Raw genomic sequence first — 114,674 nt, forward strand, 5'->3', positions numbered from 1 at the left:
CTACATGGAAGGGCGATTTGTGGCCTCTTGATATGAAAGGCTCATTCTAAGGTAACAAAAACATAATGATTCTTCTATTCAGTTAATTATACACTAACGAAAACATTGTTATGAATATTATATTCAATTTCTGCTAGTAGATCCTCCTAAATGCTCCACTATGTTCACCAGTTGCTAACTTTGTTTGCTGTTACTTTTTTTTTTTCTGAAAACAGCTAGAAACAATGCTGATAAACGGTGAGAGTAAACCAAAACGTAACAGCAGGCCATAAAACCGAAAGACGATAAAACACATTGCAGAGCTGAATGCCCGCTACAAAGTTGGGTTATAATTCTCTGCGGATTCATCACTATTGATGATAGTCAACAACTTGTCATATAAAAATACTGATGAATGCAGTCTTTAGTGCAATAACTTAGTTACTTCCCCCGATTTACACAAACACAATTAAATACAAAGAGACACAAACACCTACAATATAACTGATAATGTGAAAGACCTCTGGTACATCACACTGGGTCTCTGTGTCTCTGCGAATATCGCTAATTTCACTGGGATTTGTTTGCCAGCTTTCCTTCAAACCAATAATCATCCTAGCAGAGGGACATTTAAACTACCTTACTTGGTGTTTTGCCCCTATAAATTAATTGATGGGATCACCTCCAAAGTATCTCAAAGTGAAGTGCCTGTCCTGATTGAATTATAGAATATATCTTGAGATCATCTCTGATTTAAACTCAGACAACAACACAACTGATGACGATGTTTGTGGTACACCTACAAACCCGAGACAGTGAATGTACAGTATGCATGATATAAGCAACACAGCCAGCATTTTCACAGGGCATGAACTGGAGATCACCCTTGCCTAGTGGCTGCAAGCACTGCTCTATAAATCACATGGGTAAATGGTCTGTGTTTAAGGTTTAACCACTGCCCATTAGGGAGTCATGTATGGCTGTCAGCATGGTCTTTATTGGGAACATTAAGCTATTTATAAAAACACATTGGTGTTACAGTGTGAGAATGTTTTCCCTCCTCTTCACGGGACAGCATCTAGACTCCTCTTCACCCCCCAGGATGATGAACCAGACTTTGACATCTTTATTTTTACTGTACTTTCAATTAACTGAGCAAAGGAAGAGACATTGGGAGCTCTCTTGGGAGAGAGGAGGACACGGAGGAGGTGGGAGAAAAGGGAAAATGGAGGGGAGAAATGAGAAGTAAAGGGAGATGTGAGATGGTCAGGAGATGGAGGAAAGATGGAGAAGAGGAAGAAAACAGGAAGAGGAAGCTGAATGATGGATGGATGTGTGTTTGTGTGTCTGTGCGAGCGAGGAGAGAGGTATACAGAGAGAGAGAGAGAGAGAGAGAGAGAGAGAGAGAGAGAGAGAGAGAGAGGTGTGTGTGAGGGCACCATTAAAGCCTTGTACTATAAATCTCTGACAGTGCGTGTGTGTGTGGAGATAACAGAGGGATGTCTCTCTCCATTCTGGTTCTGTCAGAGTGATATATGCATTCCTTTCTTCCTCCGTGTGAAATATTAGAGGGGGGCCCTGTGTGTGATCTCAGCCAGCATGTGGCCAACATGTCTGGTAATTCCTCACCTCTTATCAGCGCTCACATGAGGTATTGTAGGTGGGAGACTTGTGGCCGGCCGAGAAAAGAGGCAAAATGTCCCAGAAACACACTCACACACATACAGATGACCATAAAACACACAAAAATGAAAGAAAGCTGGAGACAAGGGAGAAGCAGGCAACAGCTGACAGTGACAGCTTTCTTGATCGAGGGCTGCGAGCTTGACAGGTGTGATTGATCACATAATGGCGAGCACATTTCAGCGCTCTGCTCTTCATTTAGCTGACAGCATTTTCTTTATGGCACCTTGTGTTATGGTATCATAATCATGCCAGTGCCGCTGGAGCACTCGAGGAATAAATCTTTATAACCCCCAGCCCCCCCCCACCACCACCACCACCACATGATGCACCAGGAGATGCTGCTCAGGCCTCTCTGTCTCCTTTACACTGTTTCAAATGGCTGCTTGGGCTGTCACTCAAATTACCTCATCGTTCAACTGCGTAATGGACGGAGGAGAGAATGTGTTTCTCTGCAGGTGCCACCTTGCCATCTCACTTGTCAGCCTGCGGGGACTGGTAAGTGATGGCACTCTGAAGACAAGCTTTAAACAAATTTAAGCATCTGTATTTCTCTTTAAAGCTGCACTAATCAATAATGTTATAAAAAAAACAATGATGAAATAACTATGTGTGATGTGAAAGGGGTGGGAGTGATGCACCCATAATGAAATACCACCCGACTCTGCAGCTCTACAGCCTTTTAGCCTCTTTTGGCTCATTGTTTTGGTTTTCTGGCTCTAACCAGCAGCAACAGGCAGCTAGTGGAAAGTGAAGCATTTAGCAGTCAACTTCCCTCAGAGTGAACTTACATTCACCAGGTGGCCAGAACAGATTAAAATGAATGCTATTGTTGCTCTATATCTGCTGAATATGTAAATATATCACTCATGTGAAATAACCAGTATTCTTTAGGCAGATAATAATCACCCATCACTTTTAGTAAGAAATTGAACTTAATGGGAAGGCTTGTCCACTATGGTTAGTGTGTGTGTGTGTGTGTGTGTGTGTGTGTGTGTGTGTGTGTGTGTGTGTGTGTGTGTGTGTGTGTGTGTGTGTGTGTGTGTGACAGAGACACACAGATGTACACTGAGAGAGAGTGTGAGAAAGAATCTAATTTCATGTTCTCAAAAGTTTCTCTATAAGAAATCCTCTTAAAGGAATAAACCAGCCTCAGCTCTCTGTTAGATCTGGTTAATGAAGCATCTGGATGTACTATCTCTACCTTTTCACTGTAATTTTATACCCATAAAGCAAGTTTTGCCACATTTAAAGGGCTTTCTCACACCTTCTGATGATGTAAATGGGTGTGTGTGTCTTTTTCATGGTTCATATATTTTTTACTATGATCATTTTTAAAGCTGCAATACTGTTTAACTTCCCAGTACAGAGCACCTTGACCTGGACGTAGGAGCATCTCCTGTTGCACGAGTTCATCATTACAGATTAATTGATCAGCTTCATTTCCTGATCACAAAACTTTTCTTTTATTCAGGCAAAACAGTCCCCTCATAAAGTGAGCCCATGTACGCTCTTTCAAGAAAATATCTTCCTCTATGGATGGACGGCCAGCAGAAATGACAGAGGAAGAAAATGAAGCAAGGAAAAGGCCGGATGGTTAAAAGTGGGAGGCAGATGGATGGAACGGAAGGAAGAGGTGGAACGAAAAAACCCCTGAAATGGGTGATGAGTGAGGGAGAGACAGAGATGGAGTGAGGAGAGAAAATGAAGAAATACAGAGTTGATGAGTGAGGAAATGATGAATGGGCTGAAAGAGAGACAGATGGGCCAGCTCCATCAGTGAGTGGTGTGGCAGAGAAATGGAAAGAGTAAGTGAAAGAGTGCTTACAAAGTCAAAGATGATGATGATCATGATGATGATGATTACACACACACGCACACGCACACGCACACACACACACACACACACACACACACACACACACACACACACACACTAAAGTGCCCAGAGGCTGCAGTCATCCTCTTAAATAGATTTCACATTAAAAGCAAAGCATGTGTAATGATACAAATATTCGCAGTAAAACCTCTTGGCTCATGTTACGAGGACACAAACAAGTGAGTGATTTAATAGAATAATACAATAAACTGATGTGTCACCGTGTGTTCACCAATGTAATAAATTAATGAAGAAAAAAAAAGGACATCTATTAACATTGGTACCTGGAAATCTCACTAATTAACACACTTGTCACTGTTACACTTCAGTTCATTGTATTAAACAAATTAAGTCTACAGTGTCGATGTTGTTACTTTTGTATGGAGCTAGGCTTCGCCCTACATCCAGTCTTTATGCTATGCTAAGACAAGTCAAGCGCTGATGTAAGATTTCCATTACATGATTATCGGGGACAAAATAATTCACAGTAATGATACTATTGCAATATCTATAGAAAATGAATGATACAAGTCAGTTTCATCTTTTACTTTTATTGTGTGTTTTGTCTTTTTTGGCAAATGAATTACACTAAAAATATGAGTGTAGGGAGGCGGAGAGAGAGGCTGTAACCTTAATTGTAGCAGTTACACTGAGTGTGAACCACAAAGCCAGAACAGCAAGAAACAGAACTGATCTAAGAGGCCCCCTTATTATTTCGAAAGTATTATCATATGTGTATTTTTAACATATCAATAATATATATTTAAAATATCTCAGGTATTATTAACACCGGTATATAGTGACTGGAGAGTGGTATCCATCTTCTCCTCTAACTCTCAGGAAGAAAGCAATTATGCAGATTTCACAAAATGTTGAACTGTTTTACCAGAAGTTTGGTTGCATCATATATATGCAGGTGTGCCCTGGTAGCTCACCGGGCTGAGCCCGCATGTACTGAGGCTGTGTGTGATTTAAAAAAAAAAACAGTTTCAAATGTATCCATAATTATAACATTATTGATGCCCGTTAGTCACAAAAGAGGTAGTTAGCAATGTTTAATTATTTAATGTACGGTATTTTATTTCTGAGAACTATTTGTTTAGTAGTTTTTCTTTCTTTCTTTCAATTCTTCTGGTTTTGTACATTGTGAGAAGGTGTCATGTGTTGGATGGGATTTTATAATATCAGGTTATGCGATGTGTGTGTGTGTGTGTGTGTGTGTGTGTGTGGGTGTGTGTATGTGTGTGTGTATGTGTTAATACCACAGGATGAGTATAATAGCCTCTGTTTTGATTAAGCTACTGAAGATCCTAATAAATGAAATGAAATGGAAAATGATGAAATGTCACTGAGAAAGACCCATGCCTTCCCTGTAAATGACTTTGAATTCACACTATATTCACACTGGCAGTGGCATTTAGGAGCAGCTTGTAATTTAGATATTTCTTTCTCTCTCACAGTTACATCACTTTAATTAGCCTTACTTGCCCCTCATATTGGAAAAGCAGAATTCTGTCCAACAAATAAATCAATACTTGTAACACTTCATTTGTCCCGTTATGTAGTTTGTTTGTGACGTCAACACCTGGCATTTGCTAACTCTCTCTGTTATACAAGACCCACACATTCATACACACACACACACACACACACACACACACACACACACACACACACACACACACACACACACACACACACACACACACGCACACACACAGCCATAATGGAGCAATTATCCTCTCCAGCTCCGATCTGCTGCTCTGATTGTAATTTGCATTTATTATTAGCCTTCAGCCTGCCAGAGGCTGTGAGGCGTGGGGATGGATGGTCATACACCACATCACACTGACAGACCTGCACAGATGCTTCATAAACACGTGTGCCTGAGGACACAGTAACATGTACACCAATGTGCCACATATACATACAAAGACCCCACAAGCCACGTACAGGCACTGAAAATGAAGTCATTATGACAGCAGGATGTTGCTTCATTTTGTTATTGCTGATCCCTCGTAATGATGCAACAGTGGGAGCAGTATGTTCACTGGTGTTCCATCACAGAAATACATTCTTGACACTCCACATTGTGATGTCCTGAAGGACTGTGTCTTCTTGTCCCCTTTTCTCAGTCTGTGCTCTCTTTTGCTGTCAAGATGGCCTCAGGGCTCATCATATGGAAATTTGTGAAGAGCAGAGTCTCTGAAGGCACATACAGTACATGCAACCCGCCAGCACACTAATAGATGTGCATGCTGGTGCTCTCTCTCTCTCTCACACACACACACACACACACACATACACACACACACACACACACACACACACACACACTCAAGCTCATACATGCCCACAAAGAGGACGTGCAGAGGATCACCGAAGTGTGAAATGATTCTGTTATCATGTCGTCTGTGTGGAATATATTTCACCATCAACCTTCTATGGCAGGTGTGTCTGATGGACTGCTGCCGTGTGTCCATGTGTGTTTGTGTGTGTGTGTGTGTATTGAGGGTCTGTCTATGTATTGTTGGGCAGGGGGAGTTGGGGGGTGAGCAAACATAAAAACAGGGTGACAATGTCAGAGCATTTGCAGCTTATGTTTCATATTGGTGCTTGACATTTGACACCGGGAGACTTATTTTCTAAATTACTGTAAATCAGATCTTACATGACTGTTGTGTCCAGAAACATGATTCACATAAAGGAAAGTCAATATGTCCATTTCTAAATATTAATGAACAGGCTCTTAAAGGCCTTGAAAACCAATTTTCTAAAGCAGTTTTGGTTAGGAATGAAGATTTTGCAAGAGATTTATGTATTTTTTGTTTTTTGTTTGTGCTCTTTTTACCGGTCTGGAGTGGGCGGGGCTTAATTGGAAAAATGTGATGTCACTTATTAATATTTCCGTGAACCAATCAGAGTAGTAACATTTGAATTCAAATATGATGATGGCTGATTGAACCACAACTTTTAAAAAATACTAGTAACTTCCCCCCAAAACTTTAACTGTAATGGTTTAGTGATGAATATTTAATGTTATAGAGACATGCTAACGACTGAAAACCAGGGGCTTTAATAACATATAATACAACTGTCCCCCTTTTGCCTCTTCAGTAGCTTTCAGATTGGAAAAGTAATTTCTTTCCATATCATTTGAGCTTGTTCCATCTCTTCACTGAAGCTCTATGACGTTTACACTTATTGAAATATTCAAATCCAAGAGTCCATATAGATAGAGCATATTTTTTTACTCATTTCCTCCAAATTCAGCCTGACATAATTGGTGTCTTTAGAAACGGGGCTCTCCACTAGAATTTAAATTAAAGTTCTATGGGATTAAACAATGCCCGGCTGCACAGCATGAGTGTGTTATGACTGAGCCACCAGTATAGGTTCACAGTGTTAACATTAACAATACCTCAGTCTATGTGTTGAATGGAAAACATGTCTGTGACCAATAAAACCCAGACTGGGCTTGCTTATCGCTGCTTTCTGTTGTCCTGTTTATTTGTTTAACCTCTTTGAATTGGGCACCTGTGATGCTGCAGGAAATTAATGGGCATTTATTTTGGCAGGAAAAAGCATTACATGAGCAACAATTAACAAATGCAACATGTTCACAACTAATTGCCAGACTTCAGGGGTCAATAACCTCTGGGACCATGTGCTCTCTGGAGAGTCCCCCCCCCCCATTTCCGTTTTAAAATATACATACAGGAATTTGTCTTGATGATACCGCATTTAACATTTAACATTGCATGCTGTTAAGTGAACATCAAACATAGATTTAGTTGAAATAGTGCAGTGTACAATATATGACAGTCATTAGTCATATATAGAATTTAACAAACTGCACAAGAAACACAATATATTGTGAGGAATTGTTTTGGTAGTCATAGAGGTGGACTATCCAAAAGACAGTAGATTTGTAGAATGCCTTTATTATCATAAGCTGTACAGACAAGAGGTACAACTGTTTTGATGTGCAATTCCCATCTATTAGTTTGGTTTCATAACAAACATCCACACTTCATGTAAATGTAATCTAAAAGATTAAGAATTCGATCTATGAGAAACTGACTTGTGAATGTTGTCCATGTCTATCTCTTTGATGGGTTTCTTCTGCTTGTGCAGCGACAAGGCAAACTTTTCTCAGACTGATTGCCTCCTCTTCACTTTTTACACTCATGAAAACACACACAGTCTATGCAGAAGCAGGCACATGTGCACACTCACTAAAAACACACATGCACATGGTTCAGTGGCATGTCTGTGTGCATGAGAAGGATCCCAAGGGAGCTGCACTGCTTAATTAATGTGTTCCTGTGTGTGTGTGTGTGTGAGAGAGAGAGAGAGAGAGAGAGAGAGAGAGAGAGAGAGAGAGAGAGAGAGAGAGAGACCGTAGGAGGTGAAGTGAAGGCTTGCACATTTAACAGTCCAAACTAAACAATGCTTCAAGCTCAAGCAGCAAGTGAACAAGCCTGTCACTCATGTGCTAATTTAGGCTCTTAGGAAGTCTGAGTCTTCAGCCTGTCAGTCTGAACGTTCATGTCTTCCTGAGATTATAAGACAACCGTGAAACAATACAGCCAAGTGCTGAGGAAACCTGAACTCATTAACCACACACACAACATCTCAATCCTCACACACACACACACACACACACACACACACACACACACACACACACACACAGATTCAAGACTGAGGGCAGCTCTTTCGATGTATGCGCAGCTAATGTAGCAGTTACAGCTACTTATTGGATGAAATATGGCTGACATGGAGGGTGGACAGAAACAGCTAGGCTTTGTGGGAGAGGGCCCAGGGGAAGAAGCATTCAAAATCTCTTATTTCTGAGCTTCAGTACTGCAAACATGACTCTTTGTGGATTCAAATGCATTTATAGGGGCTTTTTTATTTCACAAATGAAGCAGCCAAACAGCTTTGCATTTCTGTTGCAAACTGAGGGGAGCAGAATTAAGGTTAGTAGCATTTGGTGATGTTTCAACAGATAATAAGACATTATATGTATGACAAAACATTTCATAACACCTGTATATAATGGGCTAATTAAACGTTTAACAACCCACACAATGGACAGAAACACATAATTACCTATTCTAAATTACCACTTTTATCAGCTACCATGGTCTCCATACTCTAAAAGTCAGGGGACAAAATGTATCTCTCTGGTCAGCATATTTTTTATAATTGCAAAATTTCCAGCAGCACTTGAAGGTAGCACTGGTTGAGTTGCTCCGTTGCTATGGTTACGATTGTTTGCCTCCCATGTTGAGTCGCAACCATCGTCTGTCGCACTAAAAGTAACTTTCCTTTTTAGCTTCCTATAAAAAGAGACAACATTATTCAGGAAAGTTAGAGAATTTCCAAAATCTTTACCCGACGTTGCAGTCTCTTTATCTTCCTCCATGAGCAGGTGAGCGACGTGTAGCTGTCCAACATTAACATTAGCTAGGTTACGTTAACGTAAGTTCACAAGACAGGTCATTATGCAGTGTTAGCATCCTGCTCATTTAAGCTTGTAACGTTAATAGTCAGTAACAACAAAACACTTTGTGGCGTAGTTATTTACGTTACCAATGTTGTTTCAGCAGGTTACTAACCTTATATAAATTGTGGACCTACGCTCTTATGCACAACTACTGAGAGCCTACTGTTTTGGAAAGTTAGCATTTCATAATCCATATGTATTAATGCGCAGGCAATAACAGAGCCTTAAATAAAGTTACATGATTTCACTGCTGTCTTTGGATGTCCAGGTTAGAGTGTTTGGGGAAATCCTTCACTGGTTCACAGAAACAGGTAAACACTAACAAAGTCAACTGTGGTTTGTTTTAGTTGTTTTAATGTAGCTAAATGTTTATTCATGGGTTACATTGTTATTTAATATTTAGTCTTACCTTTTTTGCAGTTATAATGCTGGTTGCTTCGAGTAGGCCACACATTGTCCATGCTTGTGCATTGCTACTTTACATCTCCTGATAATAGGCAGCTGCAAATATGGCTTGACCCCAAAAGAATTCTAACAAAAGGTTTCTCAGTGGTATACAGTAGTATCAGATGTACTAAAAGTTTACCAAAGTTTGACTCCAAGAAAGGCCCCATTTTGAAAATGGCGGCCGTTTGGTCCTTAAAATGACCATTACTCCTTTGTATTCCTCCTAGACCAGGAATACTGGTGCCTGATACATGTTTTGGCCATGTAATATTCTAATCAGCACATTTGCATGATAGATAAGTGATTACAAGTACAATTATATATTAAAGCAATTGGTTACAAGCATATTTATGCGAAAAATAAGTAAAATTTCCCTTAAGTAGTTGCATATTTCTCCTTTCTCATATCGTTTTGCCTAGTGCTGGTGGTTTCTGTGGTTCATAACCAGTCTTGATTCCAACAAAGAATAAATTCATAAGAACTGTGTGGTACTGTAAAATAAGTCAAAACAGGGCTGCCACGTGAAGGCTCAGTACCACTTACTTTACCATTATTTTTTATACTTTTTTGCACTGTGACCTTCACTAGATTTACCATTAGTTGTCACACTCTTCCTCCCATAGAGGTTGATTATAGTGATTCTCACAATTCCCAACTTGACATGGTCCACAAGCAGGCATACATGGTAGTTCATATGCCCTGCAACTGCACCGTTGTGTTCGGCAGGCAGTTGTGCAATTACAGTGGATCATCTGCAGGAGGCTTTCTGGTCATAACTGGTAGGAACCGGTTGTCCACCAGTTTCCATCCCCAATCCACTGTGTCATGTCACCTTCCTTTCCAGTCCACACCATGATCTGGAAGTAAACTCTTTGGCAGTGGTATTTGGTTGAGGACTCAGTTGGGGGCAGACGTTCTGGGGTAACAAGTGATTCGGCTGTAATGATTTTCTTGCTAAAAAGGTTGTAGCGCAAAGTGAATCGGTACTCTTTCGGCCAACAACACTGCCATTGCCTTGGTCCCATGGTCTTCTATGACATTCCTTGCTTGATGTGGGAGCAGAAACACATTTGCACAGGACTGGATGGTTGATTCACCATTCACAAGTTTCTGGAATGCTGTCTGTTTGCCAACACTAAAAATGCAACTAGCAACTAGGAACACAAGTCACTAGCCAGGACTTGTTTCATCCCACTGATGTACACTTTAGTAGCTTTGGACTGATTGATAAGTCCTTGTTTGTTGCAAGATATGGAAAGGAAATCATCTTTTCTTCCCACAAACTCAGTCTCTGCATTGAAGTTAACGATGGGGTCACTGTTTTCACCATGTCTCTGATGCGTATTGTCTTTGATGGAAGGACATTCGCTATAACCATCAAAAACGACTGTTGCTTTACCATAATGGCATATGGTAAAGTCTGCATATGACTGTGCAATGGCACTGTAACTGTCATCCTTTTTCCATGCCAAGCAGTGAACCAGGGAGCCACTGTCAAGGACATAATGCTCAGTTGGTGGGATGGAATCCAGGACAGTTTTGTTAGATTTCTTGCTTGAGAACTCAGTGACTGCCTGCGCTAGTTGGGACTTGTTGGCTTTATGGATGATTTCCTTGCCTTCGAACAGGGCTACAGGAAATGAGCAGAGCTCATGACTCATTACATCTTTCAGTAAAAACTGTCCAGTTTTCCATAAGCAATAACTTTTACATTGAATGTCAAGTCTGTGTTTTAGCAAAAAAAAGGGTATGTGTCCAAAAACAGGAGTAGGAGTTACATGACATAGGCTAAATCGTTTACATCTCTGGTTCACCCCAAACAAAGATAAAACCTTACAGTAATCTCACAAAATCATGTATTCCATCAATATGTAATCTTGTCAGTGCAATTTAGAGTTCTTCATCTTGAAAATTACACCTTTCTAGTGGTCAAACTTTGGTAAACTTTTAGTATGTTATTAAGGACACCTAATACTACAAAAAACAGCTGAGAAACCTTTTGTTAGAATTTTTTTAGGGTTATGTGTTTTTTTTTTTTTTTATATATGCAGCCGCCTATAAACACTGTATGAATATTACAATCATATTGATCTCTCTACCTGGGCATAGTTGGCAGAAGGAGCCATGCCTGCACATGCTGAGACACTCAAACCCAATGGTAAGAAGCAATTCAGACTTCACATCAGTGTACAAAACATATTTTTTTACTTCTGAGACATAAGATTTCACTTGAGTTCCACTTTGTGCTTATGCTGCTCTCCAGACAAAGTGAAGAAAAAGACAGTCACTGATAAATCTCGGTAAGAAAAGTCATGTCTTAGCAAATATAAATTTTCATCACGACATGCCATGCTCTACCAGCATTTTTATTCTTTTATTTACTTTTTGTATCCAGCCGAAGTCTTCCTGCCCGTGCACCGCCTCATTCTGTACAGGTAAGTATCCTGAGATAGACTATACCAAGCCTGCATTGACAGAAACATGTTGTACCTCACTACTGTACTTTAATTCTTTATCATTCATGTGGTTTCTTGACAGGAGACTCTAAAGTCTGGGTGTCCAAGAGGGGATATGCTGAATACAGATGGTAGGGTGAAAACTAATCTCATCAGTTCTGTTTCACAACAACAAAACTCCACAGTTCAGTACCACATAGTTCCCAGTCTTTTATAATGTTTTCAGCAGATATTTAATGACACATATAATTATAAATATAAATATAAGTGTTTATAGAGAACTCACAGAATTTGCTTTACACAGACTTTAACAATTATACAGGGGTAAATCCACTTTTGATCAGAGATAACAATTTCTCCACTGAAATCAGCCTCAAAAGACCAGAATGCATTGCAACCCTCAAACATATTATTTTCTTTTTTGTATTGCAGTTGCTGTTAATCACTCTCCACAAGTACATATAAATGTGTGTATGCTTGTTAAATGTGTCCAGTGTCAAGTCATTGTGGGAAATGTAGTAAGTGTAGGGGAAAATTCTTCCATAACCTGGAGAGGTGCTAGTTCTCTGAAGAATTACAAACCCAGTGTGATGAATCAAATTCCTTTACTCATGCAGCATGGAGGAAAGACCACAGCATAGACGTTCCCTCTAGACTTCTATAATGCTTTGCTTTTTATACCCAACACATCATTCAACAGGACACAGCTGTTGTCCTATCTAAATTACACATGGGCAGTTTAGGTCTTTAACAATGGTCCTCTGAGTTGACCCGACTCTGACCAACTGTTGACCAGTCATTTGCTACCATAAAACACAACCCCCTAACCGACCGTATACATTAACTCCCCCACCTAAAACATTCATCTACCACATAAGTCACAAACAAAGTCACTAACTGTGACAGAATACTCTTTATGTAAGTTCCTCTTTAATCGTGTGAGCATTTGGTTTTATTTACACTTATTCTCCAGCTGCATTAGTGTTATTTTATAATCTTGAGTTGCTCTTGAGTCATTAATTCTCATAATTGTCATCATTTACAGTTAGTTTGTTTTGTTTACAACCTCATATCAACGGACAGTTCCAGCTTGCTCTGTTCACATATGATTAACATTAAATACTTTAGCCTATTTTTCTGTCTGAATGAAATTTCTTGTATGTCTGATTCTCCTGCAGAGTGCTCACCAAAGGAATCAATCAACATAACACCAAGGTCTGTACTTGGAATTCACATAGTAGGCGATGAGACAAATTAAATATCACCAACACACAGTTTTAAATCTTCAATGTGATTTCAGGGTTGAAGAAGAAGCACAGTCGACTGCGGTGCCTGATGACAAGCTGAAAATGACAGACCTGAGGAAAGCACAGACCCCAGGCTCAGCAGTAACAGGTAGGTTGATGTAGAACAATGCAAAAATCATGCAAAGAAAGAAACACAGAGGGAAGAATCTTGGAGAGTTTTGTAGAAAATGATGATGATCACGACAATGTTAATGGTTGCCAGGAGGAACGACACATGCTCCCCCAGCAGTTGTACCTCTTCCCACGCATGAGGCGATTGGTGACGAAGTACAGACTGAGGTAGAAGATGCTGAGGAGGAAGACCTTAAGGCACCAGTGGAGCTGATAATGGAGGTACATATCATCATCAATAATTCCACACTTCAAGCTCTGTTGAGAAAATGTTACACTTTAAACTCAGATTCACAAAATACTTTTCATACTTTTAGTCAAAGTTCTACTTTGGGTCAGTTTGGACAAACTGTACTTGAGAAACTAGTGTTGAAATGAGGATGTATGGTTTCAGTTCCTCAGAGCTGTGATGGACAGAGACTCTCAGCTGGCCAGCAGACTGTGTCAGATGAGTACGTATCCTGCATCCATCAACTGTGTGTCTGTCAGTCAATAAATCAGCCACCGGTGTGGTCAGCCAATGGTTCTCTTCTCTCCTCGTTCCAGTTCTCATCTATGAACCAGACAATCCTGAGGCCTCTGAGTTTCTCCCGTTGATCCAGAAGAAGCTGTTGGAGGGTGAGATTCCCCCGGCTTTTTATACAAACACAAACACTTATTTCAAAACACACCATGAGTTTGTGTTGTGCTTTTTTTCCATTAGAACAAGAGGAAGAGCAGAGCACTGAGGAAGATGAAGAACAAGAAGAGGATGAGGACGAGGAGCATGATGGCGATGATGATGGCAATGACTCCAGTGACTCTGAAAGTGATGAGGAGAAATCTCAGAGCTCAAGCTGCTCCTCTTCGTCTTGTTCCTCTTCTTCACTATCAGATGATGATGAGGAGGAGGAAGACAAGCGAGTGAACAGACACAAGCCGTGTCCTCCTTCTCACATTTGACCCTAAATCTAATGCACCAATCCAGCAGTCACTTTAGATTCTAATACAGGATTGTATTTATTTTAATCCACAAAGCTACTTTGTACAGTCAGTCTTTTTCATATTTCACCTGCAAATAAAACATTTATTGTTGACAAAGCCGAGGCCTTTATTTCCTGGAAACATAAACTCATAAACTTGGGAATACAAAGTCATTAAAAATGTAACTGTAATTGTAAACTTCAGCTGATATAAATCCAATGAGAAGAAAATGTAAAGATTCAGATGCAGGAATTCACTTTACCAGTCAATAATTAGTACTGCAAATTAATTTATTATTAAATGTATCATTAACAAACCTACACTTTAGATGGAACAGTACCAGTGAAGAGCTTTTTACTAATGAGGGTGCATTGTTTAGCTGACAATTAAGCATGTTTTTCTGTGATACTCTGCTCTATGTGCACACTGTATCATCACTTTCAAGGTTACACACACATAGGCAGTTAATTCATATAGTGGAATGCTATCAGCCACTATATTCTGAGTTATTATAACATGGCAGAGCTTATGTTTATGAGTCGTCTCTACGCGTGACTTGTGAGAGGAAAACGCACGAGCGCCATCTGATAAAGGCTGTATAATTTGCAGTGAGTGAATGAACATAATGGCCGCTCTCTGTCCATTCAGTGAACCAGGACACAGGCATGAGGATGACAGTGAGGACACTAAGTCAACGCCCGCCAGCCTGGATTCACTTTGATGTCCCAGTGTTATTGTCCATGTCAAGGTTGTAAAAAGGGTGCAGGTCAAAAATTATGAAGCATGCAGTGTTGTCATCTCATGAAGGTGAATATTACTGTCAGTATTTGTATGGATGGATGGATAATGGACGGTGCATGGCCGCTCTCTCCATCACTTGGTGCTTTTATTAGAATTGTCTTTATTCTGGGCTAAACAACCCAATTGACACAGTCCACAGGTCCACTGAAACCGATCAATGATTTCTAGATGTATATCAGTTGTTACTAAACCCATAAACCAACTGTGTTTGTCTTCCCAAGGTCAATTTCTATGTAACCCACTCTAAACACAAATCACATTCAAGTCTCCATCCTCCATCCTGTGACACCCACCTGGAGACACACACACACACACACACACACACACACACAGAGAAAGAGGGGTGGGTATACGTCACTGGTGTTTTTCCCTTTGCTTTTTAGGCTTCTTAAAGTGGATTGTGGCTGTCAGTAGCACTCAGGGAAGCTTCATTAGTCGTCAGAGGGAGGCAAGGCTGTGACTCATGCCTGCGTGAAGAGACCAATGGGCAGCCGGAGCCTCAGATATAAATAACGAATAAAAAAATAATCTTAAGAGAGAAAGGGTCACTTGCGCGCCGCTGGATGGGATTTTATTAGTGCGCTCTGTTGGTATTCCGCCATAGCCTCCACTGGACTGTTGCTTGTCGAGCCTTTGGGTGGTAATTGTAACATCTAGTAATAGTTTCTCTGGACTCGACAACCTGTGCGCCTGTGAACCGGTAAGATGTCTCCGCCTTTCATTTCAGCGGCGCCCTTGATATACTGATAGGCTTCATATTCCTTCATAGACAGACAGGTCTCATTCAGAGATCATAACGTCGGAGTTATTTTGGATTTTATAAATGATTGTAACAAACTAAAATCTGTTATAATTCGCTTATTCGCAACCGAGTGCCAGATGAGTGACAGAAGGAATTCATTAGTTGTTGAGTCTGTCTCTCATACCACGATGACATTGAGTGATATTCCCGTTCAAAGCACAACTTAATTGAAATGTCGATTGCTGACTCAATAAGTGAATGACGTAGCTTATTTATGTGGACATTATAGTTACAATTCATCAACATTTGTTTAATAAATCAGTCTTCAGTGTTTAAAAGCAGCTTTTATCGAGTTATGTCATGTATTCAATTAATTCTCCTTATGTGTCTTCTTAACTGTGGCAGGCTGAATGTGTCTCTCTTCATTCTCTTTCATATTGTTTGTATTCTTTAGAAATATCCGTGCTGTGGATGAGCACAGACATAAAGCTCTAAACGGTCTGGTGCCGCTCTGCCCAACACTGAAAATGATCATTTTGTTCCAACGAGCTATTATCTATTTCTTGTACGTCCCTGATAACAACTTCATTTCATCTTTAACGTTGTCTCTGTGTTGTGGACATTAACGTCAGACACAGTGTCCCTGAGAGTATTTAATGGCTAATTGAATGCAAGAAATATTGAAGGCTATCTCCAAAACGAATGGACCCATTATGTTATCACCAAAACCATTTATCCTGGTGTGCGTATTTTCTTGTGCGTCGTGCGCAATTCTCTCCAAATTGCGCGACTTGATTCATAGCCCACCCTGCTATCCTCCGGGAATAAATTGTTCCTGGCGACGCGCAGTGGATAAATCAATTCCTGATCAAATCCTGGCCTAGCCATTAAACTGAAGAAATATACATTATAGGTGTGAACTGGATAAGATGGTCTGGCCTCTTCTAACCGTGGACCGTTTTGTTTGCAGCTGAATTATTTCCCAGCTGGAGATCAGATTTCAGAGGACTGATGGCCACGTCTGAACCGAGAGCCACCGGCGGGGACCCGGACCCCAACTCGGACAATTTAAGACCTCCGTCCACAAGTACGTTCTCACACTCTTCTCCCTGTTAATAACACCATGATCCACTATCGATCCCCGAGGATAAAGCGTTCAGGCTGTGCCTACAGAAACAGCCCACTGGAGCTGACAGAGACTCGGTGCCTTGCTCAAAGACACTTATGCAGTGCGATCTATTGCCAACACGAAGGCTTAGACCCATTCACCCCCCACACACCTCTGTCTCTGCCTCTGTCTGGCTCTCTCTCCCCTCCTTCTCTGTCTGATAAAAGCGAGTCTCGCCCGGGCCATTTGCTGTGTGGGCTCCGTCGTTAATCATTCCGGTTAAAAACAGAGCCATCACAGCTGCCTGTCGCTGCCCGGCGGAGCAGCGGTGCGCACCGAGGACGGGACCTGGCGTACAAATAGGCTAATGCGACATTAAGGCTTTGGTATTTATAATGAGCCCTGAGTATTTAGCGATAACATATTTGAATAAATATGCATTTCCGATATAGAATCCTGATGGAAATATTTCCCCATATTTTCTTGCAATAACGCTTTCGCTGTCTGGGTTTTTAATCGCAATTTCTACACATCATTTCAAAAAGCAGACCATTTTTATTTATGATTATTTATTTTTGTCACAATTAATCTTATCTTGTTTCCCAGGAAGCTTCAGGCCCTCCGGGCTGATGAGTTGCTCTTGGAGAAATATGCAGAAACATTGCTGCTATTTTATTTTTTTAAGAGTCGGAACCTATTAAGTATACATTAACCTATGGGTTAATTAATCATTTGAAGCTTTTGTCGCATACACATAGTCCACCCTATTATAGTGCACTTGAGCAGCCATCTGCAGTGCAACGCGGGGAAATAATTATAGGTTTTTGTCTTCAGCTAAATGTAAAAGGAAATAAGCTACAGTTCCTGAGGACCAGTGTTCAATTCACGTTCATATTTTCTCTCTTTATCGAATAAAATATTTTGGAATCTTTTATCTGTGGCCCTTGGGTGTCAATAAACATTTCTGCAAAAAAGTCTTAGACTTATTTCAAATGTGAATTTGTACCGAGGAAAGCCCATTAAAAAGACGATGTTTGTTTTGTCTGACTTGCTGGTATACTGCTGCTGGATGTTGCCATTATCTCTCTGACACGCTCCATCTCACGCGCCTGACGGCCTGTAGTGTCTTGTGTGTGTGTGTGTGTGTGTGTGTGTGTGTGTGTGTGTGTGCCTTGGCCTCAGCACCTCGGGCTGTTCTCTCCGAATGAAATTGCCTCAGTAAATTTAAATACTTGTTTTTGTTTTGAAACTTTTCCATCAGGTATATCCGCCGCCTCGCTGTTGCTCTGCTGCCGCGCGCTCTGCATTTTATTCCCTCTGGCTTCTGCTCCATCTCTGCTCACGCATGTCCACGCTCGGGTTTGTGTGTAGTTCTGTGAGTGTGTATGCATGATGTGTATGTATGTGTGAGACGCACTATACTATAAGTTTCTGCATCAAGCCGGCCATAGACTTCCCGGCCACAGACATTACCAGCTCGCTCCAGTCACATACTGTGTTTCACTCAATTAATTTCTGCCCTCCTCCGTGAGCTCATTTCACGGGCGTTAACTCCAGCCCGCCCCTTGGCTGGGTGTGTGAGCCGGCGTGGATGTGCCGGGCCACTGTCGGTGCCTATTGATTGAACTTAAATCGGAAATGTTATAAGACTCATCCCCCTTACGGTCAATGGATGCTGTGGTAAATAAAGAAAGGTGGATAAATCCACGGCCAGCAAAGGCAAACAGAGACAACACTGAGCCAAACTGCTCAGATACAAATTGTTTAAGGCTTTTAAAAAAATTAAAAAAAACCCTGAAAATACCAAAGAGAATTCAGAATCACACACCCGGCCAAGAGTCGTCCGCATCCCGCTTCCACATGCTCACTGTGCTCCACCAGCTTTATATCCATCATCCGCCCATCCACGCTGTCTCCGAGGCCTGAAACTCAAACGTTCATTCTGTTTTAGCCTACGAATACGCGTGGATGCACGGATGCACACGGAAACTGGGGATGAAGATTTGTGGTAAGTTTTGGGCACATAAAATGTTCCACATTCTTTGAACATGCCATATTTATAGCCACGTTTTTGACATCTTAAAAAAAATGCTGTTTGGGAAGGAGATATGAATGTATGGTGACATGTCTCCATAATATTCCACTGGGGATGTGCGTTTTTGCTTTTATTCCCTAAAATTTCCATCATAGGGTGTCTGTTTTTTAAAATACAACTTAACCTGTTTGGAGGCCTGAAATAGGCCATGATAAAGGCTGTTAGAGCAGGGACATCCACGACTGTCACAGTGTGTTTCCATCTTCTAAAGGTCAATGGACATTAGCCTGTAGGTCTGATGATGAGAACCCCGGATCACCCCCCCCCGACAGCCCCTGAACCCACCATGTCTTTTCCATTTCACCACTGAAAGAAAAAAATCCTCGAGACAGGCCTGGAAACAGAACAACCTGTAAATCATTTTCCATTTAGATAGTTCTTTGAAATAGCGAATGTGAGGTTTCAGGGAAGGCGTGTTTATTTCTCCATCATTGCGTTTCTTGAAGTGACTCAAAAAATAAAATGTGTTTTTCTTGCAGCAACGGGAAATGAATGCCATGTAGATATGACCCATTTAAACGGGATATTATTGATTTTTTTTTGTAGCATTAATCAATTAAGACCAAAGGATCGAATAAGTTTGATATTTGTATTACCAAAAATGAGAAACCGATCAACAGATTTGTTTAAATGGCATTTTGACTGGAATGGAAAATGACTGGAAATATTTCTATATGGGAGCAGTCAGATGATCTCTCATATTGATTTTGAATATGTAATTTAGGATTTAATGAGCAAGTTTCCATCTAAAAATATAAGCGACAGTATTTTATATGATTACAGATAACAAGGGTGCGTGACTTCCACGTGTTTTGCGCACAATTAGGCCCACACATTATCCTGTAGTTATAGAGGGCCTATATGCAGAGGACTGATCACCCATGAAAACATATAGCTAGGTTCTGCAGGACCAGAATGCTTCAGGGCTCTGGCACTCCTTCATTAGCCCTCTTTACAGGGTGTGTCTTTATTGGTTGTCTGTCACCGCGGGCTGCTCATGCCCACTGAACCGGTCAGTCTGTGGACTGGGTGCTTCTGGGTGTTTCCTGACTGGGGTGTGATTGTGATGTCAGAGGGTGGGGCGTGTACCCCCCTCACACACATACTGGTGGTTCCTCTCGCGTGTGTTTGTGTGTGTGTGTGTGTGTACACATATTAGGTCTATATAGGGTTGGCCTACACCAAAAAGGAAGGAATTCAGATTATCAGGAGCTGACTTTAGCAACACAGATATTTTTCAAACGCGGCTCTAATATTTATAAACTAAATAACTCTCAGTGTTTGGGCATTCATTTTGTATTTTCTTGAATTTTTAATTTTTTTTTTCGTTTTAGTCCCATAATTTGGTCTATTTCCGTGTGTGTGTGTGTGTGTGTGTGTGATGGAGATGTTTGGTGATAACTCCTGCCCTCCGCCGTGTAACACCCTAGGGTTCCTGCAGAAGAACAACAGCCTGGACGAGAAAGGGAGGCTCGCGGGCCAGAAGAACCTGCTCTCGTGCGACAACAGTGACAGGGACGCGCGCTTCCGCCTCACCGAGACCGACTTCTCCAACCTGTTCGCCAGAGGTGAGAACTGCACGTGCGCTCATTCAGCCACACACATCCACGTAAAAATAAGACACTGTTAATTTCTCGTAGCATTGAGGTGCTTTACTGCACGCTACGGTCACATTAATCTCGGGCTCATTACTTCATTAAATCGACTGTTGGGCCTTAAAGCTGTCAAAAAGCCTGACAGACAGCCAGAAAAGCATGTCTTCAGTTTAAGTTTTCACTCGATAAAGTAGACTACAATATTAGCCTTGTTACACCCAATGAAAGGCAGCTTACAGAGGACGACGGCTAAAGGTAGAGGCGTAGCGTTAATTATATCGAGAATGAGAACCAGAGGCTGGGGGTTGGTTAAAGAGTCAAAAACGTATGTTGGGTTGGACTATTAATTGGACTATTACAAAAACAATTAAAACAGTAACTCGTGAAATTAACGTTATTCTAATGTTGTTATTTTTGTAAGATGTGCAGTGTTACCAATAAAGACGTCGGGAAAATGGATACGTTTCTCAGACAAAATGTATGACGCGGTTAGTAAAAATATATTAAGCTAGGCTAGAAGGCCTATTTTAAAAGTAAATGTTGAGTTATTCGACCAGAATAATAAATATTACACACACACAGGTCACCAACAGAAAAACGGTAAGAAATACTAAGTCTAATTTGGGCTTAAAATAATGACTAAAGCTTTCTAAAGGCTACTCATTAACATGCTCAGACGGGCTCACGGGGCTTGTAGCTCTAGGCCTAATATTTATCTCCTACGGTAAATTTCCACTACCTTTCTCCTTAACTTTTAGACTTGCTGCCAGCCAAAAATGGAGAGGAGCCTACCATACAGTTTTTGTTGGAGATGGTCGACATCCTCACCAACTACGTCAAGAAGACTTTCGACCGCTCCACCAAGGTGCTGGACTTCCACCACCCCCACCAGCTCCTGGAGGGCATGGAGGGCTTCAACCTGGAGCTGTCCGACCAGCCCGAGTCCCTGGAGCAGATCCTGGTAGACTGCAGGGACACGCTCAAATATGGCGTCCGGACAGGTAGGCCGGGGCACCTTCAAGGTTGAACTGTACTATAGAGCTGTATGTCCGGGTGCACTTAGTTTGAGTCTGAATATGACTGAAAAATCTGAGGCCTTTTGAATAATTCAGATGGTGGGGTAGGTTATTTCCAGTAGAAAAAGGACACTGAAAGACAATTAACCCACAAAGCATACTATAATATTAGAGGTTGAAATGTACCTTACAGTCATTCTGGTAATGGTATCTCCAATATTATTCTATTAATATGAAGATATTCAGTATATATTCCGAAAAACACGTCAGTTTTATCACTTCCATGTAAATCAATACTGACAATTTCACTATGCAGAGGAGAATTCAACACAAACCATTAGAGAAGAAGCTGTTTGCTTGATAGTGTACAGCCTATTACGATGACTGCCGTATTTACTGTCCCCCTGATAATATAGTTGACATCCACCTTTTCTTTTCCCTCGACTTATTAAAGCAAGTGTTGCCTGAGGGGATCCTAACACGGGCTGTTTCAAGCTGTTAAAAACGACAACGCTCAAACTGTCCCGTGGGTTTCATATATCATGCAGGGTCTACTGTGTCTACAACTCCACACCACTTTTCACCCGGTGACATGGACGTTTTTTGTGCTTTTCAAAACATTTCTAGGGCTCAATGTCCCACTGGAGGAGCTGTCCACAGTGCTGAAATATAAAGCAGATTTTTCTCTCCTCTCGCTGTTAAGCAGCACTGTCAGTTTGTTTAATGTACCCACAATATTAGATTAATTTTTCATATTTGATATTTTTATTCCGAAGTAACTTAACATGGCTCACATATTAATTATGTGAGCCATATAGCGGCGCCTTTATAAGGTGCTTATATCCATGATTGCATTTAGTCTCCAGGCCTGTTGATGGTAACTGTGTGTGCAAGCACCTTAGAGTCTAAATGGCTGTCTTGTTACCAATGTAATTATGGTACACTGAACAGTGCTATGTCAGATCCCTGAGGGTTCATGGCTGACCAGGGGAGTACAAAATGAAATCTGAATGACTGTGAACAGTGAAATAAAATACTGTTTCTTTATGTTTCTTTTCTTTACATTTTTTCACAATCAGTTGTAGGAAGTCAGCTTCAGCCTGCAGGACATTGTAGTCATTATATGCCTTCATTATGTACACAGGATAAAGCAGGCATGTTAGAGGCTGCCTTCCTTACTGCTTTCTCTTTATATAAAGCATGATCCCTTCATAGAGGCAGTGAAGCCCTTTTAGTAGGAATGCCATTAAGATAGTTTGTGTGTGTTGTTTTATGTTTAGGTCACCCACGATTCTTCAACCAGTTGTCTTCTGGTCTGGACATCATCGGTCTAGCCGGAGAGTGGCTCACCTCCACAGCTAACACCAACATGTAAGTGATACGGTATGCTGCTCGGTTTGCTTGTTCATGACACACATATTATCTATAGGGAAACCCCCCTGTGTGTCATGGCAGGACAACTGAGATTTCCTGTTTGTAGGCCACTGGAATTAGCCCCCAGTCATTATCATATATAGTCATGGTGGAAGTGCTTATGTTGTTCCTCTCTCACTCCATATTTGGTCACACCAGCCTCCGAGGGCAGTTATATAAAGTGTTTGGTTTGTCCTGTTGAGGCTGTGTATTGACAGACGGCAGGTTGCCACTGTCCTGTACTGTATATCGAAGGCAGCCCAGCCCCAGGGATGGTTAGATTGCATATTGATCTCAGGTCACAGTTACATGGTGGCCCAGTCTGATAGAGGGCATGAACCTTTTCAGCATCACACACTCTCATCACAGTTAAACACACACACACAAACTCACATGCTGTAAATAAGCTGTAAATCTGTGTTATGTTCACTGAAATAGAAGGAGGAACATCAAACTAATACTACTGTACAATATCAGAACATTGAATACAGACATGCGCACACACAGAGTTGAACACAGACAAGCAAATTTTTGCTGAAAGTGAACCAGCCTAATATTTACAGCTCTGTCAATTCATTCTAAATCTACCATTTTAAGTTTATTTATTCACTGCAAAAAATACAGATTCCTTAAAAATTTGAATTGATTGCCATGAGCACAATGGAAATATACAAACAGAATGTCACAGCCATATTTAGAGTGATAGGACTGCTTTTAAGAGCTCACCAGAGAAGAAAATGTACAGCACTTTTATGTATGACAATTATTCACTTTATCATTTAATCTGCCAATTACTTTCTCAAGTAACTTTAATCAATCATTTGGTCTATAAAATGTCAAAAAACAATGAAAACTGGCCATCACACTCTCATCCAATGTCTCGTTTTGTCTGACAGTCCAAAACCTAAAAATACTGAATTTAGTATCATATAAGACAAAGAGAAGCAGCAAATCCTCATGATTTAGAAGCTTGTAATAGAGAAGGTTTGTAATTTTTGCCTGAAGAAATGAACAATTAATCAATTAATTGAAGTATTGTTTCAGGTCTACTCTTAAGTGTGAGAGAGAAAAAAGACACAACAATCACAGAGCTTCAGACAGAAGGCAAAGACGATTCTAACTGCTTTTTTAAAGCAGATTCAGTCACTTAAATGACTGAACAAATCAAGAGTGTGCCTCGGTGACACTGATGTAGAGAAATTTTGGCATCTTAGTTTCATGGTACAAACTGACATATAGCTGCAGAGACAGCAGGACCTGTACAGTGCAAAAAGACAAGTAGTGGGCAGAGGACAATATACTCCACTCTTAGATACAAATTGATCATTCAGTATTCTCTAACTATTGTGGCCTTTATCCTTTCTCCTACACTGGCTGCTGAAGAAAAGATCGATGTACGGATAATAAACCAAAAGGAAAATTGAGACACTTAATTTATCCAGTTTCTCAAAACATTAGCTTAGGAAACCACCCCTCTTAGGAAAAACTTTCCCATCTCATCTCCCGGTTGGAAGAATGCCCCAAGAGACAGGGCCATTGAATTCACACACTCGTGCACACTTTCATAATGACACACAGACGCACGCGCACACACACACACCAGCTCTGGCTGTCCCAGATACAGCAGCTAGGGTTTCCAGTCCATTGACTGCAGGCTCATTGAGAGCTGGTCTTAGCAGATAGGCCAGCTGGGCCCCACACTGACACACAATGTCCTGCGGCTGCACAGAAAACCCTGTCACACAGTGGAAACTGGCTGCTGCTGCTCCCTGCGGAGTGCTCATTCCGGCTCTATTGTCCCTGTGGATACAGACTGACTCACTGCTCCTTTGAGGGGCTGAGAGGAGAGTGTGGTTGGGGGTCAGAGGGTTAGTCATATAGAGACACACGCACACACACACACATTCAAAGGCAGACTCACACACACTGAGTGCCCTTGATGACGATAATAAGGGCATTTAGGGGCTGTCCCTGGAGACAGGCAGGTGACTGAAGGGTAATTTTCACCCTGAAAAGACCAATGATTGGCTCTGATTGTGATAATGATCACCATTATTGTCATTACAGCGTGAAATGACTCACAGAGAGGAGAATTTTAAAAAGGTGCACTTGTTTTGTCCCTTTCTGCTGTGGTTGGGATACATTTTTGGAAGAAATGAAAATGATACATCCAGGAAATTAGTTTTTTCTATTACTATTATTTAGTATAATTATTATTATTATTATCCATATGCACAATAAACCAAAGAAGACCATATTTCTTAGATTAGGCCAGTTAGAGGCTGCAAAAAGAGATTTTGTCTTGTCTGTGATTTTATCCTTTGTTGTCACTGTTCATAGTCGAAGCCCAGCAGTCACAATCTGGTCTGGTGTATTGACTAGAAGCTAATGTTGTAATCAAATCCATCCTCTGGGTTACATGAGAAAATGTCTTCTCTATTTCTTCGTCCCATTTTTCTGTTTTTAATTTAATTGCTATCTATCCTTGACCATGGCTTTAACTCTTTTCTCTTTTCTCTCCTGTTTTCTGACACTTCTTTTTGCCTTGTCCTGTTTCTTCTCTGCACACTTTCCTTGCTCTGCTTCCATATTATCCCCTCCTCTTCCTTTGTTGTCCTCTGTCACAGTTTCCTTCAGTGCATTGTTTCCCTACAGCCCCCTCTCCTCTCAGCCTTTATCTCTCCTCCACTACCCAAGCTACAAAAAGCTTCAGTCCTCGTTTAGATAGCTACTTGTGCAGAAAACTAGGCGGAATTAAACAAGAGAGGAGATAATGTTACTGTTGTTTTAGATGGTGGTGGCTGATGGGAGTAGATGACTGTTGTGTAACTGGCCTCATTCAAAGGAGGGTAAACAGGGATCAGTCCTCTGGGAGTGTGTGGGAAGCAGTGGAGAGCAAAAAGAGCAAAAGCTCAGGCCTCACTGTAAGAGTTTGCTTTCTGTGACACATTTAATATACTTAAGCTTCTCCAGGAGTTTTGCTCTTTTGTTTTCCATAAAGCTAACAGTCATTTTATGTTAGCTGACAGAGAGGTCAGAGACACATGTATCATTTTCTAAAAGCTGTCTTCTGTCTCTCTAACAATTCGTCTTGGGTTGGGAATATTATTTTTTGTTTTTTAATCTTTTCCCTTTTCTTTCTTTTAATGAAAGAATAAAATGTACAATTACGGTATCTTCCTCAATTTCTGAATTTTGGGATCAACAGAGGCTGTTATCTCTTTAAAACACACTCTCTGCTGGTCTTTCTTTCTCACACACACACATACACACACATTCACATCCTCTCAGCCATCAAATTCATTCAGACTTGCTGCTGAGATTGGCAGGATTGACAGATAGCCATCAGAGCTTTGTGTGCTTTAATTAAACTACTGAGTGATTTTAGAGAGCATTTGAATATGAATGTTTGCTGCCTGACTCCTATCAGACACTTTTTAATTAGCGCAGTCAGCACAAGCTCCAGTTTGTGCTCTGTGGATGGAATTATAGTAAAGCTAATGAAAAACCAATGAGTGTGTGTGTGTGTGTGTGTGTGTGTGTGTGTGTGTGTGTGTGTGTGTGTGTATGTGTATTTGGACTTCTAATCTGAAAGTGTGTGTGCATAAGAATTTCCTTTTATTCATCTTGCTCTGAAAACAGTTGTTAGTCACTGCACTGTTACAGTGATGTTGAATGACGTGCTATATTAATGAATTTTGTGATATGATTGACAGGTTCACCTATGAGATTGCTCCAGTGTTTGTGTTGATGGAGCAACTGACTCTGAAGAAAATGAGAGAGATGATTGGTTGGCCTGATGGGGAGGGAGATGGAATCTTTTCACCAGGTCAGTCTATAAATAACAGTATCCATATGACAAAGTGAGACATAAACAGAAAGTTAAATGTTGTTATTTTATTATAATATTATGGTAACAACTGTATACACCAAAGTGTGTGTCCAAGGTGCTGATGTGTGTGTCTTTCCTTAACAGGGGGCGCTATCTCCAACATGTACAGTGTGATGATTGCACGTTACAAATATTTCCCCGAGGTCAAAACCAAGGGCATGTCTGCTGCTCCTCGCCTGGTCCTCTTCACATCTGAACACGTATGTGACTGTGAACACACGCGCACACACACACACACACACACACACACACACACACACACACACACACACACACACACACACACACACACACACACACACACACACACACATTCTAGATATTCTAATAAAGCAGGAGTTACGCTTCATTGACTGTAGATTGAGGCCATCGAAGAAGTCCAGTAATAGTCAGAAGGCAATGGCTGGTTTAATGGATTCTTTCTGCTTTCATCTTCTTTTGTCTATAAATAATTGCACAGTTGACAACATGGCAGAAAGCAAGCCAAAGCTCAAATAGCAATTAGCTCACAAAGTCTCCACTGTCCTGAGAATTTAGCTGTTATTTTAATGAAAGATTAAATATATACCTTATGTGTGTCCCTACAGAGCCACTACTCCATAAAGAAGGCTGGAGCTGCTCTTGGCTTTGGTACGGAGAATGTGATCCTGCTGAGCACAGATGAGAGGTGGGGAACTGATCTTATTAAATTTAAAGCAACAGTTAAAGTAAATGTGTAAAACACTGTGTATAAGACATGTTGTATGTGACATAATATGATGCTCTGCGGCCTTTCAGAGGGAGAGTCATTCCTGCGGATCTGGAGGCCAAGATCATTGATGCTAAACAGAAGGTCAGTGTCACTGTTTCTTTTCCTTTCTTTTTGTTTATTGTTTCTTTATTTGCTCTCGCTTCTTAACCCAAAACCCACCCTCTTATTCCCATGTATGTTGATTCTACAGGGTTATGTGCCATTGTTTGTGAATGCCACAGCTGGTTCGACAGTGTACGGTGCATTTGACCCCATCAATGAGATCGCTGACATCTGTGAGAAGTACAACTTGTGGCTCCATGTTGATGTGAGTACTTGACCCTGGAGCAGGCTCTGTAGTAACTTTATAGTAGCAATAGTCATACTATGTCCTTGCCTGCATACCCTTGTCTAAAAGTGCTGTCTCCTCAGGGAGCTTGGGGTGGTGGACTACTGATGTCCAGGAAGCATCGCCATAAGCTTAATGGAGTGGAGAGGTAAGTACATGGAAGCAGATGTGTTGCTCTGTATTGTTATTTAAAGAAAACCATCATATAAACTACCTCAGTACATTTGTGTAAGACCTATATTAAACTTTGCAGGGCCAACTCTGTTACCTGGAACCCTCACAAGATGATGGGTGTGCCTCTACAGTGCTCTGCAATCCTGGTCAGAGAGAAGGTACAGTAAATACACAAACACACACAGTTCCTGCAAGTGGAATATTTCAGGAAGATGTTTAACTTAAACACCTTATTTTGAAGATTTTATTTGTATATTGTGCATTGTACCTGGATTATTGTTATTAATGCAACCTTTCGTAGTACCAACAGCCAGTGAAAGTGCCATGGAAAGAAGAGTGGTGTAAATAAGGTTAACAGTGTTTGTACTTTATGTGTGTCTGTAGGGAATCCTGGCAGGCTGTAACTCCATGTGTGCAGGCTACCTGTTCCAACCAGACAAACAGTACGACGTTACCTACGACACAGGCGACAAAGCAATCCAGTGTGGCCGACACGTTGACATCTTTAAGTTCTGGCTCATGTGGAAGGCCAAGGTGAGATAGAAGGAGACAGATACACACACATATTTATACTGAATAAATTGTTCTTCATCCAACATATACAAGTGTATAAAAGGCAATCAGAACTGTTATGGTGTTATCATAGCAGATGCTTTAGCTTAATACTCAATGTTCTTTGCTGTAATTATTGCCTGACCACCTTTTCCCCCCTGCAGGGCACCATAGGGTTTGAGCAGCACATTGACAAGTGTTTGGACCTGTCTCAGTACCTGTACAACAAGATCAAGAACAGGGAGGGATATGAGATGGTGTTTGATGGAGTGGTGAGCTTCTCTAATATTCTATTACATCTGTTATATCTGATCACTAAGGAAAATTCAAATATTATATTATCATATATATTTAGTATTAACTTTACAAACTGCAAATTAATTATGTTAATTAAAATGTTGAATTCTTCTTAGTCATAGTATTTCTCTTGCTGTCTTTCCTCTAACTCCACCTTTTTTCATTTTATTTTCACTTGGATTAAATGTAAAAAGATACTGAGGTTTGTGTGCGTATTAACTGTGCAGAGCTGAAATGATCAATAGTCAGTTAATCGATTAGTTGTCAACTATTAAACAAATTGCCAACTTTTTTAAATTATGGATTAGTCGTTTTGATTCTGATTTCAGCTTCTCAAATGTGAATGTTTTTCCTGGTTTCTTTAGTCCTCTGTTACAGTAAACAGAATATCTTTGGGTTGGGGGCAAAACAAGACAGTTGAGGATGTCACCTTTGGGCTTTGAGAGTTGCAGCCTTATAACCATTTATGTATTTCTGTCTGCAGCCTCAGCACACCAATGTTTGCTTCTGGTACATCCCACCCAGCCTGAGAGGCATGCCTGCTGGTGAAGAGCGGCGAGAAAAACTCCATAGGGTAATGACATCTGTCATTGACTGTTTACTTCGTCAAACTACACATCACTATAGATGGAAATGAGCAATAAATGTATTGTGCACTGTGTGTTAAATAACAATACAATGAAAAGTAAATTAATTGGTTTCAGATATTTCCACCTATCAGCTTTCATGTTCAGCCTTTCCTTTTTATTCATACAATGAATGATGATTTTATACATGTTACTTATAGCATACTCCCCTCAGGGATAAAAGGCTTTAATTTGTCATTTTATTGACTCCACTAGGTGGCGCCAAAGATCAAGGCCATGATGATGGAGTCAGGGACCACCATGGTGGGCTACCAGCCTCAGGGCAATAAAGTCAACTTCTTCCGTATGGTCGTCTCCAATCCTGCGGCCACCCAGTCGGACATCGACTTCCTCATTGATGAGATTGAGAGGATGGCTCGCGACCTGTAGACCTCTCAGCCATCAAGCAACCTACAGTCTTTATCTGTTGTATTTCCAGGCCAATTGCCATTGAGGTGAAACATTCACAGTGCTGCAGACAGAATAATGATAGACATGTTTTAGGTTCTTTGTATCCAGTCTGTGTTTGCCTGAAGCATTCTGACTGTTTCTCCAACCGAACAGAAACCTGAGTTTCTTACTTGCTCATCCCACATAGTTCCTCCTCTAGATAAAATATATAAGTACTAAGTATCTGAAGGCTCCAGGTACAACAAACATGCTCTAATGTGTGTGTGTGTGTGCTGTGGAATCTTGTAATGTGTGTGTGTGTGTGTGTGTAATCTAGTTTCTTGTCCAATGTAGTTTGTCTATTAATGTCTAAGTATGTGTGCCTGAGTGTGTGTGTGTGTATGTTTGTATGTGGTGAAACACTGAAAGGGAGAAAAGCACAGATCAAAATATAACAAACTATCATGAAATTATTCTGCTGTATCATACATTTGCTACACAAAATTGAATCATTGGTGCTTTCAGCTGTACATTATATTTACTCTCAGTGCACCGACCTATTTGTCCTAAACCAGTGTCCAGACCCCTGAAGCAGTGTGTGTGTGCGTGTGTGCAGGTGTGCATGTGGCACAGAGTGTATCCTGTCCTATATTTTAGGCTAGCAGTATGATAAAAAATAAGCTTATTATAACCTAATGTGCACACCATAGGTACAGAGTGTGTATAGCTGAGAGGTTTCTGATAACCTCTAGCAGCTGGTGTACAGTGTGCAATATTTGCCCTCCTAGAAGTTTAAGATCAATATTGAAATGTCTACAGCTATCCCAGGTCTGTGACAACCTTTAACCTGTAAAACGCTGGCTCGTTGTCTGTTTCATGCAATCATGTGATTACCCTTATGTGTTTATAACATATTTTAACATGTTAAAATATTAATATTTGATTATATAAGAACAAATATTTATTGCATTTCCACTGTTTGCAGATTCAGGTATTTTATTGTAAATGTATCTTTATGTGTATTACATAGTAATACATTTGTAAATGTAATCACAGGAATTTGAGTAAAGATTATTTATAGTGATTTTGTCAGCCAAAGAAAGAGAATCGGGAACAGAGCAATCCATTGTCCTTCATACAGAACCTATAGATTATAGATGTTTGTAAAATGTTACCTATTGACCCTTGACTGCGATGCAATTTCTATAGTGTGTTTCTTTCTGTGATTGTGAGTCTTTTTGACTGAATGTTTTGAGACGACTGACTGGCCTTCTGATGAGATTAAGAATGAAATCTATATGATCCTCTGGTAGTCCTGCCGGTCTTTTATTTTAGAGAAGCACAAGGATGTGAGAATGTACTCTCCTCTAGAGACTGGTAAGAAAGGATTGTTGTATCTGTCTGAATCCTAATGCATTTACTGTAATATAATATATTAATTGTAATACATATTACCTGTATTCTCAGTGTTATGGGAGCTCAATGGAATATCTTATATAAAGAGTTCCTGTTTGTGTCTTTACACAATGTTCACCATTCTTTCTTCCATTGTAAATGGACGTGTACTATGTATTATAAGACTTAAGTTAACAAAGTATTTATAGTATCTAGGGACCATATGTGAATGGCACAATTGCATAAATCATATTTAAGGTAATCTGTGTACTGTATGTGGCCAATGACTCCTGTATTCGACCAATCTGTTTTTTTGATTAAGCCAGCTGTAAGGGGACGTTTCCCAGGAGGTTTTCAGTAGGCACTTTAACAGAATCATACCATCTCAAAAAAGATCTTTAATAAAGTCTATTAAAGGAAAAAGTGAGTCTCACTTATTGAAGCAAACACACACAGTCTATTTCACACTCAACCATTTTCTCTGTGGCTCCACAAACTGCACTCTTCAAAAATGACATTTTATTTTTGTCTGTAATCCCACTCTGCCTCTGAACTGTCAGTAGCGGCACCAACACACACACACACACACACACACACACACACACACACACATACATTATTGCCTCTGCCTAATCATCCTGGAGGAGGCTTTGTTTGCCCCCCAGCTGTGTGTCGGATTGGCTCTCCCATCAGCGCCTTCTCTCCTTTATTTTTCTCCTATATTCCTTTCTGCATTTCTTCTGTCTCATCTCTTTCCTCTCCTCTCTTCTACTCATTTATTCCTTTCTTCCTGGGCATGTGCTCCTCCCTTACTTGTCTCTTTTTCTTAATTTTTTCCCAATCTCTCCTCTCTTCTTGCCTTTCATCAGCTGTGAGTATGATGTGATTCAGCCTCACTAGGCCACCATTCACAGTGAAACAAAGGCATTGGTTACAGCGTTTCATAACCTTTACATGGAGGGCATAAAAATGTGGAGGAGAAGCGTGGCTGTGGAGTGAGGCTCAAGGTACATAGTGAGTTCAGCAATGAGGCTGTACTGTGCTGCCATCGCCCTCTGGTGGTGACTTTCTGTCTGCACAATCATGTGGAAAAAACATAATAACAAGGGTTTTTTCAGACAATATATTCATTATTTTTTTCTTTTACAACAAGTAGAAGATTACATTCTGAAACAAGATAATAAAAACAAAAGCAAACAAACCAAAGGCACAGAACTGCAGCTCAGATTCATATACACACCACCAGAGGAGCAATCAATAAAATCCTTGCAGCACAATGGCAGAGACACCAGGCTCCACATAGTTCAGATAAGGTTCCCAAATTGAATGAGTCTGTTTTTGAATGTAATGTACATATAAGATACTCTAATGTCACTAAATCAAACAGCACTCTCTGTCAACCTTTTCCATTAATCCGCTGCAATAAAATGTTCTGGGAGGCCCATGAGGGGCACTGGGTCCAATATAAGGGGTTTTAAAATCTACAAGGAAAAATCACATTAGTAATCATGATACATATAGAAGGAAGTCCCTATTGGATCGTATATGCATATATGTCAGAACATCATTCTGGTTGAAATAGAGGTAAAGCGTGGAGCGGTAGATAGAAAAGAGACTTCACTGTAAAAAATAACTTTCAACATGTTTATTCTGTAAGGAGTAGGGAGCAACACTATCTGTGGGACAGGAAGTAAAAGGGCTTTGTTGAATATGTGGTGTTAGTTTTGAGTAAAATTTGTGTTAATAACATCATAGTTTCTGTCATGGTCTCATTTTTTACACCAAGATATTACAGTTACATTAATGTCTAAAAGTGATGTAAAAGGTCTGGAATCTAGAATAGAGTTGTGGAGAGGTCATTAGGCTTTGTATGGACTCAATGCTCAATAGCCAACAAGGATGATTTGTTGAGCTGCTAGAGAGAGAGAGAGCATCACTACAGCTCTCACAAGTCAACTGCTGTAAGCTGTACGGACTGATACACACTAAAGATAAATATATAAGAAATGTCAGATATGACTTGAGGTAAACTAGTAGGGCAACAGTATATAATAAGTGTATGTTGAAATTGTGTCACACAAGCTTGCTTCATGGCAAAGAGCAGCTTTGCCCTCTGCCCCATATAGGCTGGGAAATGAAAAGCCTGCCTCATACACTACACTTTCAATGCAACAATAGAAAAGTAGCTTCAGGGGTTTCAGAGTGGTTGCAACCTATTGAATATTCTACATTAATAAACCTACAAGATATTGTGCAAAGCAAGCCTGTTAAAACGTGACCCTTCATGAGCCCAGGGTTGGTTTTACATTGCACACATGTACATGTACATTAATATATATATGCACTGTACATATATAGGCTATGCACGTGAAGAGTAGATTTACACATATCTAATACAACAAAGTACCACAGCCATTTACAGAATATGCTTTATATCATATCATATCTTGTGTGTATATATATGTGTACATATTATATATATATATATATATTATGTATGTATGTATGCACACCTTGCACAGGCTGAATATATGACAAATGTTTACATTATATCAATATTAATGTATAATATCTATGTGTATACATGTATATCTGCTCAGTCATCATATTATATATACATATTATTATTATATTATTATAAATATTATTAATATTATCATTATATACTGTTATTATCATATACTGTTATTAACAATACCACTACCATCATGTCATCAGTACTATTACCACCATCTTGCAACTACAACTCTTTGCACCTTACCTACCTATTTATCTTTTTTTATCTTTTCTATCTAAGTATTTTATTCTATTGTTGTATATTATTGTATTTTAATGTACCTGGCTGCTATGACGACCCAATTTCCCTCTGGGGATTAATAAAGTCTATCTATCTATCTATCTATCTATCTATCTATCTATCTATCTATCTATCTATCTATCTATCTATCTATCTATCTATCTATCTATCTATCTATCTATCTAAATACAGAAGGATATGGCCTGATAGTTCTAACAATATTTAACTTCACATACTGAAAATTAAAAGTTTATGTAAATGTGAATATTTGAGATAATTTGCAATCTGTAGAGTTTAGTTTAGTTGTCACCATACCCAAAATGTTGCTGGTGAATTTTGTTATAAATAGCAGAATTTTCTAAGAGACAGTGGTGCTACAGTACTGAACCAACAGAGCATGAACATTGTCACAATGGACTTGATTAAAGTGTTTGTAAGAGAACTAAATTAGAGTTAGTGTTAAACAAGTTCAGATTTATTAAAAGACTATAGGCAAACTTCAACAAAGCTCTGGCACACAATGGCATTGGAATAATAAAACTGTAACTAAATAAAGTGAATACAAGTTTGTAGGTTTGTCTGTGGTTCTAATGTGTTAGAATATTAGTTTATAATTTCAATGGAGATATTCATTTCTAAATCATTTATAATTGTGATTATTTTATTTATAATAGATGAAGTGATGGGTGGGAAAGGGGAACTGGAGAGTGCCCACAATAATTACGAATAGCCAACTACATTGAAAACCTTTCTGGACCAAACAGTAAATACATCCCCTGTGTTTTAGAAGATGCTGCTTTTAACGCTTCGTGTCAGCTCTACTCTTTGATATTGATGAGCTCTTTGAATTACACAGAAACCGGTTGGAAACTGAACTGCACATTTCGGAAAGGCGTTATTTCCTGCCACGTAACGGCGCATGCGCATCACTCAGCTAGTCATTTGGCGACGTGTACCCGGTGTGTGGAAGTGTTCAGGTGTCTCTGCTCTGCTGGGTAACAAGCTGCCATAAAACCGTAACAGCCTTAAAAGAGAGGGGCCATGGGAGGTTCGCAGAGCGTGGAGATACCGGGAGGAGGCTCCGAGGGCTACCACGTCCTCCGGGTGAGTTTTTAGCCTCTACGGGCTGCTGTTAGCTGTTAGCTTAGCATCTGCTCAGAGGCGGAGTCCCCGTCCTGTGTGTTGACGAGAGGCCGGGGATGACTGCTGGGGCCTTCGTCGGGAAAACACCAACACCATGTCAGAATGCTGTTGTGTGCTTTTGAGATGTGTTAGGGTCTCGTATCCGTCCACGCTATGTTGTCTGTTTATGCCTGCCTGTTGACCAGCTCAGTGTTTTTATCAGAAGCTAACCATCAGTGTTGGAGCTAGCCAAAGCTACGTAGCTGCAGTGAATGACAGCTGCCAAGCTGGTTTTGTTATCGCCACGAAATACTCCTCCTTCTCCTTTGTTTTGGGACATTTGGCCAGAGGCTCTAGTAACCAGCTAGCAGTGGACAGTTAAAGCCAGTCGGCCCATCCTAACTGGAATGATCAGTAACCTTTTAGTGGTAGTAGATAGATGCTCAACTTGACAACAGTGCAGTGTAGCCCATAGAGGGCTTGGTCCCATCCTGCAAGCTACAACCGTTTAGGCTGCATGTACGGTAATAGACATAGACCACAGGGATACTTCACATTCAGACAGGAGATTTGAAAGCCACTGAAGGCCCAGCTCTCCTGTATACTGGTCAGCTCAGGCTCAACCTGTTCAAGCTGTACATGCAGTGACAGTGTGCAGCACACACAGCAGCTCAGCATGCTTCTAATCTTTATGCAGGTTCAGGAGAATTCGCCTGGACACCGTGCAGGACTGGAACCTTTCTTTGACTTTATTGTCTCCATCAACAACACCAGACTGGTAAGGAAAGCCAGAAACTCTGTATAGTCGGACCACATACAAGTCATAGCGGACTGTATGTTTCATGGTTGCTCCTCTTCTCTTCTTCCTTCCCTTTCTACAGAACAAGGACAACGACACCTTGAAAGACTTACTGAAAGCCAGTGTGGAGAAACCAGTTAAGATGCTGGTTTACTCCTCAAAGACCCTGGAGTTGCGGGAGTCGACAGTCACCCCCAGCAACCTGTGGGGGGGCCAGGGCCTGCTCGGTGTCTCCATTCGTTTCTGCAGCTTTGAGGGAGCCAATGAGAATGTTTGGCATGTGCTGGTAAGTAACCCCAAAGTCTAGTTTGTATCGTATTGGTTTGTGTGGTCCAATGGGAGTTTGTTTACATATTCTCTCTCTCTCTCTCTCGCTTTTCTTTACAGGAGGTGGAGCCTAATTCACCAGCAGCCCTCGCTGGCTTGCGGCCGCACACTGATTACATCATTGGAGCCGACACTGTTATGAATGAGGTATTTTATCAGCACTTTTGGTCCTGGAAACTTCTCCACATCATAATGATAATGACAGTGATTGTGTGTGTCTCTCCTGGTTGCCCACCATCTCCACCTTTCTGTGACTTTATCTGCAGTCAGAGGACCTGTTCTCTCTGATAGAGAGCCATGAGGGGAAAGGCCTGAAGCTGTATGTGTACAACACAGACACAGATAACTGCAGAGAGGTGATCATCACACCAAACGGTTCCTGGGGAGGAGAGGGCAGGTAACTCTGACTTTAACACACTTGTACCCCTTAAAACAGTTTGTGTCCGTGTTTCTTGGTTGAGCTAATGTTAGCTTGAAGAGAGTGGAGAAAGGCGACAGACATAAACTCACAGCCACACTGGTACTGGGGTTTCCACAATGCTCGTTGTTTATTTCTAACACATCAACCTGATCAAGCCCTGTTGTACAGCTATTTTATCAGACATGAACAAAACTGAGGCCACACGTAGTCCAAACAGGAGCTCAGCACCAGGCATCCATTCACAGTAGGTGTACCGCTCAACAAACTCAAGACAGGTTAGGTGCTGTCTGATGACGCTTCTCTCGTATCTAGGCAACACAGTCTCTTAAAAGCACATTTCACAATTTCGGCTGTTACACCCTGCTTGTTAGACCTACAGGCATAAAGTGAAGTTTGTAAATTTTTAATGAGTTGGTTTGACTTCCAAAAGAAATATACAGAATGATCTTGTAGTTCAGCACTCTGACTCAATAAAAATTGTAGTAGTGAGTGTCTAGCGGATTCTGGCACGGAAGCTGTGACAGCGGTTGCTAGTAGCAGTTACTTTTAATGGTCTTCATGATGGTAGACTAAACATGCTCACTTAAAGCGGCTATAACGGATATTTTTAGAATACAATCAAAAGAGATTGTGAAAACCTCAATACCATGTGAAAGGGGGTCACTTGTAGTGATGAACCTACAGCGAATTCTGCAGCTCCACTCACCTTGACAGAGCTTTATAGTGAGTTCCAGCTCATTGTTACCGTACTGTTTACGTTCACTCTCACCGCTCTTATAACACCGCTCAGTACCAAACAACAGACACACTGAGAGAGCAGCTGGTGACATAGTGGAGATATTTCCCTCAGGAGTTGGTAGAGACCAGAAACAGAGCTATAAGAGAGTGCATATTGGGCTTACATTTGCAGATGGGTACACTACAGATTAATGATGTTCACCTGTAACTGCTGGATATGTAATAAAGTTTTTTTTTTTTTGCTAACAAATTTGCCATATCAGCTTAAAGTCTCCCTGTGGGGATTTGACCTATGGAGCCGTTTTGTTTGTTGGCCCCTGTTTTGTTTATCTTATACATGCATGCACATTCCTGCCAATGGTTTTATGAGCATTCTTTCAATACATCCATTAGAGCCCAAGGATACGACAATGTGTTTTTTGTGTGTAAAACTGAATGTAAAGATAACTTTTGTTTACAAGAAAAGATCACAGGGCTCCTTTTTTAAAGGGTGATATGTCAACGCTGTGTTTACAACTTGTTTCTGCTAGCCCAAAGTAGTCAACAAATCAGTTACTGCAGGTTTAACAGTTATTATTTCTGTAAGTTAACTTACAACACTGCTCACTACACATTTTGGCCATGTCAAGATGGCATCATCCTTTATAATCTCCCCCACAAAACTGATTTCCCAACTCAGCTGGGGGAAATGGTCATCACTGTACAACACCAGGCTTATTTGAACTGCTGTTATTCAGTGGTGTGCAACCAGGCTAATCTCATATCTGTTTTGATTTGTTTATGAATTCTGAACTTTTTTTCCTCCATTTTCCAGCCTTGGATGTGGGATTGGCTATGGATACCTCCACAGGATTCCCACCAAGCCTTTTGAAGAGGGGAAGAAGATCAGCTTCCCTGGAAATTCTCCCAGCGAGCCCCTCAGTCCGCTAAAGGATGGATTCACTGAGGTCAGGACGCCATTGGATTCAGCATTTGAATCAGTAGTGGTGTAATTACATTACATATTGCCCTGAAACGTTACCCACTATTACTCCCCCACTGCTCACGGTATTCACCCAAGAGTTATGGTCTTTTAAGCCAGCTAAACCTTTACTGATCAGTATGCAGTGTGTGTGTGTGTGTGTGGGCATGACATTGAAAAGACTGAAGTCTTGTGTCTTATGGCCTCAGATGCTTTTAAGTGTTCACTCTATAAATGTAAGTTACCTCATTGTGTATGCAGGAAAGCAGACAGAGGCAGAGAAAGCAATGCTGCTCATTACACTTAAATGTACATTTGGATGAATTTGACCTTATCTGTTTGACAGCAGCATCTTTTTCTCTACCTTCATGTTTTCTCTTTTAACTCCTTCAGGTCCAGCTTTCAGCAGTGACCCCTCCTTCTGCTGCACCTGTTGTCCCTTCTGGCCTTGAGGATTCACTGTCAGGCCTGTCAATCAGCACAGCCCCGCCCACCATGCCCAGTGAGCTGCAGACAGGTACTTTTTTTTGGTTTTGCTTCCACTTTCTTTCACACACATCCATATGATGGGGACATTTGTGATTTTGATAAACATTGTGCATTTACTCCATATAGTTTTATCTAACATGTGATTTGTGTCTCCCTGCTCTCCAGGTTTGCCCACAGTCCCTCTGCTTCCCTCCTCCACCAGCCCCTCCCTCAGCCCCCTCACTCCACTTAATCCTGCTGCCACCAGCTTCAACCCCACCACCACGCTACCAGGTAGGTGATTGCTCAAACATATTCATTCCAAAACACACATGATGGGCCTGCTGAGTCCATGAGCTTGTAACACCAAACATTTGGAAAGGCCCATGGGTGGCAGACGCATTACAGCTCTTGCTCCACAGATTTAAGTGGGTGTGTTTGCACACCCTTCCAGAAAAACCGAGATCTCAAGAGAAAAGGTCTGCCTCAACTGCATTAGCCAATATCAAATCTTAGTGTGTGTGTATATAGTAAACCCTCGGTTGCAGCTTGTCCTTTAGTGAACAGTATGTATGTTAAACTTAGTTCAAATTACTATCTTGTGATACTTTGTTTTTTTATTCTGGTTATTGTTTGTTGCCATAAATGGTCAGTTGTCTCTATGACATGAATTCCCACCTCCTTCTTTATTGTTATCTTGTCATGTGTGTCACTTTTGCAGTAAAGTAGCATGAGTTTAGTATAAATAAGTCACTGGCAATGAATTAATAATAATAGTGCACCCTCATATGACTGTGTGTGTGTGTGTGTGTGTGTCTGTGTCTGTGTGTGTGGTTGTAGGTCTGATGCCCCTCCCAGGTGGCTTACCTCCACTCCCTAACTTGCCCAACCTCAACCTGCCACTCCCAGATCTCAGTGCTGTGTCACTAGCAGGACAACCGCCACTAGGAACCACAGGTAAATAAACATTCTTGCTTTCTGTACCTGCTGCACACGATGTACTGTATGTACGGACTCTGTTCAAGTGTCTCCCAAAGTGCTGGTCAGGACCCACAAGGGGGTCACAAGTAAAATCTCATTAGCGATTATTAACAGGATAATGAAGCAGAACCCAATATTAAATTTGTTCAGCCTTTTCCTGTAATGTTTGCTTTTTATCTTGTGAAATGCATATACAGTATATTTTAGGTCTTTTATAAATTACAGAATTGTTCCCTCACTATTTGTTTTTGAAATTTGAATATGACTGTATTGTTCTGCAATGGGACATGTCTTGCATCATTTTCCTGTTGTTACAAGACCCTAGAGTAACTATATCAGTCGCTTATATACAGACTGGGTAATGTGGTACATTACATCAATATATACCTATTTATATTAAGTATGTGTATATGGTCTCATACTTGGTTCAGACTGAAATATACTCTACTCATATTCTGAATTCAGATAATATACTGCACTTAGCATATATTGTAATTGAGACTATATTACTTGTACTATTAAAGGAATAGTTAATATGCCTATTTGTTTTTGTTGAGAGTAAGGTGAGAAGATTGATACCATTCATGCATCTGTCGTTGAATATAAGGCTAAAGCCAGCAGTCGGTTAGCTTAGCACAAAGACTTGAAACTGTAAAACGGTTGGCCTAGCTCTCACCAAAGGTAACAAAATCCACTATCCGGCACCTCTACAGCTCATTGATGTACATCAAATTGTCTCCAGTCTTTATGCTAAGCTAATCAGCTGCTGGCTGTAGCCGTATATTCACCAGATGTGTTTTTGATCTTTTCATCAAACTCTCATCTGAAAAGCAAATCTTTTCCAAAATGTTTCTTGAAGTATGAGTGCGTAGCGTGGTTGTGGGGTACATTTCAAATCTAATTCCTTGCAAAAATGAACATCAATACACCTCTTTGTTATCTTTCTGTCTCCACCAGTCCCATCTCTGGCATCCCTCCCACCCCTCAACATCCCAGGCCTGGCTCCCTTTCATCCTCTACCCACCATGCTACCCTCCCAGCTTCCTCCTCTCCTCCCTCAGGGAGTGGCCCCCCTCCTGCCCATTTCCACTGCCGCTCCTGCAGCTTCGGTCACGGTCACAGCAGCGCCTGCAACCGAGCCTGCCCCCGACCCCACAGTCCCCAAGGAAGTAGCCTCCACGAACGCCACGGAATCACCGCCCCCCACGGAAACAACACTAACGTCGTAACCTGGGAGAGAAGTTCCCGCTTGCCATCATACCAAAACACACACCCGGTTTCTCTCTTTCTACCATCTGTCTTTCTCTGTGTTTTTCTATTTATTTGGCCAAGAGGGGGCAGGCAGACAGCTGCATTAGTTCAGACACAGAGGTCGGCATGCTCCAGTTATGGGTGAGGAGGCATGTGTGGCGCGATGAAGGATGAATGGATATGAAGAATGGAGGATGGATGTAGACTGGTCCTACCAACATGTCTTTATTACCAGACTGTCACAGAGCTGGTAGCTTGTCTAAGCTACTGAGGAGGACGGGGTCTAATCTTTGGTTTGTAGTTTGCTTTGCACTTCTGCAGTTACAACACGGCAAAGACCTATCTTAGGATTTTCTCCCTTTCTGATCTGGCAATCCTCTCTGTTTCACATACTTATTTCTTTTTTATATAAACAGTGTATGTTAATGGGGCTGGACAATAAATCAAATCTATAAAAAACAAAACAAAAACTAAGCTACAATAACAAGTGAGTGGAAGTTCAGCCAACCAATCACCTCACAGTCCAGTGGTTGTCTAACTGGTCATACTGGAATAAATAGGGACAATGGTAACAGATTGGGCCTGCAGGAGACAAGAAATATCATGCACTGTTGTATTAAAATACAAGTAAACAATAAAGGCAAATATGAACGCTCATGTTTTTGGTCTTATCGTCCAGCCCTAACGTGTAACCTTTTTATTATTAGTTAATAGACCCCCTCCGACCAATAGATTGATTTGATTGACATGTATTAATTTTTGTTGAAATTACTGTATGAGTCTTCACCCAATGAATGAATCTGCATTATTTTGCACCACCTTTTGTGTTTTGAAATTATTAAGTCTGTCCCTTTGTATGTCTCCACGTCTATCCAGAACTCTATAGTACCGGTCTCTACCACACAGGGATGGTAACAGTCTGCAGGCCATGCCAGAGGGGACAGAGGTTTACAGTTACATGAACTACTGAGTAGAGTGTCTGTGCTTGCTGCTGGGTGATCAGTAGGTAGGGTGAAACACGGGTGCAAGATTATTAAATACACCGTACGGCTCTTCCTGGCATGGCCTAAGTGAATTGGTAGTTCCAGTGATGCAGTGCAGCCACAAGGTGTCACTGTAACAGAACTTTCTGTAAACATCTACAGTAAGCACAGTGCGAGCAATAAAGCCAAATTAATTTTACATGATGCCTCTGTGTGTCTTTATACAGTGTTTGTTGCTCCTTCTTTAATGACTCAGCCCCCCTTACACAATAAAAACAAAGACTGATGAAAAACAAGAACATAAAGTCATAATAGCAGAGGAATGAGAATGCTGGGAAGCTCATGACCTGAAAATTACAGGGGATGAATGAAAAGAGCAGGATGACAAACAGAAGGACAAATGGATAAAGCAGGTACATGGACTAAAGTTCACTTCCTGTGGCTCCTCTGGTGGTGAGATCAATGGTTCAAATCAAAAACCACCCACCTGAACCTGATTGGATTTTTTGCATTTTTCATCTTGAATTTTGGTTGTCTGAACTGAAGAAACATTTTACTGTTTTTAAACAGGACACTTTAGTTTTCAGTGTAAATTAGAAATTGCCCCTCTTGAAAATACCAACGGGAAGGTTTTAAATAAAAACCACATCAATGTAGACATTCGGCATTCAAAGTCAAATATTTCAATGCTTCAAAGTCAGTGGCACTTAGAGTAAACATTAAGCATTCAGCAGTGGTTAAATTAATATTTGGTACCATACAATCAAAGGTGACAGATTTTAGTCTTACATTGTCATAAATCCATCCTGAATGAACTATGGCTAAGTGAATTTTAATTAAAATACTTTTAAGCATCATTTTCAGCAAATGGAGCTCAGGAAAAGCACTAAATATTGGGACTGTATTCTAATGGTGCCTGAGGTGCCATGTATGAAAAATGTCTATATGCCAGTGTCTTCTCATCATTAACACGAAGATATCATCACCCTCCTCTGTGTTCCATCTTGTATAAAACACCTCCAGTGACGTTGCATAACCCTCCGCAGGAAATATGGGTCACACTGCAGGAATTAAGACTTGTAAGGCAATCTTTATTGCATATGAATGACACGGCCTAGTGCTGCACCCCCACCGCTAATGTGATCTGACACGTAGCTTACTAATGGCTGTACTTACATCTGTCTACACACGGCTGCCATTAATCAAGTGGTATATGCACTTGATGCTAGCACCCATTTTCTACTGTTGTTTTGTCATGTAGAGGAGAGGAAGAAAAAAAAAACTAGACAGGAGGGGATAAGTTTGTTTTATGCCTTACTGCACCCAAGTGGATCAAATTACACTTCATCAAACTGAACACAGACTTTACCTGTTTCATCTGGAAGCAGCAAGCCGTGAGACGGTACTTCCTACAGTTTAATCTGCCTGTCATGTTACTGAAACTACCATTTCTTTCGTTATTCATCTAACGGCTCGCACACAGAAAATCAGTTAAGACTTATTTTTAAAAGCAGGAGAGAAGAGACACCCACAACTTGCTGTTAACTGCTCCCACTTGTCTTTTATCTGACTTCCTCACCCAGGAAGATTTCTCTTTTTTCCACGGGTGTGCTTTGGGCTGAGTCCAGGCTGCCTGCATCTGAGAGGGTTTAAAACGTTTGCAACAACGTACAGGTAAGTGTTTTATTTACAGGACGACAACATTTGGATATATCCACGTGATTCCTAGCTGCAGTAAATCATGCTGCAACACAGCCAACCTGGAGCGCGCCCACTTCTACTGGCATGAACAGGTGTGACCATTCCTCTCTACATAGCATACTGGGACTTCGCTCCATATAATGTCTGTTGGACTTCTACATGAGAGTAAACAAAAACCCGTGTGGACACTGATGTTGGTGGCAGAGGAACGGTTTGCATCCCCCCCTCCCCAAACAGCACAGCGGGTGTCCGTTTCAGAAAAAGGGGCTCTGGAGAGTGTTCCTCTTAACACAGTTCAAGTATGCACATATGGCAGGCAGAGACCATTCACACGTTACAAACTAAAAGCAACATTTATAGCAGCAAACTGAGAACAGCTTTCAGGAGGAAACACAAATAAACGGAGCAAAGTGAGACACTGGGAAGCAAGGATAAAGCCTCATTATGTATTTGCTAGTGGGTAATGTCTCCTGCACATGAAATGTACACTAAATTCTGTGTCCCGAGTCTTTGTAGTACAGTAACAGCTGATCCAGTCCCTCAGTTCAGTCCAACTATTCCAGGCAGCTTGATGAGGTCGTCTATGACAACATGGTACTGTAATACTGTGCTGTTTGAAACATTGTGACTCTTATCTGAAAAACACAAAATGGATTAAGACAGATTGACAGGTCCACTTCCTGTAAACCCGGCAGTAGATCTGAATTGCTTCGAAACAAAACAAAAAAGTGAACCAAGGACTCGGCTACTGATCAGTCCAGAACTAGCCCACGCTGTAGTACTTCATGCCAAATGTGTGTGACCAGATCGCCACCATCTGGCCCGGAAGTGCAAATTGACCCCAGAAATTTCGTCTGGAACATTTTTTCTTTTCAGTCCCATCAAGGTTACAACATACATTTAAGTGAACCCCTGTCGGTTGCAGAGGGCCTGCAAGGGTAGATTCAAAAAGATGTAACCATAATTTTGTGCCTCATAAATATGGATAGCAGGTTACTTGACAGGGAGTCCATATTTTGACTTGGAGACACTCGGACCTTCTCTGCAGCACACACACACACACACACACCTGTTCATCCTTTTCTTCTGTTCCCCACCGGTCAATGCCACCCTCACATAACAACAAGAGAACATCTATAATGTAGAAGAAATTCTAAGCCATCTTGTGAGGTGTATTATGGTGTAGAGCTAAGAGAGGTGGGCTTGGACAGGGCACCTAGGAGCCCCTATAGCTGTTGAAATGTCTCCTAAAGGGTTATTTAATAAAGTCCAAAGGAAATCCACTAGCTTCATCGTTTTCTTTTCTTGCTCCGCTCTCTTTCCATTTCCCTTCTGTTTTCCAGTTTTGCCGTATCTCACACAGTTGAGTTCAAGGGCACAATTCTGTACAACATATGCAAAGGGGGTATCCCACTTTCACTTTTTCAACCTTTTTCCATCTTTTCCATTTAATTCTTCTCTGTTTCTAACTTATCCATTTGGGAATAGCTCAAGTAAAAAAAAAAAAAGAAAGATCCACATCCATTATCCTCCAATTCTAACAATCTGCCTTGAGATTGGCCAGAGGGTCCTGTCAGTCATGTGAGAGAGCCAGTCAGTAGGTAGGGAGAGATGAGGCGGAGGGCTGCAGGGAGCCGGAGGAGTTAGAACGTCTCATGTGAGGGAGGAGGTAGGAGTCCGAGCACAGTTGGTGAACATCGAACCTGTCCTCCTTGCGGTAGGCCAGACAGCGCCGGATAAATGCCTGCAGAGCAGAGGAGAACATATTATACAATGTGCTGCAGGCTGTGAGAGTGTGAGAGTGTGAGTGTGAGTGTGTGTGTGGAGACTCTTCATATTGACTTAGAGAGACAATACAGGAGAGACTGTGCTCTAAACTGATACACATTAGAGTTGATTCAGGTGTTTGAGCCTGTGTCAACATGTCAGTGGATAGCCAGACACTTTGAAAGCTCTTGTAGACATTAATACATAAATTATAGAATGAAAACTTGCAATACACCAGTATCTCAACTCAGTTTGCTCACGCCTACTAGGATTGGGCAAAACGCTGATATATACTGAGAGACAATTTACATTTGCCAACTGTGAAGTCAAGCCAAATGTATTTATATAGCACATTTCAGACATTTTGTTTTGTTGTTCATTCTGAGGTTTCCCTTAATATCTCTGCTTGTGTCAGACTTCATGGCAGTTTGGGATTTACAGGACTTTTTGGATCAATGTGATGAAGTACTTTGATTTTTCAGGTATTTAATTCTGGGCCCAAATACAGACACTTCTCATTTGAGAAGTTGAATTTAGAGCACTTTTAAGATACATGTTATGCAATTTGTTCACCCCTAACTCCTTCTATGACAACATTTGGTTTAAGGTAATCAGAATGTACATTTTTTTAAAATCCAGAATTGGATTAATACTGGAATATTGCACTGAATATAAATACAATCATCATGCAGTCTGAAAAGATCTAACAGTAACATTAGTCACAGGAGTGTAAGGTTTCAAGCTTTTTTTTGCAGAATGTCTACAGTAAAACTGGCATACTAGCCATTGTGTGAATGTGTACTAAATGTATGTGTGTGTGTGTGTGTGTGTGATTGTGTGTGTGTGTGTGTGTGTGTGTGTGTGTGTGAGTGTGTGCGCACGCTACCTTTGCCTCTGTGCTAGCCTGTGGTTTAGCAGGGAACTGGACCTCTGTGGCTTTGAGGATGGTGTTTTCCTGGAGAATATCCTGCTGTGACTGGTTGTGACCAAACGGCTGGAAAAACAAAAAACATAAAGAAATCACCACCAATTCCAATTCAACTATTTGAACCCGGAAAAGAAAAACCTTAATGTACAAATCTTTCTTTTCCCCTCACCACAATTCAAAGCACTTTCTTTAAGAGATAACCTAATCTCTGGGTTCATTTGCTTTCTCCAGTGTAGCAGTTGATGTTTAGGTTTGTACCTTGCGTCCGTAGAGGCACTGGAAGAAGATCACTCCCACAGACCAGACGTCCACCTTGTTGGAGATTTTAGGTGGCTCCTTCCCCACCACAAAACACTCTGGAGGAAGGTACCTGAAACACACACAGGATGTCATACATATTTTTGCAAACTGAACTCCATGATTATTTTATACCATACAAGTGATAGGAATTAAAAGGTAATTCACAATTCACTGCCCATATTAATGAATTCAAGATGGATAATGAGTGTTCAGCGGTTCAGACTGACCACAGAGAGGGGTTTAACTCGTGTTACTATGTCAGTCTGAGAGGGGTTTTGGTGACTGCGTATGAGTCCATGTGTATCTTACCAGTAGGTTCCAGCTCCCTGTGATGTGAGGTCCATCCCATCCACACCATAGTTATCATCATCCATAATCTTAGACAGGCCAAAGTCTGTGATTTTGATTTCTCCACACGCAGTACCATCCACCAATAAGATGTTACCTGCACACCGCACAGAAAGTGACACTCAGTACAGTGTGTGAGACAGAGTGATTGACCTCAGCTCAGGTGGGAAGCAACCAAAGCAGTCTGCTTGTTTTCTTCAGATTACAGTTATCTACATTTAATATCATGTATGATTCATTCAAAAAAAACATTTGAACACATGACCCACCAGGTTTGAGGTCGTAGTGGATGATGGGGGGTTTGATCTCGTTGAGGTAGCGCAGGGCGCTGACAATCTGCATGACAATGGAGCGTGCCTCCTTCTCTGACATCAGCTTATTTTGCTTCAGGTAGAAGTCCAGGTCGTTGCCTTCACAGAACTCCAGGACAGTACAGAACCTGGGAGAGCAGAGGGCAGAGGAAAAGGTCAAATTCAACAACTGAATGTGAACGAATCGAGGTCAACAGTACTTCTTATAACAAGAATATAACAATACTGTCATTCATTTATTGATCTCTATGTAGAAAGATTAACGGTTCATCCTGTATAGGTTTCTGTAAATTCCACCTCCCCCTCCTCCATGGAGGTCAGAGGTCAGTGCCAGGAGTTTCTGCTCATCTATGTGAGCTGCTCAGTTTCACAAGGAATGCTCTATTAACACGGTACAATAGGAGCTGGGCCTACTCAACCTTTGTACTCCCCACAGAAATGATTTACTCAACCTTTGTACTCCCCACAGAAATGATTTGTCTTTATCTGACAAAAATACAGTCTCATCAGACTGGGTAGCACTGACTACAGTGACTCATGTGGTTAGTTAACAATCAAAGCTAGAAGTTAACCCTTTAAAAATAGCTTCCATTGTCAGGGCATGTCCATGCTGAGTCATACATTTTTCAGTGCATTGCTGCTTTTACTATTTACTCTTTCCCAATCTGATAACACCCCTATGATGTTTGCTCTTACTTGTAGCACCCACTGACGTAGAGCCTTGAGGCAGAAAACAATCAACTCACTCATTATTTAAATATTAACTGGGTAGGGCCTTTATGAAAGTTTGAATGTTAGTGATGTGAACTGTGTTGTTTAAACCCAGTCTAAAAAAAGATTTTTAACCCAGCGCTGGGTGATAAACAACCACAGGATGTGTCAACACAGCAGGACTGCAGCTGGCAGAGGTCAGAGGTCACTCACGTGTCAGTATCGAGGGAGAAATAGTCATACAGCTTGACTATTCTGGGATGGTCCAGCTGCTTGTGTATCCGGTACTCCCTGCATGCATGCCTGAGGAAATAAATGTCAACATAGTGTGTGTGTGTTAGTGGAGAAACATTTTGTCTTTTTTGTATCTAAAGTCGTGTGTATATATGAGACCTACTTGTGGTAGTTCTCCTTTTTCTCCTCTCTCCAGTTCTTGTTGAGCTGGTGGATTTTAACAGCTGCGTAGCGCTGCTCAAACAGGTCAAAAGCCTGTGTGGGACAAGAAAACACACACACATTTGTCTCCAAACATACTTTACAGAGAGAGGGGATAGGAAAAATCTGGTCCAAACACACAGACATTACCTTATAGACTTCACTGAAGCCGCCCCTGCCCAGCAAGTGCAGCAGCAGGTACCGCTCATTCAGGGTAGGATGATCTTTAAACCTGTGTGAGGAGGCACAAGATCTTTTAAGCTTAAGGCTTGTGTCACCTTTGAAACAAGTCCTTCCATATTTTTTCATTTACTTCTTTTAACAACAAAAGATGTCCTCCATTCCTTTAATGTTTTGTATTGATCGTGTATTAACCATTAGTGAACTTGGCAGGTTATGGTGCTCTGTGTAGAACGGACTTACGCCGAGCTATCCTCGTTGTTTATCCTCTTCAGCTCTCTGATATGAAGGTTCCTCACCCGCTCCAACCGCTCCAGCTCTGCTTGAATCTCAGCTTCCTCCTACAGAAAAGTTTAATTATTTTCCCATTTAAAGATTAATGCACTTAAAACCCACGTATGCAATCTAACAATTTAAGACTCCAGCTGCCATTTAAAACTGAATGCATGGACATCTATGCGTAGTTTTAATAATATTTTGCGTTCTGTTCAATTGATTGATTGGTTGATTTTTTTGTTGTTGCTACAAACCTTCTTCAGATGTCCAAGGCGAAGCTTGAAGATCTCTTCCTGCTCGTGGTACTCAGCGAGGGTCAGTCTGCCAAAATATGGACAACTTAAAATCTCCAGACAACTCCCATTCAATTCTAAGCCTCCCACTGAGGAGGAGCTGTGAAGGAAAATGTATCTAAAAGAGGCCTATGTTGCATGGCCACTAAGAATTGTACAGTAAAAACAAAATAAACAAGCCATGATCATCCCTCTCGTATGTATTTCAGCATACTCACAGCTGGGGCAGGGAGGGCTTGAGGAAGGGGTCAGAGTCATTGCCGTTGACCACCTTGGTTTTGCGTTGCTTGGGTTCAGAGGTGGAGGCCACTGAGAGGGAGGGTGATGCAGGGTTCGGGGGCTTCCTCTTGGCGAGAAGCTTCCTCTGTCGCTCTATGTCCTCCCTCTGCTGGTTGATGCCCTCCTGCTGCCTGCACAGAGAAGACGACACAGAGGGGGAGGGAAGTGGTCATATGGAGAAATGCTGTAGCTGACAATAAACAACCTTTCACATGTTTTGCTCCTGGCTGTGAAATGAAGCATGCACACACAATGCACTTCACTCCATTCCACTGTATTTCTGACCCTTTAACGCTGGTTAGAATTCAAAATTTTAAAAGAAATATATTGAAATGAATTTAAAAAAAAATTATGCAGATGTTTAGAGCCTCTTACTTGATCAGGTTCTGGAATGCATATCCGTCGGTCCACTGCTCCGTGTAGGAAGCTCCGTGTCTGACAGTGGTGAAGTGACCGAGACGGAGACGGTCCTGCATGCTCTTCTCACGGCACGACTGCTTCTCCTGGGTGCTCTGCTCACAAAGACAGGCAGATATTAGTAATGTGTGCAGTGTTGCCGTAGGTGTTTCAACAGCAACAGAAGAGAGCAGAGATAAACTAAATATTCTGGTGACAACCTCTTGCCATTAACCTGTAGGTTACATCTCCACCCATAATAAAAACTGGTAAGTAAGCTCATTTTCAAAATTACAAAACTGAATTCTCCAGACATATTAAAGGTCCAGAGTGTAGGATTTAGTGGCATTTAGCAGTGTAGTTGCAGATTGCTTCACCCTCCCCTTCCAAGAGTGAAGGAGAAACTAAAATGGCTGTGAAATACGCACATCCCTATCTAGAGCCAGTGTTTGGCTTGTCCTTTCTGAGCTACTGTAGAAACATGGTAGTTCAAAATGGTGGACTCCATGGAAGGCAACCCACAGCATGTGTAGCTATAAACGGCTCATTCTAAGGTAGCGAAAAGGCAAAAGATTCCTTCATTCAGGTCATTTAACAGGTCATTAGACACTATTGAAAACAAAGCTATGAATATTTTACTGGACCTTTAAATAGATTAAATGACTGGATTACAAAATGGTTGCTTATAAACTATATCCCACCACCACTGTGCAGCTCTACGCAAATTGTTGGAGACTTAATGAAAACAGGTGTACCAACCCAAAGACAGAATTTCTCCCTCAGGAGTTGTGGTCCAAAGCAGAGCTAAAACACCAGGGAATATTGGGCCTATTATTGGAGAAGGTGTTGCTCTATTTCTGTTGCTTTTTTTTTCTGTTTGCAATTGCTGACACATTAGATGGAAGAACATGATAGGATGATTTACTGGCTCTGTCAGGCTCATATACAGCAGGTTGTGTCTCTGCCAGTTTGTTTTTCTTTCTGCTCACAAGGCATCAAAAAAACCTCCTAATGCAGCGTTTTTTTCCTAAATTGAATGTATAGTGGAAACACAAAACAGTGCATAAATGCAAAGAAAGTTACCTTCTCTATAAGCAATTTCTTGCTCATGGTGATGCACTTATTTAGCCTCTCCTTGTATTTCTCCAGGAGTTTTTGCTGTTCATCTATCTGTCTCCGTAGGTCACAGTTAGCCTGTAAAGCAGAGACAGCAGGGACTGTAGTTATAAACATAATACAAACCTGGCATGATAACCTGTAGTGCATTAGACAGTCATCCACTTATGCACTCTCCATCAAAATGGACGGTGAACTCACCCTGAGCAAGTCATCTATTCGCCCCTCTTTTTTCTCCAGGTCTAGACTCTTGTTGCTCTCCAGAGCAGCAAGTTTCAGGCCTGTTAACTCCGTCTATGAGATCCAGATAGGCGTGTATTAATAAATCTATATATGTATAGTACAAAAGTCTTGAGGAAAAAAAGTGTGTCAATTGATTGTTTCATGTGTGCGTCATATTACCTGGACACACTTGCTGGAGGAGGCTTTCGGATTGTGTTCTCCAAAACACAGACTCGTAGGAGAGGAGCTATTCTGCCGGATCTACAGACAAAGAGGTATTGTTAAACCTTGTAATAACACACAGAGACTTAGATGTGCAAATAACTCAGCATACATCATTGTGTTAAGGCATTCTGCTGTTAGTGAAATACTCACGATTGAACCTGGGGCAGAGTGTGAGTTCTGTGGGGAGCGGCGAGCTGATGGGAGGCCTCTGACCGGACTGGAACCATTTCCACCCTGGAACTTTGCAGAGGAAACAAATGGTTTAACTTAAGAATCTGGTTCAAAATGATAAGAATCATAACATGCTAAAAAGACAGAAGTTGCTCTAACACTCACATCAAAGTAGTCGCTGATCTTGGGCCCACGTGTGGAGGTCTTCCCTACACAGAAAACCAAACAAAGATTTAATGCAAGCTATGAGTAATGCACAGATACCTATAGTATACTGATTTCTTGCAGGTGTCAGTCATACCTTGACTACTCTCTGAATAGGTGTCTGCTTTCCTTTTCCTCCCTCTGGACGATTCAGAATGCTTCTTCTCCGGGGTCTGAATTTATAAGAAATGAGAGAGAGAGAGAGAGAGAGAGAGAGAGAGAGAGAGAGAGAGAGAGAGAGAGAGAGAGAAAAAGTTATAAATCCCTTGTGTTTTACCTAACAAAGCTGGTTCGAGTGGTGGTGTTCAGCAGGAAAGATCAGTAGGAGGAAAGAGTACGTACTGAGTAGGCAGGGGAGCTCCCTCTTTTCAAATCAGAGTTCTAGAAAGAGAAGAGAGGAAGAGGTGGAGGTAGTGGGAGAGGCAGAAAGACGAGTGGGCAGAGCAAAGAAAAAACTGAGCACTGACAACATGCAACTGTGTCTAACCAGGCTTCCTCATTAGCAGCTGTGTAATAATGATAATATGTATTATCTAATTTCAGCTTTTGATCCGTCTTCTCAAAATAAATAAAACATACCAATAAATAAATAACTATACCATAACCATGATTAGTGTGCGTGTTTTACCTCAGACTCCTTGTCGCTGGATGAGCCCAGGCTGCCATAGCTATGGTTAGAGGACTCATTGGCCAGACCCTAGAAACAGTGAGAATTCAAACAAATAAGCAAACACACACAATATGAAAACAGCCTCTACATGTGAGTTGTGCTATCCAAGTTCAGTAACCTTGTGTAATGTAAAAACCAGGGAAACAAAGCCAGGAGGACGGCCCTCTATTCTGCCACGTCTGATAGGAATCCAGATCTTCAGTTATGAGGTGTGTCATTTGGCCCTTTTCCAACACATGCACATTTCCAGGAAACCTGAGGCCTTTTTAGGGAAACTGGAACTTTTACCTGTTTTTCCACCATGGGAACTTGGATTTGCTTCTCATTACCTGCCACCAAAATGTGATGTAGTACTTTCTGATGCCCAGGGAACTATCATGGTGGAGTTACTGGCAAACAGAAGCCCCAAGACTGCTACAACTTGAGTGCAACATTTTTCCTGCTGCAAACAATCACTGTTGAACTTGTGATTGGAATTTATTTTTATTGACACCTAAACAATGCAACCAATTTCTCCAGTAGTCTCAAAAAAAGTGATGTCTTGTGAGCAAAAATTAAACTAAGCTGTTCAGAGCAGTTTAAGCCTTCATCGGTTAGGAAACAGGAATGCACAGCATTACCTTTAGCCCCTGGGTCAACTGTGTTTGTGTGTGTGATGGATCTCAAAAATAAGCCATTAGTTGTTCTGCGATTACCTTAGCACCTCCACTGGTGCTCCCAGTGCTGCCTACTGTGTTGCCACTGACAGCTCCTGTGAACCTGGCCTCCAGCAGCTCCTGTCTCCTGGGGTCCAGGCTGTGCAGCTCCTCCATGGGGCCTGGCATCAACAGAGTAAGGTTAGACGCGTACATTATCGCCATTACTAGCAAACAGTGGTGACAAGTATCAGAGAAAATTAAGACCCGGACATTTTTCTGCAACAAAATTACTAGAGAGAAATAAAAATGAGCACTAAGAGAAGGAACATAGGACAGTATCTGGGGGAGGATTAGAGAAAATTAGAGTGATTAGAGGATAAAAATAGAAAAATGGATTTGATTCAACTGGGCAGCAGGTAGCTCTTTAAAAGATGCAATTTCATGCCATGATGAAAGATACTGTAGATGAGTGACACTGCATTTCTAACTTGAGCAGGAAGGTCATTCTAGCACTGGGAAGTCAGGAGGGAAAAGAGACGAGATCGGGCGGAGTCTCCCAGTATGTCAACACAAAAATCTTCAACCAGCTCTTCCATTATCTCATTAGTTAGACTGTCACAATGGCCTCATTGCACAGTGCTAAACTAGTCTGTGATATTCAGGGATCTCAACACCTTAGAAGCCATACAGACAGCGCACAACACCAGCTGATAATGGGATAAGGACACTTGAAGTTGTATCCCTAATTCAAATGCTACACGTGTGTATCAATGTTCCTAACACTGTTGAAACAGGACACAGCTTTTCAGGCCATTCAGGCTTTTGCAAAAACCTAGTTTTACATGGAAATAATTTCCTCTGCATATGGTCAGATTTACAGATGTCTAAGTGCTAAACCTTACCACTGTATATCTGAACCACAATGTTCATAACATGAATCTCACACAAGCAGTAGGCTAAACATATATGCTGCCTGACTGGGCCTCGTTCCATGACAACGGGTTTCCAGGGAAAGAGACACACACACACACACACACACACACACACACACACACACACACACACACACACACACACACACACACACAGGTCCTCTGCTCCCTACTGACTACTGCTGCAAGTGTTTGTTTCCTTATTGGACATTTCCTGGCTGTCATCTTTACATAGCTTCTGGCACAGGGGCAAACCCTAAAAGGCATAATGGACATTATGAAACCTTAGGGCAGTGAAATAGAGAGCACACACACTGCAAGGCCTGTGTGAGGTTACCTAAGGACAGGGGAGATTGTAATGTAGGTGAATTCGTCTATATAGCTAGAGATTTATATTACAGCATTATTTTGTATCTTAGTACGAAAGAGTTACAAGACTGAGTTACGTCTTAGGTTTAAATTAAGTCTTACGCGATATCCTCGTTCTTAATTATAACGCTGATTTTCGTTCTTACAGTCTTATTAACACCGTGGATGTCTTAATATATTAATACATCATGTCCTACAGTTCATATAGTTAGCAGGAAGAATATAACCAATTGCTCCCACTTTTGATCACTGTTCTGTCACATCACATCCAGCAACTCAGCAATATCGGAGTAAATAAAGTCTCAACAGCCATGTCGAAAACAATTGGAAAAACAGATGCATCCGAACTGGCCTGGGAGGTAAAATACAGGGCCTGTTATCAAGTTTATAGCAGCAGGGGCATGCACTGCAATGCATTAATGGATGCATGCATAGCTAACGTTACGTTGTTTAATATCCAACTAGATGCTGTTGATATGGGGGGGAATGTTACAAACTGCTACAAAACACTGTAATCGCATCAAGAGCTACGAGTAACTACAAACCATGTAAGCTGACAGTCATACAAACAAAACAACAAGCTAGCGCTGCCTTTGTGCATACATGATAGCTTGCTGCTACTTAGATTGGCCATCAACTGAACTGACAGCTGACGTTTGGCTTCCAATTCACGGCATCAGTGAACTTGACATCCATTTTTACTTGAACAAACGTTAGCTCGACAAAGCCAAAATAATCCACTTCTCCTGCAAAGGACACTCTTTAAGGAGAATACGAGTCGGTCGTGCACTTGGCGAGCTAATATACCTTCCTTGCTCTTTGCGGTCGCCGTTATATGTTGTTGAGAAATCGTTGGGGACGAGGAGAGCTGCGACCAAGATGGCGTCGCCTCCAAACTTCCACCACCACTTCCACTGTTACTTTGGACACTCATGAAGCCACTTTACCGCCGAGAGGAGCCAGCGTACACACTGCCGTTCGCGGAAATCCCAAACTTGCGTCCATCGTTTGACACCTGCTGTAGCCAAACAGGCGAGTAAACGTGAGTTAGGGCGTTTTTGTGTTGCTAGACGTCTCTCATTTTGTAACCCGTGTAGGTCCTGCGGAGGAGCGGCTTCTTCTTTAGACACTCGCTGAAACGGATCCAGTGTAACCTTTGCATGATGACCGCACCGCGCGCCTGTCAGCATCCAGTTCGCGAGCGGAGCTCTGATTCTTGTAGGCGAGGCTATCGCGAGGCTGGCGCGCACCTAGCAGCTCGATGGGGGATGGCATGACACCGACACAGACACTGATCTGGGATCATTTTATCCTCCTCTAAACTAGCCTTAGGTTGACTGGAAAGCACATCTACAGCGTCGACCTGAGAACAGTCTCTTGTTTTGGTGAAAACAACAAACACCCCGAAAAAATGGCCGAAACTTCTTGTCTGCTTGAGGAGAACGACAGAAAACAGAAACACACACACGTATGCGCGCGCACACACTACGTATATATATATATATATACTGTCAACAGTACAGTACTCAACATACTGCACACACACTCACACACACACATATATAGTACATATATATGTACATATATGTATATAAATGCACACATATATATTTACACATATATATAAATGTACACATATATTTACACATATATATAAATGTACACATATATTTACACATATATATAAATGTACACATATATATTTACACATATATATAAATGTACACATATATTTACACATATATATAAATGTACACATATATATTTACACATATATATAAATGTACACATATATATTTACACATATATAAATTTACACATATATACATATATACATATATGTATATATGTATATATATGCACATACATATAAATACAGTCTTGACAGTACAGTGCTCAACAGTGAACAGTATGTGTTGTGTGTGACAGAGAATGTGCGTGTGTGTGTGTGAGTGAGCGTGTGTGTACAGGTAGGGCTGTGGTCTTGATATGCTGTTTTTCAGTCTTGAAACACAAGTTTGGGGGGGTGGGGGGTGCAGGTGGGAGGATAGTGATGTGGTCTGGGCTATAAGGTCTTTTGTTCCAAATTTGGTGCAGTGCATCAAAATGCCTTTGCCTTCTTGTAGGGCAGCATACACATAACACACACACACACACACACACACACACACACACACACACACACACACAAATGCACACACACACACACACACACACACACACACACACACACACACACATAGACAGACTCTTTAACATTCAACTGTTTGGCCTACATTTTATTCCTACATTCCTTTCTTATTAAAAAATTATAAATTAATTTACCGTAACCCAGACTGTGAGACGAGGCTCATCAAATGTGTCATTCTTGATACAGAAAAGCTGTTTAACCTCTAATATTTGGAGTAAATTCTGATATAATTTCATTGGTTCACGTAAGCATTCAAAGTAATAGTGCGCACACTGTAAAAGGTTTGTTTGTCTGTCAAACTCCTGCTCCCCTTGCAGCCAGATTGCATCAGGAAATAGACTGAGGCACAAACGATCATACTGCACCTCATATGCACCTGCCCGTGGTAACCTGATTTTTTTGGTCACATGGTTTCCATGGTAACAGAGCAATAGTCTTGACAGGCAATGAGGAAGGTTGTATAAGCAGTCTACTACATTACACTACTACACACTACAGCACACACACACACACACACACACACACACACACACACACACACACACACTGTTTATGATGTCATTTCAGGTGAAACTGGAGTTGTGTTATGACGGAAAGGTGACGGGTGACTGATATTCAAGCAGCAGTCGGGACATTCTAGGAGCATCAAATGTCTGATGGAAAACTGGGAATGTTGGCTGACATTTTTAAAAACTGTCACCAGCCTGTGTTTACAACACGCAACTGTGGCCAACAAAAATAATGCCCCTTCAAATAATAATAAAAGTTTGAAAATACAAAGAAAGTAATGAGATAAAAGATTAGTTGTACATTTACACAAGGTACGATATTTCATAGCTGTCTGAACACAGCTTTATGTAATAATAAATATTAAATCATCTAAGAGATGCCTCAGAGATGAAATACAAAAACAAAACAATGGTTTCTGTTAAAATAGTTTTTATATTTTGTATTTTCGACATGGTGGACTAAAGTCAGCAGTTCTGGCTGTTAAAGAAAAAGAAATGCCTGCCCCCTTTTTTTCCTCTTAAATAATTGTGATCCGCATGAATGAATGAGGTAATTCAATTCTGATGATAATCAAATAATAATTAATAAAACAAATATTTTATGTATATATGTAGATATAGAGTACCAAAGTAGTGTGATAAAGCATTTAATTGAAAAGAAAACACCAAAAAGTATGAATGAAGTTATTTGAGATAATATAGAGTGAAATAGTAAACAAAAAAGTCAGTTATGATGTTGACAGGAGTAGATTTTTCATCTATAAGACCAAATCAGGTAACACACTGAGGATGCTCCAGTTAGTCCTCCCCCACTACATCTTGATTTGAAGTCTGAAGTATCTGATTCACACAAACTAACTTCAGTTGAATTAATTTGTTTAGCTCTGTTCAGTTAAGGACTCACTGATGTTTTAATGGCCTTTTCATAAAGACTACTATGAACATTTATTTTTTCATAATAATCATAATGTATGTGGACATAGAAAACAACAACCTATGGCTCAGCTTATAGCCCAATCAACCTCAGCTAATACAGCTCTATGTAGTGACATTTATAACTCTCTCTTATGTCATCAACATAATTTCACTCTCTTCTGCAAGAGAGCAAAACATAATTAAACTAAGAATTATATTGCTTCATAGAAAAAACAGTTAAAACAACTTCTTTCACTAAATGTTTAAGACACAATAGCAGTAGTACATGTACTAAATTGTAACTCTCACAATGTGCATCAGGAAACAAACACTATAAAATAATTATATAAAACTATTAATTTGTACTATTCCATACCCTCTGTCAACTCAGCCTTAACAGACTTTCTACACTGCAAACAGTGTGACCTGCCATAGCAAGCAAAACACATTCATTATAACTCCATTCCATTTAGTTGTCCCAGTAAGCCATCAAGTATGTACAGAACCAGAGCCCTGGAACCTAAAAGTGGCACAGCTAAATGGAATGCAGCCATAATTAATGTAATTAATTATATCTGTGTGTTTCCTGCAATAACATGTCAAAAGTCTGCAGTGAAAATGAGTTATGCTCCAGCTGACTCGTTTCTTTGTTTGCTGTTGGCTGCTCCATTTCCTTGCTGGCGAGGAACAGACTCCACAGTTAAAATAGACTTTTACATTCAGTTTGGCACAACCCATATTGCTGGGAGTGTAAGAAAATCCCCATTCAGTGGCAAACTCACCACAGTACACACCACATCCCATTCTAATTACCTAACATACACCAGCCAACAACACAGAGTAGAACGACAGCTTGTGGTAAAGAAGTAAGCCTGTTGTTAATGTCTGTAACTGTCAGGAAAACTTGTTTATGCTCATTATATTTTAGTAAATAACATACTGTGTAGACTCCATAAATACATACTTCAGACTTTATGTGTATGGTGTGCAGAACATTGGTGCAGAGTACTGTAAGTCAATTAAACAACAAAGTATGAAAGTATAAAATAAATAAAATCTCTGAATTCATAAATGGGGGCCTCATTGTACTGCCAGAAGAAAAGGAGGAACATATATTCCAATGCACAGGGCACTATGGGACTAATAGTGAAAAGAACATTGCCAAAAACATTTATATATTTATGTCTTCAACACACTGCAAAAACTGTTTTCTTGAATTGAACGTTTGAACTTGAACTGTGTGATAAGATCCAGAATTAGTGACATCAAAGGTAATTAAGTACATTTATAGATATGACTAGCAATAGTTATTGATACATCTCTGTTAATAATCTTAAAGATAAATGACTCCATGTCCAACTTATTTTAGTTTAATACCACTAATTTCACTCAACAGTTTTCACAATGGCAATTTACATTAATGTAATCAAATGTGATCAAAAGTACATAGAAATCCCAGGAGTTCAGTCTCTTCTTTTGCCCTTGAAACATTATGAAAACATCTGGTTCCTTGGTCGAAAGGCCTCCCTCTGCCTCTCGTACATGCTGAAGTAGGATCTCAGAAGGTCCTCCATCGTGTCGGCCTGAAAACGGAGGAAATGGATGTCTGTTTCATTTCACAATCACTTCTCCCAAACAGTAGTGGGAGTGGGACTGATTTATAGAATAATGTTTATTAACTTCTTCTGCAAGAAAAACATTTGGACATGTGAGACAGCCGCTCACCTGTGAGGTTTCACAGACGAAGTCGACGCCCCTCACCAGGGTACCGATGGTCATCTGGAAGTAGCCACCCTCGCTGAGGTATTCTGTGATGCGGCTGAACGGGTGCATTATCAGCACCTCCTGAAAGGTTTACACAGTGTGATTAGGCTACATTAAGATGGTTTGAGTGAAATAAAATGCTTTACTACCACACAACATGACATGTTTAAATACATTATTTCTGGATTATTATTGTGCATACCTTTGTCTTTGGGTCTATGAAGCTGACACCTTGCTTGCTGATGGCAATCAAAACTATATTTGGGTAGCTAGATTCACACGTTTGCTGCAAAGTTAAATGAAATCATAATATGACAAAACAGTTTTCTCAAATTGTTGTCTGCCAACTTTGTCTTTTCATCCTGATGACTCACTTTAACTGTAAAGAAGGCACAGCCGAAGGTTGGCCAACTTGAAATGGCTTTCAGGAAGGCGATTTTAGCCTCCTGCACCGTGATGCCACTCTGCTTGTTGTAGGAAGAGATAATGTGCTGCAAGGAGAACACAAAGCAAAGAGTGGGCATCCCTTACACTGGACACAGTCATGTAAAAGCTCTCCCGGTACTTCCCCAAAAAGATAATTTTCCACATTCTTAGATAAATTAACCTCTGTACATTTCTTCCTTTACCTTCTTCCATTCTTCAGGGGACATGCTTTTTATCTGGTCAGCAGGAACCAGCTCCCTCAGCATTTTGGGGATCATGACAAACTGCGACCTGTCTGAATCAACTTCGACTCTGAAGAGCAGCCCGCCCAGATTGATCATGTCTTCTTTGGTGCAGTTGTGGTATCCCTTCAGGTACTTAGGCACCTCCTGTATAGAGGCACAACAGAGGTCATCATGTATCATGACAATTCTGTGTGTTTAAAGAGCGTAAAAGCCAGCAGAATGAAGAAAGGGTTGTTTGAATACCTGTGGGAAATGGAAAGTGAGGTCTGCAACCAGGTCTTTCCCTGGGCTCACATTGAACCAGAGCTTCCTCTTAAAGATCACCAGGTAGAGCATGTTGGTCTGGGTTACTGGGAAGCAAGATTTGAATGATAAATATGGAGAAGCACTGGCATGTAAAACTGAAGGTGTCAGTATGATGCATTACCTTCTTTCACTTTTTTTGCTTTCTTAGGAGGGTCTGAAGTCTGCCTTAAACTGTCAAAGAAATATTCCTGCTCATCCAAGCTCATGATCTAAGAATTAAAAACAGAATAACATCAATAACTGGGAGAGTTTGGGAGAAACCAAACCACAAAATGTCCCCTTACGCTCACATAGAAATTAATATATGTCTTATAACATATTCATCTTGTATGTCACATGACAATGTAATTAATGGCTAAAACCTATGAATTGACAAATTAACTTATAATAATAATAACTTCAGCAGGAATATTACCCAACCGCACCTTGTTGGGTGTTTTCAGGAACAGGCCATATCCGTCAGCTGAGCTCAATTTGAGCTCAGAGGCAATATTGTAGCACAGGTCTTTGATTGTGGTTGTCGATTTCACCTCTAATATCTGCATGACAGCAACAACAATAGGTACAGTACAAGTAAGTACAAGGAGAAATCTAAATGCACTGTGTGATGATATGCAACTTAAAGGAAAAGTTTCACAGTTTGTGTAATACGCTTATTTGCTTTCTTTTTCCTTGTTTGCCTGACAACCTCATGGTAATTTGATAAAGCTTTTTTTTCCCCAGGTCAGCAACAGGGCTAGCTGTTTCTCTCTATGTCTTTATTCAAAGATAAGCAAATCAGCTTCTGCTGTAGCTCATAATTTTACACATATATAGCAACTTATCTCAATGAGCATATTTCCCAAAATGCGTAGCCCCAACTTCCTTCCATTAGTAAATACAAAGTAGTAATGCCAGTTAATATAAATTGCACACAGCACACTAATGAACACCTAATCTAAGTGTTTAGAGGAGAGTGTTGTGTCATACCTCATTCGTGTCATTTGGGAAGTGGACTTTATGGAAGATCTGGGCGCTGTTCTGTTGGATGGCGTCCACTTCTACCTGATGGGGAGGAAACTTCCTGGGCTCCTTACTGAGGGCACAAAGCACTCAGATTCATTTATTATACATACACACAAAGATACACAGTATATTGAAAATGTACCATAGAACAACACCAATTAGTCCTATCCTGTTATATAGTGAAAACAGCATTATGTTCAGTTGGCTCTGTAAAACTGTGATATATATGTCTATCTTATATGTACTGACAATTTCTATTACTTATTATGACTAATACAGTAATGAACTGACAGGAATAAATAGCAGAGGAAAACATTTCTTGAACACATGAGGTCACTTACATTTAAATCTGCACACTCCCTTTACAGTAAATCTCTTTAACCCCTGAACATCCTTTTTATCTTTTATTTCTGTGGAAGCAAATAATTGCTAAAGTGATTTGAATCTTAGCAGCAGCTGAATACAACATTTTAGAATTTGATCACAGTTGAACACTTAAATGACCAGAGTACAGGATTTAGTGGCATCTAACTACAACCAGTAATCAACAACAATACTGCTGTGATCTTGTTACATGTGATCCGTTATTTCTAACTGACCTGCGCATCCCCTGCAGCCTCTGCAGGCAGCCAGCAGCCAGCTGGTCTCTGGGCCGGGACTCTAGGAAGCGCTGAGTGTGTCTCATCAAATTGGGACTCGGCGGGAACAAGCCTGAACACAACCACATTAGCTGCCACCCACGCTCCATGCTCAACCTGAGAGTGATGGAGAGCGATTAAATATGTTGCCTCTTGATTTAGGGAGAATTCTTTAAAACACAGAGGTACAGGCACAATGAGGGAGCACCTGTTGTTGTTGTTGGTCATCTGTCTCATAATCTGGCAGTAGATCTCGTCCTGCAAAGCTTCATGCTGGGTGGCTGGACCAAAGATCTGATCGGTCAGCTCTATGGGACTGCGAACATGTTTGATGGGGTAGTCGCCCATGTACTTTAGGATAGGTAGCAGCCAAGGTTAAGGACTCACAAGACTGTAGTAAAACTAGATGAGGGTCAGTATCACACACAGTCCCCTCACTCATTCTGCACAGTGAGGCTCCTTGCTCTAAAAACATACAGATTACAGACAGTTCAATCTGTGGAATCAACAATATTGTGATAATATTTAAAGCAGTGTTCTCCCTATAGCATTGGTGAACTCCTTACAGAAGGAAAAACAGCAGAATATAGTTTGGAGGGTTTCAACACAGCAAAGTATCTCAACATTTTATGCTACAGCTGTTAAAACTAAAACAGGGATGTGAGTGGGAAAGCAACAGGGAAGCATTAGTGTCAAGGATATCAGTGAAGGCGTTGCAGGCAAGGTTGCTGAGGTCAGAGTTGCGGACCAGGTACTTCATCAGCGGCTGTTTAAGAGGTTCTTTGGAACAAACCCACAGCTTCTCCTTGCCGACCCCTCTTGACGCACCATGTCGACCAACATTAGCTGGAGGTCTGTGATGGGGAGGAAACGCAATGTGAGCACATCTGGGAATTGGTCCTGCTTGCTTCAAGAGTGTTTTCTCTTTGCAGTATTTAAAACAACCGGCATTCATCATCAGACTTACTGTCAGACAAATATTCAATATTTGAAAAGTGCCCAATTATAAAGAGACTAATATGATAATATTACCTGAAGCTCTCAAGTGCAAACTCTTTTAAAGAGACAGGAGCCACAGTTTCATCTCTCTGTGGGGCGTTTGGTGTTAGTGAAACTTTCTTCTGGCCTGGACTGAGCAGGTCCTGATGGGTCAGAAACAGTTCATTAGTTACACCACAAGGGGGGCTCATGTAAGCCATCATGGATCGACAGCTGTAGCCATAGACCTAAAAACTCACCATGAAATATTTCCTTATCTGTAGACTTGAATAAAGTAAATTACTGCTGATGGACACCATGTCTAAAGTTTTGCAGATTTTCACTAGTTTTTGACACATTGTTATATTATGTAAATACTAACAACAAATGGACCAGAATACCTAACCTATTTATAACATCTACTATATGTAATAACTGTTTATATCCTGATTTATAGAACATTCTTCACTTTCAGTCTCAAATGTGCTGTTTGTACAGTGTCAATGATGAATTCTACTGAAATACATTTATTTTACAGCTGTTATATATAACACACAATTTGTCATATTTTTCCCTTTCTCCCTATTTGTCCTAACCCAAGAAAGTATGGCATGTAAAGGTAACACTACCAGAATGTCTTCAGAGGGCTTAGTGAGAGTTGGCAGAAATTGCACTGCATCCTTATAGACCACACCGCTGCTATTGGTCCGCTGGTTGGCTGCTCTGATCCAGTTCTTATCAGGAGAACACTCTTCATCTTCCTCCAGCAGCAGCAGGTCCCCTCGTTTACAAACCAGGATCAAGGGGTCATCTGCAGAAAGAGTGGGAGAGACACAGAGGCATGTGTGTTTTGTGGTGCATTTCTTGTGCGCACAGACTTAATACGTGTTTAAAGTGTGTTTAAGTCTACTATCCTATTCCGAATATGCTGTGGACTCTTACCTGTTTTGCTGGAATCCTGCTGAGCCAGTGCGTACACTGAGCGCTGTCTCAGCCCTTCCAGGTGATTCTTTATAAGTGCTGCCATGTCCGCAGCTTCCCCAGACTTCAGGACAAACTCTCCTCTGACTGTGGCCAAATTCATCGTCTGAGCAATGATATTGCTCTCACTAGACAGGTTATAAACATAAAAAAATCAATTGAAATGTTTTCAGCAGTAGTTAAAACAAAAATGATTATATTAGCAGAACAAAAACAAAAACGTCATCCATACCTTATCATATGCACTTCTTTTATCTCTAAGTAAGGAAGCTCAAGGAGTTTCTTGTCTCTTCCATCCATGAAGAGGATGCCATTCCAGTTTACAGCCACAACAAACCTGCTTTTGGGCAAAGGAGGTCCTGTGGACAGAATGCAAATGTTTCATAAGCCGAGCTGTAAATGGCAATTTGAGTAAATGAGTAATTCACAGGAACATAGCAGAGTGTGTGACACCATGTGCATATTTCACATATTCATTGCATTACATGGTGACATTCATCTGTAATAAGCCGAGCTGTAGTAAAAATAAGCTGTTTAGCATCCAAAGAATTTTTAGGTCATGCAGACACAAAGACATAAACAGACCATCCTGGGTGTTGAGATAAAAATACTGCGTGTAAAATCCTGTATGTAAAACAAACTGTATGTTGACTGACCTGACATCATTGTAACTTCATAAAACTTGGAGAAGTAAAGGGGCCATTTCTGTCGGGAGCTGTCGACCAGTTCTCCTTTTACGCTTTCTTTGTTCTGCTTCCCGTTTAAGTAAGGACTCTGTGATCAGGACATAAGAATCACCCTGAGGTCACTCACCTTTATTATAGCACATGGCATACACAAAACCATTTGTTTAATGTTTGTAAAATACATACAGTAGCTCCTTTAGTTTGACTGAATGCAATATACCTGTAAATATGCTGTGCTGATGAGTTCGATCCACTTTGTCATAGATTTGTTCTCAATAAGTGGGGTGGCGATGAACTCCTCAACCACCTTCCGGACGTTGTCTTTGTTGTGTGTGGAGCCAAACTGGATGTAATAGTGCTTTACTGCCAGGTTGACATATTCATCCTCCTGAGAGATGCAATACATTTTAATTGGATACAGTTTACACAAATTGGTTTATTGTTTTTTGGATTTGGATACCTAACCTATTTATAACATCTACTATATGTAATAACTGTTTATAGCTTTGCTGGCCTTAACAAAGCTGTTCAACCAGAGATTATTATTTGATCACACCAAGGGCGAAGTTCTAATTTGGCCTAAAGCACTGATATTAAAACCTCACCTTCTCATTGGTGTATTCTCCCGACTTGATTCCCTTGACGGCCTGTCTGTAGATCAGATCCGTGCTGATCGGGTCTATTGAGCAGTCATGCCAAGGTGTGAACATTTCCTTGCGGATGGAGAGCTTCCAGGGGGTGTTCTTCTCCTCCTTGCCCTGCCTCCTCATCTCCTGCTCGCACTGAGACACTGCATCGAACACATGCTTTCCACAGCTGCCCAGAGACCACATCTGGTGACGAAAGACCAACAAGGTTCTCTACAATCTTTTGTACTGTGATTTAGCAGTGATTAAACAACATTTAAAAGCTGTGTTCACAGTATATGGGACAACCAAAGGATGCACACATCTGTATGCAAATCGAGGTCTGAATGGTTATGATGAGACAAGAGACAGGAAGTAAAGCTCACTTTTTCAAAGAGAGTGATGTACAGGGAGAATCCATATGTGTCTCGAAGATTGATCTTGTTAGCTAAAGCTTGGCAGACTTCAGCAGAAGTGGAGGCTGAGTCCAGGTGTAGACTGACAGTTCGGTCGTCAATTAGAGTCACAGACACATCTATGGGCTCCTTGGTCTTGGCAGCCTGTCAGTAGGGAGAAGGAAGAAGAGACTGGATTTAAATCAAGAAAACAATCCAATTATTTGGAATTATGTAGCCAATTGATGTGAGGTGTGCTGCTCGAGAAAGTCTTATGTAATACTGTCAAGTTGCTAAATTAAATAAATAAAGAACAAAAATGTGACTCTACCTGTAGCTCTATCCAACAGGGCAACTCTTTCCTTTCTCCATTGGCTAAGATGCGACGCAGGCGCTCACTACAATATTCTCCGTAACCACTCGGCCCTTTGCGGACAAAACTCTCCAGATACTGGAGGACAGGGGAGAACAGAACAGGGTTAATTAAATATATTGCAGAATTAGAGGAAATGGACATAAGCACAATTTTCTCCTGTAAGAATGATAACAATTTCAAATATATGGAATATTATTAGAGTGAACTGCTTTGTGGGTTTCTTGGAATCAACGCTGTTTCTGAACACTATCTCAGTAAAAACAGCACAAGAACTGATTTGATTCATTGAAAATGCTGACATAGCAAAAGTATATTCCTGATAGTGATAGTGACTTAATCTTCTAAGTTGAAACTTGATTCAATTATTTGGTAACTTGAACTGTTTGAAAATCCAGAAACCAACTGAATAGAGAACATTTCTGTAAAATATCTGTTTTGTATTTGAATATCATTAGTTATAGATTATAACATTATGACATTATATGTCATGAAGGATACAGAGTCTCTCTGTGTTGACATAATTCCATCGATTTTATTAATTCATATAAACAGTAGAAAAGACACCCAAAATTATAACAAAGTAAACTACTTGACTACACCCAGAACATTTGACTGCACTGAACGTACATACATTTCAGGTTGCAGGAGATGATAAGGATATACAATGAGTAAAGGTGTCTACTATTGCCATATTTAACGTTAGCTTTTTCAGTTTTTATCGGAGGATGTTTGCAATTGGACTCTTTATCTACATTTTACTGTGTTTATCCAGAGTTTTTTTTATCTTATCTTATTTTACTACTTTGATCATATCAGCACAGCAGGTGGCCATGAACTACAAGGAGAAGTAACGTGTTTATCATCCTTATTATTGAAGGAGGAGGGATACCCTCTAAAAACTCTAAAATAGCCTTTAATATTACATCAAACAGGCTGCTGTTGATTTCAAGCTGCTGCATTACTGAATGACTTGCTGCAGACTGACCTTCATGAAGAGATCTGTCGGGGGGAAAATCCCAAGACAGATGGAAAGAAGGTTCCAGCCTTGCATACGGCTTTTCCTGTTCTTATTGTTCACCAGCTGCTTACAGATCTGGCAGTAAATCTCATCCCTGCATAGGTAGAGAAACATGAGAGAAAGGCAAAAACAGTGACAACCAATGTTAAAATGAATTAAAATGTTAATTAAGGACAAAAGAAACACACCAGAATAATATAATTCTGACATTATAAGGCTGTGCAATGTGTCTGCATTATAACAGACATGTTTGTTTTCCCCCCCATCATGTGAACATTTTTGACCTTATGTCTCGTCTTGATAGAGCGTATCCAATGATAATGTTGAGTTTTTCCTGGGCTGAAAGTGGCCGATCAAGTGAAGGACCCTCTCCGATCAGAATGTCCTCGTCCTCTGTGAAGTTCTCAGGCTGGTAAAGATGTCAACAAAAAGAACAATTAGCATACGACACGCTTAATGACTCGAGACAGAAATAATGATGGAATTATTGAATATTGTAGCAACATTAGTGCTGACCTCCTCAAGAATAGCAGAAGCTCTTCTGTTTCCACCTCCAAGCTTTTTCTTGTTCTTCCTCAGTATTTTCTATTCAGAAAAGACATGAAAATTGGAGGTAAGATTTCTGTTTGACATTCCCGCTGATCTTCTGTATTATTCAGTGGCAGAAAGAAGCTGTTTTTAATACAGTTGGGTCAATATATTGGGTTTGCCACTAAAGCACTGGTTGTCCAATTGAATGCAAATTCTAATTATTATAATGCAGTCGTAATGGTTCCTACTTAAGTATGCATAAACATGTTTCATTATTATTGTGTGTGTGTGTGTGTGTGTGTGTGTGTGTGTGTGTGTGTGTGTGTGTGTGTGTGTGTGTGTGTGTCTCATGGTTAAGATATTTTTCCCGAGACTTTTCCATTGCATACTTTTAAAATTAACACAGTGAAATGTTAAGACAATACACTTCCACAGATTTTATTATGGATTATATTTTGGAATTGGTATCTTCAAAACCCATTTACATACTGTATAAACTCTCATTATTTATTATAGAATCTACTTCTAACCACCATGAGTCATACCTGGCAGCACAATGTACTGTTATTATCTTACTTTTGACATGTAATAGTGTGACTATGTTACCTGGTCCAGTCCCACTAGATTGCTCAGCCTCCTGTTTTGCCTATGAGTCAGACGTGAGATGGTGCTGGACACATGAGACACTGTGTCTGGAGATTTTGGTTCTGGTAGGTCCCCCATGAAACGCATTATAATCCAGCATACAGTCTGACATGCCTGGAGAAAAATGAGAGGAGAAACTGGGAGTGAGCTTTGGAAAAAGATGAAAATCCCTTGAAGCTGCCCCTCTTTCCTCTCTGTCCTCTCACCAGCACATCGCCCTCATCATCATGGTGCAGAAGAGGCTGCCTGAGTCTCTGGTTGATGTGCATGTGGCTAGCTTTGCCCTGGAAGTGCAGGATGCTGAACTTGCGGAACGAAAACTCATCGCTGTCGTCATCAAACTCATCATCATCCTCCTCCAGCGATGGGGTAGGAGTTGTTGAGGGTGAGGTAGAAATTTTGATTTCTGGCACTAAGGTCTTAACAGAGGTTTCTTTCACCGGTTCTGGCACGATCCTCCTCTTCTTAACAGTCAAAGGAGAATTAATATCATACAGTCAGTAAATGAATTATATATGATCAAATATACAATATTTGTTAACGTCACATAAGTGGATTACACAACAAACATATCAACAAACCTCAAATTCATCTGATTCTGGTGCTTTCTTTTTGACCACTTCCACAGGAGGTGTGGGCTGGAGATCATACGAGATCATACTCTCCTCTGAATCATGTTCAACGATCGGCTCAGGCTCCTCTACAGCTTGAGGAGACTTGGCAATAACTTCTTTCAGTCGCTCCGGAAGATCTATGGCAATTTGCTCTTGGTTCTCTTTTGCTAGGCGTAAAACGTAGGCCTTTGAGGGGGTTGGGTGGAGAGAGGGTAGAGAAAGAGGAGGTGAAAAGGTGTCTGTATTCAGAATGCAACACACATATTTCTTGACATTCCTTGTTCGTCATTTCCAGTTTCAAGACTGACATTATTCTTCTTCTTTTGTGCTGTTCTTCTGACCAGCCTTCCTCTAGTGTAAGCCTGCAGCAGTATAAATAATTGATTTTTAAATTTTATTTTATGTCTAAAAAACGTCTTGACATTTGTTATGTTATTTCCAGTTTCAAGACTTACGTCATTCCCATCAACAACACTTGTAGAATGCATGTTAAAAAATCCCATATGTTAATCAAAAAATTTATTTTTAAATGGTATTTTATTTCCAAAAAATTATTTCTTGACATTCGTTGTATTTCCAGTTTAAAGACTTACATCATTCCTCATCTTCTGTGCTGTTTTTCTGGCCAGCATTCCTCTGGTGTAAGCCTGCAGCAGTATGACAGCCTCTCTCTTCTGTTTGCAGCCCTTCCTCGCCCGGTAGCCCCGTAGCTACGGTTTATCACAAATGATCAATCATATTATTAAATGATATGAATATGCTTATTAATACTTACAATATGTAAGTTTGTGTTTTTGTGTTGCAAATGTTCTATCAAAGTGTCGTTTTTGCTTCTATGTAATAATAGTAAAAATAGGTGTGAAATTTAAAATAGATTCAGCATATAAAATAATCAAATAATTTCCATTTCTAAAAAACATTTTACTAAATAGCATTAAATTTAAAAATAATTTGAACACTTGTAGAATGCATGTTAAAAAAATCTTATTTAAATAATTTATTTTTAAATGTTATTTTATTTCTAAAAGAAATAATATATTAAACATCTCTAATGCATTTCCAGTGTCCTGTAATATACAGAATTTAACATATATATTTCAATGATACACTTTAAATATACTAATATATCAGAAGTATCACAAACACTTATATACACATGGAAATTCTTATATATTTTTGAAATGATGTTGAAATGTACATTGTACATTACACATGTAATTTAATATAAAATGTATATATAGATATAGTAAACTTATGTTACCATAGCTACATTTACTTTCAACTTTGGTACATCAAACAAAGAGTAAATCTACACTAGTAAGCTAATTTATCTGTATGTACAGTACATGCCTGGGTTTGTATTGTCAGTGCTGCTGCCCGCTGTCTTTGGTACTGTAACCGAAGCTTCCGACTACGAATCTTTGATGCCAGCCGTTCAAAACCAAGCTTGATCTGGGTGGAGCAAGGGCAGAAACAAAGGATAAGGTCACTGGACTTTCCAAGCAAACATCAAGGATCTCTCTTAAAGGTTATTCATAAGAGTCAGACCTTTCTTCGCACTTTCGCCTCTCTGTAAGCTCTCCAGCGTTTCTGCAACACCACCGCTGCCCTCCGCTTCTTCAGAAAAGACTTTCTACAAAAAGTGGGAAAGGAAAGAGAAACAACTCCTCACTCAACCTTTGTCACACACTGTCTCTTCACAGTATGTATTTTTTGATAACACCCTACTTGTTTGTAGCTACAGTATAATAATACTCATACCTGTTGTTTCATGTTAACAAAGATAATGTATTGTACTCATGACCTCATTGAAATCTGACCTGTCTTTATGTCCCATCATGACCCTCTGGATCACCAGAGCTATCCTGCTGAGCTCTTGTTCCCTCAGCCGTTCCAGGACTGCATCGTGGGCGTCCTGAAACAAAGTGAAAGAAGACAAATTTATGATTTGTCCAGAAAATCCGTGCAACCAAATGCAATCATGTTCCAAGATTAAGTCATCTAAATCACAGTCAATGGCAGCATACAGTAATAACTGAACAACAGTAGGTGCTGGTCTGGATCATATTAATACTGATACTACTTTAACAGTGCCAGTTAATACTGTTTAATGTTAATATACAGTGATGCTCTGCCATGTCAAAATAACAGAGAAAAGCTGTAGTGAAACATGGTTTGAATTATAAGTTTTCTTCACCCTCAGGAAGATCTTGGTGTTGCCTATTTTCCACTCATCCTCTCCTTTAATCACTGTCTTGCAGATGGCTTCACAACAGGCAGCAGCTGTCTCCTGGAGAGACAATAAAGAATTTATTTGATGCTGAAGAGATGCTAATGACAGTACAAATCCCTCCAGGGGAAAGATAATACAGAAGGAAGCCATCTTTGTGGCTATAATAATGACATGCACAGTATTATCTTGAGTGACATTTAGCAATAACATTTTAGATTTGACAAATATGACACTGAATCTATGAAATAAACTGTCCACATTGTAAAGTATGATCATCAGCAGGACAATATCATGACTAACAGATTTGGGGTCACAGATGGTCGTCTTCAGGAGCACCCTGTAGCGCTTCAGGAAATCTCCAAAGGTGTGGCGAATTGGGTATCCCAGCTTCCGGATGCGTATGGTGTCCATCATGCCGGAGTATCTTAGCTGACGCATACACAGCTCTCTGTCAAACAACTGGAGGAGAGCAGGTTAAAGTGGTGGCGTTCTATGTGGACATTATTGTCTCCCCTCATATCAAGAGCAAAATTAATTCTTCAAGTCAGCTGTTTTATTAGCATTATTGTTATATTATTTTCAGGCACGAGAAAATAATATATGTATACATTTGAGAGGCATGCTAACAAACTAACATGCAAGTGAAGCATGTTAGCATGCCAATATTTGATAATTAGCACTAAACACAAAGTACAGCTGTGACAGATGGAAATGTGACATTTCAATCAAAACCACAAATAAAATAAAAAAGTGGTGCTAGAGGAAAACTTCTTTAAGATTCATTGTCAGGGGACCATGAATGTCTGTAGAAAATATTGGGCCAATCTGTCAAGCAGATGTTGAGATATTTCACAGGATAAGTGAAAACCTTGACCTGCTAGTGGCATAGAAAGAAAACTCAGAGAAGTAGTAGGATAGTAGTAGACACCATGAATCTCTGTGCAAAGTTTCATGGCAATCCATTGTTGTGATATTTCATTCAGGACCAAAGTGGTGGACTGACAGACCAGACCAGATTTCCATTCCCAGAGCCACACCGCTAGTGTGGCTAAATCTAGATGGAAAATAATTTGCACTAAATTTAAAGTCGAGTAAGCTTCCCAGTTGCCACCCAACACTGTGTTTTAGTAGATTATATTTTCCCGGAAATTAGCTCAATTTCTTTATGGCACAAAACAGGAAAAGGTTGTTGTTTATCCAGTACAAGGGCAGGTTGCAAAGGGGCTGAAAATTTATTTTATCCTCTTTAATTAAACCAAAGGCCAGAGAAACAAATGCAGATGGGGGAGGTAGGTTCATAGCAACATCTTTACACTTCATCTTCAACATCAAACACTTGCACACACTTTATGCTACACATAGCAACCGTTGTGTGTTACTGTGGCCATCTATACTGCGGTAGTTGCTCTTGTGTCATTCACCTTAGACTGCTTGTCATTGTTGGGTTTGAAGCAGCGGATGAAAAAAGGATGGCAGGCGGACAGAGCCTTCATGAGGGAGTCCAGGGACTGACGGAACTGACCGCTTAGCGTCACCACTTGTTTGCGGTTGTCAGTCTGGGCCTGTACGGATGATAGAGAGGAGTCTAAAGTCAGCAATACAGTGGAAGAGATTTCACTTAAGAAGAGAAAAGATATATGTAGCAATATGAAACTAAATCACATGCTGATGAGGTTATTCTGTCATACCCGTAGGGAGCTCTTAGGTGTTATGACGACCTTCTTGTTGTTACTGATCTTCACTCCATTGGTTGAAAGCTCAGTCTCAAATATCCCACGAAGCAGCTTATTGGTGGACACATCAACCATCTTGATTATGTCAGAACTGACGGCATCTCTGTTCTTTTCCAGGAACCCTTAACGGGAAAAAAAAGCATCAGTACTGCGCACCTCACAGCTGGCAGTTAGTCTTTAGTTGGACTTTGCTTTTGTACCTTTGGAGTCGTAGTGAACCACTCCTGCATAGTGGCAAATCCCAAAGTCTGTGTCATGTTCACTTCTGGAGGCGATGTAGATCTTATTCCCTTTGTGTTGCTTGTTCATCTTATATAGCATAGTGACATCTGAGCCCTGTGACACAGCAAACAGTACTTTGGATTAAAAACAAGCACAGATAATTTACTGAACTGGCACAATTTGCAGTAAAAAGCAACATTTCTACAATTGTGTTTGTGAATGGATGAATAAGCAACACAGCATAGCGGCAGCACCTTTGGAAAATGGCTTTCTTCATCAATCAGAGCCAGCAGGTTACAGTGTGTCCCAGCCAGGAGATCCAGGATGTTCTGATTGTCACTAAAATTGATGTTATTCCACACAATGCCCTCCTTCATGTACTCCTTCTGCTCCAGCTTGAAGATGTGGCCCACGAAGAACTGCTGAAGCTTCTCGTTGGCAAAATTAATGCACAACTGCTCAAAGCTGTGAATCGACAGGGTGATGTTTGTTCAGTTTTATACGACTGTAGAGGTCTGATACGCTTACTGTGAAGGATGAAGAAAATGTCCTGACCTGTTCGTCCTGAAGTTCTCAAAGCCAAAGATATCAAGCAGGCCGATGGACAGGAAGGAGGATTTGGTGCTTTTGGTCATCCTTTTATAGATGACGCTGTTGATTTTCCCAACGATCCAGATGAACAGCTTATTGTAGATTGCCTGAAAGAAAAGACACAAATTACTATCTTCTCAGCATATCAATAATTGGTCCAAATAAACTGAGGAATATTAGGGACTGAAGTGTATTTATGACTGGATGGTTGTTTGTTAAAATTTCCAGATTCCCTATCTCTTAACATGCTGTATCTGCATCCTCCACTTTTAAATGTGTTAATGTATTGATAACTGTCTTAGTTATTCTGATCACCTGCTGTTGGTGAATTACGACACTATGGAAGTCAGTACTTTACAACATTTATGAGCTAATGTTTCTTTCATCCTCATCAGGCTCCAATAAGGAAGTGCGTGACTCTCTGATTTACCGTCACTGGGTGAGTTTCATTACCTTGACAAAGGCGTCTCTGCAGTCAGAGGCCTGCTCACAGCTGAGGGGTTTGGTCACCCTCTCTCTGTTGGTCATGAAGGAACGGTGTGTCAAACTTGACGCCAGGGTAGACTTGTGGACCTTCAGAAAACAGACAGAAACTTCATAATTTAATGCTCAACAATGATGATCCGTTAATCAGGTTTTGTGTAGACAAGAAAGTGCTCACCTCCAGTAGAGACGCTGCGATGCTGAAGTGTTGTGACTTGCTGACATCACTGGTTTCCAAGTTATTTTTTGTGTTGCCTGGTGGGAACACAACAATAGCTCATTATTGCATTATCATTATCATAATATGCATTATTGCAAAGGCAGTCAGGATCATATCTAGTGGTGGAATATAACTCCATAATACATTTACTGAAGTATTTAAAGTCCCCCTACACTCAAAAGCAGTTCCTACAGTCTGCTGAAAGTGGAACTGATTTTAGGGAGAGGATCTTTAGACATAATTTTGAGGTACTGTACTTGAGTGCGTCCATTTAATGCTACTTATAACTTATATATATAACTAACTCCACTACATATCAGAGTGAGGTATTGCACTTAAAACTAAACACAACAATCTAAAATGTTCAGATAGTCTCTGCGTGCTCTCACCCTCAAAGCAGACATTTCCCAGGTGTAATATGGCTGCCAGCAGCTTGAGGATATCCTGACACTGGCTTTCTGAGAAGGTCAGGATTTTCATCGCAGAGCAAATACGCTTGTAGTCTTTGGCATCATCCCTGCCTCCACACACGATACAGCCGCCCTACATCACACCAGGGGGAAGGTTTAGATCACTCACCGTAGGTAGACAATATGTCATTTATTTTGGTTAAGGTGACAAAATGAGCAGCAGGTTGTAATACCTTGGTGAGGAATTTGTATTCCTTAGCATGTCCAAGGCTCAAAAGCTTCTTCTCCTCAGCTGTGACTCCTGCCAGCATGCAGTAAAACATGTGGTAGTTTCTCTCCTCCAGGGCCTGAGGTTGTGGATTAAAAAGTAAATAATTGTTGCAAAAAAGTAAAGTAAAGGTGTTTGAAAGGTCAAATTGTTCTGTCAAGTCACCATTTAAACACTGGTCTCCTGTCTCCACATGCCCTGAGCACATGTTGCCCATGATAACAGCATGTTTATTTAAGCAGCCCTGTTTTTATAGGTTTACATACAGAGCAGCCCACTGGAGAGATAAGTGGGTTTGTTTGGTTAAAGCCACCTCACCTGATGGCAGACACGAGACTTCTCCAGAAGATACTGTTCCACGCGAGCACCTTCAATCACTCCGTCCTCATTGAAGAAGATCTCCAAATATTTCCCAAAGCGACTTGAGTTGTCATTGCGGATTGTTTTAGCATTTCCAAACGCTGTACGGGACAAAACATTGTTGTTTGAACAGTTGGCACTGATTGGTTTTTTGTCTTTCAGCCACTTTGTGTGTATATGTGTGTGTGTGTGTGTGTGTGTGTGTGTGTGTGTGTGTGTGTGTGTGTGTGTGTTCTCAAAAGGCAGCTGTTGTTTGTCTCTTGAGTATGTCTTGGCATTAGTGAAGTACAGTTGTACCTTCTAGTATTGGGTTGGACTCCAGGATCTGCTGTTCAATACGCTTTTCAGACAGCTCACCACTGACTGCTGCCAAGTACTGAAGGATCAGCTTGGTGCTTTCGGTCTTCCCTGCTCCAGATTCCCCACTGAGAAAAAAGACAGAAGGAATGAAACACCTGACACATTTATTCTATTTAAGACTGCGTATGAGCAACAGTTAACAGGAGTGATTTATTCTGACCTGATGATGCAGCACTGGTTCCTGAGATGGCGGGTCATGTTACTGTAGCAGGCTTCAGCGATGGCAAAGATGTGCGGAGGGAGTTCCCCCAGCTTTCTACCGTGGTACAACTTCACCTGAATGACAACAGGATACACACATTTAACACATCACTGTGATCTTTCACAAAGAGGTTAAATGATACATTGTAAATGATCTGCAACTGTAGTACTTCCGTAATGAATGTTACCTGGTCAGCTGAATATAAGGGAAAATCCTGGTATGGGTTTACTGCCACCAGCACAGAGCCTGTGTAGGTCTACAGAAAAAAGGGCTGTGTAAGAACTATCAGCTTAAAATAAAGTGACATAATTAAGGCATTTAGTCTGTTGTGGAGTTCAGATCATCCAAATGGCACACAAAAAAAAAAACAAATTTCCTCCCTTTCCCCTGGTGGGGGTAAGAGAATACTGGCTTCTGAGATTTTTGCTGCCACCCCAATACAATTTTCAAAGTATTGAAAAATGTCAAGTTTGACAGATTCATCAACAACATGTAACACCAGAAAATGTCACATATTTGAATGAGTAGCACACTCTACAGTACCCAATTTAGTTTATAATAATAATCAAAAAATATCGAATTGATGTTCAGGTTTTTTTTGGGTGTTCAAAGTAAATGTGTTCCACAGTGCATTATCCTTCTGAGGAAGCCCTCCATTGTTTCTAGAAATGTCATTTTTTGGTATTTTGACCACAAATAAAATTCCATTGACCTGTATTGAACCAAATCTATAAGGCCAATAACTCAAAGCTGGGAAAACAATGAACCAGCCCATTAAAACCAAGTGTAACAAATGGAATGAGATAATTTAGCTTGCTTTCAATGAAAATAATTAACCTTATTTAAAGATTGTCCTTTAATTTGGTGACATTATATCTAAATTTTCCAGTAATCAAACTTAGGTCAAGTCAGTCACTGTTATCAAGAATCACCCAGGCTGAAACTGCAATTGCAAAAGTGGGGTGAATTAATGAATTAGGTTGCTCACTTTTAAAGGCAGACTACAGTTAGCGTGTTCCACATGTGCCTTACATAAATGATGCCTTGTTTGTGTCGAAGCAGCAGGTTCCTGAGGAGGCCGGCCTCGGTCATGTCTCCCAGTTTTATCATGTCTTCCACACCCTCCACTGATGTAGGGTGCATGATCTTGAGAGAAGCTTCCTGCTCCTGGGACAGACTCTGCTCCTGAGCGAGATCAAAGCGAGAAATGAAACCAAACTTTCGCAGCCTGAAAATGTTTTATGAAGCTTGATGTGAATGACATACGTTGACATCTTCATTTTTTACCTTTCCCTCATCGTTCACCAGTAACCGCTGGCCAGATGGTGTTACTTTGACCCTCGCTCCAATGGGGACCCCGATGTCCGAGTCCACCCAAACCCACTCCCCCTGAAAATACAGACAACAGTAAATGTGTTAATAAATCCACAAAAATAGTTTTGTGTTTTCAATGTTCCTCAGAATACATGATGGAATGATGGAATTTCAGTTTACAGTATTTCCTTGAATGAATGACTGCCGGGAATGGTGACATCCAGGAACAACTGAATGATATAAGGCCTTCTGGGAAGCAACACTCTTATCAATAAAAGTTTCTGTCAGCCTTACCTTTCTCAGCATCACAAATTTTCAGCTTTTCTCCACTCCCTAAACAAAGAAATGGCGAAGGAAAAAGTGATTAACTCCATCAAAACGCTTCAAGCTCATCAGCACCGTTGTGCTCAATACTACTGGTTAAGGTTAACAGAATAACAAGGGACTTAACGTAACACACACAAAACAGTCAAGTGGTCTACCTAGCAATCCTTTTTATCTGTGATCTTCATTAATTTCCACTCTTTAAGCCGGCTGTTGGGCTGCTGTTTGCCTTGACGCCCTCCTCAATCTGTCTCACTGTGAGCAAGGAGGAAACAACTCCTCTTCAATTTTATGGCACTTGGACTTTGAACCGAGTGACTGTGAGGAAAAAAAACCCCCACAGCTTACGAAGAGGTGCGTGTCTCTCTTGTCATCGAGGGGGAGTCTTCCTGTCCTCATTGATCCGACGGGGAAATCTTCTGAGAAAGTCTTATATGAGCAATCACTTACAGTCATGATCTTTAAATACAATTCTGAGACTATTTTAGAGGAACAGCAGCACAATAAGATATTGATATTAAACAACTCTTTATATAAGTGACCTTATTATAGATTGATCACGGCCATGGAGTGTTGTAATGAATTTATGTGCAGACCTTGAACCCTGGTTGTGTAAATCTGACACTGCTGGGCATCTCACGAACTGTTACTGCAATAAAGATGTAAATATGAGATTAAATTAACTACCTTACTTCTGCTGTCAAAAAATAAATTGTAATGAAATTCTATAAACTGCTAATTTCACTACATGGCAAAGTTAGTGTCAGGTTTGAAGTTGTAAAACCTTAAGGGAAACCTCCTTTTTACCAGGCAAGTGAGTTTATTGCCTTATTAATGTGGGTGTAAAGTCAAAGCAGCACATTTGACCGAGATGGGTGTCACTGCTGGTTATTCACTGGCGTCAGTGTGTTGTCAGCTCTGATAAGGAATTCTCTGCAAGGTAGTCAGAGGAAAATAAAAACTGTCATAAACATCACTTTACATCACTGCAGTTTCACGTGCTACTGGGTGACTCCAAAGGTAGCCAGTTCAACACCGAGTGAAGTGACAAATGTGAAATTTCCATAATGCATGTTTGTGTTAGATACAAAGATTAATTTCCTGTTTCAACTCATCAGTCTGATCTTTGACTCCATTTTTATGACACTATTGAACCAGAGGAGTTATGACGCTTAAGATGATAACAGTGGGCAGTTTTTATTTTCAAGTGATACTATGCAACATTAAAAAAAAAAAAGTGTTTCTTTTTACAAACCAAAATTTGTATTGAATTCGTAACCAATAAAACAAAAAATTCAGGACAACGAAAGTATGACATTTTGGTTTGTTTCCTCTATTGTTTGTATTAATGTGAGGATGGTTACATCAGATCTGTGTGGAGTGATCATGGATGTATTATAGAGCCGTCGGAGCGATGAGGAGACTGATCAGTCAATGTTTACTTGGTATACATAGAACTTGGTCAGAAAAAGTATTTCCATCTCCCAATAAGCACATTAACTCATATAAAATTACACTGATGGAAACACACTAGTGACTACTATTCAGCAGTCATTTGCAGTGTGTTTGTCACTACAAATGACTTTCATATACACATAGTCATATCATCCATTGTTGATTGCTGATATAGAAATATTGATCGTAGCAAATTTAAGCAGTCCTGACATTTCATGAAAATGTGGCACTCTGAAAAGTCATCATTATTAAGTTCAGTTTTATTTTACCTACCATTATTTAACAAGATGTGAAACAAACAGTACCTAGGCCTATAGATTATAAAGGCGTCACCAACTGTGACATAACAGTCCAGCTCACTATCTTCTATATGCAGGTGCAGTGGGTTTATGGTGGATTCATTACAAACACTCCCTGGCAATAAAGAAGACAGAATATTATCTGTGTTTATTCGCAATATAAACTAAACAGTGGAGGGCATAATGTAATTCATTAGGGGAGTGTCACCCTGAATTTGTGTTGCCCTGCTCAATGACTACACCTAAATATAGTTACCTTTAGACTAGTATTCAGATAAGAAATACACACAGTTTGAGTCCTTTTTTATCCAATGGATTTCGTGTATGTACTTTATTTACCTGGAGACACAGACAACTATGTATTGCTCTGTATGATGGTTTAGCAGAGTACAAATGCACTTTGAATACTGACCAGAATCAAAGTTACATGTCACAATATAACTTCGCAAAAGACACACAGAAGCTAGACTTGAATTTTCTTTAGTTTTAACTGAGTTCTCTGGTTTCCAAATATCAGAAATTATTATAATTTTTTTAACCCTAATCACAGAAACACATCCTACTAAGTCAGTACAGTTGTTTTGATCTAGCACTTTACTTGCTGGTTTAAAATACATTTAAAGCTCATGTTACAAACTGTTTGTAAAACAAAATAACTTAAAAACATTAGCTACTGGTCTTTCAGAAATCTGGACACAAGCCTAAAAACAACCTGTCAAACAAGAGGTTTGATATAAAACAATAAAACAAAACTTGTACAGATGTAGCACGTATGACACGACATGGCACTGTTCAACTAAAATCTGAATGAGTGAGAACTCAAAGAGGCACACTGACTTACTTTAAGCAACAAGACCCAAAACCATTTTATGATTTTATCTTCACTTGACTAAATTAAGACGGAAAATCACAGTTGATATTAGTGAGGTCCATAGAGTATTTGTGCAGCACAAATCAAGTCTGAGAATTAAAAAAGCCCACAAACAACAGCTGGAAGCACTCCAAAGCTCATGAGCCAACATAAAATACATTAAGGCCACCAACCATTTTCAGCAGCAATTCACATTCAAGTCATTCCCATGTTTTGTATTAAAAACAATAACAATGAGTTGATAAATTATTAAGCTTTGGCCTGAATGGCACACTTAACACAGAAAATGTACCTCCGTTAAGAAAAATACATTGGATCCATGAGACCCCACTTTTAAGAATTTAAATCAAATGAAAAGACCTGTGAGCTGTACTTCATGGCTGTGACCTAAAGAGGCCCTCCAGCCCCTTCATTCCCACCCAGAAGAATCTGAAAGCTCTTCCTGCATAAAACACTACAAATACATACAGAAATATAAAAAGTCATGAATGGCATGTTAATATCCCTGTTATAGCTTTCTATTACTGCTACATGTTTACTTTGGGATCCATGTAGCCCACTCTGGCCACAACAAATGATATTACAGCCCCCATAGCTAGTTAAAGATAAGTGAAGTGAACTTCAGTAGTGTGGTATTCTCTATTGCTTTGCAAACGCAAATATGCTTTCACACATTAGACTGTGTACAACAGTGATGTCACATCAAAGCTGTCCTCATTAGGTCAATAAATCAGCAGCAAAATAAAACTGATTGCTGAACTGGTTCTTTCACAGTCAGACCTGGGTCACAATTCAATTTGAAATCCATACTGAATTACATACACAGCAAAGTCTGCCCATTAGTGAGTTCACAGTTTACATGTTTTAAACCACTTACAACAACTCATACATGTCATACAACCAACCATTTTCCAAAGCATATCATGGTAGATTTTTTTTACTTTCAAGACGGCCATTATTTCTATTACTATTTGAAGAATGCAAATCAACCTGCCTTATACCTTAAACCACAGCTTATATTTGGGATGGATACATGTTGAATGTCTATAAATGCTGACGTCCATATGTTACCAAATCAGAAAATGGAATGAAGACCAAAGAAAATGTGAGTCCCTCTAACAGCAAATTCAAAAATATTAAAACAATATACTTTGGAAAATGGGAAGTGATCACGTACGTGTGTGGGTTATTTGCAGTAAGTGGGATAACATAAAAACACTGGAATGGGCCTTCAAGTTGAGACTAAAGCTTGGTGGGAATTTCAATTGAACTTGGACTCAGTGACGTCCCTGCTTACCACAGTAATACTGCTTCTAAACTACATGTCATTTCTACCAATCAACAAAAGAAAATGTGCAATTCCAAATGTACGTACAAAGCGTTTGTGTGCTCTACAGCACTTTTTTTAATTATTTATAATTCGTTCTCCTCAGGCCTCTTGAGCACGGCACTGTACTTCATGGGTGCACTGTCTGCTTTGAGCTGCACCTCCACTAACGTGAAGATTGAGATTACCTGGAAGTGGAAACAAGAAATGATAATTATTGAAATTTACATTGTCAACTTATTTGGTCAAAGACACTTTCAGACTACTGTTGACCACAGCTTGCCACCATTAATTTTCTTGATAAGAATTGAAATCAATAACTCGTTGAAGGCTACAGGGCCACAATACCTGAGATGATATTGTACTAAAATAATAAATAGTTTGGAACTAACACACATATTACATATCATTTGAAATATAAAAATATGATGGACTACAAAATAAATGTATTTCTCAATTTCTATTTTTAACAAAAGGAATAATCTAATTTTCCTATTGGCAGGCCATACCATAACAAATTCATGTTCAGTGTCTGTGGCACTCACCTGCTCGACTGGAGGTTTCTCTGGGTCCTCTGGTATCCAGACCAGAGTCAGCTCTGATTTCTTCCCCACCTTATGATGGTGGAATGAGGCCAGGCCCGTAATAGACTGAAGGTGGAAACAAATGGTGTCAAAGTGTTGTAGATGAAGCTGTCACTTGACCTACTGGACGGTTTTATTTTGTCTCATTATTCTCTCTCTGACTGAGCTTTTTAGAGGTAGCCATTGGTCTTTTGCATGTCGAAGAAGAAAGGAAGAGGCGGGGGCAAAAAATAAGGAGGTAACAAAGTTGTTTGCTTTGATCACTTTCATTTCTCTTCCTGTGCACTGATTCCCTTAAGATGAACAGCCAATCAGTGTAACTTCTCTGACCGATGGCCTCTGCCACTAATTCAACATGCTGAGTCGGAAAAGGCACAGACGAGGGCCAGCACTCACCAACAGCCCGACACTGGCCGACTGTCGGCCCATTGTGTCAGGGCCTTGACAAGTTTTTAAGAACATAAAGGCAACATCTAAAAAAAGAACTAGCTGTTGTACAAATGTATGTATATTAAGACTGACGGTGTTCCCTGTAAATGGAGTGTACTGGAGCTGACCTTGCAGTAGATGCGTTTCTGCACTCCGTATTTAAGAACCAGCACATCAAAGGACTGATCCAGCACCCCCATCACCATGGCCTCAGAGTCCAGAGGGCCACAGTCCTGTGGAGCACACCAAGGAAATAAACATACAATATGGTTTTGACCAAACATTAAAGAACTTGTTTAAGTGTTGTCTAATTTTAAATTTTTGGCATCTAGCTGAGTTGCTGAGCCCCTTTTTTTTCTCCTTTTTTTTTTTTTTTTAAAATTGGAGAATACTAGATAACTCCAACTCACCCAGGGTCAGAGCCACAGTGCCCTGACGATATCGCTCTTATCACAGAATAATATAAAATGTGGAGCAAATTATTGAAATAAGGAGCTCAAATGGCATGAAAGGTTTTGAGGAATTAATGTGCATAGAGGAAATAAATGACTAATGTTAGAGAAAATACAAAATATTCTCTTACATTTAGTTTTTTTTGTTGACCTTGATAAATCTAAAAGTTATTAAATGTTTGTAAAACCAGTAATCATAAATTCATTCATTTATGTTGTGGTATTTGATGCAAAGTGTAAAAAACACTCAAAACTTGAACAGCAAAATAGGATGTTTTCCCATTTGTTCCACTTGCTGACAGCATGTTGTGATTTGGCTACTCACCTTTACAAACACTCCAAAGAAGAGCTCAGAGCTGAGCTCCTGGACTCTCTTGGAGAGAGTCTTCTTGTCATTACAGTGTGATGCCTGTTTTTGGACTTGTTGTGTTGACAGCCCCAAATGAGGCCCACAATCTGCATGCAGACATCGAATGGACGGACACGCACATAGTGAGAAAAAACAAAAGAAAAATCACACATATTAAACTGATACACAGTAGGAGCAGACAGAGGCAGGAAGTGCTGTAGAATCAATGGCAAATGCAACAGCACAAACAATGCATCAACTCAACGTGAGATCTGAGGCTGCTTTGTTCTTTTCTGCATTTTTCTTCTACATTATCAACCAGACAGGTCATGTGGTACAACTGCAGCACTGTTTGAAACAAACAGGACATTCTGTTATTTGTAGAGGAGGTACGCACTCAGTGAAGAAGCCAGCAGCCGGTGGACAATGATGTCAGCGTAGCGTCTGATGGGCGATGTGAAGTGAGTGTAGAGAGGAACGTTGAGGGCGTAGTGCTTAAAAAACTGCTCCTGCTTAAGTACACCTGAACAGAAGTACAACGCCATCTGGGAAACACCAAGGACCCAGATTAAATACAGAAAGGTTTCCACATTTTGAAGACGCTGGAATTTAACATGTATTCAAATAGATAAGATGGAAGACACCCTCCAGAAGTGGTTACTGAGCTCTAACCTGCATGGGTCTGGAGCACATGTGGGTGAGCACTTCTTTTCTGGCAGGGGAATACTCATCATCACCAAGAGTAGTATTGAGACTCTTCTGCATGTTGGAAAAGCAGAAAATTGATTTTAATCATTAATACTGAGTTACACGTTTACATCATTTTTAAGTTAAATGGCTCAAAAGCTTTGTCAATCACTTGATCACAAGTGATATCCCTGGGAGAGAGAAATACTCCCATACGATACAATAAAATTATGTTACAGCAGTACAGTTCAAAGCTCCTTGTTATCAGTGTGATCAAGTAAAAGAGCTAGCAAACATTAGGACATCAAATGGACAAAAATATGTAATTAATAATACTTAAAATGCTGTAATTTTCACTTTGATCACTTAAAGATAATCAGAACAAATCATATTTTCTTGTTTCTTAGATATTAGAAACTCGGCTACTGACATTCAACGCTCCTGCAGAGGAAAGATCAATGTCGATTCCCAACTGGTCACAGAGCTCCTGCAGCTCATCCACCATTTTGGCCTTCGGTGGAGGGTGGCGCCTGAGCAGGGCCAGCTCAGGGAATCTGCGGTGGATGTGGTGGGCTGTGGCAATGTTAGCCAGTAACATGAACTCTTCCACCAACCTAGAGACAAATACATGTGTCATATCAAATAAATGTTTAATTTAGAAGAGAAACAGAAGGGATACAGACACAGATACAGTATCTGAGGAGGGTTTGTTACTCACTTGTTACTGTCTCTGTACTGGTAAACATAGCAGCCCTGAGGCATCATGGTCTCTTTGTCCAGGGTGAAAGACAATTTCAACTGAAACAAAAAACACAAGGCATGTACAGAAAATAATGTCCCAGAACAGATAAACAGAATAATCTGGGTTCCCACACAACGCTTAAGTATTGCTGGGTTACATCAAGTTAGACAGCTCAAATAATCAGGTTAAATTTCTTCCGGCCAACTCTTAAATGATCTTTGATGAACTATTATTTGGAACTAAAGGGAGTGGAGTGCTGAAACTTTGCAGAGAGTTTACTATATATCCTATTTGAAAGGAAACCCTAACAGACAGATTAACAGATTATAGAGACAAAACAAACTCAAACGTCAATTACAAATCCATTGCAGCCTGTGTTGTGCCCTTGTAATATGCTGACAAAGATAATTAGAATTAATTTATTTTAGATTTATGTCAATAATTTATTCGATTACTAATTATTCAAAGAAACATTCTGGTTTTTGCATTCTTCCAAACACAATCACATTCTGTCTGTATGCAGGGATTCTGACATATTTCCAAACTAGTACAGTAAATATTCTCCAAACTTTTAAGATCTATTCAAATTCAAATGATCTAATTCATTTTCTGCGCTAATGAACATGTACAGAAAGCTAAATAAGTTGGATCAACGGTTTTGGAGCATGACAGTCTCTTTCAGACATTTCTGTCAAGCTGTCTCGTGGTATAGAAAAGACAGACAGAGGAAAAAAAAACACATCAGCCATTTTGACATGAAGTAGTAGGGTAAACACAGGTGTTACCAGTGATACTAATGAAGGTTACTATTTCATGTCAAAATGGCTGAAAAAGGTCTGCAGTCAAACACAAGGCAACAAGGACTAACCTGGTCTAGTCTGAGGGCTCCTCCTGAGAAGCGCTGAGACCGGAGGTTCTTGGCAATGGAGTGCAGATTGAGCACAGCCTGATGGATCTCATCAATGGGGTGCTCGGGGTCCACAGGTGGCAGCTCCGCAGCAGAGAACATCTTTTCGGGGGCCTCGATCATACTCTGGGCATGGTCATAACTCAACTTCACGGAGGAGCGGATGACTGAGCGGCCAAACCACTCACTCAGGATCTGGGGGGAGTTAGCAGGTGAAGTGGAACCAATGAGATGAACCAGGAAACAGAAAATATCCCCCAGCAAATGCCATCACTACTATCACCAAGAGCATCTGGACACAATTTCAACTATCAGCCCCTTCACTGCTCTCTAACTGTGAATCAAACCTTTTATTGTTTGAGGGCAGCTCTAACAGCTTTTAAATGATCATACCTTCCCCTCTGGTGTGATTTTCCAAATGACAGAGAAAGTGAGTCTGTCGGTGAGAGGATTCAGACTGCACAGCTCCTCACACAGCAGCCTTGGCAACATGGGGATCACCTGGACAGTGACCAAACACATGAACACATTGATCGCTGAAGAGAAAGATACGTTTATCAAACAACAAGTGTGAGAGTGAGAGTGAGAGAGATCAACAGTCACTTCAGTCAAAGGATGCAGTGACAAATTTTGCAGATTGAGGAATAGCTTATGTGAAAAAATATCCCAAAAGCCATATAATGCAACAAAATCTGTCCAGATCAATTAGTAGTTTCAATTATAATACCATGTAGCACATTATTTAAAAAAAAATAAGTGTGAAGGAGCACTGACCTTTTGAACCATGTAGACACTAGTTGCTCTTTGACTGGCAATGGCATCCAGAGCGTTGCCCTCCTCCACAAAATAACTGACATCAGCAATGTGGACTCCCACCTCAAAGTTACCTGTGTTAAATAGACAGTCTATGACCTCCCATACACCAGTAAAAACAGCACCCATATCTATAATCAGAATTCATCATCATCGAGCTCCACAGTTAAGGATAAAACCAACACTGTGCCCCCAAACAGCCGCCCTTAATATATTCTATGTATAACCACTGCCGGTGGATGACGGTGAAATTATAAAAGCATAAAAAGACACTGCCTGGTGAGCCCTAGCTCTGGAAACTGGCTCTTCGGGTGAGATTAAATAGTGTCCACACATGATTCCAAGCCAATGTCTTACGGTAGACATTTTATATAGTACACATTTTACAGTTCGCCCTCACAGCTGAAAAGGTTCAGGTTACAGCCCGCTAAACGGGACAACTATGCCACCTGCTGTTGTAAATGTGTACCAGCGTTGGGTAGTAATATCAAACGATTCTTGGTCATCAATGTTGATCTGCCTGACCATCTCCGGAAGATTGACACGCAGCAGCGCGACACTTCCCATCTGTGCTAGGGGCAGTGCTTGATCTGTGTCACATGATGCGACGCGGCATTGTGTGTATTTTTGCCTTTAAGGCAGTTTACCATCAGGTAGTTGTTTACAGGACAGAGCATCATCCAGGTCTCTGGCGGTAGCAGGGTCGATTGTGAAGATGCACTCCTTCCTACACATGATAAAAACAGTGCTCTGTGAATCATATCAATATATGACCTGAATTAATGCTGAATACAGTACATTGAAATTATCAGCATAAGTGTAGCATGTTGCCGCTCAAAGAACGTATTTATAAAACATAAAAAACAGAGCTACATAAGCCCATACAGGCTTCACAGCCCTACCTCAGGTCTCTCCTCTGCCTCATCTCCTCAGGTGGGATCGTCCAGGGCAGGTTCTTGGGTAGACAGCCTAGCACCTCATCTGAGAACTCAGAAAAATCAACGTCGTACTCTATCAGGATGCCCTCTGTCTCTGGCTCGATTTCTCCAGCTTGACCCAGAGTCTTAGCGAGTTGACTGGAGAAACATTTGGAGAGGGTCAGGTTGGTTTGGTTGGTCACGTTGAAATTGTGCATCAAGCTTACCACAGATGAATATAACACTAACCCTTCAGCAAAGTTGCTGTCGGCCGCCCAGTAGGTGATCCGACATATGAACAAGGTGTTGGTGTAGTCGCCTGGGCGGGAACAAAAATCTTCTGGACAGTCAGCAAGCTGAACATTGATCCGTGGCACCCGGTGGTCCACAGGGGAGAACATGGCAAAAGGTTTATCTGGTAGGAATTTCAGGAAGCCTGTGGCAGCTCTTGAATGTTTCTTCTCAACAATGTAGACCACCTGACAGACAAATGATAAGGTAAGTGGAGTGATGACTTTGAAATCTAAGGCCTGAGTGTTTTTTAAAATATCCTTAGCACAAGTGACAAATTGCTGCTGAAGAACAAGCCAGACATTTATGATCTTAGGATATCCATAGATTTCCATAGTAAAAGCCTTTCAGTGACAATACAATAAATCTTTATCGTAAAGTAGTGAGAAACATTTTAGGCTGTTGTGGCAACTTACATAACTCATTTGGGGTTTAATCAAGACTGGGAATGAATCTCCATTTAGTCTGACTGTTTACTGTCAGTGGATTAGGTTAGGTGAAGGGTAAGGCCTTCAGTGGAGTTTAGACTCATATTCAACTTCCAGATAACATAAGCCATAAGTCACATAAGTCACCTTTGTGGCATTAAGGAAATGCTCGTAAAAAAGGAAGGGAAGGGGTGAGTAAGAAATACAGCACAACAGATAGACAGGAAGCTCACTTTAGCAGTCTTTTGGAGTATTTCCCCATTGGATCGTGGGTTTGAGGGGTCCTCCAGAGGTTCCCCTATTTCCATCAGATGAAAGGACAAATTAATGTATTAACTGAACTATTGTTTTGTTTTTGTATGTGTGCATTGACACTCAGACCAGTAAATAAACACTCAAACACAGATTACTGAGCATTACCAAATACCAGCTGAATTATTATTACTTGATACTATGATTTGGAATAGCTGCTGTAATCACAACTCCATCGCAGTACCTGTGTCAGTGAGTGTGGTATTCTGAACTTTTCTGATGAGTTCATCCTGGTCGCTGCACTGGTCTTCCATAATAACATCAGGCCTGGGGGTGCGCGCTGTCTTCATCTGTGCTTTTTGCACTGTGTTTTCTCTCTGAGTGTCTGACTCACTGGCGCCCTCACAGTCAGTGTCTGACCTCACAACCTAGACAGACACAAAAATTCATCATCTGTTCATACACTCACTGTTGGTGTGTTTTGCTATGCTGTGGAACAAAAGTCAAAATTGAGCCTGTTGTATTAATACAACTAAAAATGTACATGACAGTGTAGTCTACCTTCCACTGCTCCCGAGGGAGGACTTGCACCACTACTATGTCTCCATTCAGCGCTCTGTTGCGAGCTACAATCCCATCCAGAAATATGTCCCGTGTGTCATCCTGCAAACATAAAAAGAGACTGCACGTGTTTACCAACGGTCCTTGAAAGCTTTACATCAAAGTCAGGTTAGTTTTGATCTTTTGAAGTGTGGATATATGAGGAACTTTCACATAGTCAGTGTAAAGTAGATTACACTCAGCATTCTCCAAATTGGGGGGGGGAGTTCTGTGGAGCACCCCCCCAATTCTCCAAATTGGGGGGGTGCTAGCACGGAAGCTAAGCAATATACTGCTGTGCAAAAGTTTCCTTGCCCCTACAGTGAATGGCATTTTGATGTCTGTAATTACTCATTTTTATTTTCCTGTATTTGTTTTCACTTCCATAAACCACTGTAACTCTAGCCCAAACAGCTGATCTGTGGCATAATAAAGTGCGAGGCACAGTTGGGCATATGCCACTGTCCACAGCAATATATTGTTTCGCTTTCATACTAGTACTCCTGTCTGATTCTCCGAACTGGGAGTGCACTGTGTTCTACTGTAATACACTGATTGGCTATAAGGTGCTTTTACAGAACCTGTCAAACAAGTTCTTAAGGCAGCAAAACATGATGTGTCATATTTGTTGTAGGTTGAACTTACGGGAGATGGGATGAAAGCTTCATGGTACTTCTTTGGGTTGATCCTTAACTGTCCCTGAAAAGAAAGCATGTACAATTGAGAAATTAATTCACCAATACCAATTCATCTACTTAATATATATAATAATATAATATAATATAATACTTAATATAGTTTAAAATACAGTCTTGGGAACAATGACTCTGGGTTTGTACCTGAATAAGTTCTCCTCTTTTAAGGCCATGGGAAACCTCCTCAGACGTCATGTAGGACTCAAACACTTGTTTCTTTGATCCTCTGCCTCCTCTGTTTTTACTCTTGTCAGCAGGAGAATTGGTACTTGAAGCTGAAATAGATTTAATCCATCATAAATCATCAAATGCATGAAAACGACATCTGAACACCTGCTGAACATTAACATCTCAAAAACTAACCTACAATTTACCTCTGGGCTGCTGTTGTTTTTTGTCTTTACCATGAGGGGACTTGGGCCTTGACATCTGAGTGTCAGCCCCAGATTTGAATGTCCCTTCTTTGCTCTTCTCCTCTTCTGGGTGCTTTGACAGGTTTTTTTTCTTTGACTTTGTCATCTTGTCTTGCTCCTGTCCAGATGTACTGGCTTTCTTTGGGGACTGGGGACATCCAGCAGATGAGTCAGTCTCTTTAGAGTCCTTACTTTTCTTCTGCTGCTTCTGGTGTTTCTTTGAGTCAGTGGGTTTCAAAGAGCCGAGTTCCTCGCCAGACTCAATGTCTCCATCGTGGCTGGTAGCGGTGTCCCTTCTCTGTCCCCGTCGCTGCCTGTCAGACACACCCTGTTTCCTCTCACAGTCCTGCTGAACACTGCGGGTGCTTAGCTTCTCCATGTACAAAGACAGTGAACTATCCTCTCCTTTACTTTTCATGGAGGATGGGGAGAAGTCACTTGAATCAGAGAAATCATTGGGCACTTGGTCCCTTTTTCGCTGTGGTATGTTCAGTCTGTCACTCTGGACTTTGAGCAGTGGGCTTGGCCCATTCCCGTCCCTTTGTGAAGATGTATCCTTTGCATATTGCTCTAGATACAGACTGAACTTGCTGCTGCTGTGCTGGCTGAGAAGTCTAGCATAGGCATCTTTCTGAGGAGGAGTGCTTGACTGATTGTGGCTGCGCTTTGGCTCTCGGTTGAGGTTAGCCTTCTTCGATTGCCGAGGAGAATCCATAAGGCAATCCTTAAAGTCTCTGAAAAAGGCAAAAGGCATACAGTGAGTGCTTCCATTCAAGCATGAGTCAATAAACAGACAGCTTTCAGGCAAGGTAGCTTTAAGTTAACAAAGCAACAAATTACACAATTCAGTGCACTCAACATATGGGGGGAAAAACAGGAGATTGCTACCATTTGATGGAAATGAAAGCAACTCTTATGTTGCTGAGTAGCCCACTCATATTGCATCATGTAGTTACTTTGGTTTGTAATAATGAATGTAGACATGACTGGAAGTTAACCTCGTTAATGTTAGCCAAAGTCACATTCTTCAGGATGTAGGATACAAAAAACAAACCCCGTATCATCCCACTGTCTTCGGTTTTAACGTCACATTAGACTTAAGCATTTTAAAAACATATCCATGCTAACAGCTAACGAACAACAGTTAACTAACGTTAGCTAACAGTGATTAGCAGTGGCTGGCTAGCATCAGTTACATGGAACGGCAGGTGTCGGTTTAACAACTAACTATGTCAGACCTGAAGCACCATAAAAGACCCGATAATGAACAGAAAGATTGTCAAACTTAAATTTTTATACAGTACCTTACTCACTACGTGTAAGTTGTGTAACTTAGCAAGCTGTCCTTGAGAGCGAAATGCTAGCTGATGCGTTCACTTCCTCCGTCGTCATGGAATGGTTACAGTGATGCTACCTTTGAGGGCTGTCGGAAATATCTGAATCAGTCGAACGCACAAAAACGGAGAAAGTGGAGATTTATGTATATTAATATCATAGAATACACATTTTTAGCTTGTCCTAAACATTATTCAGGAGCACATTGAGGAAACGTAATGGGACAATCCTGTTACCACTCATTAGACTCATTGAATCAGTATCATCAGGCAGTAGCTACTTTTTTGGAAATACCCACTGACTCTGCTGGCTCATATAATTTGGTGTGAAACACTACACCCAAATGAATCAGTATCCCCAGTAAATTGCCATTCATAGCATCATCATGCAACCTCTAGAGGGCAGCAAAGACTAAATATTTCATCTATTTGACTGCACAGTGGCATATTGCTGCAACAGCTTGTGCAAACAGCTCATCCTGTCTGATTGGAATAAAGTAAACCTAACATTCAGTCAGAGAGAGAGATGTTTGTGTGTGTGTGTGTGTGTGTGTGTGTGTGTGTGTGTGTGTGTGATGTATGGGTGTGAGTGTATGTAGGCATGTGTAATTGTATCACCTATATTGTCTGGATATTCTCTCTTCTCTCCTGACAACCTGATTTCACACCTGTCTGTTCACGCTTGCTTCACTTGCTCATGCACACACACACACGTTCCTCCGTATAATTCCCCCAGGGATGGTGATTTTTGAGACAACACAGTTTAGGCTTAGTGTGGAGTCAGATGGGGCTTTCAGAATCCGAGGGTATAATGTGGATGAGGTTGTCATGTCTCACCTTGATAGAGGCCCAGAAAATCTCACAAAACTCATTCACAGACAACTTATGCAAACACACACATGCACACACACACACACACACACACACACACACACACACACACACACACACACACACACACACACACACGCACACACTGATGCCTTTAGCAGTGGTGGTTGTGATTAAATTTTTTACAAGAAAGGCTTTGCATCACTGAGGGGAATACAATGTTTTATCTTACCTGCTGTTTAGAACTGTCATTTGTTTCTGCCGTTCTCAACAGCATGATTTTGTGACTGCTGAATTTAAAAACAAACACCTGAGTCTGTTTTGCTCAGCTCCTCTACAGGATAGTGACCTGTAACCCCACAGCCAGTTGGCCTCATTGACTACATCACAGTACACATATTTTCTGTGACACTTTAACAAAACCACTCAGACTGTCTGTGGAAACATCTGGTCTCTAATTATAACCCACCTGTGCAGTATTATTTGTCAAACAGAGATGCTGTGATAAGGCTTTAATTTGATTAATTATACGATTTAATTAAGTCTCACCTGCTGTTGCGGTATTAAACAAAGACTGTATTTATGCCAGGTTTAAACATAGCAGGGTGTTTTCAGTATAACAGTTGTTGGAAACAGTATTGAACTAATTCTGAACTAAACTAATATGACCAAGGGGATCATAGACCGGTATTGAGGCCAGAGAAAGTACTGAGGGACCCCATGCGACTTACAGGAAGGAGAATGCGCATAATCATTAATAGTAACACTGGACAGTTTTCTTTGATACATATGGACTGAGACCAATTTAAAGGCAATTGCATCAGTCTGCATGTCTTTGGTTTGGAGGAAAGTGGAGAAAAGATATGGGGAAAAAAATGCAAACTCCTACAGAAACACACGACAACACACGTCTGTCGATTTTTTTTTTGCCAACATTTGGTAGGATGCTGTATTATTACACATTCTTACCATTCATTTGGAACAATGTGCTAATATTTGCAGATGAAATAGATTTTCTTTTACCAGCATTAGTTGATAATGCTGATCCCATGGGAAATTAATAGTTTCCAGCAACCTTTTTCATCTATATCAAGAAACTGCAGTTGATCTGGCTGCCAGAGCACTGCCATTTAACAGAATAATTAATTTCAACCTTATTCTATTTCCTTGCTTTGAATGTTGATGGCCTGTCTCTATTTTACACCACCAAAAAACTGGTTGATTTGACTTCAGCAACTTAATGTGAAAACATGTCTTACTTATAGAGCTTTGCTGATGTTGACAGCTTCCACATTAGCACAGAATATGCTGTTATGAGAGTGAACGTAACACAGTACCTATAAATATTCCAATCTTAGATGAATCACAGATGACTTGATGTTATAATTCTTGATCTAAAATCTTTTACTTTTAAAAGTCAGGACATAAAAGCAATTGTGAGGCAAATCATTAATTGATTTCTATTTCTAGTGACTCTCCAGTTTGTGTTTGATTATAGCTTTTCATTAATAACACAACCTTAAAGATCATTTGTCAAGCCTCCCTAACCTGCTAGGCACATTGAAAGGTTTTGGCAAAATATCAGGTTATAAAATAAATCTTCAAAAAAGTGAATTAGTGCCAGTCAACATATCTAAAGAAAGCATCTCTTTTTATTCAACCCTTTTTAAAATAAACGCAAAAAAGTTAAAATATCTGGGAATCTGTTTACACATAACTTCAAAGACCTATATAAGGCAAATTTTCTGCCCCTGTTAGATGATCTGAAACAGGATATTAAACGTTGGGATTTGTTGTCTCTTTCCCTGAGTGGAAGGATCAATACCATCAAAATGAATATATTGCCTAAGTTCCTTTATCTGTTTCAGAACCTTCCCAGACTAAATTCTTCTTCAGCTCCATAGATAAACTCATATCAACCTTTATCTGGAACAAAAAAAAAAAAAACGCACATATGGAAAGGCATATTGCATAGACCGCGTCTCCAGGGTGGCACGGCACTTCCCAATTTTTTGTTTTATTATTGGGCAGCCAACATTAGAGCACTGTTGTTTTGGATGTCAGATATAGACAACTCAAATACCCATAAATGGCTAATCTTGGAGCATACTTCCTTATCAGCGTTATTGTGCACTAAACTCCCACTAGTAAAAGCCCATCTCTTATTACACCTTTAACCCTGTTGTGGCATATTCGGTCAAAATCTGGAATCAGTTCAGGAGATCATTTGCTCTCAACAGCTTCTCCCTTTTTGCTCCGATAACGAAAAAAATCACATTTCCTCCTTCAATGTCGAATGGAGCCTTTGGTGTGTGGTTCAGGAGTGGGATACATTCATTACAGGATCTTTAAGTAGACAATAACTTTGCATCTTTTGAACAACTAGTACTATTAGATTTAATATCCCTAGATCCCACTTCTTTAGATATCTACAATTGCGAAATTTTATAGCCTCACATTCCAATTGCTTTCCCTTATGTCCCTCAGTATCTTTGTTAGACTCCATTTTCAAACTGGGGAAAAACTTAAAGCAGGTTATAGGTCAGCTATATGGCCTTCTCAATCTATTTAACTTGTCAACTTTAGATTATCTCAAACACAAATGGGAAGAGGATTTAAATGAACAGATTCCAGATGCAGTGTGGCAGAAAGTTATCAGGAGGATCCACACATCATCTATTTGTCAAAGACATACAGTTGTACAATTCACAATAGTGCACCAACTTCACTGGTCAAAGGTTAGGCTGTCCAAAATGGGACCAGAGTTAGACCCTACTTGTGATCGATGTAAGCAAGCTCCTGCAACTCTATTACACATGTTTTGGACTTGTCTAAGACTACACCACTTCTGTCAATTTTTAACAATCTCTCTAAAATATTATTGTAGCCAATAGATCCATCCCCTCTTACTGCTCTATTTGGTGTCACTCCACAGGCTGTGAATTTAAGTAATTATAAGTCCAATGTGGTGGCCTTTTGTACACTACTGGCCAGACGACTGATTCTGTTCAGATGGAAAGACCCTCTTCTTCCTTCTTACTCCCACTGGATTAAAGAGACTATACAATATCTGAAGCTTTTAAAAATAAGACATTGTAAACTTTTCTACTGATCTCTGGCCTTCCTACTGACCTCAACTTAACTTTTTCTAAATCAAATCAGACTCCTGCATGTACAAAAAAATTAAATAAATAGAGTAAAGGCATCAGAGGAAATACCCTTTTGCTCATAAGCCTTTTTTCCTTCCTTTGCTCTCGTCTGAGGAAATCTAAAGGAACTTCTGGGAGGACCGGGGGAGCGTGGGTGAAAGAAGGGCTGGTACAGCAGCCTCTCTACCTCTGTTGCAGTTGTACGGACTCAAGTTGTAAAGCATGCAGATGAAGCAGCAAATGCCTATCAAATATTCATCAGGCCAGGGGAGGCAGTGCAGCTTGTAAAAGAGGATGAAATAGAAGGGGCAGGAGCAGTCACTTCGCACAGTCTCGTCTCTTTGCCTCTGATGCTCTCTCACTACGTGGTACTGCCCCTTTTCCTCCGCCTAATTCACCAACTCCACCACATACATCCTTTTTTTATTGGGCCTGGAGTCTGTTTAGTCATTCAAGCCTGTGTACAAAGCGAATGAGGGAGTTGATGGTGATTTATGTTATTCACAAGTACTTTCTTGTCAGTATTATCTGTTCTATCTAGTACATGTGCAAGTATAAGACTGATCTGACACAGACTGAAGAGTGTATGAATGTGTGTGAGAGGTGGATACTTTAAGTCAAGCTGTAGATGCTGCAAGGCCAGACAGGCTATACCTTCCCTATCACTGGCTGCAGCAAGCAGCGGGTAGCACAGGGAGATCTCTACGGTCGTCACCTTCCACTGCCATGGCAACGGCCTGCGAGTCACCCCGGGCGAGCTACACACTGCGACACACCCATTTACAGTCCAGGGCCCTGACTCCTGATGAGCCCTGGAGAATGTCAGGGTAAGACTGAGGTGGACTCACACAAACACAACAACAATGCTTACATGTTGGACTCATAAAGTATCTGAATACAGGAAGCCACAGTTACGTTTTCATATCTCTGTTTAACTGTTTTTGTTTATAACATAATTCACTGTATGGCCAAAAGTAAGTGTTTTTAATCGGTCCCATAGTTACATTAAAGAAAGGATCAATGCTACAACATACAATAATATTTTAGACATCATTGTACAACCAACTCTGTGGCAACTGAACAGTCTTGTGATCCCTGCAGTTTCTAAGGTTTGAAGTCTATGTCTCTTGTGTATTTCATCAGCTTTTATATATTCACTTTTATGAACTGTACATTATAGAGCTTCACTCTGTGCTTGTCTAACAGAGAGACCAACACAAAGCTTTGTAATGCAACAGAAGCTACAAAGGAGCCCTTACGCACTTATGTGATATCCTACAAATATGTAATGATATTCCCTCAAATTCTTCACATATGTCATCTACATGAGCCAAATTAGCTTTCTGATCATGGACATGAGTGCAAGTATACCAACTCCAGCCACTGTTATTTCTGCACCAACTATGTTTAGGGTGAATGTACCTTGTTTTATGGCCCTGCTGCATTTACAGCTGTATTCTCCAACTTTTCCATCTAATCACCAGTAATAAAGGACAGGATGACAATACAGTTTACCCTCTGCATTGCTGATTTAATGACTGTCTCGACAGAAAGTAGGAAGGCTGATATTCTCATTAGTAGATACTGTAATGGTGTACAATGTAACATTTTTTTTTTTTTACTGAATTCTACTTCCATTTGTATTTTCTACATCTTCAAGTTTCAAAACACAAATGTTGCACTGTTCGAATATGTATCAATCCAAAAAAGTTCCCAACTCAAATTAACATTCTAAATTGTTTAGTGTTGTGTTCAGAGCATGTGTTACTTTTTATGTTTCAAAAGGGAGGTGTATTACATCATTATGGTAAGTGTGTGTGCCTGTGGATACTGTAGTCATGTCTGATTGTTGATTTTTTGGAAGGTGTGTTTACTGTCAAGTCAGTTAAGTTTTACTGATATAGCCCAACAAATCACAAATTTGCCTCAAGGGCCTTTACAATCTGCACGGCATACCACTCCCTCCATCCTCAGACCCTGGATTTGCATATAAAAAAACTCCCCAAAAACCTCTTCAACTGGGGACAAAATGGAAGAAATCACAGGAAGAGCAACAGAAGAGGAATCTCTCTCCCAGGAGGGACGGACATGCAATAGATGTTGTGTGTACAGAATAGACCAATATCGTAAAATAACAGCATGGACAATCAGGATGACAAAATTATAGATACTGTAATAGAACCTGTGCTTCATTTAGTGGGAACATGTAAGGTTTATCAAAATGAGTGTACTGTTTTAGGAAACATGGTAATGCAGTTGGTAACTCGGGGTTTATTTTAAGAAACGTGAGTAAGAAGCTGAAAACAATAACATAAGTTATGGGTGTAATGTTTACGTGTCCACATACCTTTGGCCATATACTGTATACACAGAACAGTAGCTATATTAGATATTCAGTATAACAAATAAACATGTTTGTCTTGTTGGTCTGTCCCTCACTCACACTGTTCTAATCTAATTTTAGATTCAGTTTAATTGCCAAGCTGCTGCTTCATCCTCATCACTGAGAGCTCATCATCATCATCATCATCATCATCACCATCATCATTACCACCCTCGCTTTTCTTCCTACGGGCGCTACTTTCAGCACCGGACAGCTCCCGTATTCCCCACGCTCCGCCCACCTACGGCAGACTGGCAGTGAGAAACAACCACACACACCGGTGGGCGACACTTAGATGGCCTATTAGGGTTTTATTGGGAGGGACGGAAGTTCAAGAACAATTTGCTCCGTCCCTCGTCATCCTACTCCTCTCACATGGATTTCTCCGAGAAGGAGTAACAAGAGACCGTGAGCGCTCGCTTCCAACGTCGCTTCATGTGAATGGATTGCGGACTGGTGAGGAGTCAGAGCTGTTGTTGTTTTTTTTACGAGTTAGGAGGCTGGGGGGTATGTGTGTGCAGATAATGGCATTGTAGAAAACGGAGAAGAAGAGAGAGAGAGAGAGGGAGAGAGAGAGAGAGAGAGAGAGAGAGAGAGAGAGAGAGAGAGAGAGGGAAAGTGTGTGTTCTGTGGCGCGGACAAAAGATGCACAGGATGAGAAGTGGAGAGCCTTCGTCGTTTTCAGCTCGATCACGGGCATGAAATCGAGGACAGTCTCTGGTGTGCGCTTCTTTTAAGTGTCTCTAATCCCGTGAAGCAGCAGGAGAAAGAGAGAGGCTTTGGTTATGCTCCCCACACTTTGCAAAGTGCCCACGGTTTCTTCTTTGCGCCCGTGAACAGGAACGACATGGCTCTCCTGGTCGTCCCGCTGCTTCTGCAAACGGGGCTCGTTTTGGGATCAAACTACGGTTATGTGGAGTGGTCGGATAATGAGCGAGACGAGAAGAACCCGCCGGTTTTCAGCACCCAAAACATCAACAGGGAGCCGCCCCACCACCCGACCTACTACTCGGTACCTGCTACCGAGCGCGCGGTGGTGGCGCACAAAATTGAAGAGGACCTGCCGAGGGTGGTGACCGCTTTCCTGCACACCGGGGACTCCTCGGCGCTGAGGCAGGTCAACTGTTCGCGGAGGTATGAGCTGAGCAGTCTGCGAGGCGGCCTGCATGTCGCCTCCCACTACTCCCTGCACAGCATCCTGGACACTGTGGCGCACGCCACAAACTTCCTGAATATGATCCTGCAGGCCAACAGGTCCAGGGAGCACACCCTGCGGAGGGACATCCACTGGTACCACGCGCTGGTCCAGAGTATCCTCGAGGGGGACCCCAAAATCCACAGGGCGGTGGTGACCTTCCACGCGGACGCGCCGACGCCGGGGCCGCACGTTTTTCTCCAGGCGACCAGGACCGAGAAAGAGGTTGTGCTACAGGACTTGTCCAGCGCCGCGCACCGTCACCTGAAGAGCAGGAGCCCGGAGTCCGACTGGTTTAACGAGTTTAGGGACAGGAGGAGACCGCACATGCACAGAAGAGTCCCGGAGACATCTGGCGCCAAGAGTGGAGGTTACCTTCTGGACAAAAACCAGATCAAGTGGTCCGCACCGTACCTGGAGTGTGAACACGGGGCGTTTGTGCCCCATTGGCTGCTCACCTTGTCTGCCGGCTTCTATGGACTGAAGAGCAACTCTGCACCAGAGTTCAGGTGAGAGGAAAAAGTGTGTAAAAGAGAGAGAGAGAGAGAGAGGAAAAACATGCAATTTGATAAGGTTTTTTGATAAGATTTCATATTAGATGTATTAAGGTATTCCACACTTTTTAGGCTACAGATATACAGAGCACTTGGAAACAGAAAAGTCTATCAAACTGTCACTTTACAGTACATCATACATATGTACATACATCATTTTACTGACAGTAATACCCTGTGAGACTTCATGTAAATATGGATCTGATAAGTTGCCGCCTTGATGTAATAAACAGATGGTGTAAAAGGAAGCTTCACAGACACAGGTAGACCTTCCTCATTTAATATGCTTGCCTGTCAAAGCACAGCTGTGCATCTCTACTGCTGCACCCCACCATCTAATGAACACTGCAGGCTTTACACAGTGTGTTTGTTGGTGAAGGGATGTGTGTGTGTGTGTGTGTGTGTGTGTGTGTGTGTGTGTGTGTGTGTGTTTGGACAACAGTAAGGTGCATAAAATCACCCAAAGATCTCATATTTCAAGGCTGCAGTCTAAGAGTGTCTTGAAAAGATCAATTAAATCATGAATAATCAATGAAAGATCACAAACTGTAATATGAAGCCACTCTGAATTTCATCTGCACTAAAGCATTACATCCATCTTAGTGGAGATGTATAACACACAAATATCTCCACTTCAGTAGCATCACACAACTCATTGGGTGCATGTTCAGGAAAACCTTAACAGAAGAGAGAAGGTTTGTCCTTGGTGCCAAACTTCTCAATTTTTGGAGCCAAAATTCTAACCACAAACTCACACCCACGCCTACTTACACCTCATGCAAAAGGTTTTTGTAAGATCTACCTTAACTACAAATAGAGATTAGAATAAACAAGACAAAACAAATGTAGGTGACATTTTATTTGGATGACACATAAATGTTGCTCAGTGGTTTGTAGGCAGGCAGCAGTGTGTCGTGCTTGTGATTTGGGCCTCAGGTTGGCAAGCATCCACCCTGTTGACGTGTCCCTGAGCAAAGTGCTGCATCACTACCTGCTCCAGGGACAGTCACTCTTGGGTTATGGAGCTTGTGATGTGGCCAGGAGCTGCTCTGGCCATTTTTGAGGAGTTGTACTGCGGCCATTGTTATTGTTGCACAGCATCTAGGTGTGACCAAAATGACTGCAGAGTTTCAGCAGAATCAATTTGAATCATTATCATCTTCAGTTTTAGCATACATATATGTGCTGTAGAAGAAAGACGCTTAACTAAGTGTCATATACAGAACAGTTTAAATTTGCTGTAAAAGCTCACACATTTCTGCTCTTTGTCTCCAAAAAAGATGTATTGCCTATCTGGGATATTGCCTGTCTAAAACCATCACCATGCAGTGATGAGGATGTTTAAACGAGTTGAGAGAAATGGGAGATCTGCTTGTGTCAGTTGCCTTAAGCGTCGATCAATGTTAAGCTTCATTAAATAAATTCTGTGAATGAATTCATAATTTATAAATTGAGTATTCATGCTCAACCACAAGGGTTTTTAAGTCACTGCAAAAATAGTTGTGACATTTTTATAAGTGAGCAATACAGAAAAGAAATTCTCAAACATTGCTTTTACAATATAAAATGATATTTTTCTTGGCTGATCTTTTGATGAGGGAAATTATGTATATTGCCAGAACCATGTTTTTCATTCTAAGAAAAGAAACTGTAGGACTAAAAAGGCTAGAGAACAGAGACTTCTGATTCATGGTCTACATTTGCAATGTGTTGTATAGTGATATGTAAAGTAATGTAGTTTGAGACTTACTAGCTTTTTCCTGGTCTCTCAGTCACATAACATGGTCTTCATCAGTGCCATGGAGATGGATACACGGAAATAGGAGCACAGTTGTTATGCTTTCATCTGTGGCACTTTTAGGACTTTTAGCTCATGTTGGGTTCAAGGATCAGTATGTAGGATTTAGTGACATCTAGTGGTGAGATTGCAGATTGCAATCAACTGAAATCCCTTGACTCAAACAAGCGTGTAGGAGAAATTATGGTGGTCGCGAAAATGGCAAAAAAATGTGGGAGGCCCTATCAGTGTTTGGTTTCTGGGCTATTGTAGAAACATGGTGGTTCAACATGGTGGACTCCATATAAGAGGAGCCGGCCCATCTGCTCATTCTAAGGTAACGAAAAAAAACTTTCTTATTTTCAGGTGATTATACACTAATGAAAACATACCTATGAATATTAGATTATGTTTCTGCCAATAGGCCATTTTCAAGTTCATTCAACAGATCGATCTCAAAGACAGCTGGGCAAATTGCATCTGTTGATGAAAACCATGTCATGTAAGTGAAATTTTCCAGAAAAATGCAGCAAATGGACATTGAGTTGGGGTTATTTAGTTTCCTAGATCAAAAATGAACTTGCATGTTTAAAGTAATGCTGTTTGACCCTTATCAGCCACAGTTATGATGTCAGCAAAGGGAGCCAAGTTAGCAGCCGACACACTGAAGTAGTTGTTTCAGACCAGAGAGATACACTCCCTAATTCAGTGAAACGATTGGCTGCGACATCACAACCAGATGCATGCTGTTTTTCTCCTCACTCCACTTCTTGTGATGCGAGTTATGGTCTGCAACTTTTCCATGGCTTCTTACACTCATCTCAATCCTGTGATGACATTTCTAAAAATAGAAACTTGGTTGGCTCTGGACAGAAAAGCATGAACTAGTGTAGCTGATGGAGTCAGTTCCACCATGTCTTCCACTTTCTACCTCAAAGCAACCTCTTCCTTATCTCTTTTTCTTTCCAGACAAAATTCAAAACTCAGTCTACTTGAAGAGAGGCCATTCATTTTTGTAAACCTAACTGAAATGTAAACAATAGTCGCAGATTTGAAGCAGAATCGTGAGGTAGGGAGGGTACAACAGGTATTATTACGACATTTATAAGTCAGAACTACAATAATGTTGAGACAGATAGATGCAACAAATAAATCACACCATCCTTCTGAATGCTCAGCCTCACCTTGGGTCATGTTTATCCTGTTCAGTACAGCCAAAAAGGAAAAACAGAAGCCCACGGAGAAGGAAACTATTTCTGACAGGAGAAAAAAAAAAGTTTTGAATGATAAAAATAAACATATTCTTTTGAGATCCTGAGTCAAAATCATAAGACACTACTACTGATAAAAGATTTGACTTTGCAAGTCAAAATTTTTGACATACCATGAAACCTGTTTTTAGCCATGCTAGCAGCATGAGAGAGGAGGGAGGATAAATCACAACATACACATTGTGCTGAAGAGCAAAGGCATGTTTATGATAAATGTGTCTTGAATTAAAGAAAAAAAAATCACCATGGACCTGAGAGATAGACTTGCATTTGGCTCCATTATAGTCATTATTTGTTAGCAAAAATCCTAGTGAGGACTAATAGAATAATAGAAATTAGTTGTTATGGCAGTGACTTGAAGAAGTTTAAATGCAGCACCATAAAACTCATTTTAATGATCGTAAAGATGATCAACAATAACACCAGACTAAAAGTATCACTGAGGGTTTATCCTGTCTGTAGTTTTGCTTTGTGACGCTCAGAAATTGGTGCCTTGTCTTACCTTGCAAGGGTCCACATGGTTCTCAGATCTGACATCTATCACATCGTTCTGCTATTTCTACTGCTTTTAGTCTCTACCAAGCCTTGACCCATAAACAGTCCGGAGTGCACACACATTCTGTCACTCAGAGGTATCAACACGTTTGCCTCCCCCTCTCTCTGTCTGGTTGTGTACTTGAGGAGAGCTGGTGGCCAAAGCCTCTCTCCATGGCTGTTTGTTCCGCTTCCCAGCAGGCAGATGGAGGTAACGGGTGGCAGGCCTATCCAACGAACCACAGAGGAGAGAGAGAGAAACATAACGGAGGGAGAATGCATGTGAATGTTCAGCTTGTGCAATAGCGGAGGAAATTAGTGGGAAGGGGTAAATCAAAAAAGCGTGCTTTACGTATGTGTTAGATAGACAGCGGGCCTGGCTCTACACAGCAGGCTATATAGCAATAGTTGGAAGTGAACTTACCTCCACTAGTTTAAGTCCCAGGCTGTTTTCCTCTAATGTTGTATTGCAGTCACATCCCTGAACAGTATTTCACCATATTGACTTCACAGTGTGGATCTGTGATGGCTCACTGCTGAATAGGCCAGCAGTCTCCATGAACTTAAAACTGCACCAATGTCCTCCATAAATGTCTGCAGACAGAGAAAAAAAAAGAGAATTATTCTCGCATTTGGTGGGAAAACACGACATCTGATAGGGCCTTTTATTGGCAAAAATCTGGCAATATGATATGTTTCACGAGACAGGGGTTAAGAATCAATATAGAGCTATATATTATGATACTAAAAGTAAGGCAATATATTACAATTTTGTCTAATCAAATGTTTTAATAGCGTCAAAACAATATGACAAAACCAAATATTGCGAAAGTATATCAGTATTTTCTTACACCACTAATGTCTGTCTGCAGTGTTGTTGAACAGCACCCAAAAGACAGAAACACACTGCATGTGTAATTATTGCTAAGTCAATGTCTTTAAGGACATATCTGATTATATACTCTATATTTACTATTGTCAACAAATCCAATGAAAAAAAAGCAATGAATTGATCCTTCTAACAAGTGTTGTCTGTGCATCCTAAGCCTGATATATCTGATTCCTCTGTGCGACAGAGCTCTGCTGTTGTTTAAAATTGATTAAAAACACATTAATGAGCCACACTGTTGACATGTTCCCTCATAACATGGGCACTGGAGTTTATTTTGGGTCAATACCAAATACCCCATCTTGTATACTCACTAGGGCAGGTAGATACACCTAGCAATAAAAATGAATACAGTCTTGCAATAAATCCTCCCTTCGTGGAGCATATAATGTGTGTGGTTCTGTTGAATTGTATTGTGTTATATGAGATATGTGTTATTCTACTGTTTTGTCCACCACATTCATATCAGTGTGGGCAGGCTGAGCAATGGAAAGACCTTTCTATATAATGCAACACAGTCCGGCATGTTCAGAAGAAAGCAACATTAGCATTCAGTTGGAGTCTCGTTTCTGGGCACCTTTCTGTGACTTCCTGTGTTACAAGACAAAATGTCCGTGTTGCAACAATCCCCTGATACTTTCATCCCGGAGACAAGGCGCAGCCATTGACAGTATGGGCGCAGCTCCAGAACGAATTTTGATGTTGTTGTTCTCTTCACATTGACTAACAGTTTAGTCGACTAGGCAGCCCTACTAACACCATGAACAGCATCCAAATATTGCCTATATAGTGAAGACTTTCTTTTGTTAAATTAGTTTAAGAATGAAGAGAATGAGGATGAAATGTAAAAACAAACTTTTGATTCTTTTTCTGGGAGGAGAGACTTACTAAAAGTAAGAAGAAAGCTCAACAGCTTGACTTTGTAGTGTGTCCTTCTCTGACCAAAACAATATAATCTTTAAACTGAGTGCATTTCATCTCTAATGTCTGGCAAGAAGTAGCATAACCTTGTGGGGCAAGTATTTCTTAAAACTTTAACCTTGCTTCTGTTTCTTTTTTTTTTTTTACCTATCTCCCTATCTCCCTCTCTCCCTCTATTCATTTTTCCCTCCGATCACTCTTAATTTCTTTCCCACTTTCAATCTATTTCATTCATTCCTTTCTATTACCACCCCACATTCCCTGCTTCTTCCACCCTTGACCTTACTTCCCCTGAGCATCACTCTTCCTGTTCTTTTTAATTGTCTTCTCTTTCATTCTGGCCTTCCCCGCCTTTGCTTCCTCCTCCTCGCTCCTCTCCCTCACACCAATTTGCTTAACCTCGTACAATCTCGTCACGTTTTCCCCTCTGTTTCCCTTTCTCCCTTGTCTCACTTTCTCTCACCTTCCTTCCCATCTTAAATGTATTCCTCCTCTTCTTCTCTTCCTTGATATCATTTATCTCAATATCTTAACGTCTTTGCACCATCTTCTCTCATGATTTCCCTTTCACTATTTACCCTAACTCTACTCATCATTTCCTCCCTCTTTCATCCCTTCTTTCTCTCTGGCAGGGGTGTTGTCCGTGTGGATGTAAACCTGCAGGATGTGGACATTGACCAGTGCTCCACCAGTGGCTGGTTCGCTGGGACTCACCGCTGTAATCTCACCAGTATGGAAGTGAGTGTGCTCTACACTTTGGTTGTAACATAATCATGGTCAACCAGCAATAACAGAAAAGGCTCTTGTTTCACTTTATTATGCTGTCATTCTGGAGTGCTGTAAATTAAGTGAATGAATGTCACTGTTACACTCAACCATTTGTTCACCCATTCGCCCTTCAGTCTGTTCTTGTTCAGTAAAAATGCAAACACTGTGATCAAGGTAAATAGGTGCATCAAGCTAAAATTTAAAAAAGTTGTTCACCATAGCATGTGAACACACTCTGCTAATTAGCACTACACACCACATATAGTTTACTTTAGGCTGATGGTAACGTCATTAGTTTTTCAGGTATTTGGTCATAAACTGAAGTTTTGGACAACTTGATGGCAGTGTTACATAAAAAGTTAAGCAATGATTTAAGTTACATTGATATTTAATCCTGAGGGTCCAGGAATGTCTGAACCAAATTTTATTGCAACAGTTTACAATTATCAAACCTTGTGGTGCCACTAGATGATAAGTTAAGGGATCACAAAAGTCATTGGGATTCATTGTCTGAGAAACATGAATGTACACATTGTTGTGCCAATCCATCCAGTAGATAGGTCCGAGGATGACCAAAGTGATTAGGATTCATCGTTTGGGTACCATGAATATCCGTACAGAATTACATCAATAGTTGTTGAGACATTTCATTGAAAAAAAATAGCGGTTCTAGAGGACCAGTCATTCATCTTCTTGGGACCATGAATGCCCGTGCAAAATTTCATGGAAAGCCATTCTGTAGTTAAATAAATATCAGTCTGGACGAAAGTGGTGGATGGCCTTACAGTCTGTTCATTCATAGAGCCATGATGCAAGCAAGGCTAAAAATTCACTCAAGAATTGTTCTCATCATTGCATGGTAAATTCTCTGAAAAGACAAAGCCTCAGACAGCAGTCCAGTGTTTGCTGCATGGTCCTTGTCTGTGTTGATGAGGGTTAACAATGGCAACACATATGTGTAAGTGTCTTTTCCATGCTATAGCGTGTTTACCTGTGTGACTCCTGTAATGGAACAGGCAGCAGCCATACATAATGTTTGCATCTGTTAGAGCCTCTGTGTGCTGTTTGCATGTGTGCGTGTGCCTTTGTCAGTGTGTGGTCCCGCCTGTGCCTTGCTCATGTCAGTGCCAATGCGTTGAGTTTTATATGATGTATCGCAGGAAAGCCTCTCTGACTCCACCAGGGGAGAGTAGCTGCTCAGGCTTGCATGGTATGTTGCTGGCCATATGATGTATAATAAATGCAGTGTAATGGATTGCAGCAAGATGTGGTGAATAATTGACCATGCTCTTTGTCTGCGTGCCTCCCCCCTCTCGGTCTGTCATGGGGGAAACTACAGAGGAGACACGGGAGGTCTCCATGTTCATCTTGATCTGCTGCGCTGTTTCCTATGCATTGTTCCATTTTTATAAGCAACTCTCTTGTGACTGCTGTCTGGTAAAATCTGAATGGTGCTGATTATAGTACTTCAGATCTGTATGGCTGTGTATGCAAATGCTGTGTATGTGCACGGTGTGCAGTGTCTTTCTGTTATCATCACAGTAGTGGGCAAAGACAGCCTTTCAGTTACCAAGGCCATTCCAGCCTGTCCATCGAAGACCACTTTCATGGAAATTAATCCTCCAAGGTGTCTCCTGTGTGTGTGTGTATTTCTGTTTACATTGGGTACATTTATGTATATGTGCATAGGTTTTTCCTTCTGCTCTCTGTGCAAAAGTTTGCATTTAAACTGCTTATATTCTGTAAATAAAAATGAACCCTGAGCATGAAACATCACGAGAGGACATTTTCAGTGGAGGATTTCAGAGTTTACCACTTGTTACTCTCCTCTTCTGATGATTCTGCTTCAAACACCATATTTGGCCAAGCGGCAGTTAATGATTCAGTGCTATTTTGAATCAGCAGAGTTATTTGTCTTTCGCTGTTTCACATGTAGGAAAGGAGTTAAAACAATGAGTTATATACATTCATTACAAATGCTTTGTTAGAGGGGACTAGTATTGACCATAAAACTCTATTTCTAACAATGTCATTAATCTTGTCCTTCTATGGATGATTTAATTTTGTAATGAAATCAACAATAGGAATTGATGTTTCCTTGCTGGATGAATTTGGACTTATTACTCTATGTGTAAATAGAGGGGTGAATAAATGTCTCTACCAGATTTCATGGTAGTCCATCCAATAGTTGCCAAGACTATTTCACTCAAAATCAAGTCAATCTCATGGTAGTGCTTTATATGAAAAGTCAGAGGACCACCAAAGTCATTAGGATTTATTCTCTAGGAGCCATACATTTCTGTACAAAATTTAATGGCAATGGTTAAAATACATTAAAAATGTCGAAGTAAAACCTAGTTTTAGTGAGGCAAAGCTGCTTCCATTACCTTTCACCTGCAAGGATGTGGGGAGAGATGACAGCTCACTGATGGTGTCTGAGCTTCTGTAATATCTCCAGACTGTCATATCACAGTTTTATAAGGGGAAGTGTTGTCATAATCTTGAAATAGTAGCCTGAATTAATCTAAAGCAAATATAATTAATCGGCAAGCTGCAAAGCTTGGATTAAATGCTACTAAAGTGGAAATACAAGCAGTTTGCCTTTGAGTTAATATTATATGGATTAGTCTGACTATTGATTGGTAAACAGTATATCCTCCATTAGTGTGTCTGTGCCCTGTGATGAACTGGTAACTTCCAGTTCACTTCCAGCGTGTACCTTGCCTCTCACCCAATGTGAGCTGGGATTGGCACCAGCCCCCTGCAAAAGATAAGCACATATAGATAATATACGGATAGTGTGTCTAGTCCAACTTATGATCATAGCGCTGTATACAATTTAGAGTTAGTTTCAAATTCAGGATGTGAAATGTTCACATTGTTTTTTTCTCCTCCTGTCATTTGACATTTCATTTCTCTTTCAATGGTTCACTCTTTTCATTTGTCTTCCCAGCTTGTTCCTTGTGCTTAATCAATTGTTTTTAGCTGTTGTTCAGCCAATCCATTGCCCATACTTTGGTATAGTACTTGTGGGACTTCAAACAGGAGTCTGAAAACAATGCAGTCAAACGCTTCCAGGAAAAATGATTTGGCTGCTAAAATAGTGTCTCAGTACACCACACACACACACACACACACACACACACACACACACACACACACACACACACACACACACACACACACACACACACACAATACTACATTTAGGAAAAACTTTCATAAGAACAAAAGAAAGGTTTTTTTAAACTTGTTATCATAGACCAAGTAGAGTCCCCATTAAAAAACTGTTTATTTCTAAATCTCGCTAAATACATTTTTTGGTAAATGGGCTGTGGAAAGTCAATGTGTGGCTCATTGCTTTCCCCATCAAGTACAAACACACCCCGAGGCTGTGTCTCAGAGAGAAATATAATAACCAGACAGTCTCTAGTAATGTGATGGACCATCATGTGTTCTGCGGAGTCTGCAGAGTATTACCACAACAGTTCCCTTCTCATTGTTACTATGATGTTTTTAGCTGAACAACTTTTATGTCAACACATAGTTTTTCTACTCACTACCCACTACTATATTTTGCATGATGGAGTATAGCCTCTTTAGCAACATGTCCTCTTTTGTTATAAGGGCAGTAGTGAAACCTGATGAGGCTTGGTAATGGCTGGCAAACTGCATGTTTCACTGCAATGAAAAACAATGTATTCACATGTTGTTTATGCGACAGTGATGATCATTTTTGGCATTTGCAACACAAGAAGCTTTAAACACAAAAATGTTTTTACATTTTATACATTAGCCTTAATTTGGAGTCCTGTTTGTGACCACAACAAATGTAAGTTGAATATTTATTCTCCTTTTAGGTCCCCTGAAGCTTGCTAGTAGCTCCACTACATACACCAGCTAGCATTTAGTTTCCAACTTCATTTGCCTGTCTTTTGGTGCTTGGCAAGTAGTATACAGAGGGTTTATCAGAGCTTGTCTTCTGTTTTTATTAGATAGGACAGCTGAAGATAGACAGGAAAGGGGGAGAGAGAGAGAGAGAGAGAGAGAGAGAGAGAGAGAGAGAGAGAGAGAGAGAGAGGGGGATAACATGCATCAAAAGGCCACGGGTCGGACTTGAACCTGTTTCTTCTGTGTCTGGAAACTGGGTTAATGGGAAATTTTGTGGGCTGGAAAACCAAAAGAATGAGCTATGACTCTGTCATGTTGTTGTTACAGGCTATGCACAGTCACTCGTGTTATCAGAGACGTAATAGATTTCAAAAAGCTACAATTTCTCTCAATTGGCAAAAAGAACCAGAAGTGTCAACATAAAGCCACCTTCACTGGTAGTTACGCCTGAGTAAAAGCCACGATGAATGCTAATGCTATTGATTTAGCTAATTTAATTTAAAGCTATACAGTGTTTGCAGCTTGTTTCACAAAAAAACACCAAAAATACATAACTCAAAACCAAAGCAGCTTTAATTAATTAATGGGAGGTTTTCCCATTCTTTAATTTTGCTGACATTGCATGAATGTACAGTAGTGTAAAACATGAGGGGACATGCAGAGTAAGTCCCCTTACAAATATATACAGTAGACATTTGATCCAAAGTTAATGAAATTAAAATGTTCATTTAAAACATATTGATTAGTAAATCTTTAAGTTCACTCATCAAAGGGAAACTTTGCTGATTTGCCAACAGATGACACTGCAAATGAGCAGGGAGCTCATAGGGCAATATTTTTTTTTAACTGAAAAATAAAAAATATAAATAAAAAATAAAAATGCATGGCATTTAAACCAAGTTAGCTGGTAGCGATGAAATTCATGTTCTTCATGAGCTTCTTCTTTTTCTTGAGCTTTTTTCTGGTCTGCCCAGATACAGCAAGGCTGTGGAGGAAGGTAGGATGTGTCACCATGAACCAAATACAAGACCTCATGCATTATGGATAATCAGTCGTAGGGGAAGCATCTTACATAAGGATCCACTGCTTATATAATTAAACGAGAACTTGAAGAATGATTAGTGTGGGTGATTTGTGACTGGATGCATCTGAGTACGATTATATGTTTTTTTCCGTTTTCTTGCTTTTTAAATGTAAGTAAGCATCAGTGTGTGTGCATGGTGTTTGCATATGCATGTCAGTGTGTATGTGTGTGTGTGTGTGTGTGTGTGTGTGTGTGTGTGTGTGTGTGTTTTCTCTCTCCCCGCCCTGTGAAACGTGCCGCTGGAGATAAAGGGCTTCAAAGGCACAGCTCTGCTAATGAGTGTAAACTGCTGTGACAGCCAAGGAGGGTTACCCCCTCTGTCTGTCCTCTCGCTTTCTCTTCTCAATCAGCCACACTTCCTCTTCTCCTTTTCCTGCTCTTTTCCACACTCTCTCTTTTCATGGCTATTCACACTCGCCCAAATTTCTCTCTGTCTTTGGCTATCAGTCCCTCTTCATCTCTCTTTTACTCTCATTTTCCAGTTTTGCCTCTTTCATCACCCTCACCTCTGTCTCTGTGTCTCCATTTTCTTGAAGCCAATTAACTCCTCAGAGGAGGGCAGAAAGACAAGCCAGAAATTATGCCTCCATCTGTCAACATGCCATTCTCTGCTTTTTGCCAGCCTAACACATAATTCATCATTTGAACTGACCAAATTATAATTGAGAAATACTCCTCACCTTCTTCTACTGCTCTGAATTCTGCAGCCACATCCTCCTCAGCATAAATTGGTGACTTGGCTGTTATGGTTGCAGCTTCTTTGCAGTGCACTTAAAAAAAAAAGCCTCTTTGGACACCTGATTTGTAGATTTACCTTTATGCAGACACAGAAAGTCCAATCTGATAAAGGGGGAAAAAAACAGCAATACCATTATTTCTACTGTTTATATTGATGTGTGAGTCCTGTTACTCTGAGAAATAAACTGGACAAATGTTCTCTGCCCCGTTGTAGGAAACCAGACTGGCTCTGGTTCTGGCTCTGCAGTCTCAGGCTGTATGGGGTGAAAAAAGGGACATAAATTGAATATTTGTTTCTGCCTTGCTCTATGTCTTTTGCAATCCTTATCGCCTCTGGCACATTGCAGAGAAGGACGAGGATTTAAGCTTCAGAAGTCTTAGAGACAGTATAAATAAGGTAAGGAAAGGGATACCCAGCTGAATAAGACACTACAAAAGCCTGTGCAGGATGTAAGCATTAATGGATATTTAGTTAGAAGGAATACCTGTATGCTGGATTTGGGGTTTCTTTTAAGATATGTCATTCTGTATTTGTCAGGGAAACAGACAGTCACAAGACATGTTACCTTCCTTATCTCTAGCATGTTACAAAAAAAGGTGACTTGAGGAGCAGAGGAGACAGAATAAAACCTGCTCTGCCCTGTCTTTTCCTGTTTCACTCTCCTCTTTCTATTTTGTTCTGCCAGAGGCTCTGCGTCTCTCCTCAGGGAGTTTGAAGCTCTACAGCTAAAGCTGGGTAGAAGTGTTTCAAGACTTGGTGCATCTGTACACCAGCTGGCAATGCATTTGTGTGTATGTTTGAGTATTTTTTCCCCTTCTTTTTCCCCATCAAAGAGGCTGTTAATGTGCGTGTTCAAAGGCTGCATTTTTTAAGAAAAAAAAAAGGTCAAACGAAGGTAAATAAACCTTCAGTTTAATAAGGTGAGCTTTAGCTGTGGAAATGTAAGAGGCTTTGTGTGCATTCAACTTTATGTTCCACATCACTTTTCTCCTCTGGAAGCTGCAGGGAACATGCAGAACAGAGCACTAACTAACATACACCTTCTATGGGCTTTCTTTCCAAATGGGCCCATTCATGCAAAACATGTATGCCACTGAAAGGTATTTGGTATGAAAGCAGCGTAAGAAAGGTGTATGTTAGGATTCAGGTTCATGGCAAATTTTTGCACCAATCGACCTGTTAAGTCCTTTTTGTACTGTACCTTTATGTGCAGGCTGTGACAAGATGGTGGTTAATGGAGAATGAAGCAAAGTCCAGGCTATCAAATGCATGATTTGAAGAAACTCAGAGTGGTAGATGTGGACCATTGTTATGAAAACCGCATCAACAGAGTAAGACCACACATAGTAGTTTAAAGTCAGGCAATAGTTCTCAATAATGGTACACTGACCATAAATAAAACACTTTTTATTAAAATGGGAGTTTTGCAATATCTTAGTAAAACATTCACCGGAAAGATGCTGCAGGCAAATGTCTTAGCTGTAGGGCTTTCTTAATCTCTGCTTTAATCAAACGTCTGTATTTATTAATGGTATTATTACCCTGAAGAAGTAATTGATCTGAGTTAAAACATGGCACTAAATGAATAACAATTACACTGTTGCTAGGAAAACCACCTGTTGATGTTATGGATCCTTTTCGGAAATTCAAATAAAGACAATCAAAAAGGGGCATTCCAAAAATGTAACACAGAAAAATGAGTCTACTAGTCATGGGATGTTGAATGTCCTGGCCACAGCCTATATTACTTGAATGTCCACATGTTTCAGAGTAGGGAAAACATACCCTGGGCTTTCTCCTATCTTGCCTTTGTGTCCTTCTGTGTCCCGCTGTCCTTGGTGAAAAGGCAAACTTAAGTGGTGCACCATTGATTAAAACTGCTGCTGGAGGGGTTCTGTTAATTTAGTTTTTTTTCCTTTCTTTTTTAAAATAATTCTTTGGGGGCTTTTTGCCATTATTGGACAGAACAGAGAGGGGAGAGAGAGAAAGGATGACACACAGCAAAGGGCCACAGGTCGGGCCCAAAACCATGGCCACTGCAGCAAGGACTCAGCCTTGGTACACAAGGTACCAGGGCTCCCCAATTTAGTTTTTTTCTTGACCTAAACTAGGAACTAAATCATAGGCAACCATTGAATATGCATATGTTCAAGCAAGTCTGGCATATTTCTTCTTTGATCTTTAATTAGGCTGATGACGCATGCATTGTAGCATGGAGTGGGGAAGGAGAACGGAAGGACAGATATGCATATAGGATGGAGAGCAGGACTAGACAGGGAGGCAGGGATAAGTAGTGACAGCAGAGAGGGACAGTCGTCAGGGAGAATTCATCCTCCACAGAGAAACACCATTCACTCTCTAATCTGTTGCCTGAGCTCGGCTCGGCTGCCACGGCAAAATGTAAGAGCCTGTCAAGTCGGAGGCAGCAGTTGGATCTTG

At 40.6% G+C, this 114,674-nt stretch overlaps 7 protein-coding genes across 15 annotated transcripts in view; 4 read left to right on the top strand and 3 right to left on the bottom strand.

Moving 5' to 3' along the window:
- The first annotated feature begins 8,327 nt into the window (after nt 1-8,327).
- erich2 (glutamate-rich 2) lies at nt 8,328-14,457 on the top strand. 3 transcript variants are annotated; one of them, XM_051409076.1, is made up of 12 exons: nt 8,820-8,981; nt 9,325-9,367; nt 11,613-11,661; nt 11,767-11,803; nt 11,899-11,938; nt 12,042-12,090; nt 13,138-13,174; nt 13,260-13,354; nt 13,469-13,599; nt 13,772-13,829; nt 13,924-13,995; nt 14,081-14,457. In XM_051409076.1, the coding sequence occupies exons 1-12, from the start codon at nt 8,974-8,976 to the stop codon at nt 14,317-14,319; spliced, it is 858 nt and encodes a 285-aa protein (XP_051265036.1). In that variant the 5' UTR covers nt 8,820-8,973; the 3' UTR covers nt 14,320-14,457. The 3 variants fall into 3 exon arrangements, with proteins under 3 accessions (XP_051265025.1, XP_051265036.1, XP_051265046.1); XM_051409065.1 differs by lacking the exons at nt 8,820-8,981; nt 9,325-9,367 and adding an exon at nt 8,328-8,526; XM_051409086.1 differs by lacking the exon at nt 9,325-9,367.
- A 1,098-nt stretch (nt 14,458-15,555) lies between these two features.
- On the top strand, nt 15,556-31,938 carry LOC127365520 (glutamate decarboxylase 1-like). Of its 2 annotated transcripts, XM_051403675.1 has the most exons (17): nt 15,556-15,841; nt 16,854-16,970; nt 18,943-18,999; nt 20,517-20,654; nt 21,440-21,682; nt 22,978-23,068; nt 26,827-26,939; nt 27,087-27,202; nt 27,590-27,669; nt 27,780-27,834; nt 27,944-28,060; nt 28,165-28,229; nt 28,335-28,413; nt 28,640-28,789; nt 28,972-29,079; nt 29,589-29,678; nt 29,947-31,938. In XM_051403675.1, exons 2-17 carry the CDS (start codon nt 16,895-16,897, stop codon nt 30,118-30,120), a joined length of 1,752 nt encoding a protein of 583 aa, XP_051259635.1. In that variant the 5' UTR covers nt 15,556-15,841; nt 16,854-16,894; the 3' UTR covers nt 30,121-31,938. The 2 variants fall into 2 exon arrangements, with proteins under 2 accessions (XP_051259635.1, XP_051259639.1); XM_051403679.1 differs by lacking the exon at nt 18,943-18,999.
- A 3,298-nt stretch (nt 31,939-35,236) lies between these two features.
- On the top strand, nt 35,237-42,562 carry LOC127373537 (Golgi reassembly-stacking protein 2). Its single transcript, XM_051418157.1, has 10 exons — nt 35,237-35,416; nt 36,132-36,212; nt 36,316-36,519; nt 36,621-36,707; nt 36,827-36,957; nt 38,534-38,666; nt 39,074-39,197; nt 39,335-39,442; nt 39,989-40,105; nt 41,087-42,562. Exons 1-10 carry the CDS (start codon nt 35,354-35,356, stop codon nt 41,356-41,358), a joined length of 1,320 nt encoding a protein of 439 aa, XP_051274117.1. The 5' UTR covers nt 35,237-35,353; the 3' UTR covers nt 41,359-42,562.
- Nucleotides 42,563-44,496: 1,934 nt separating this feature from the next.
- Nucleotides 44,497-56,291, bottom strand: LOC127373328 (serine/threonine-protein kinase tousled-like 1-B). 4 transcript variants are annotated; one of them, XM_051417852.1, is made up of 22 exons: nt 55,643-56,291; nt 53,592-53,713; nt 52,855-52,923; nt 52,569-52,607; nt 52,324-52,399; nt 52,188-52,231; nt 52,002-52,085; nt 51,807-51,887; nt 51,606-51,698; nt 51,372-51,482; nt 50,268-50,404; nt 49,832-50,023; nt 49,575-49,641; nt 49,288-49,385; nt 49,015-49,096; nt 48,827-48,918; nt 48,643-48,732; nt 47,677-47,846; nt 47,369-47,504; nt 47,018-47,129; nt 46,718-46,825; nt 44,497-45,808 (listed from the first exon to the last, which is right to left on the bottom strand). In XM_051417852.1, the coding sequence occupies exons 1-22, from the start codon at nt 55,767-55,769 to the stop codon at nt 45,659-45,661; spliced, it is 2,280 nt and encodes a 759-aa protein (XP_051273812.1). In that variant the 5' UTR covers nt 55,770-56,291; the 3' UTR covers nt 44,497-45,658. The 4 variants fall into 4 exon arrangements, with proteins under 4 accessions (XP_051273812.1, XP_051273730.1, XP_051273985.1 ...); XM_051417770.1 differs by having other exon boundaries at nt 52,002-52,091; nt 55,643-56,289; XM_051418025.1 differs by lacking the exon at nt 52,569-52,607.
- Nucleotides 56,292-59,804: 3,513 nt separating this feature from the next.
- On the bottom strand, nt 59,805-78,672 carry LOC127373606 (unconventional myosin-VIIa-like). Of its 3 annotated transcripts, XM_051418447.1 has the most exons (50): nt 78,563-78,671; nt 78,375-78,413; nt 78,054-78,155; nt 77,799-77,951; nt 76,954-77,022; nt 76,725-76,840; nt 76,502-76,629; nt 76,163-76,305; nt 75,810-75,923; nt 75,556-75,709; nt 75,125-75,201; nt 74,917-75,036; nt 74,428-74,570; nt 74,127-74,337; nt 73,851-73,986; nt 73,606-73,772; nt 73,339-73,479; nt 72,218-72,376; nt 71,882-71,974; nt 71,505-71,599; nt 71,233-71,317; nt 71,035-71,136; nt 70,278-70,394; nt 69,652-69,870; nt 69,277-69,534; nt 69,032-69,184; nt 68,411-68,479; nt 68,179-68,303; nt 67,862-67,988; nt 66,832-66,951; nt 66,492-66,665; nt 66,085-66,312; nt 65,700-65,867; nt 65,450-65,567; nt 65,026-65,152; nt 64,755-64,921; nt 64,442-64,623; nt 63,867-63,976; nt 63,537-63,688; nt 63,043-63,196; nt 62,796-62,951; nt 62,161-62,266; nt 61,617-61,730; nt 61,313-61,400; nt 61,129-61,235; nt 60,844-61,029; nt 60,589-60,705; nt 60,417-60,500; nt 60,176-60,295; nt 59,805-60,033 (listed from the first exon to the last, which is right to left on the bottom strand). In XM_051418447.1, the coding sequence occupies exons 2-50, from the start codon at nt 78,384-78,386 to the stop codon at nt 59,941-59,943; spliced, it is 6,459 nt and encodes a 2,152-aa protein (XP_051274407.1). In that variant the 5' UTR covers nt 78,387-78,413; nt 78,563-78,671; the 3' UTR covers nt 59,805-59,940. The 3 variants fall into 3 exon arrangements, with proteins under 3 accessions (XP_051274407.1, XP_051274321.1, XP_051274237.1); XM_051418361.1 differs by lacking the exons at nt 59,805-60,033; nt 60,176-60,295; nt 60,417-60,500; ... (5 more) ...; nt 62,161-62,266; nt 62,796-62,951 and having other exon boundaries at nt 63,196-63,688; nt 69,277-69,531; nt 78,563-78,672; XM_051418277.1 differs by lacking the exons at nt 59,805-60,033; nt 60,176-60,295; nt 60,417-60,500; ... (5 more) ...; nt 62,161-62,266; nt 62,796-62,951 and having other exon boundaries at nt 63,196-63,688; nt 78,571-78,661.
- Nucleotides 78,673-80,458: 1,786 nt separating this feature from the next.
- On the bottom strand, nt 80,459-92,340 carry dis3l2 (DIS3 like 3'-5' exoribonuclease 2). Its single transcript, XM_051398854.1, has 21 exons — nt 92,220-92,340; nt 90,877-91,649; nt 90,647-90,777; nt 90,453-90,506; nt 89,769-89,870; nt 89,452-89,635; nt 89,189-89,253; nt 88,486-88,715; nt 88,222-88,395; nt 87,967-88,046; nt 87,281-87,393; nt 86,900-87,007; nt 86,468-86,701; nt 85,576-85,655; nt 85,288-85,471; nt 84,843-84,929; nt 84,568-84,715; nt 84,147-84,277; nt 83,498-83,602; nt 82,902-83,006; nt 80,459-82,544 (listed from the first exon to the last, which is right to left on the bottom strand). The coding sequence occupies exons 2-21, from the start codon at nt 91,628-91,630 to the stop codon at nt 82,443-82,445; spliced, it is 3,171 nt and encodes a 1,056-aa protein (XP_051254814.1). The 5' UTR covers nt 91,631-91,649; nt 92,220-92,340; the 3' UTR covers nt 80,459-82,442.
- Nucleotides 92,341-98,791: 6,451 nt separating this feature from the next.
- Nucleotides 98,792-114,674, top strand: part of LOC127362743 (probable G-protein coupled receptor 158) — a 60,368-nt gene continuing 44,485 nt past the window's right edge. Inside the window, exons 1-3 of the mRNA XM_051398841.1 lie at nt 98,792-99,068; nt 99,453-100,316; nt 106,386-106,491. Of these exons, the coding sequence (XP_051254801.1) occupies nt 99,460-100,316; nt 106,386-106,491 (963 nt within the window). The 5' untranslated portion in view covers nt 98,792-99,068; nt 99,453-99,459. The remainder of the gene's footprint in view (nt 99,069-99,452; nt 100,317-106,385; nt 106,492-114,674) is intronic.

The sequence above is a fragment of the Dicentrarchus labrax genome, unplaced genomic scaffold (assembly GCF_905237075.1).
Source record: "Dicentrarchus labrax unplaced genomic scaffold, dlabrax2021, whole genome shotgun sequence".
NCBI classification, from domain to species: Eukaryota; Metazoa; Chordata; class Actinopteri; family Moronidae; genus Dicentrarchus; species Dicentrarchus labrax.

What these genes read in the sequence shown, in the direction of transcription:
- LOC127373537 (XM_051418157.1), top strand. Translation starts at nt 35,354, where the DNA reads ATGGGAGGTTCGCAGAGCGTGGAGATACCGGGAGGAGGCTCCGAGGGC. An exon ending in GCCCAGTGAGCTGCAGACAG is followed by an intron (nt 39,198 to 39,334) that starts GTACTTTTTTTT and finishes CCTGCTCTCCAG; the next exon opens with GTTTGCCCACAGTCCCTCTG. An exon ending in CCCCACCACCACGCTACCAG is followed by an intron (nt 39,443 to 39,988) that starts GTAGGTGATTGC and finishes GTGTGGTTGTAG; the next exon opens with GTCTGATGCCCCTCCCAGGT.
- LOC127365520 (XM_051403675.1), top strand. Translation starts at nt 16,895, where the DNA reads ATGGCCACGTCTGAACCGAGAGCCACCGGCGGGGACCCGGACCCCAAC. An exon ending in TTTAAGACCTCCGTCCACAA is followed by an intron (nt 16,971 to 18,942) that starts GTACGTTCTCAC and finishes ATTCTGTTTTAG; the next exon opens with CCTACGAATACGCGTGGATG. An exon ending in ACTTGTGGCTCCATGTTGAT is followed by an intron (nt 28,061 to 28,164) that starts GTGAGTACTTGA and finishes CTGTCTCCTCAG; the next exon opens with GGAGCTTGGGGTGGTGGACT.
- LOC127373606 (XM_051418447.1), bottom strand. An exon ending in ATGATGGGACATAAAGACAG is followed by an intron (nt 71,318 to 71,504) that starts GTCAGATTTCAA and finishes CACTTTTTGTAG; the next exon opens with AAAGTCTTTTCTGAAGAAGC. An exon ending in ATGACCAACAACAACAACAG is followed by an intron (nt 62,952 to 63,042) that starts GTGCTCCCTCAT and finishes CATCACTCTCAG; the next exon opens with GTTGAGCATGGAGCGTGGGT.
- dis3l2 (XM_051398854.1), bottom strand. Translation starts at nt 91,630, where the DNA reads ATGGATTCTCCTCGGCAATCGAAGAAGGCTAACCTCAACCGAGAGCCA. An exon ending in AGGCAGAGGAGAGACCTGAG is followed by an intron (nt 88,047 to 88,221) that starts GTAGGGCTGTGA and finishes TATCATGTGTAG; the next exon opens with GAAGGAGTGCATCTTCACAA. An exon ending in TCTTTGGAGTGTTTGTAAAG is followed by an intron (nt 83,603 to 84,146) that starts GTGAGTAGCCAA and finishes TGTGCTCCACAG; the next exon opens with GACTGTGGCCCTCTGGACTC.
- erich2 (XM_051409065.1), top strand. Translation starts at nt 8,419, where the DNA reads ATGACTCTTTGTGGATTCAAATGCATTTATAGGGGCTTTTTTATTTCA. An exon ending in TCAATCAACATAACACCAAG is followed by an intron (nt 13,175 to 13,259) that starts GTCTGTACTTGG and finishes ATGTGATTTCAG; the next exon opens with GGTTGAAGAAGAAGCACAGT. An exon ending in CAGTGGAGCTGATAATGGAG is followed by an intron (nt 13,600 to 13,771) that starts GTACATATCATC and finishes GTATGGTTTCAG; the next exon opens with TTCCTCAGAGCTGTGATGGA.
- LOC127373328 (XM_051417770.1), bottom strand. Translation starts at nt 55,769, where the DNA reads ATGAGTGTCCAAAGTAACAGTGGAAGTGGTGGTGGAAGTTTGGAGGCG. An exon ending in AGATCAGCGACTACTTTGAT is followed by an intron (nt 52,092 to 52,187) that starts GTGAGTGTTAGA and finishes TCCTCTGCAAAG; the next exon opens with TTCCAGGGTGGAAATGGTTC. An exon ending in GCATTCCAGAACCTGATCAA is followed by an intron (nt 50,024 to 50,267) that starts GTAAGAGGCTCT and finishes TTCTCTGTGCAG; the next exon opens with GCAGCAGGAGGGCATCAACC.